Source organism: Ovis canadensis, chromosome 11 (genome assembly GCF_042477335.2).
Source record: "Ovis canadensis isolate MfBH-ARS-UI-01 breed Bighorn chromosome 11, ARS-UI_OviCan_v2, whole genome shotgun sequence".
Taxonomy (NCBI): domain Eukaryota; kingdom Metazoa; phylum Chordata; class Mammalia; order Artiodactyla; family Bovidae; genus Ovis; species Ovis canadensis.
In genome coordinates, this window is record NC_091255.1 from 33,533,497 (window position 1) to 33,671,887 (window position 138,391).

General features: G+C 53.3%; 5 protein-coding genes across 9 annotated transcripts; 1 reads left to right on the forward strand and 4 right to left on the reverse strand.

Moving 5' to 3' along the window:
• The first annotated feature begins 229 nt into the window (after nt 1–229).
• SPNS2 (SPNS lysolipid transporter 2, sphingosine-1-phosphate) lies at nt 230–37,895 on the forward strand. Of its 2 annotated transcripts, none has more exons than XR_011247019.1 (13): nt 230–793; nt 15,912–15,977; nt 25,718–25,854; nt 29,867–30,018; nt 30,255–30,321; nt 31,841–31,983; nt 32,281–32,433; nt 32,558–32,747; nt 33,054–33,119; nt 34,943–35,041; nt 35,137–35,300; nt 35,612–35,772; nt 36,315–37,895. XR_011247019.1 is itself a non-coding variant. In XM_069542775.1 (13 exons), the coding sequence occupies exons 1-12, from the start codon at nt 424–426 to the stop codon at nt 35,766–35,768; spliced, it is 1,650 nt and encodes a 549-aa protein (XP_069398876.1). In that variant the 5' UTR covers nt 230–423; the 3' UTR covers nt 35,769–35,772; nt 36,315–37,895. The 2 variants fall into 2 exon arrangements, 1 of the variants encoding a protein (XP_069398876.1); XM_069542775.1 differs by having other exon boundaries at nt 35,726–35,772.
• A 245-nt stretch (nt 37,896–38,140) lies between these two features.
• MYBBP1A (MYB binding protein 1a) lies at nt 38,141–52,990 on the reverse strand. Of its 2 annotated transcripts, XM_069542773.1 has the most exons (26): nt 52,746–52,990; nt 52,470–52,568; nt 51,677–51,760; nt 51,513–51,587; nt 51,305–51,412; nt 50,187–50,362; nt 49,867–50,034; nt 49,638–49,755; nt 48,283–48,578; nt 47,940–48,050; nt 47,280–47,405; nt 46,905–47,072; nt 46,646–46,745; nt 44,561–44,657; nt 44,234–44,385; nt 43,819–43,905; nt 43,585–43,740; nt 43,304–43,480; nt 43,023–43,183; nt 41,859–42,111; nt 41,505–41,630; nt 41,362–41,430; nt 40,706–40,819; nt 40,402–40,503; nt 39,123–39,271; nt 38,141–38,960 (listed from the first exon to the last, which is right to left on the reverse strand). In XM_069542773.1, the coding sequence occupies exons 1-26, from the start codon at nt 52,950–52,952 to the stop codon at nt 38,390–38,392; spliced, it is 4,050 nt and encodes a 1,349-aa protein (XP_069398874.1). In that variant the 5' UTR covers nt 52,953–52,990; the 3' UTR covers nt 38,141–38,389. The 2 variants fall into 2 exon arrangements, with proteins under 2 accessions (XP_069398874.1, XP_069398875.1); XM_069542774.1 differs by lacking the exons at nt 51,305–51,412; nt 51,513–51,587; nt 51,677–51,760; nt 52,470–52,568; nt 52,746–52,990 and adding an exon at nt 50,901–50,986.
• A 1,481-nt stretch (nt 52,991–54,471) lies between these two features.
• On the reverse strand, nt 54,472–57,584 carry GGT6 (gamma-glutamyltransferase 6). 2 transcript variants are annotated; one of them, XM_069542776.1, is made up of 4 exons: nt 57,181–57,584; nt 56,417–56,619; nt 56,214–56,327; nt 54,472–55,908 (listed from the first exon to the last, which is right to left on the reverse strand). In XM_069542776.1, the coding sequence occupies exons 1-4, from the start codon at nt 57,312–57,314 to the stop codon at nt 54,887–54,889; spliced, it is 1,473 nt and encodes a 490-aa protein (XP_069398877.1). In that variant the 5' UTR covers nt 57,315–57,584; the 3' UTR covers nt 54,472–54,886. The 2 variants fall into 2 exon arrangements, with proteins under 2 accessions (XP_069398877.1, XP_069398878.1); XM_069542777.1 differs by having other exon boundaries at nt 55,088–55,317; nt 56,210–56,327; nt 57,181–57,389.
• Nucleotides 57,585–69,149: 11,565 nt separating this feature from the next.
• On the reverse strand, nt 69,150–84,453 carry TEKT1 (tektin 1). Of its 2 annotated transcripts, XM_069542778.1 has the most exons (8): nt 84,313–84,453; nt 82,424–82,630; nt 80,455–80,620; nt 77,999–78,127; nt 77,292–77,435; nt 74,798–75,020; nt 70,204–70,400; nt 69,150–69,404 (listed from the first exon to the last, which is right to left on the reverse strand). In XM_069542778.1, the coding sequence occupies exons 2-8, from the start codon at nt 82,611–82,613 to the stop codon at nt 69,197–69,199; spliced, it is 1,257 nt and encodes a 418-aa protein (XP_069398879.1). In that variant the 5' UTR covers nt 82,614–82,630; nt 84,313–84,453; the 3' UTR covers nt 69,150–69,196. The 2 variants fall into 2 exon arrangements, with proteins under 2 accessions (XP_069398879.1, XP_069398881.1); XM_069542780.1 differs by lacking the exon at nt 77,292–77,435 and having other exon boundaries at nt 84,313–84,419.
• A 21,444-nt stretch (nt 84,454–105,897) lies between these two features.
• SMTNL2 (smoothelin like 2) lies at nt 105,898–127,705 on the reverse strand. The gene is made up of 8 exons (XM_069542781.1): nt 127,183–127,705; nt 119,182–119,272; nt 118,421–118,663; nt 117,698–117,773; nt 116,622–116,801; nt 115,501–115,618; nt 115,061–115,212; nt 105,898–106,856 (listed from the first exon to the last, which is right to left on the reverse strand). Exons 1-8 carry the CDS (start codon nt 127,675–127,677, stop codon nt 106,730–106,732), a joined length of 1,482 nt encoding a protein of 493 aa, XP_069398882.1. The 5' UTR covers nt 127,678–127,705; the 3' UTR covers nt 105,898–106,729.
• Between the last annotated feature and the right edge of the window lie 10,686 nt (nt 127,706–138,391).

Here is a 138,391-nt window from a genome sequence, read left to right on the forward strand (position 1 = left end):
CCCGCAGGCGGCCCCTAGCTCCGTGGTTCCGCACAAACCCCCTCCGGGTCCTTGCCAGCCTCGGCTGCCGCGCGGCTCCGGCGTGACTGCGCCCCAGTCGGGCGGGAGGGGCTCTGCGGCCCTGCCCCCTCTCCACCCCCCGGGGGCAGCACGTGTGGGGCGGGGCTGTGGTCCGAGCCCGGGGCTGATTGGGCGAGGGCCTGGTGGGCGGGGCCGGGCCGCAGCTGTCAGAGCGGCGGCGGCGGCGACCGCGGCGCATCGGGCTGAAACGGTGGCAGCGCTGCAGCCGGGGCCGGAGCGCAGGAGCCAACGGGGCCCGGCCGGGATGGTGCAGCGGCGGCTCCTCGGCGCACACACGCACTGAGTGGGCCCAAGCTGGGCCCCGCGCCCCCCGCGCCCCCCGCCGCCCCGATCCCGGCCGGCATGATGTGCCTGGAATGCGCCTCGGCGGCGGCGGGCGGCGCGGAGGAGGAGGAGGCGGACGCGGAGCGGCGGCGCCGGCGCCGGGGGGCGCAGCGAGGGGCCGGCGGTGGCGGTTGCTGCGGGGCGGGGGCAGCGGGCGCCGCTGGAGTCGCGACCGCCGACGATGAGGTGCAGACGCTGTCGGGCAGCGTGAGACGGGCCCCTTCCGGACCCCCCAGCACCCCCAGCACTCCCGGCTGCGCAGCGGCTGTCAAGGGCCCGGGCGCGCAGCAGCCCAAACCAGCCAGCTTGGGCCGCGGGCGGGGGGCAGCCGCCGCCATCCTCAGCTTGGGCAACGTGCTCAACTACCTGGACAGGTACACCGTAGCAGGTGAGCGAGTGCCCCACCCAGTCCGAGAACCAGGACCCTCTGCCTGGAGGTACCCCGGGGCAGACCCCTATATCCAAGCCTTTCGTGGGGTCCCAAAGGCCTTCGCCTCAGGTACCACTGGGCAAGTGATGCCCCCAAGACCTACTGGTCCAATCCTGGGACCGCCTCCGCACCCCCCGGGCCAGGGGTAGGGGGAGTCCCCACCCCTGGAGTAGCCCGCGCATCCTCGCCAGCCCTTGACGTCCCATCCGTTGTCCTCTTCTCCGAGAGTCTCCTTTGCGTCTCTCTGCTTTCTGGCCTTCGCGACCCCTCCCGCCCCAGCCTCAGATTCCTGGGCCTCTCCTCCCCTTCCCCCAGCCCAGGCTGTCTGTCCGTCGGTAGCCGGTCAGTTCCTTCCTTCCTCCGCCGCCTCCACTCCCCTACGTGCGTGCCGCGAGTGCGCGCGCCCCTTGCGGGTGTGCGCCAGAGGAGACCAAGTGTGTGCTCGCGGGCGGCGCGGATGTGTGTGTGAGCGTGTGAGCGCGTGGCTGACAAAGGCTTGGGGCTGCGGGGAGTGGAGGGAGGGGCGGGGCGGGTCCGCGGCGCCTGGGGACCCAGGATGCGGTTTGCAGCTGGCCCTGGCTAGAGGCCTGAAGACTCTTCCCCTCTTCTCCGTCGCTTGGGGCCTGGGGTAGGGCGCAGGCCACTGGGGCAGGAGAGGGACTGCCTAGTCCTCTGTGAGCGTCTCCGCGAGCCAGCCTCTTCAGGGAGGGGGTAGGGGTCGATAGAACGACTGAGTTCTCGCCGGGAATCTGCTCCTCTGTGCTTGGTTGTGTGACCTTGGGCCGGTCTTAGCTGGTGTTTAGGTCTCTTCCCGGTTCTGAGGTGGTTGATCCTCAGACCCTCGGGATGAAACAGCCTTCTGGAAATTCTAGTCTGCTGGCTCCCCTCCCCCAGTTCTCAGGGGTCTGTGAGCAGGGACTTTTCCCTAAATTGAGCTGCTCCTGGGTGGAATGGTGCAGCCTTAAGAGAAAAGGACTTGGGCCAGACTTGCATGTGGGGGCTGTCTGCCATAGGAGACTAGTGACTGAATCCCTGACATCCTGGCCCGCTGGCCCCAGAACCACAGCTTAGTAAAATCTGCAACTACAAAAATGAAAAAAAAAAAAAAGGGAGAAATTTTGGACAGACTCTACAGAGAACTTTGTGCCCATGAGGAGGGGCACTTCCTGGCCTAAACCATTAAGCATGACGCCACCTGGGCCCCCCTTTCTGGGACTCAGTCTCCCTGTCTGTTGAATGGGGTTTTGTGTCAAGTGGAAGGGAGAACTCTGCTGGGAGAGCAGAGGCTTCTGCTTTCCCCGACTCCCACTTTCAAAATATTTTATCTCTCTGTTGCTCTCTGGGGGAAGTTGCAAGGGGGTACCCCTGGCACAAGTTTCTGGGGCGAGCTGTCCCCAGGGGACTCTTACTTTGGTCTGGTGAGCTGGAGTAGTCAGCACCATCCAAGCACACCAGCCCATCTCATGCATGTGCCATCCTGTCTGGGACCTGGGAGCTTAGGTGCCACCCAAAAGAGGGGAGAAGTCAGAGAACATGGGTGGGGGGCGGGGGGCGGACCTGCGGGTAGTGCAACATCAACTTCTGTCCACAGATGAGCCAACCAAGGCCTTTGTCCACAATGGCTCAGAGAGGGCACGACAAAACTGGCGTTCTATCTAAATCTATCTACTTGGTTCCCACCCTCTCAGCTGGCAATGAATGGCCTGCTTCTGGCTCTGTCATACCAACTTGTCTTTTCAGGCCCCAGACCACCTCCCCAACCTCCGGCCCCACCGACCCACACTCTGACATTCTTAGGGAAACCAACTCTGCTTAGTGGCTGAGGTGGGAGGGTGGAATCAAGGAGGGCTGGAACTTATCTGCCCCCACCCCGACGGGGGTCCCAGAGTCAGAATGGGAGAATAAGATAGGAAATTTTTGGTAAATTGGTAACAGGGGGTGGAGCAGTAGGGAGGAAGGTCCTGAAAGCTCTGTGCAAACACTGCCTGAGCTGTGTATTCCCCTTCTGTCCCGCCAGGGAGGGCCAGGAGCTCCTGCTCCACCCCGCCCCCAGCACACAGCACACACAGATTTCCTCTCCAGATAAGCCTGGCTCCCTCCCTCTCTCTTTACTGTCGATTCTCCTACCACCACCCCCTTGTTGCCAAGTTCAGTTTTCAGGAAGATTTATTGTCTCTATGGCAACTACTATGGCTTGATGTGTCTTGGAAGGCAGGGGGCGGTTTGGGGGGATTGCAGGGGAGTGGTCATCTCAGGCTTCAGTCCACCTGTTGCTGACTGTCCAGCTGGGACAGATGAGGCGATGCTGACAGTCATCTTGGATATTTGCACTCACCTGATCCCTGAGAACCTCACCATCTGGCCCTGGCTCCCCCATCAAAAAAAAAAAAATGGGGAGAGTTCCCACACTCTTCCTTTCAATCCATCCTGTGCATTTCTGTTTTCATGGTATAGACCATTGGTCCAAAAGAAATATAAGGCAAACCACGAATATAATTTAACATGTTCTAGGAGCCACATTTTAAAAAGTAAAAAGAATAGATGAAATGAATGAACATTTTATTCCACTCACTGTATCCAACATCATCAACATAGAAGCTCTTGATGGGATGGTTTGCCTACTTTTCATGCTGAGTTTCAAAACTCAGTGTATTTTGCATTTATAGCACATGTCAGTTTAGACTAGCTGTATTTCAGGTTCCTAATAGTCATAGTAGCTTGGGGCCACCACGATGGATAATGAAGGTCTAGAGTCTTTGATGCCAGAGTTCATGTCCAGGCTCTTCAAATTCCCAGTTGTGTGACCTTGAGGATGTCGCCAGGGCCTTCCGGGTGATTACTTCCTCCCCTCTACCTCCCAGGGTTCTGGTGTAACTGAGAATGTCTCATGCCAGGGACAAGGCCAGACTCCTAGGAGATCTTCACTTTTCCTTGTTCTGCCCAAGCTGTGGCCCGATCATTGTGCCCTCCTATTTCTCGCTTTCTCACAGTTCCTTTTAGGATTCCTTGGCAAATCCCTCCCCCCCCCCCACTTCTTCACCAGGGCTGTTCTCCATCCTGGGAACTCCGGTAGGTTCTGCCTCCATCCTAGCATTCCCAGCGCCACCGCCACAGGGTGATCGAGCTAATTACGGCTTCTCTTTCTCCTCCTCCCCATGAGAACCCCCTGAGGGCAGCAGGCCTCAGAAGCAGGTGAGAAGGGCCAGGCTCCCACTCTGGCTTTTCTTACTGAGCATTGCTTCAGCTGGATGGAACTGAAATAGCCCAGAAACCACCTCTTAACCCTGCTTTCCACCTCCCTGGGTGGATGGGGACGCAGATGCTGGGAGAGAGCTGGCATTTATCCAAGGTCACATGGTAGGGCGGAGCAGGATCAGAACCCTCCAGTGTGGTCTTCTCTCCAGGGCAGGACAGAGCATGTCCCCCTGCTTCTGACCTGGAAAACTGGAGATTCTGCTGGCCAGATCGGAAGCCCTCTGGGCAGATGAATTTCAGCTTAGTTTAACAGCAGCAGTTTGAGCTCCCCTAGGGCACACGGCTCCCACTCCCAAGGCCCCTGTCAGCCTGGCAGCCACTCACTCTCCATTCTGAGCCCACCTGTGGCTGCCAGGTCAGGAGAAGGGGTGGAGCCTCTCATTTAAGGGTCCTGAGTCTCACCTTACCAGCGCAGCACCATGGTGCCTGAGAAGCCTGTGCCCCTGGGCTTCCATTCTTCCATCTGTAGAAGAGAAGCAGAGCTGAGGGTGTAGGAGGCAGCATTCTTTCCCTGGAACCAGGCCCAGCAAGAAGGAGTTGGCATGGCCCTGTTCATGGTTGCTGAATGACTATTTGAGAGCTGAGATTCTCCCCTAACTTCTCTGGGGGCACCTGTTCCCTTCCTGAGACCCAGTTTCCTTCCCTTTGATCCAGCCCCTTGGCAGACCAGGCACTTGAAATCGGGTGGAGCAGGGGCTGGTAAGGAGGAGAGGCAGAGCCCTGCCCTGGGGGAGTCTTTTCTGCCAAAGAAGCTGAGACTGGTATCCATGGCAACTGCTCACTAACACAAACCCAGAAGGAGAGAGGAGTACAGGGACCCAGCCTGGAATGCAGGCCTGGCAGGGACTGGGGGCTTCCCCAAACACCTGAGCTGGTGCAGGAAGGGCCGCCAAGCATGGGCTCTTGGCTCTTTTTCTTTTTCTTTTTGTCTGCTTGGTTGAATCTATCCAGAGCTAACACTTAGGGGAACGGAGGCTCCAGGCCTTCTGCAGTGTCACCTGAGTGTGTAGAAGCCAGGTCAGCCCCCATGCTCCGTGGCTATCTCTGTGGATAAGGATTATCAATGCCACTCCCGCCCTGCCCCCTCAGGTGGCTTTGTTTGACCCCTTGAGTGGGCCCTGCCTTGGTCACCACCAAGTCAGCACTACGTCAGGTCTGCAGGGTGGGGTGTCCCAGGGTCACATTCCAGAATGGCTGTCTAATAGGTCAGTGTCCAGGTGCACTGCTGGGCCGGCCTGGAATGCCAGCACCCCAGTGACTAACCACTAGCAGCCCATTTTCAAGCTCCTTTTTCCTCCTTAGGCACCTTCCGGTTGGATCTGTTGGCACCTCCTTTGTGCCATTGTCCTGTCCGAGAAGTGCCTTGAAACTTACTACCTTGGTTTGGAACTCAGGGCCAGTGACCGGCCCAGCCTGTGCCTTTGTTTCCCCTTTGTGAATGGGGCAGGAAGGCTGCAGAGTATAGCCTGGGCTGAGAGGGAGGTTGCAGGGCCAGAGCTGCTCAGAGAGGAGTTTCGTGTCCCTTCCCTGACAGGAAGTGGCTTTTGTTTCTGCCTGGGTGTGAAGTGAAGTTGCTCGGTCATGTTCGACCCTTTGCGATCCCATGGACTGTAGTCTACCAGGCTCCTCTGTCCATGGAATTTTCCAGGCAAGAGTACAGGAGTGGGTTGCCATTTCCTTCTCCAGGGGATCTTCCCGACCCAGGGATTGAACACAAGTCTCCTGCATTGCAGGCAGGCACTTTACCGTCTGGGCCACCAGGGAAGCCCTGGGTGTGGGGACCTGAAATCCTGAGGGTGGATGGGGGTTGAGAGCACAGGAGGCAAAGAAGACACTGTCTTGATCCCCAGGCCCGTGGTGCTGGGCTCCCCATGGGCCCTGACGATCTCCTGGGCTGCTCCTGGCTTTGTCAGAGTTGCTGTGTGACATGAGGCAGATCCTGACCCTCTCTGAGCCTTGAATCCACAGTTGAAGATTTTGTTCCTCTTTTTCTGTGCTCAGGGTCTTGCTCCCAAGGGTAGTATGGGGCGCATGACTTGGTCTCAGGGACTCTCGCCTGCTAGACTTCAGCTCTGCCTATATCTCCCTTTCCCAAGATAGCCAGGTCTGTTTCCCTGTTGCTGCAGGGGCCAAACGTAGTTTTTGCTTATGGGCCTCAGTGGTGCCTCTGCCCTCCTTCCTGGAAGTCTTCCCTATGTCCCCTCCACTCTGTCCCACATCCACCATGGCCCCTACCCCTGTTATAGGCTAGCTGTTTCCCTCCAGCCTCAAGGATTGCTGAGCCTGGTCACCTCTGTGACCCCAGTACATGTGAGGGATGGGCATAGGCTTGGCGCTTGTTGGCCGACTATGTGGCAGAATTGAGTTGCCCGAGCCTGGCCTGACCCCAAAGCCCATCCTTCTGGGTTGAAGGGGCACTGGTAGGTTTGGATGACCCTGGACCAGGATAGGCCCCTGTGGCCAAGGCTGGGGCTTCTCTTGTGGTGGCCGGTGCTGCCCTTTTGTGCTGACCAGGGCTCACAATGAGCTACAAGCCTCGTGTCTCCAGGAAGGAAGTGGGGGCAGTGGTCAGTGTGGTCCCTGTCTGCCCCGCCCGCAGACCTGACAATGGGCTCCCTGGCTCCGTGCTGGGCAGAATGGCTCCTGTACATGCAGGAGGGCACTGGGGTGGTCCTGCCTCTTCTGCAGGTGGGGCACTGGAGGTGAAGGGCTGGTCCCAGGTCACACTGCCAGGTGGGATGAAGCAGGACGCTGGTCCTGGCCCTCTCTTGGTGGTTGAGGGGTTGGTGGAAGGAGCCCTAGGTGAAGATGTGGCTGAGGGCAGAAGCATTTCTTTTAGAGTGAGAAAGAAGCAAGAATGATGCACTAGCCAGTTTGGAGGTTAGCGGTGCGGGCCCCATCTCCTGCCTTGCCCTCAGTTCTCTGCCTCCATGGTGACCTTGCTGGGGTCTTCTCTCCCCCACCCCTCCGTCATGGAATCTTCATGATCCCTTCCCTGCCCAGCATGGACTTGCCAAATGGGGTCTCTGACTGCAAGGAGCACAGTTATGCTTTGTAAACTGTAGAGGGCTGTGCCTGGGGTGGGATGTTGTTACTTAGTCACTCACTGTTTGGAGCACCCAGGTGAGAGTGGCTGGTGTGGATGTTGAGAGGGGGCTGGCTGCAGCCTCTTTTCTGGTGTTTTTGGGGGTGAAATGGGGAGCACAGGCCAGATGGGGGAGCTTGGAGGCCAGCTCAGCCTACCTCCCGCTTGGTCTTCTGTGGTCTGTTTCCTTCATCTTCTGAATCTCAGTTTCCCATCTGAGAAGTGGGAGTGGGTGTCGCCGGTCAACCTGAGCCCGCTCGCACAGCATACAGGGAGATGGCTGAGGGTTCGTGGGCTTGAGCCACGCCAGTCCGAGGTCTCTTATCTCTCCCCACCCTCGCTCCCCCCATACCTTCTTGGCCTCATCCTGGGTCTGTGTCCACACCGGCCACACCCTGCACGGGTCACGACAAGGTGTGGGCACCTTGTCCCCGACCCCGGTGGTCTCGGGAGGCCTTGAGCCAGAACAGGGCCGGAGAGGCTGAGATGGGAAAGGAGTGGCCCTGCAAAGCCCCCAAATTGCTACGGCTGAGTCCAGTTCCAGGAAAGCCGGCCCCAAATGATAGACCAGAACCACAGGCCAGAGGCCCAGCTGCCTGTCCCCGCCCACTCTGGGCAGAGAGGCTTGGTGGGGAGTAGGGGATGGGGTGGGGTGCTGGGCAAGGCTCTCTGCTCTCCTCAGGCTGGCAGGGTCTGCAGGCAGGGCTCTGGGTAGAGAGGGGTGCCATGGGTGCTCTTTAAGGGGCCACGTATGGAGTCTAGGTCTTCTAGGGAGAGGCTGAGACTGTGGGGCTGGGGTCCTATCCTCACGGTCCCTGCAGAGATGACCACTAGGCTGTCCTGACATTGATGATCCAGATTTGTAGGCAGACGTGGGGGGTAGGAGGGAGGGTGTATATAGAACAAACTCGGTTAAGATTTAGGATGGACACAGCAGGGATGTCTAGGGATTCTGGGTCACTCTCAGATGGGCAACCTGGGCCCCAGAATAGAGGCCAGATGCTCCCGGAGGTCACTCAGCTTGTCCCTGGGGGATTGGGGGTGGATCTTGCCCTGTGGACACTCTGGCGCAGGTAGAAGTGAGTGTGCTTGACAGCCCGGGTCCCTGGCTGAGGAACTGCCTTGGTCAGTCCCTTTCGGCTCAGGAAGGAGGGGGTGGGTGCTGGTGGGGCCAGGCTGTGGTTTCTTAGCCTGAGCCATTCAGAGCCAGGTCAGCAGAGCCAGGCCCTCAGGCCCCTGTAATTACCGGGGCGGGAGCTACGGCCCAGTATGGTAGCAGGGGTGAGACTTCCAGACTGAGCCAGGTGTGAGGCTTCCAAAGGGGACCAGGGTCCCTCTGAGAGGGACCAGCCAATGGCAAGCAGCACCCGCCATCTGCCCCCATTTTGGAGAAAAGAACACTGAGGTGGGGGTTCCCATTCTCCAGAAACTGATCACAGGGCGGGGCTCTTGCCCCATGAGTTAATGATCTATGATCAGGTTTATAAGGTTTATAACACTTATTGACTACCTACTATGTGCCAGGCACCCTTCCAAGCATTTTACAGGATTAACCCATTTAAACTTCACAACAACTATATAAAGCAGATGTTAAAATTTATTCTTGTTATGGTATATAGATATACATATATATATGAATATTACTCAGCCACAGAAAAGAACAAAACAATACCATTTGCAGCGACATGGATGGGCCTAAAGATTGTTATGCTGAGTGAAATGCATCAGACAGAGAAAGACAACTATCATATGATTCACTTATATGTGGAATCTAAAAAAAATGGTACAAATGAACTTATTTACAAAATAGAGTTACAGATATAGAAAACAAACTTATGGTTTGTTACCAAGGGGGAAAGGCAAGGGGAGGGAAAAATTTGGAGATTGGGATTGACATGTATATTCTGCTGCTGCTGCTGCTAAGTCACTTCAGTCGTGTCCGACTCTGTGCGACCCCATAGACAGCAGCCCACCAGGCTCCCCCGTCCCTGGGATTCTCCAGGCAAGAACACTGGAGTGGGTTGCCATTTTCTTCTCCAGTGCATGAAAGTGAAAAGTGAAAGTGAAGTCGCACAGTCATGTCCAACCCTCAGCGACCCCATGGACTGCAGCCTTCCAGGCTCCTCCGTCCATGGGATTTTCCAGGCAAGAGTACTGGAGTGGGGTGCCACTGCCTTCTATACTCTGCTGCTGCTGCTGCTAAGTTGTTTCAGTCCTGTCCGACTCTGTGTGACCCGGTGGACTGCAGCCTACCAGGCTCCTCTGTCCATGGGATTTTAGTATATATAAAGTAGGTAACTAAAAAGAACCTACTGTATAGCACAGAAGACTCTATTCAATACTCTATAATGACCTATATGGGAAAATAATCTAAAAATGAATGGAGGTATATGTATATGTATATATATGTATATATATATATATATAACTGATTCACTTTGGTATCACTTAGAACTAACACAATATTGTAAATCAAGTATACTGTAATAAAAATTAATTTAAAAAAATAATCATTTTTACAGAGGAGGAAACTGGCACAGAGAAGTTAAATTACTTGCCTGAGATCACATAGCAGGGAAGGTGGAGAAGTCAGGATTTGAACCCCGAGCCCATGTGCCTAGGAATTCAGCTATGCTGCCTGCTACTCTGAGACAGGCAAGGGGGACTGCACTGGATGACGAGGCAGAAAGAGACCTTGGGATCACGTCCCAACCTTGCATCTGAGGCTGGTCTGAACTGGGGGCTCCTGATGTCGGTGTGGATTTCCTTACACCGCAGCCTTTTGGAGGACTCAGTGATGTCAGCAGGTTGGGTTCTGGACCTGGCTCCTCTGGGGGTGATTGAGGGGCCAGCAGTGATGAGAAGTCACTGTGAATATCTGTGACCAGCCAGATGGATGAGTCATCCAGCTCTGGGGGTACCTCAAGGTTACAGGCATCTCTTCACTCAGAGCCCCAAAGGAAGGAGCTGGGGTGTGGAAGAACCTTGGTAGACATGAGCTTGGATCTGGGCCCTGGATGAGGTGGAGATTAACAGGTGGAGATGAATAGCCCAGGAAGAGGGCATGGCTGTGTCAAGGCTTTGGAGGCCTGTGGACCATGATGTGCAAGCCACAGGGGTTCAGACCACCCAGGCCAGTGGTTTCCAGTTAGCTGGACAGTGTGTTAATAGATTCCTGGCTTTCGCTTCTAGACAGGGTGATTGTGCAGATCTGGAGCATGGAGGCCTCAAATGTGAGACGAAGTCTGGGCTGAATTTGGGTGGTAATGCAAAGCCACTAAACGCTAGTGTGGCAGCCACGCTCAATGAGCTAATAATTTGCTTCCACTCTCAGAACAGTGTCTGGCATGTAGTGAGCCCTCAGTGCACATTAACACCCATATTACTGTTGTCATCAGCAGTGGTATTATGCACAAGGGTCCTGGGCCGTGTATTTTGAAGACCCCTAGGTCTCCAGGAGATAGTGAAGGACAGGGAAGCCTGGTGTGCTGCAGTCCATGGAATTGTGAGGAGTTGGACACGACTGAGCAACTGACCAACAACAACTTAGATGACTCTGAGCCCCAGCCAGAGCTGAAACTGCTGGGCCACAGCCTTCGCTCCTTGAGCCCAGAGACTGTGATCTCTGAAACCCTGGCCCAGGACTTAATAAGAAGCTGATAAGTGCTTGTGTGATCAGGCTGCCTGAGGGGTGCTGGGTGGATGGGAGAGGCTAGAGGCAGGGAATCCAGGGAGGAGATCGGTTGGAGACGAAGAGAGAGAATCCTTGGGACCCATTCATGGGAGGTGAGGGGGTGTCATGGCCGACTCCCAGTGTCTGGCCTGGGGAGTGGACCAGGTGGTGGAGTCGTGGAGTTGGGGTCAAGGTGACTGTGATGCTGAGGGATGAGAAACCCTGTGGGACTGAGCCACCAGGAGGTGGTTGGCTTCAACCGAGGATGGAAGTGAGGACATTGAGTTGGGAGGGATGAAAATTCTTCTAAGAACTTTAGCTATGGAAATTCCCTGGCAGTCTAGAGGTTAGGACTCAGCACTTTCACTGATGTGGCCTGAGTTCAGTCCCTGGTTGGGGAACTAAAAAAAAAAGAAAAAAAGAACTTCATCTGTGAAGTGTTAGTCGCTCAGTTGTGTCCAACTCTTTGCGACCCCATGAACTGTAGCCCACCAGACACCTCTGTCCATAGAATTCTGCAGGCAAGGATACTAGAGTGGATAGCCGTTCCTTTCTCCAGGGTATCTTCCCCACCCAGGGATTGAACCTCGGTATTCTGCATTGCAGGCAGATAGATTGTTTACCATCTGAGGCACCCTGTGAAGGAGGGAGAGAAAAAGACCCGCTGGTAGTGGGGATGAGGCAGGACTGGTTTTACCACCAGGATCAGCGAGAGGTGAGTGTGTTTGTGGACTCTGCAGGAGGCAGGAGTGAGGGAGGTGCTGACAACCCAAGGCAAGCCAGTGGCTAACCCAGGGCCAGCTCCCAGGAGGCAGAATGGGCAGCTGGCCTTGCACAAGAGGCGAGCCCCTTGGAGGCTTGAGAGGTGTAATTAGGGTCAATGGGTAAGAAATTCAGGTGCTCCTGCTTCTCCAGAATGTGTTTTCTTGGCTCAGGGACAAGGACCCTGTGGACAGAGGACAGTCGTGGCTGTGGATTTGGGGTGACTGCCTGGAGAAGCCTGGATCAGGAGCTGTGGCCATGGGTGGGGGGAGCTGCGTGTGGGATGGAAGCCCCACCTTGCACACCCTGGGCTGGTGGAATGGGCTGGGTCTGAGCTGTAGGAGGCTGCTCCTGGGCGTGAGGCCCGTCCTGTGACCCACTAAACCTCAGCCTCCAGGAAGGAGGCTAAAAATAAGGCTGCGGTGAAGAAGGGAGGGGGGTTGTGTGGGTCCAAGCCAGCCTGGAGCCCAGAGGAAAATCTGAGACGACCGTCCGGGCTGCTGTGACACACGCTTCCCGTGCCAGCAGCCAGTAGGATCTCACCCGCCTGCGGCAGTGGCCCTTTGCAGGCCTGGAAGAGGGAAAACAACCCAGAAAGTCTTGGGCAGGGCCTGACCTGAAGTCTTACAGCCCGCCCGAGGCCCTGTTCCCTGGGGCGGTTTCTCTGACTTTCTGCCTGGAATTCACGCCTTGGGTCCAAGGCTGGATTGCAGGGGGCTGCTGGGACAGGGGCATTCAAAGCTTCCTATGCCTTGGGGTCTAGACTGCTCAGGAGTTCCCGGGGGCCCTGGATGCCCATCTGGATGTGGTGAAATATTCCTCCCCCTTATGAAGCACTCTGCAGTGGAGGAAGTCAAGGAAGCCTTCCTGGAAGTGGAGGCAAATGCTGGGCCTTAAAGTCATGGGTAGGGGAGTGCATCCAGTCAGATGGCTGGGATGTGCCTTGGGGAGGAAGCAAGAATGTTTTGTTTCTTAAAATAATCTTGTTTGTTTAGGGCTGTGCTAGGTCTTCATTGCTGCGTGAGGGCTTTCTCTAGTTGCCGTGAGTGGGGCCTACTCTCTAGTTGTCGTGCACGGACTTCTCATTGCAGTGGCTTCTCTTGCAGCAGAGCTCTCAGGTGCAAGGGCTTCAGTACTTGTGGCATATGGGCTCAGTAGATGTGGTGCACAGGCTTAGTTGCTCTGAGGTTTGTGGACTCTTCCCAGACCAGGGATCGAACCCATGTCCCCTGCATTGGCAGGCAGACTCCCAACCACTAGACCACTAGGGAAGTCCAAGAGTGTTTAGATTTGCTGTGGACACGTGCTGCCTTCATTGTGACCAGTTTGATATGGGCTCCCTACCAGAAAGTGGGCCTGGGGTTACTGCAGAACCATGCCTTCCTCTGGGCTGTGGGTGGGGACCCAGTACAGGACCCTGAGGGAGTGGTACCCTCCTACCATCTCTCTCTTTTTAAAAAATTTTTAATTGGAAGAAAATTGCTTCACGGTGTTGTGTTGGTTTCCGCTGTACATCAGTCATATATATCCCCTTCTTCTTCTCCTACTGTCTCTTGGTTCTCCCCATCCTTCGGTTTTCCCAGTGCCTAGATTGTGACAGTCTCTGTCCTGGGTTCTAGACATGACTTGCTATGGTCCCAGCTCTCAAGGGGCTCATGGTCCATTTGGTGCGGGGGTGGCGGGGAGGCAGGCACCTGTCCATCTGTCTGAGCTTCTCCCCAACAGACAGTCCTGGGGGTTGGCTGCGTGCCCAGCCCTGGGCTGGGGAGGGGGCTGGGCAAGAGCGAACCATGCAGAAGCCATGGGACAAAAGAATGAGCTTGGGCTTTTGGTAATAGACCTGGTTTCAGACCTTGCCCCTGACAAGGTGTGCTGTCTGACAAGCTATGTGATTTCCCGGCGCCTCGGTTTCCTCATATGTAAGCTGGGGATGATAACCCTGGATCATCATGGGTAGGAGGGCTAGAAATACCCCTTGTAGAATCGTACACAGTGCCTGGAACTCAGCAGGAACCAGCAACTAGGGCCTTTTTGCTCCTGGCCACAGGGGGTCCAAGGAGTTCATATCCATGTCCCTGTGTCTTCTCTGTAGAATAAGTTGATCCTAGTGTGACAAGCGCTAAAACAAGAATGGACTTGGGAGAGTGGGGGCCACGCACTTTCCCCCTTTTGGGAGGGGGAGAAATCAAGGGAGACTTCCCAGAAGAGGAGGCATCTAAACTAGTTTTGAAGGAATGGCAAGAATTAATTCAGTCAACAAAATTGCACCAGGGTAAGAAGAGGCAGCAGGTTTAGTTAGGGGGGCCATAGGTAGATTGGGGTGGCTAGAGCAAGGGGGTAGGGGTTGATGCCCTGAGAAGTGAGGCTGGAGGGCGATGTTGGCAGGGCTGAAGCTACAGCCCCATGGCCTGATGAAGCCAGGGGAGGCACCAGTGATGGTGATTATGTGAGAGAGGGCTGTGATCAGATCAAAAAGCTACAGGCCCGGGCTCGGGACTGGGAATGGGCTGTGAGGTGGAGAAGTGAGTGTGGGTGGCTCCCCAAACTCAGCCATGCCACCCATAGCCTCTGATGGAACTTGAGCCCTCTGAGTCTGAGTTAGGGGCACCTCGGAGGTCCCACTTGATGGCTCTGCCATCCACAGACCCAGGATTGGCCCCTGGTTTCCGCCTTCGAGGTAAAGTCGCAGCCCGCCCCGGTTATTAAGTCGTTAGCTGGGTCTCACACAGCCTCTTCATTATGGGTAATTATGGTGAATCCTCTCTGGGTATTAACAAGGAGGAGCCCAGCTGCTCTTGACTGACAGGCTGCTAGAACAGGAAATCGCTGGGCATCCCAGCCCTGGGTTTTGGGTCGGGGGGACGGTGGCATCTTCTGCAGCACCGGCCACTGGACGGGACCTTCATTCTGTGTTTGGAGATTCCACTTTCAACCATTTCCCTGTGACTTTGAACTTGTGGCTTAGCCTTCTGTGCCTCTGTTTCCTCCTCTATCCAGTGGGATGATAGTACCAACCATCCAGGGTTGTGGGAGGGCTAAATTGATAAAGCACTTAATGCTCAGTAATAGGAACCACTGGAGAAGGAAATGGAAACCCACTCCAGTTTTCTTGCCTGGAGAATCCCATGGACAGAGGAGCCTGTAGGTGGGCTACAGTCTATGGGGTCGCAGTGTCGGACAGAACTGAGCGACTAAACAACAACAAAACAACAGTATGAACCACCATCATTTTAGATGCTGGCATCAGCGTCATCATGTTGAATTGTTCTAGGAGTTCCCGGAAGGCAGGCTCTGGTCCCTTCCTCTGTCCCCTGAGTGGGGAGCTCCAGAGAGAGGCCCTGTCTCCCCTCTTCCTTCCCAGTGCAGATGTGCAGTGGTTAGGGGGCTCTGGCCTGTGGTCCGGCCTCCTGTTGTCCTGAGATAAGCTGAGGCAGAGGCCCTGGGGCCTGTCGGGGCGGAGGATTGTGCTTACCCAGGAGCCCTGGTAGAGGGCTAGGTGAGGTCAGAGGGGGCCAGGACGTTGCTGGCCTCCATACATCCAAGGCCCTGTCCATCCACAGCTGTCAATCGTTTCTAATTGTTCTAGTTATCAACCCCGTTGATGCTCCTAGTGGGAGTGCAGAGGTGGCTGGAAGTTGGGTGAAGGGCAGACATGGCCTCAAGGGCTCCCATTTCCCCAAGAAAGCAGGCCCGGAGCCCTGCCTGGTTCCCTCTGCATCTTGGCTCCTCATTGGAAAATTGGGGGTCCTATTATACTCCCGAGGACAGCTGGGGGGACATGTTTGTGCACATGGGCAGGTGAGCAAGTATAAGCATTGCCTGTGTGCTCTCACCACCCTCTCCTTGGTCAGAGGGCTTTCCCTGCAGCTTTCAGAGGCTGCCTGTCCACTCTCTGGGGTGTGGGCTTCGGGGTCTCCCCTGAGGGCAAGGTCCACCTCTGGGGTTCCAGCACCTAGTCTGGGGCTGGGCTGCAGGTGGGCAAGAGGCCCAGGCTGGCAGTAGGAGGCTTGGCTGCCCTAGGTGGGCTGAGTGATCATGGAGGCGCCTCGCTTGTCTGCTCCTCAGACCCCACACTGGCTGAATGCAGGGTTAAACACCGCAGAATGGACGCTTGGCCTCCATGGCTCCCAGTGGCCTGGCTAAACTGGGCAGGGTGGAGTTCTCTAGTTGGGGCCAGGCTGGGCCCGGAGGGGCGGAAAGAGGACTGGGCAGAGGCTGAGGGTCACCTGGCTGGGGCAGAGAGGTGTGGGTGCCCTGGGCTCAGGCGTCTCCAATAATCACCCTCTGTCTTCTCCTCCCAGGTGTTCTTCTGGATATCCAGCAACACTTTGGGGTCAAGGACCGCGGCGCCGGTTTGCTGCAGTCAGGTGAGGCTCGTCTCCCATCCTGGTCCCCCCACCTGGCTTTCTACCTGGAGGGGATTCCCTGCCTATCTCTTCCGCGGTCCTGACTTGCTGAAAAGAACGTGAGCTTCGTGTCCAACATCCCACCTTGTCACTCACATAAGGCACCACTTCTCCCAGCCTCTGCTTCTATTCTTGTAAAACAAACAGCACCTGCCCTCAGGGCTGTGGGTAAGAATGTAGGCACCTGGGAATCACCTCTCAGATGCCAAAGCAGGAAATTCTAGCTGGTCAGCCTCGGAGCAATTTGCAGACCTAGGGCAGAAGCCTGAGAAACCTGGGTCCCAGACGAGACCTGGGTCTGAGGTTCTCTGCCCCTCTCGCCTGGGATCCTGGCCTTGGGACTGATGGGGAGGAAGGGCCCATCCTCCCTGGGCCAGGGCAGCCTGGCAGGTGATTATGCAGTTATTCCAGCCTCTCTGCCCCTCCTGTTACATCCTAGGGCTTGTCCTGACCCGGCCCTGACCTAGCTGTGTGGCCGGTTCCCTTGGCCCTGGTTTCTTCGGGCTGTGAGGCCCAGTTAGATGTGGGGGAGAAGGTCTGTGGTCTGCATTCCAGTCTGGGAACCCCGTCCCCTCCCGGGCTTTCTGGGGAGGCAGGGGTGGAGCAAGCTGGCTCCATCCAGGAACCTGCCTGACCTGTCTGGGTGGCATTCCAGCATGCCCAGTGCCAGGCCTCCTTGAGCCATAGCCACTCAGCCAGGCTCCGTTTCTCACTTCCCAGGTGGGGTCTTCTGGGTTTAGAGAAAAGGCAGATGAATAGCTCCAGGGTTCAGTCCTAATAGGTGAGAATGGACAGAGCTGGGACTGGGGCAAGTCTGTGGGGCCCAGCTTCTCCTAAGGGCATCCAGATGCCCCCTGCCTCTGCAGATATCACCTCCCAAGCCCCTCTGTGGGCTCTTTGCCCCCTCCCTGCCCTTGCTTGGCCTCCTTTGGCTGGGTCAGAGCAAGTCATCCTGTCCTGGAGCCTGGGACAGGTTCCTCTAGCCTCTTGGGCTCCGGGCAATGCACTGACCAGCACTTAGAGCCTGGGAGACGGGGGAGACTGAGGTCAAGCCCAATGGGAGTGTGGGAGGGAGCAGGCTGCCAAGCTGGTGAGGGAAGGGCAGGAGGGAGCCTCGTTGCCCATCCTCCTCCCTCCAGAGCCCCTGAGTCACTAGGGACTCAGCCCAAGCCTCATCCCCTTCCAGGTTGCTGACTGATCTTCCCCCGCTCCCGCCTCCTCCATTCAACCCCCCATTGATGGAGGTCAGGGCCAGGGCATCCACCCAGGGAGAGGGTGGGAGGGCTGCAAGGTCGTGGCTTTGCCACAGTTATGCCCTGGGCTGTGCCTTTCTTGGTTAAGAGAGAAGTCACGGCAGCCCCTACTTATCCCTGGTCACCTGGCTGGAGGTGGACAGACCATCCACAGCATCTTCTTTGATTCGTCCTCTGCCAAGCTCCCTTTGGTCGGCTTCACTTTCAGGATGGAAGCATAGAGGTCAAGAGAGGGGAAGTGACTTGCTTAAGGTCTCATGGTGAGAGAGTAGCAGGCCTGGCATTGGAACTTCTGCGTATGGGGTCCTCTTGGCTTGGGAGGGGACACAGACACTCACTGGATTGGTGAGGCTTGTCCCAGGCGTCAGAGTGTCTGGCATTTCAACATTATTGGGGTGAGTGACTCTGGGCCATGCTGAGCATTTCCAGTACTCTCCAAGACCCTCTAGTTTTCGGCCTGTGGTCCTCATCCCACCCCCCACCCTGGGCACCAGCTGGGAGGGCTCCCCAGAGTGTCCTTGCCCTTCTGGCCAAGAAGCCAGGTGGGCTGGACCAGAACGTGACTCAGTGGGCTATCAGGCAAATCATCTAATTGGCCTGGGCCCAGGCACCTGTCTCTTCCCCAAGCACTGATAAGGTCAGAGCCAGGTGGAGGGCGCCAGCCAGGTGTTGGTGCTTGCCCAGATCAAAGGGCCAGGATTGAGGGCTGGGTTGCCTGCTTATTTGTGGGCACCAGGGGCTTCTGGGCCAGGAGACAGGGTTGGGGGGCAGGGGCAGAGAGTTCGGCCTGGGCCTGCCCATGCTGTTTCCCCTGGGGACCAGAGCATGAAGGCTGGTTTGGGAAGAGCCTACTTTTGGCAGCCCCCTTGCATATTGCTGCCAGCTCTGAGCCGGCCCCTCAGCTGCAGCAGCCATAGCTCAGCCTCTGGGAAAGCCCACAGCAGAAGTACAGCTCTTGAGTCTTGCTGTCTTGGGAAGTCAAGAGTCCCCATAGCCTATACCTAAAGGGGCAGCTGTTGCTAAACCTACTGCTCAGCAGACCCTGCGCTAGGCTCTGCCTTGGACTCAGTCCTTGCATGCAGGAAGATTCCTTGTATTGATGGGAACAGAAGACGTATTTAGTCCCCACCCAGCGGAGACTGTGAGAGCCTGGGGTGGTGGTGGTTGTAGCAGAGAGCGTGGACCTAGCTGTGTCTGGTGGCAGGTCAAGACTTCCCCGAGGAGGGGACATTTGAGTGAGGCTTTGAAGGATGAATTGGAGTTTGCTCAGGGGAAAGCAGGGCTTCCCAGGTGGCGCAGTGGTAAAGAATCTGCCTGCCCATGCAGGAGATGTAGGAGACTTGGGTTTGATCCCTGGGTCAGGAAGATCCCCTGGAGGAGGGATGCAACCCACTCCAGTATTCTTGCCTGGAGAATTCCATGGGCAGAGAAGCCTGGCTGGTTATAGTCTGTGGGGCCTATAAAGAGTAGGACGTGACTGAGCGCACACACACACAGGGGAAAGGACTTCAGTTAGCTTGGTGATCTGTCAGAGTTTCCCCCTTCCCAGCTGGATAAAATATGTCAGGAAAACATTTAAATGACATAGCTGAGTTTGAAAGCTAAAGCTAGCAGGGACATTTCCAGGTGATAGAATCAAAGAGTTGAACTCAGAAACAGGAGAGGGAGCTGGTACCAAAGCCAAGCGGGGACCAGCATATGTCTTAGAAACTTGTTACAGTATTTTTAATGTAAACATTTTTATCACAAAGACTTTCAGATATACACAAATCATAGAATAATGTAACAGGTTTCCATAGATCTATCACCCAGATTCATCAAAGGATGACTAGTCTGGACCAGTTTCCAGACTTGGGGGTATTCTTTACTTTGAAGATTGTGCAGAGCAGATTTGGGTCCCTGAGTTTTTAGTTGATCACCAGTATATGGGTGATTCAGTTTCTGCCTGGGGTTTCCCTGATTTCAAGCTATATACCCAGGCTGATGGACAGTTTTTCCATCCGTGAAAAGACATCACTTCCTTGGTTCAGCATTTTAGCAGGGAGCCAAGTCTAGCTCGTGCTTTGTACAGGCCTGGGAATTCCACCCACTTCCACAGACAAGCATCTGTTTTCAGGAATCCCAGCAGAAATAAATTCCAAACTGCTCCTTAGGGAAGCTGTCATGGCCCAGGACTTGCACAGGACACAGGTGACAATTCCCACTGAAGACAGACCCAAATTCAAAATGAAACAGAGCATACAGGGAAACCCACATTTGTGGGAGAGAGTCCACCAGCTCCGAAAATGGGGAAACCCACTCCTAAAGAATTAGAACAGACTCATTTGAAAGGACTTTACGTTAGGTATGTTGAACACTCAAAGCTCTAAAGAAAGAGTAGAATTTATAGGACTGGAATAGCACATTATTTAAAAAAAAAAGAGTAAGGAGATGTTTAAAAGCCCTAAATTCAAAATTCTGGAGTGAAAAATATAAGTATTAAAATGAAAAATAATTAGATGAGTTAGCAAGTAGACTAGACCCAGTTGAAGAGAAAATAAGTGAACGAGAAGCTGGATTTAAGGACACTGGCATAAATGCAACTCAGGGGAGCGGGGAGTGAGAGTGAGGGCTGTGCTGTTGCTGGCTCTGGTGTGAATTTTGTTGTGGGGAGAGCTAAGTTGAGGGGCTGGGGACAGCAGGCGGGGTCTGATGGTGTGGAGCATCTGGGTTTTGTCTGGAGGCAGCGGGGAGCCAGAGAAGATAGCAGAGCAGGGCTGGTCCCTGCAAGGTATGTGCATCAGGAGGGTCACGCTGGGGCTGAGTGTGGGAGCGGATGGCGGGGGAAGCTGGGAGGCAACTCAGCGCTGGGGTTTGTGGCATCACGTGGAAGGGCTAGGATTCGGGGGCAGGGGTGCAGGGACAGAGGAAGGGCCAGCTCAGACTGAAACCAGACGGCGCCTTTGCTTTGGGACTGAGTCTCCCTCCCCACTTTGCTCCCTCCCCACTTCAGCCAGCCTGGCAATATCCTCCAGCTTTGGCAAAGACTCAGGTTCTGCAGGCAAAGTTGCGCAGCCCCTGTGGCTGTCCCCCCACGGCCCTCCTGTCTGAAGGGATGCTGGAGAACCTCTCTTCCAGAGGCCTCAGTGGCCAGCCTAGGGTCTAAGACTAAGCAAAGTCTGAAAGAGGTGTAGTTCCCCTCCTTCCTTCCTTGAGTGTGGTGGGTGTCCAGGCACCGATGTGGGGTGGTGGGAGCTGATCTGGGTCCTCCTGGTCATCTTAGCCAGCCTGGGCCTCCATCCTCCATATCCCATGGGCAGGCATAGCCTGACTCCTGCAGCTCCGTGCCTGCCCAAGCTCCTTCCCTGCCCACAGGATGTGGAGGATGGTGAGTCTCCTTCCAATAATAAGTTGGTCGGATCCGGATTTTGTAAAAATAACCCTGGTCCAGCCCAGGCTGAGGTGGGGCTGGACACGTGCTCCAAGGCCACGGTGTGGGAGCCCAGGGCTCCCCCAGTGCAGACCTCACCCGCTCCTGCTCCAGGACTACCTTCTCAGCAGCCCCAGGGGGTGGGGTGTGGGGGTGGTGTGCGGGGGTGGTGGTGGTAGAGGGGTTCCTGGGGCTGTCTGCCAGGGCTCAGAGCTCTCAGTGGGGGTTGCTCCGAGCTGTGGGTGCTGGCTTCCTCAGCAGGCCCACTGGGAGAAAGCTTTCAGCCAGCACCACAAGAGGTGGAGGGCGCCTTAGGGACGCTCTCAAGCCCTGATGACTTCCTGTTGGCCCTGCGAGGAGGAGGTGGGACTTCCTGGCGGTCCAGTGGTGAAGACTCTGCGCTAACACTGCAGAGGATGCAGGTTCTGTCCCCAGGGACCTAGATCCCACAAGCATGCGTGCGTGCGTGCTCAATTGTGTCCGACTCTGTGACCCCATGGACTGTAGCCCGCCAGGCTCATCTGTCCATGGGATTCTCCAGGCAAGAATACTAGAGCGGGTTGCTCTTTCCTCCTCCAGGGGATCTTCCCAATCCAGGAGTAGAACCTGCGTCTCTTGCATTGGCAGGTGGACTCTTTACCACTGTGCTATTCAGGAAGCCAGTGCTGGGAGGCAAAAAAATTAAAAAGTGGGAAGAGGGCTTCGCCCATCTTGCAGAGGAAGCAGCGAGGCTCCGACCCAGCTTCTTCTGGTGAGCCAGGGGCTCCGACTCCTCCCACACCACCCTCCGAGGCCCTGCCCCCTGCCCTGGCTCCCTGCCTGGGGCTCCATTGTCTAGGACCTGTGGGCTCAGCACATGTGAGCTGATGGAGGGCTTCCCCACGCCCTGACCACAGGATGTCCTCGTGCTGGGAAAGCCATCCCTACCGAGACCAGGGGTGGGGCAGCCACTCTGCCCAGAAAGCTCTCCTTGAATAAACAAAGACTAGGGGGTTGGCGGTGGTGGGCCCGGGAAGCTTCTAGCCTCGGCTGGTCTTTATTTTCATCAGAGCTTCCTGCTGGCCAGAGAAGGCTCTCGCCCTTTCCTGGGACATGGGTCACCTGTCCAGGCCTTTGCCCATGCTGTTCCTCCCATCGGGAATTTGTTTTCCTCTGGTCCCTACCTGGTTGTGTTCAGGCCTTTCTGCTGGCCTGTGCCATCCCCGAGGGCCAGGGGAGGTCCTTTCTCTTGTCTGCCCTGAACAGAAGGGGAGGGCTCTCAAGATGGATTGAGTCTTTCTGCTGACCTTGGACTCCCCTGTCCCCAAGGGGAAGGCCCTGAGGAACAAGGGAGGCCAAGGTCAAGAGGGTTGCTGTGTCATCTTGAGCAATTTCCTCCACCTTCCAGTGGCTCCAGCTGTAAAATGGGACTCGGTGCCCTTTGGCAGGATGAGGGTGGGGAAAGGGCGTGGCTGCTCCAACAGGAGTCCACCTGCAGTCGTGGGTGCCTCTGGCCGCCCAGACGAGCATGCACAAAACCAGTGGGGAAAGTGCCAGAGGGGCTGCATTCCGGTTCCGCTGTGGACAGGAGGGTAGGGTTGGACCAGGACGGCGGGATGTTGGGCTGAGGCCTGACCCACCTCCTTCAGCCTCTGCACCCATCCAGTGGGGGCTTGTCTAGTGCTGCGGATCTCCCACTGCCCACTCACTAACCGCCAGACCCGGTCCTAGGGGTTACGGCCTGGTCTCCGTCCCCATCCCCTGCTGCTCCCTCCATCACCTTCCCAGCCTGCAGCCTCTTGCATCTTCCTGCTGTCCCTGACACACCCTGAACTTTCTCTGACCTTTGGAACATCAGCTGGGATCTTCTGCCTTGCAGCCTGGCAGTCTGTAGTGTGATTTAGAGCAAGGACTTCGGAGTCAAGTTGGAGTATAAATTCTGGCTCAGCCACACACTAGCTGTGTGATGTCACTCCTTTAAGCCTCTATTGTGTCTTCTGTGAGATGAAGATGATAAAATCAGATTGTGCTTATGTCCAGGGTACATCCCTGGGCCTTGCCTAGAATAAATGCTCCATAAATGGTAACTGCAGTTATTATTAATGGTCAGCATTATGGCTCATTAATAGTCATACGATTTGTAACTGATCTTCTAGTATTCTTGATTTTAAGTGTTATCATCACCACAGTAAATTCATATGGAGCCTTCAATGCCCAACTCTGGCATCACTGTCTCCAGGAAGCCTCCCTTCACTGTCTTGGCAGAATTTAGCCCTACTTGCTGGTTCCTTGGCATTTTAACTCTTTAAGCTGGTCAACCCACAGATGAGGTCTACTCCCTGGTTGGACAGCGGGGGCAACTCCTACTCTGATTTTTCTTCTGCCCACTCCCCACCTTGCAGACACAGGCATAGAGGGAACGATTCTTCCTTTTTCCCTAACATGTGGAGTCCTCAGGAGACTGCAGTCTCTTTCCTACCTGTATTCTGCTCTGATCTCAGGCAGATCCTGGGAGACAGGCCCAGCAGGAACAATTCTTTTTCTGGATATAAGGAAATAACTTCTACCTTGACCGATCTAAACAAGGGCCCTTTGTTGACCAAGGTTGACCCACTCTGGGCAGGGCGTGGCACTAAGCACTTTACAAGCACTATCTCAGTAGTGCCCAGAGCAAGCCGGGAGTTGCTATTTTTATCTTCATTTCACAGATGAGGAAGTTGGCACGCCGGAGGTGGCTTAGACTCCTGAGAGTTGATTGTTAAATTTTCAGGAATTGTGTGAGCTAGTTGTTAAGCACAGACCGTTGTTAAAAACTAAATTACATCAACTTACAATTAAACAGCATATTAAAAACAAAGGTAATAAACACTCAAGATTCATCACTTCCTAATTATTTTACTGCCTTGTACTTATTATCTACGTCCTTTAAGTTATTTATGTCTGTTGAATCTGGATGGTAGACTCATATACAGCTCTCCGTGACTGCGTATCTCTTCTCAATTCTGATTAGTGACATCATGTTGGGAGCTTGAAATCAGGCCACATTGGGAGTATTTGCACCATGCAAACTGGCAACACTACTCATCAGGGCCCGCCTCCCCCTGCCTTTTAGAGAGACAGTTGCTAAACATTTATCGGCATACCACGGAATGAGGAACAGAGAGGTTGTGACCTGCCCAAGGTCACCCCGCTGGCAAGGAACCCAGCTGAATTCGAGCCTGGGCAGTGTGTCTGGAGTCCAGATTCTTGCACCTCTCTGCTGTGCTGATTCTGCAGCAGGCCCCCATCACCCAGTTGGGATTACAAAGTATCCTCACACCCATACACACTCTCTGTCTTCCTCTGGAGGATAAGAGACAGTCACGCGGCCCCAGCCTGCCCTCCTCCCTCCGTCTGTCTCTTCTCCTAGGGGCGCAGGCCTGTGAGGGACCAGACAGCCCCTGTGAACGTCCAGCGTGGCGGTCAGAGGCCACCCTGTCTGCTCACCAGGGCTTTGTCTGGCCATCTGCCCGTCAGCTGCGGGTCTGCCTTCCAGGAGGAGGAATCAGGGGCTGCCTCTCCGCATGACCTGGTGCCTCCCCTGCCTTGCTGGCCTCTTCATCCCACCTGGGACCCCCAAAGCCCCTCCCATCCCGCTAGAGCCATCCCCATGGGGTCCTCTAAGACTGCTGTGCTCTTGTTCTGGAAGAGCAAAACCAGGTCACCTCACGCCTCTGCTCAGCATCCTCTGGTGTGTTCCTCTCTCACTAGAAGCCACAGTCACCTCAGTGGGCCACAAGGCCCTGCCTGCCCCATCTGGCCTTTCCTCCAGGTCCCTCTACATCAGCTACTCTGGTCTCTCTGTTGTTCCACAAATACGCTAAGCCCACTTCTGCCCCAGGACCTTTGGGTTTGTTCTCAGTCTAATATCTGCATCATTCATCTCCTCATCTCCTCCAGGTCTTTGTTGAAATGTCACCGTCTCTGACCTTTCTTTTTAAAATGTTTACGCTTGTATTCTTTCTCTTACGCCCTTTTCCTGTCTCCCTTTTCTGCCCTTTCCCCCTCCTTAGCACTTGTCACCACCTGACATACTGTATCTTTAATTTTATTTTCTGTTTCTCACTAGATTGAAAACTTCAAGAGGCCAGGAAGTTTTGTCTTTGTTGAACGGATGAAAGAATGGATGAATGAGCGAGTTATTGAATGAATGAATGAAATGGTAATGTTCCTAACTGTTAGGAAAGCCTCTGTAGCTCACTGGGAGTTAGGGTGGCTGTGTGGTCAGGCCAGCATGAAACCTGGGTTTCCAGGTTCAGTTCTGCCCTCTTTTGCTGTGTGGCCTTGGGTGCGTTCCTTTCCCTCTCTGGATCTCTTCTTTCGAATGTAATAAGGAGAGTGGTGTGGCAAAGTATAAGGAAGACTGGCTCGAGTCAGGCAGATAGGAGGTCAAATCCCCAATGGGACATTTACTGCCAGTGGGGCTCTGGGCAAGTCACTTCTCTCTGAGTGTGTGAGAGAGAGAAGTAAGATGGGACGGGGGTCAGAAGGACACACAAGATGGGATGTGGTGAACCCCTAGAGCAGACCCTGGTGCATGAAAGTGTCCAATGAATAAATCTTAACTTTTGAAAAGTGAAAGTCACTCAGTTGTGTCTGACTCTCTGCCACCCCATGGACTATAGTCCATGGAATTCTCCAGGCTAGAATACTGGAGTGGGTAGCTGTTCCCTTCTCCAAGGATTGAACCCAGGTCTCCCGCATTGCAGGCGGATTCTTTACCAGCTGAGCCACCAGGGAAGCCCAAGAACACTGGAGTGGATAGCTTAGCCCCTTTCAAGTACCCGAAGGGCTCACCTTCCACTGGGCATTGAAGAGGATGTAGTCGTGCGGTCTCCTAACCCAACGGGGCTGTCCTGGCTCCCCTGGGCCAGGGGTCTGGCTGAGGCTGCCCCTCTTGGGTGCGGGCTGCTTCCTCAAAAGGCACTTGGTCTCTTGTTGGGTGATCTGAGCAGGTGGGCTCTGCCATGGGACCCTCCCACACCCCTGTCCCATCCCTGAAACTTTCCTCTCCCGCGCAGTTTTCATCTGCAGCTTCATGGTGGCCGCCCCCATCTTCGGCTACCTGGGTGACCGCTTCAACAGGAAGGTGATCCTCAGCTGCGGGATTTTCTTCTGGTCGGTGGTCACGTTCTCCAGCTCCTTCATCCCCCAGCAGGTGAGGCCTGCCCGGGTTTCCCACCCGGCATTCCTGTGCATCCTGTCCACGTGTCCTGGTTCCTCCAGGGGGTGGCTAGTCTGATTGACCTCTCCTAGTCTAGACTGGGGTTGCAGCCTGTTGGGTTCAAGTGTACTGTGATGAGGGTTCTTTGGGTGCTTCGATACTCTGGCCTTGCCGATGGGCCTTCCCTGTGCTGGCCTTGAGCTGAAGGGCTTGTAGCCCAGTGGGACATCTTAATTCTCCCTGAGCTGCTTCTGGTTTGCAGAGAATGTGGGAAACGGGGAAGCAAGTCGGGCCAAGGAGTCAGGACCTTGGGTCCTAGTCTTGGCTCTGCTGTCACCTTGCTGTGTGACTCGAGATATGTCGCTCCCTTTCTCTGGGCCTCGCACAGTTTGCTCTTTGTCCAATGACCAGCTGGTTCCCTGGATCAAAGTCCTCTGGAAATAAACATCAGTTTAACCTAAGGAAGATGTTTCTGACTTGGCCCCCACAGTTCAGGGTTTGAAGATCCCAGTTCTGTGGCCCATTCCGCTTTGTGATCTGGAGAAACTTGCTTTACTTCTCTGAGCCTCAGTTTCTTCATCTGTAATAAGGGGATAACACTTCTCAGCTTGAAGGGCGGTTGTGAGAAAAAACTGCACTTGTGGATGTCCACACCCTGACACATACATGGAAGGTGTTCAACACATTTTTATTTCTGTTCTTTCTTCCAAAGAGGAGATATGGTGCTCTGATAGGTAGTGAGTGTCCCATCACTAGGGGTGTTCAAGCAGAGAAAGGACAATCACATGATGGCTATTGTAGATGGAGATAGAGGAAGAAGGGGGAAAATCAGGTCTTATCCTCCGGGAGTTTTCAGCCTAGGGGACAAAAGAGGAGACCCTGGCCTTGGGAGCATCCAGGGTGGGGGTGGGAAGATGTGACAGGAGCTCCCACATTCAGACTTTCAAGATATGCAAAGTGCTGAAAGTCCTCACTGAAGACAGACAACAGTCTTTGATACCCATATAGTCAGGGAAGACTTCCTGGAGGAGGTGGCACTTGAGCTGGGCAGGCAAGCCTGGTAGGTTTGGCCTTTTGGCGAAGATAGCACGGGCTGAGGGAGCAGCCCTATGGAGGCATAAATGGTGTAGAGTATTGACAGATCAAGGAGGAGAGTGCTTTGACTGGAGAGGACGGCAGGGACCAGGTCATGGAGAGCCCTGACTGCCAATTTGGGAGGCCTGAACTTCTTTCTGGGATCCTGGGAGAGTCTGAAGAAGGGAAGGGTGAGTCAGATTTACATTTATGGAAGGAGGTTGGAGGTGAGGGCAGAGAGAACTGGTAGATTTGGGGGTTCCAGCTTTGCTTCATGGGGCAACTTCAAGGAGGAGGGTCAGGTCAGCTAAGCTCCAGACCTAGAGCATCAGGCAGAGTCTCATGGCCACAGTCAAAAATGAGGACTGGACCAGAAGAAGCTCCTGGGCCTCCTCTGGGTCTTGTCCTGCCCACGAGGCTGCTTCTGGGATTGACCAGTGAGTCTAGGACCATGATGTCCAGTCTGGGCACCGTTCCCGGTGTGTGGAAGGAAAGGAGAGCTGGGGAGAGAAGATGAACAGAGGCAGAGGCAGAAACAGACGGGTCACTCCCAATTCATCTCTAAATTCACTGCTGCCATGTTCTGAGTCCCGTGGGGGGTTTTGGTGGACCTTGGCAATGTGATTCTGGTTAATTTGGCAGAGAAAATGCCCGGGAACAGCCAAGAGCAGTGAGAGTAACAGGGAAAGGGGCTTTACCCCATTAGTTATCCCAACATGGCTATTCCAACTAAAACAGCAGAGGGATAAACTAAGAGACTGGGGAAGCAGAGTCCTCCTTTTCATGGGAGGATGAAAGTTGCATCTCAGATAAACGGTGTTGGGAGGACTGGCTGTCCATCTGGATGGAAGATAAAGAATGGTCTGTATTTCTAACCACACTTCAAAATAAACCCCAGATAGATGAAAGTAAAGTTAAAAGCAAACTATAAAAATCAACAAGAAAAAGACAAATAGCTCAGTAAAAAAAATAGGCAAAGGATAGTGAGAGGCAGTTCCTGAGGAAGATCCCCAAAGGGCAATGTATGTAGGAAGAGATGGTTCTCTTCTTCGAGAGTAATGAAAGCACTGCAAATTAAAACAACAATGAGAAGCCATTTCACACCCATCAGATTGGCAGCAATTAAAAAGGCTGACAATACCAAGTGTTATTAAAGCTGCTGGTGGGAGTGTAAATTGGGAGAGCCTCTTTGGAGAGCAAAGTGGCAGGATTTTATAAAATTCTGTGTACACCCCAGAGCCCTGCCTTCTACTTCGAAGTATATGCCGAAGAGAGAAACTCCACCTCATGGACACGAAGTGATGGGTGCATGCAAGGACGTTTGTCATAGTTTTGTAATAGAAAAAAAAAAGAGACAGGGAGAGAGAAGACAAATAGTCTAAATGATCATGACTAGGGGGATGCCCAGATAGAATGGGGTGTATTCATGCTATAAGATTCTTGGCAGCAAATGAATGAACTAGGTCTACATTAACCAGCGGAAATGGGTTTCCAAAAGATGAAGGGAAAAAAAGCAAGTTGTGGGACAAGATGCATGGAGAAAAACATGGTCATTTGATTTTTTTCTTTGAAAGCACACAGGGGACACTAAATGTTGTCACCTGGTATGTGTACATACAGGCAAAGGCAGAAGTCATGGCAAATATACAAGATATCCAGTTCCAGGGGCAGGAGTGAGGCTCAATGGGATCCTTTGTCAAAGAGTCTTATCTGCCTGCTCTTGGAGCCCAGGAGAACAGGACATCATTCCCATTTTCTTTCTCTTTCTAAAATAAACGCAAAAGATAAGAGAATATATATATATACATATATATATATTTTGTTGTTGTTGTTGTTGTTCTGGGATGGACTAGCCCTTCCTGAGCAAGATGTGAAATTCAGAAACCATTAAGGGAAAATCAGCAGCTGGGACAGCATTGAATTGAATAACACAAAATAAAGCTTCTGTGTGATGAAACTCTCCGTAAAAAAGTGGAAAGAAAGATGATGGTGGAAAATGTTTGTGACCTATCTAATAAACATCAATTCCCATGACATATAAGAAGCTAACAGAAACCAATGCAAGACAAAGAATCCAACAGAAAACTAAGCAAAGGCTATGGGCAGCTGATTCCCAGGGAAAGAAGCACAGGCAGGGGCCAGGGGAAGGAAGATGGAGAGTGAGAGGGTGAATGAACTATGGAAACGAGAGGCACAGAGAGGGGTGGGCAGGACCAGCGATGCCGAGAGAGGTCTGGGAAACAGATGGAGATGGAGGGCGAGAAACCGGGAGACCCGGAGGAGGGTTGGATGTGGGCGATGCTGGGCCGGATGGGTGGGCAGGGTGAGGCCAGGGGAAAATGACCAGGCTTGGTTCTCAGGCCCTGGGCAGCTGGGGGTATTGAGGGGCTGGGTTCACATCAAAGCGGGTAGGACCACTGGCAGCTGGCAGGGCCCCACCCTTCCCGGCTCAGCTGGGCTCTGCTCTTTGATGTGTGATGGGGGAGGGGTGACAAGCCCACTGGGCTTGCCCTGCCCATTCCCCGTGTACACTGGGTCCTCAGTGCCGCCAGGGCCAGCCCAGCGGCCCTGTCAGGGATGGGACTCAGAGTGGGGCTGGCTTGAGGCTCCCGAGGTGGGGCCAGAACCCAGGGAGGAAGGCTCCTAATCGGTGGGGCTGGCAGTGGAGACACAGGCTGTTGCTCCTGCCACACCTACAACTCTCAGCCCGTGAAAGTCCAGCTCCATCCCAGTCCTGGGCCCAGTCCGACCCACTATTCAGAGGTGGGAACTGAGGCCTGGAGCCGCCTGGGGTGTAGTTGTTGCTCAGGCAGTGGTAGGGCTCCATCCTGGCTCCGAGGCCCCGCAGGGGGTGGGGAGCAAAGCGGGGACCAAGGATGAGCAGGCAGAGGAGCAGGACAGTCTCCCAGCAGCCTGCGCCCCTCCCCCACAGCACTTCTGGCTGCTGGTCCTCTCCCGCGGGCTGGTGGGCATCGGCGAGGCCAGCTACTCCACCATCGCGCCCACCATCATTGGCGACCTCTTCACCAAGAACACGCGCACGCTCATGCTGTCTGTCTTCTACTTCGCCATCCCGCTGGGCAGGTGAGGGATCCAGGCAGGGTCCCCTCGGATTTCTGACCATCCCCTCTCCTTGACGTCTGGCTCTCTGTGACCTAAACATGCGGGCGGTCAGCGTTGAAAGCCGCCGGGACCAGCTCCCTGGCTGGCTGAGGGGGGTGTTGGGGTGGGACAGGGCTGGCGGCCTCCTGGACTGGTGAGCATCCCCTGACCCCCGCACCCCTGCCCGTCCTTGCCTGACGACGTTGTTTTCTCTGCAGCGGCCTGGGCTACATCACCGGCTCCAGCGTGAAGCAGGCGGCCGGAGACTGGCACTGGGCCTTGCGGGTAAGGACCCCTCCCCCAGACCAGCTCTTGCCCAGGGTCACCCAGAGGTTCGGGGACAAAGCCCAGGCCTGGCTCCCTAGCTTCCCACCTCACGGACCTGGGCTCTTCTCCATGAGCCCACTTTGAGGTGTTGGGGAGCCAGACTTGCCCCTGCCACCCTCAGGGGCCGCAGTCTGCGAGGACAAAGGAAATTCCAGGTTCATGGTGGCACTTCCTGGTTCAAGCTGGGGGTTGGGGGGCACTGTGCCAGGCTGGGACTGAGACAAGACCTCTGTGTGGGGCCGCTTCCTGTCCTGCGGGAGGATTCAGCACAAGTGTGCCAAGGCCCCAGGACGGTGCAATCAGAGGAAACAGAGATCCCCAGTCTCGCGAAGGAGAGGAAGCTTAAGACAAAGTGTTTTTTCCTCAAAAGCAGGAAGGAAGCAGCCTCCGTGGAATTTTTTGACGGGGGTGGGGGAGACAGCAAATGGACAGGAACTCCCCAGCCCACGGGCTCCCAGGCCCGGTGGGGGTGGGTACAGATTTCCCGGTTCTCATGAGCCGGTGGAGGAGCCGGCGGATTGGAATCCAGGCTCCCACGATGTGCTCCTTCCATCCGGAGAGAGGCCTGGGGCCTTGGAGATTCTGTTCTTGACACTGGGAAGGATGCAAGGAAGACCCAAAGGGGCCCCTGCGCCTCTGTTCTCCGGGGACCCCCATGCTGCTGCAGCTGCTTAGTCGCTTCAGTTGTGTCCAACTCTGTGTGACCCCGAGGACTGCAGCCTGCACCTCTGTCCGTGGGATTCTCTAGGCAAGAGTACTAGAGTGGCTTGCCATGCCCTCCTCCAGGGGATCTTCCCAACCTGGGGATCAAATCCGGGCTGCCTGCATTGCAGGCAGATTCTTTACTGCCGAGCCACCCACATGGGCCCCTCCCAAATGATCACCTACTTGATATATTAGCTGGAAGTTTCATGCCCAACCAGTCCCTTCTCAGTGTCCACCCTCCCCAGGGAGAGGAGCCGGCCTGAGAAACTTTCCCAGACCCAGGGAGGTGGGTAAGAGCTGGTATCTGGCCCCTGACCCCAGGAACTCTCCTTTCCTAGTTCTCATCCGCCCACCTACCTGTCTTCCTTTTGTTCCATCTATCACCCATCCATTTATCCTCCTGTTTCCATGTGTTAATTCATCCACCCAGCAATCCATCCATCCAAGGATTCATCCATCTGTCCGTCTATTTAGCAATCTATCCTCCTTCCTTCCTCCATTCTGACCATCCCTCCCTCCTTCCCTTTCACTTTCAGTCCCCTCTCCCGTCCTACCCCTCATCTGGACAGCCCATTTGGAGCCCACCAGCCCTTTGTGCTGGCATCACCTCTGGTGGCTTTGCCCAGTCTGGAAGGCTGGGAAGATATGAGCCCAGAGGAGGAGCTCGGGGCCCAGAGAAGGCATGGCTGGCCTGGTACCCCTTCCCAGTGCCAAAGAAAGACAAAGACTCTGGGGGCCTGGTGTCCTAACTTGGTGCACCCTGCCCCGCCAGGTGTCCCCAATCCTGGGCATGATCACAGGAACGCTCATCCTTGTCCTGGTCCCGGCCACGAAGAGGGGCCATGCCGACCAGCTCGGGGGGCAGCTCAAGGCACGGACGTCATGGCTCCGAGACATGAAGGCCCTGATCCGCAAGTGAGTGCCGCTGGGAGGGGTCCAGTGGGAAGAGGGAGGGGTTCCGAGGTGGGAGGACATCCCCCCCTTGCCTGCTTGGCTGTACTTTCTGGCATCTCCACTGTCGACAGTGCTGAGACCACTAGCGTTTATAATTCCTGAAGCCAGAGCCCTTGGCCCCGGAGGCCTCAGGGAAGGCATCTGAGGCCTTCTGCCCTTGGGGGGAGGGTGTGAGGGAGGGAAGTCTGCCTCCTGGGCCCTGCCATCTGCAGGGGTGCCAGCCCTCCGCTCAGTGTCGCTGCCCCGGCCTCTCTCCAGCCGCAGCTACGTCTTCTCCTCCCTGGCCACGTCGGCCGTGTCCTTCGCCACAGGGGCCCTGGGCATGTGGATTCCGCTCTACCTGCACCGTGCCCAAGTTGTGCAGAAGACGGCGGAAACCTGCAGCAGCCCGCCCTGTGGGGCCAAGGACAGGTGGGGCCGGGCCTGGGGGTCGGTGCCAGGGGCCGGGCGGGGGGTGGGTAGAGAGGGATGCAGTCAGCCCCCGTACCCCAGCTCTGCCCCCTAACCCACACCCCACTGTCCTCTGTCTCTGCAGCCTCATCTTTGGGGCCATTACCTGCTTCACGGGTTTTCTGGGTGTGGTCACGGGGGCAGGAGCCACGCGCTGGTGCCGCCTGCGGACCCAGAGGGCTGACCCGCTGGTGTGTGCTGTGGGCATGCTGGGCTCCGCCATCTTCATCTGCCTCATCTTTGTGGCCGCCAAGAGCAGCATCGTGGGCGCCTATGTGAGTGCAGGGGGTGGGCGCAGGGGCTCTGGAACAGGAAATGTGGGGGTGGGGTCCCCACAACTGGAGGCTCCAGGCTTCTGTCCTTGCTCTGACCAGGGCTTGGGTGCCCTTCAGGGCTGTGGGCCTGGCTTGAAGCCTGTAGGTTACCCACAGATTTCTCAGGAGCCTCACTGCCAGGAGCTGGCGGCGGGGAGGCTTGTGGGGGGCTCCCTGCCAGCAGCCAGGGTGCAGGGAGCAGCCTGGGACCTGTAGTGGGTAGAGCGCCCTCTGATGGTTGTTCTGGTCTTCCCCGACCCCGGACAGATTTGCATCTTCGTAGGGGAGACGCTGCTGTTTTCTAACTGGGCTATCACTGCGGACATCCTCATGGTAAGGCAGGCCATGGCTGACCACTCAGGGCAGCTGGGGAGGGCGGGTGAAGGGGTGAGAGAGCTGGCAGGACTTGTGAAGGGAGACAGCGGGGATTTTGGGGGTCTGCATTGGGCCAGGGTCTGGAATCAGAGGGTTGAGCAGGCAGAAGGGAGGGATGTGGGGACTGGGTGCAGAAGGGTAATGTCTGGAGGCCTAGGTTTGTGGCCGGGAGGCTGGCAGTGCCAGGCTGGCACCGACGTGGTGCTGTCTGCCAGCGCTCCGCCCCCAGGGTCTGAGCTCCTGTGGACTCTGCCCTCTCTGGCTCAGCCTGGGTCCCGGGCGTGCCTGCCTGATGCCTGTGGCTGGGCTGGGTGGACAGAAGCTGTCTTCACAGGGCCAACAATGGGCTCCAGACCAGCCAGCCAGGGACAAAGGGCTGTCTGAGTGGTGGCAGGGGTTTGTGTCCTTGAGCAGGGACAGAAGCAGTCTAGGAGGGACCCGGAGGGGCCTGTAGCCTTGATAACAGGCATCAGTCTGGGGGTGGTGGTTGGAGACAGGGTGACATGTGGTCCTGACCTCAGGGATCCTCCAAGTCGGGGCCAGGAGAGGGTTGAGAGGAGGGTATGTGGGGGACTGACTGGTGGTGGGGAGAGTGTCTGGGAGGTGCTGGGGGTGGGACCCTGGGGGGCAGGGAGGAGGAAGGACTCCTCAGGGGCCACCTTCAGGGCACCTGGTGTTTGCTGTCAGAGTACGGGTCAGCCTAGGAGGTCAGATTCTGCCTGGGTGTCGGGCCCCTGCCATCTCTCCTCCTCCAGGAAGCCTGCCTTGCCTCACCCGAGCTTCCCTGAAAGTCTGCTTCACCCAGGGTTGTCTCTCCTGACTAACCCCTGACCGGCCCATGGCTAGAAGGGTGGGAGATCTGACTCAGCTCTGCACCTCAGCATGGTGCCAGGCGTGGGTGGCAGGGGTGGGCGGGGTCACTGCGCACGTGGGAGTGACGGTCAGAGTGAGACTGAAAGTGCCCTTGGCGGTAGGCAGGACCCCTGCTCTGCCTCTACCCCCAGGGGCAGCCCCAGCTGCTGGCAGGGTTTGGGTCCCAGGGAAATTGTGTCCTATTTTATTAAGTGTCACAGCTAAGTGACTAATTATTCCTGGAAACGGGGCCATGCAATCGAGGTCTCCCCTCCCCCTGCCCCCAGTAACTGGCTGCCTGGCGGGCACTAGCTGCTGTCATAGTCTGGCCACAAAGGGTGGGCTTCTGGGGCAGGAGGCTGCCCAGGGCACCCGCTGAGGTGGCTGCTGCTCACCCTCTGCGCCTCTGCCACCAGCCCTTCTGTCTGGCCTTGGCCTACCCGGCTTTAGAGCTGTGGCCCCTTGTGGGTCCGGACCTGCTTGGTCTAGGCAGGAGGGTGGGTTTTGGGGGCCCAGGGGCTCTGGCAGTCGGTGCTGGGAGTGAAAATGGAGGTTCTTCCAGGCAGGGTCCTCTTCACCAGCATTGCCCTTCTCAGCCAGCCTGGGCCTCGGCGGGGCAACCAGGATGGGTCTTTCCCCTGCGGGGGAGGTGAGGGCAAGCCTGAGGCTGGGGTTCTGGTCCCAGGGCAGCCATGTGCCATTTCTGTGCCTTTGGGCCTCGGTCTGCCCATGACTGGTGCACTTGGCTCCCTGGCGAGGGCCAAGTGCAGGTGCTAAGGCAGTGTGGACTTAGGAGCTGGAGGAGGGAGTGGGGAAGACAGGAGGACTTTGTGTGAGGCCATGGGAACATCAGAAGTGTTGGGCCCCCTGATGAGGCCAGGTGGGTCCACCTGGCTCCCCTGGGCTCTGACCTGCCACCTCTTGCACAGTATGTGGTCATCCCCACCAGGCGGGCTACTGCCGTGGCCCTGCAGAGCTTCACCTCCCACCTGCTGGGGGATGCTGGAAGCCCCTACCTCATTGGCTTTGTGAGTACCAGGGGCTGCAGGGGAGGGAGTGGGCGGGTGTGGGGGCTTCGGGAGGTGGCCCCGCCCTGACGTCCACCGGCTCCCCCACCCCCCAGATCTCCGACCTGATCCGCCAGAGCACCAAGGACTCCCCGCTCTGGGAGTTCCTGAGCCTGGGCTACGCCCTCATGCTCTGCCCCTTCGTCGTGGTCCTGGGTGGCATGTTCTTCCTGGCCACCGCGCTCTTCTTCCTCAGCGACCGTGCCAAGGCTGAGCAGCAGTGAGTTGGTGGCGTGGGTGGGGGTGGGCCTGCTGCGGCTGTGACAGGGTGAAGTGGATGGGTGCACCTGGCTGACGAGGTCCCCGCCTCCAAGAGGTGCAGCCTGCATCACTAGTGGGAGCCCACGGCAGCACCGGGGTTTGTGTGGTGGGTCTAGACAGTTTCTCTGGAATGAATGGTTTTCGGGGCTGGGCTCTGCTCCTTCATTTTCCTCTCATCGTCTGACTTCTTTCTCCTCTCCTCTTTACTCCCCCCTCTCTCTCCCCTCTCCCCACTCCTGGGCTCTCCCACCTCCCCCTGGGGCTGACGAGGTCCCTGCCCAGCACGTCCGGCCCGCCGGCTCCCGCGATGCGATGCTCCAGAGCAGTGCCCGGGCCCGGCCCCCGCTGATGTGCCACCTTGACCCCCGCCCGTCTCTCCCCCAGGGTGAACCAGCTGGTGATGCCTCCTACATCCATGAAAGCCTGAGGCAGTGAGTGTGGGCTGGGCAGGCGGGTGGGGGGAGCTTCTTGTGGGAGGGAAGGGGTGGGGATCTTGGAATAGGGAGCTGTGCAGAGGGATGTTCTAGACTCCCTGTGAGTCACCTCCTGCCTGAGCACATCCCAGCCCTGGGACTGGTCCTCTTCCTCCAGTAATGTTGCCTGGATGACCGGTAGACCCACGGGATGGGGGGTGGGGTGGGGTGGACAGGCTCCCTCTTCCAGTAAATCAGCTCCCCCTTCCTTCCTCAGAAGGGCTGGGGGCACAGGTCAGGGTAGGGACTGGCCAGGAACTCCCTGCTGTTTTCTGGGTTCCATCCTCCCAAATCCTCCTGGAGGTGCCAGAGCCCAACTCCTACTTGGACCTTCCTCTGGGCCTGGCCTCTGGGAGCCTCAGCTTCCCAGCAGAGGAAAATCCAAGGTCACTGCCCCCACGCCTTGGCCGTGGCAGATCTGCTCTCTCCCTTCCAGTGGGCCCCAGAGGGAGGATCCCTGGATTGGGTGTTGCACCTGACTTCTGACCCCCTCCCTCCAGGTGCTGCTGGGATAACGAAGGACCCGGACTCCTGCCTAGTCTGGGAGGTGTCCCCCGGCACCCTGGCCCTGCCAGGCTGTCCCGAAGCTTTCCTTGTGACCCACAGTGGGGCTCCCACCAGCTCTGGTCTGGGACTGCTGAGTGGCAGTGGCTCCAAGAAGCTGTGTCCTCAACTAACCTGGAAGGCTGTGTCTGCTGGAGCCATGCCCTGGGACAGGCCACCCCCAGGCCCCGGTCTGGGCCACAGGGGCCCTGGGGTCCTGGAGGAAGACAGCCCCCCATGGGTGTGTGGGGAGAAGCTGGCCTGTCCCCAGCTTATGTGATCCTGGGGCAGTGTCTTCCCTCCCCAGACCCTGGGGCCAGGAGGCTGGACTTTCCCATGCAGCTTGCTGGGCAAGGTGCTGGCTGCAGCTTTGAAGACCCAACAGCCCCTGGACTACACAGAAAGGAGGGGGTCCAGGCCTCAGGGCGGCACTTCTGGCTCCCCAAGGGCCGGGTGGGTGAGGACCTCTGACCTTGAGGACACTGGACTCAACCTGGCAAGAGCTGGGCACCCAAGCTGCTGGCGCTTCCCAGCCTGGCTGGCCACTCTGGAGGACACTGGTCTCTGCCTTGGGCTGGCTGTCAGCTTGGCGGTCTCCCACGTGGGGGACCGTGCTGACAAGGAGCTGGCGTCACCGGGAGCGAAGGCCCTGGTGGCAGTGGCACACCACCTGTGCCCCATGCTTGAGACCTTTGGGGGTTCCCCGTCCCTACAGGGCTCCTCGGATCCACTGAAGCACCCCCACTGTCCATCCCCTGCCTGACCATCCCCACAGATGCCAGGAACTGACTCTTGCCCCCAGGCTGGACCCCTTCCAGGGGCAGCGCCCAAGGGAGTATTCCCAGAATCTGTAGGGCGGGAGCCAGGGCTCTGGCTGCCAGAGGAAACAGCCATCCTCCAAGCTTCCTGTCCCTGGGAAGAGGCTGGTGGAGGCTAAGGTGCATCAGGAGAGGCCAGCACTCGAGTCACCTCCCTGTGCATGTCAGCCGCTCAGTTCACACGTTTCCATGTGGCTGAGACCCCCACCCCTGCAGCCACAACAGGGTACAGCTGCCAACTTCACATCAGACCCCCCACGCCCCCACTGACGCTTGTCCCCTCTGCTCCACACACTCCCTCCCCACCACATCAAGGTGGTTCTGGTCTGGTGGGCCCCGTGGGGCTGGCAGGAGACCCTAAGAGCCGGCCAGCTTAGTGCTCCCTACTCAGTTACTGGTTGGCTTGGCTTCAGGGGTGGGTAAGTTGGTGGAGCACCCACTCCCTACCAAGCTCTGGGGTACCCTAGGAGGGGGGCTTAACCAGGGGGTGGGATTCCCCCGAAGACCAGCCTGGCCTCCACTCCCACCCCAGCCTCAGCCCGGGGCCCCAGCAATGTTTTCTTGTTGTACAAGAACCAGGTCCAAGTGCTGCTTCCTCTTCCTTCCGGAAGCCAAACTGCTCCTTTATTTTTTAGAGCTGCTGATTGTGAATCTCAGAGTCTTAAGAGAGAAGCCAAATATATTCCTCTTGTAAATGAAGAAATAAAGCTATTTAAGTCATGCCCTGGTGGCTCCCGCAGCAAAGCAGCCTGGGGGGTGGGGATGAGGGGCACGAGGTGTGGTCACACTTGTACTCAACCCAGACAGACACCAGAGCCCTGGGCCTGGCCCACAGCATCTGGGAGCCAAGGTCCCAAAGGGTGTTGTGTGCTCGAGAGCGGCAGCAGGGCCCAGCTTAGGGCTGGGGTCTCTCAGGTCATGCCTGCTGCAGCAGACCCACTATCCCCAGCATAGAAGGTAGAACCTTAGACAGTAGCTGGTTTATTAAAATCACGGTGAAAAAGTCTCTAGGGTGGTGCAGTGGGTAAAGAATCTGCCTGCAAGGTAGGAGCTGCGGTTCGATCCCTGGGTCTGGAAGATTTCTTGGAGAAGGGGATGACTGCAACCCACTCCAGTATTCTAGCCTGTAAAATCCCATGGTAGAAGCAGCCTGGGAGGCTACAGTCCACGGGGTTGCAAGTCAGGACTGAGCACAACAGGGTGACGGGGGTCACTCAGAGCTTTTTCGCCTTCCTCAGCTGCACCTTCTTGGCCCCACTCTGGAGGAGGCTGGGGCTCCTGCTGGCCAAGGACAACCTGGCCTTTTTCCGAGGCAGCGCGGACTGTGGCGACTTGCCTGAAACTCCCTTTTGGGGCAGCTTCTTCTGACGCTTTTTGGCCGCCGGCTCCTCGGGGGATTGACGAGGCAGGGGAGTGGGTTCGTTCATCTGGGACAGCTTCTGGCTTTTCTTCTGTGGCTTTGGGGTCTTGGTGGGGGTGCTGGGGCTCACAACAGGGGGCTCTGGGGTCGGACTCTTGGCAGCAGGTGTCCCATTCACCTGGGACTGTGCTGGGGACTTGGTCTTCTTCATCTTCTTCTTCTTCTTCTTGCCGGCGCTGGGGGGCTGGTCCCCACTGGTGGCTTCAGGCTTGGCCACCGCCGCCTCCTGCATGGTGGCCTCAGGCTTACGTTTCTTGCGCTTCTTGGTCTCTGGCAAGAAGCCCTTTTTCTTCCGCTTCATGCTAACGGGGCTCTGCTGTGTGGCCTGAGGGGCCTCCTTGGTATCCTTCTCTGGCTTGGGGCGCCTGGGGTAAAGTGAGCAGAGAAAGGAAACTTGTGGCCAGGGCAAGGGTGACCTGTGCCTCTGTCATCCTCAAGCTGCCTGAAGCTCCCACACTGGGGACAGAGGACATCAGAACGCACGCAACATGAGGGTCTTTCCAGCGCCCGCCCTCCCTGAAACGTACTGGACTCCGAGGAACTTCATGGCCTGCCAGTAGAGGTCGTGGAGGCGGCTGGACCCGGCCGAGTGCCCGCCCTGCTGTAGCCTCTGCTGCAGCCTCGGCTGCCGGCTCTGCAGCACGCCCAGGACGGCGGTCAGGTCCACGGTCAGCTTCTGCAGAGGCGGGCAAGGCTGTGGCTGCAGTGGGGACCAGAGGCACGGCCTCTCCCCAGCTCCCGGTCCCCATCCCTCCCACCCTCACCCACCCCTTTGTGGCCCCTCAGCCAGCCCTTCAGCCTGTGCCTCCCTAGCCTCTCTCACCTTGGGGAGAAAATAAGGGCCCCAGGGGCCAAGTCTGCTCTCTCTTCCCAGGGCCCAAAGCCCATCCACCTCAGGGGGCACCATGCAGTGACCTTCGGGTCGCCAAAGGCCCTTTTCTCATCTCTCCGTCCCTGTCACGCACTGAGTGGGGTGTTTTTGAAAGCCACTGGCTTCCAGAATGGCCCCTCTCCTGGCTTTCTGCTATCACTCTGGGTGTGGCTTCTCGGGGTCTGCCTGCCGCTCAGCACCTGCCCCCTCGGCACCTTCCTGGAAGCTAGAGCACTGGGGCTTTGATCAGTGTCTACGCCAAGGACTCCCACACCTTTCCCTCTGGGCCAGACTGGGGGAACCAGAGACTTGCCCACAGCCGCCCCGTGGCCCTCACGCATCTCACATGCCATACCCCCGTTTCGTCTCTGCCAGTCTAGGAGCCTGGGTTCCCACCCAACAGCCGTCTTCCCGCGGTCGCCAGCCCTCCCAGCCCCTTCTCAGCTTTCTCACTGGAGCACAGCAACAGCATACCAGCTCACCCTACCCTGGCCAAGCACAGAATATAGCACTGCTGCTGCTGCTAAGTCACTTCAGTCGTGTCCAACTCTGTGCGGCCCCACAGATGGCAGCCCACCAGGCTCCCCCGTCCCTGGGATTCTCCAGGCAAGAACACTGGAGTGGGTTGCCATTTCCTTCTCCAATGCATGAAAGTGAAAAGTGAAAGTGACGTCGCTCAGTCGTGTCCGACTCTTCGAGACCCCATGGACTGCAGCCTACCAGGCTCCTCTGTCCATGGGATTTTCCAGGCAGAAGTACTGGAGTGGGTGCCGTTGCCTTCTCCGTATAGCACTAGCCCGCCTCAAATAAATAAAGCCCAGTTTCCTCACCCTGGCATCCAGACCCTTCCCCAGATGGCTTCCCACCTGCCCCCCAGCCTCTGCTCAGACTATGCTCTGCCCGCCTGGCAACCTCCTGCTGTGCCCAGTGCTCACCTCGTGATGGAAATTCCTGAACAGAGTGTTGAGCAGCTCCAAGGCCGCCAGATCCTTCTGGTGCCCCGACTTGGTCTCAGCCTCGCCCAGCGTCCGCAGGATCTGGGGGAGAAGGCGGCTGGGCTGAGCACTCCGGAGAGCTGCTCGCAGCTCGTCTCCCACGTGAGAGACTAGGGTCCCCAGGGAAGAAACGTCTCCTGGGGGAACCCCAAACCCACCCCGAGGCACAGGGTCCAGCAACCCTCGCCCCTGGGTTCCCGAGACCACAACTGGATGGTAGAGGAGGAGAGCCCAGGGCTGTTACCTCGGTGACCTTCCCCAGGGTCTGGCCCAGCAGCTGCTTCCACTCTGGGTCCTTAAAGCACAGGCGTAGCTCCCGTGTGGGCAGGGTCTTCTGGAGCAGCAAGCAGGCCTGGACCTGGGGCGGGGGCAATGTGGTCACCAGGAGCCTTGGCATGCTGGGCGACCCCCGCGAGCTCCAGGTACCTGAAGAGGGGGTGCAGGTGGGGCTGCCTGCTGTGCCCAGCACAGCCCGCCTGGGCTGTCATCACCGAAGCTCTGGGCTCAGCTGTCACCATCGCCTGCTCCCACCCGCTCTTCTCAGGTAGTGGGGAGACCTGAGGCCAAGGGGGGCAGCAGGGCTGTCAGCTGGACACGGTTCCTGGCCCCCTACTAACTCAGGCCCCCTCTTCCTACCCTGACCCCCAGGCATACCCGTCAGGCCAGGGCGTGACCTCTGAGGAGCCGGAGGACTCAGGCCATGTGGGAAGTGTCCCCCCATCTCCACTTACTCTGGGCCTACAGTGGTGGGGTTGGGGGGGACTGGCCAGATTGGAGGGGTAGGCTCACCCCACCCTGTCCCCCAGGGCACCATTCCTGAGTCTCTCAAACAGCCAACAAAGACGTAAGTCAAGCGGGTAATTCACACAAACCTGGGGCTGGGATCTGGGAAGGCCTTACCTGATGGCGGGGCCGCGTGTGGCTTGTCACGTGCTCGACCACGATGGGAAGTAGGTTCTTACAGAGCATCTGTGGAGGAAATGGTGGGCAGTGAGGATGGGGCCCAGCAGGGGCCCGAGGGGGCGGCCTCGCCCGATACTCACCGGGTGCCGGGCGAAGAGGCTGAGGAACATGGGGACCGTGAGGGGGCTGTTGCGCTTGGTCAGGAAGGAGCTCAGCGCTGACGAGTAGATCGGGGTCACAAGGCTCAAGTCCAGGCAGCTGGCAGCCTGTGCCAAGGGAGAAAGCTGCTGTGATGCCGGGGCTGGGGGGGCCTGGCACGGGAGCCCAGCCTGGGACGCCTTTAGACGGTTGAAGGCTGGGTCCCAGGGAAGGTCTGGCCTCACCTCCCCGTCTGTGAAACAGGTAAGCTGGCTGCCCCACTGCCTCCCAGGATGTGCTCCCATCTAGCGGCGCTGGGTTTCCAGGCCGAGCCTCCCCGCGCCAGGTCTGCTCACCTCCGGGCCCTGGGGCTGGGAGCTGGCATCTTTGCTGGCTTTCTCCTTCTTCTGGGCCTTGCGGGCGGGCTTGTCCACGGTGCTGCCCCTCAGGACGCGGAGCAGGTAGAGGGAGGCATTGAAGTGGTAGAGGGCGACGGAGGAGTCAGCCTGCTGGCTGGCCTGCTGCACCAGCTGCTCCAGCCGGGCGTACAGAGTCTCCACGCGGTCGCCCACCGTGCGGCAGTAATGCCGGGAGCGGCACAGGTGATGCCTGCGGGGGGCGGGGGCAGAGCTGGTCTCAACGTCCCCCCACCCCAGCAGACCCGAGCCCCACTTCACAGGCGGAAACAGACCCCTAAAGACAGGGGTCTGACTGAGGCTGCAGGGGGAGGCCCGGGGCCACACACAGATCTACCCAGGAAAAGCCAGAGGGAAACTGGCTCCCTGAGTGACACCCCAACACCCCGATGTGGTCCTCAGCCCCATGAGCACCTGTCTCTCAGGGGACAGTGGCTTCCGGGCCCTTTGTAAAGCAAAACCAGGGTCTATGTGCTCAGGACACTGGGCAGAGAACTAGCTGAGAAAGTGTGACCTGGGCCGGTGAGGTGGGGGCACCCCCCCATCTCAAGTTCTTATTAGGCCTTTGTCTCCACACTGCCCCCCCAAACCCTTGCCCAGGAAGCAGGGCTCTATCTGCTATCTATGTCTCCATTGCTGGGCGCCCTGCTCCAGCAGCGCCCACCCCACCTCACCCCACCTCTGCTGTTGCTGCAAAGGCCTCTGTGGCTCCTCAACACTGAGGTCGGCCAGGCCACAAGCTGCTTATGTTCTGACTGTGTCAGACACACCTTCCTGTTCTGCCTGTGGCCTCTGGGAGGATAAGAGAGCTCCACAGCTCCCAGCACTGCTGACACCTCTCCCAGGAAGCCTTCCCGGTCCCTCAAGACTGGGTTAGGTGTCCCGTCTCCCGCCCACTCGCTGCCACAGCCCCGGCCAATCGGGCACCGAGTCTGCTTTGCCAACTACAGGGGCCCTGAGGGCGTCGGTGGGACTGGGGGCCCTGCGCTAAGCACTGCAGGAACAGATGGGTGAAGGCTCCTGAGTGACGCGGGCCCTGGCTCCCACCTCTTCCCTCCGGGAGCCCCCCGGCCCGGCTGTCCGGGCCCCCCCTCCCGCCCTCACGTGAAGATGCGCGCCGTCTTGTGCAGCAGGTCCTGCTCCTGCTTGGCGCTGCTGTTGCTGCGCATGCTCCGCCGGATGACGAGCAGCAGCGGCTCGAGCAGCTCCAGGACCAGGGGGTTCTCGGGCTGCTTGGTCACCAGCACCTCGATCAGGTCTAGGACCTGCAGTGAGAAGGGTGAGCTCAGCCAAGCGTGGGGGCGAGGGCAGGGGCGGGGGCGTGGTGAGCGGGAGGGGCGTGGGGGGAGGGGCGTGGTGAGCGGGAGGGCAGGGCCCGGGCTCACCCGGATCTGGAAGTCCCGCCGCAGCGCCTTCTCCTTCTGCAGCTTGTTCTTCTCGTCCTTCCGGGCCTGGATGCGCAGCTTCTGCTCAGCAAAGAGGCTGGCCAGGCTCTTGTCCAGGGCCATCATGGCCTCGTCCCCTAGCTCCTCGTCGTCGTCATCCTCACTGTCCGCTCCGCCCTGGGGGTTGTGGGCGGGGGGACAGAGGCCGGGTGAGCCCCTCCTCATGCAGAAGGAGCAGAGGGACGGGGGCGGGGGGGGGGCGGGGCCCGGTGCCCACTCACCAGCGCCTTCCCGGCCTGCAGCACCGCCATCAGCTGCTCCCGGAAGCCCTGGTCCACGTCCCCGTCTCGGTCCTCCTCGTCGCTGTCGTCATCGCTCTCCTCCTCACTCTCTGAGCCTTTGCTGCCCTTGCTGTCCTCGCCGTCTGAGCTCTTGTCCTGTGGGTGGGCCGTGTGTCACGCCTCCCCGCGGCCCACCAGGTGTCCGCCCGCCCCCTGCCCTTTGCTGACAAGTACCTCCACACCCCCCAGTGGCTGCTCCTCGGAGTCGTCTGTCACCACCACGTTGTCGTCCTCGTCCTGGCTCTCCTCCGGGTTCAGCACCTGTGGGGAGTCCCAGGTGGCCGTCGTGTCTGCTGTCCCTGCTCCCTCACCACCCCCTCAGGCCCCGGGACCTTCTCAACTGCCTTCCTTCCCCCTCCCATCCAGTCTTGGCCAAAGGTCCCCATTTCAGGCAGGAAGATGGAGCCTGGGAGAGAAAGCCATTCCCTCCAGTGTCCTTGAGAGACCTGACCCCGAGTCAGGGGTGCACAGCAGGAGACTCTGAAGGAGGCCTCCATCCCCCAACCATGCAGGTCACAGCAAGGACACAGCAGCCCTGGGCTTGGAGAGCCCCATCCTGGGACCCACGTCCCCAGAGGCCCCCACTTACATTCAGGATGAGCTGCAGGGCACGTAGGGTCAGATGGGAGCAGATGTGGCCGAACACGCTGCGGGCTACCTGGCGCATCAGGTGGCTGGGCTGGGCCAAGAGGGAGAGCAGGATCTCCACCAGCACCTCCACCCACGGTGGCTCCTGGGGGTCTGCAAGCAGGGAAGGGGTGAGCCTGGGCAGGGGGCCAGTGACCCATGCTGTTTGCCCATCACCCCCCACCAGGGACGACGACCCACTGGTGGCCTTGGAGCAGGTCTGAGCACCCCATGCTGGGTCCTACTGTCTGCCTATTACCCGCCCCCCGCCCCAGGGACGACAACCCACTGGTGGCCTTGGAACGGGTCCGGCGGGTCTTCTCCCCCAGGCTCTTCTTGATGCAGGTCTGGATGTCGCCCAGGAGGTCACAGCTTTCTGCGGGGGACTGTGTGGGACAGGACAGAAATCAGAGGCCAGGCCCCATGCTCAGCCTTTGCTCAGCTGGGAGAGGGAGTGACCAAGGGGGCGGACCTGGTATCAAGGCCCAAAAGACTCCAGACTGTCCTGGCCGGTCCCCCTCACAATCTAGAGCAGAGGCCTACAGCCAGACCCCAGGAGCTGATGACCTAACATCCAGACACACAGTTTATGAGCCTCACAGAAGATGAAGCCCAACCTCCCCACCGATGCCCAGGCTGGATCAGGATCACAGGGCACCAGCAGGTCCCAGACTCCTGATCTGCAGTTCTAGATTCCGCCACGACACCTGGCTCGACATCGTTACAAAAAGAACTGGAAATGACCGATTTCAACAAATTTAAAATTTAATTTCAACTAACTTAAGTCTATCTTGGGCTTCCTTTGTGGCTCAGCTGTAAAGAATCTGCCTGCAATGTGGGAGACCTGGGTTGGAAAGCCCTGGAGAAGGGAAAGGCTACCCACTCCAGGATTCTGGCCTGGAGAATTCCATGGACTGTATAGTCCATGGGATCACAAAGAGTCGAACACAACTGACCAACTTTCACAGTCCTTTCAAGTCTATTTTGCTGAAGGATAAGACCAGAGTCCAGTGAGTTGAAATTAACCTGTTTGACCGCTGGTACCAAAAAGGCAGACTTCCCCTCCTTAATGTTGCAGGGCAGCTTCAATGTTTGGGGTGGGGGTGGTGGAAGGAAGGCCAGAACAGGAGCTCAAAAGCCTCAGGCATCTTTGCCTCTAGCGTCCTGGCTGTGGCTGGGTAGCTTTCATCCATGTCAAGCTCAGAGGTCCAGGGTCTGGGCAGCCCCTATTGGATGTCCAGGGCCAAGGACTGGAAGGGGCATGGTGACCAACTGTTCCCCACACTGCTTGTCCATGAGCTGGGCTGAGTGCCCAAGGCCTGGAAGCAAAAACCTCAGCCGAGAGGCCAGAAGGGAGTCCTGTCTCCTGAGGCTACTGAAGACCTGGAGCAACCCACAAGAGCCTTGTACAACTTGAGGGGAAAACCTCCAGAGACCTGAGTTCACAGTCAGAGGAAACCACAAGGGTCAAAAGCGCTGTCGGCAGTACGCTCCGCACACGGCCAAAATTTCTTTGTGGAAAGAACAGAAAAGGAGACGGAGTGGGTTTTAGAGAACCGGTTATGAGAAGAGGTACCCATGACATGAGAAATATAGTTGACAGGATACAGGACGCCATGGGAGGGCGGTGCCAGAAAAACACCCACTACCCTCAACTCACCACTCTAGATTCCAAACGTGCAAGAGCTAAACAGAAGAATCGCGGCTCCACTCCGAACGGACCACAGCCAGACAGAAGAAGTGTCCCCATGGTCGACGGGTCTGCCCAGAGCCAGGCCCCGCCCTCCTCGACATCCACCACCCCTGGCCAGTAAGGTAGTTTGGGGAGGTCCTATGAGATAGCGAGTCAGAGCCCCATGTTTGAATCCCAGCCAAAAGCTGTGTGGCCTGGGGTAAGTTACTTGACCTCTGTGAGTCTATTATCCCACCTGTCAGAAATGTGCCTGCCTCCAATCTGTGGGTAATACCAACAACGGACACTGCTCAGAAAGCTCAGAATAGAGCATGTTAGCTGCTCAGTTGTGTCTGACTTTGCAACCCCATGGACTGTAGCCTGCCAAACTCCTCTGTCCATGGAATTCTCCAGGCAAGAATACTGGAGTGGGTTGGCATTTCCTTCTCCAGGGGATCTTCCCGACCCAGGGATTGAACCCGGGTCTTTCACACTGAAGGCAGATTCTTTACTGTCTGAGCCACCAGGGAAGCCCAAGGTAGAGCTGGTGTCCAGTAAGTGGATGGAGTGGTTTTTCCCTTGGGCTGTACTTCCAACCAGGAGCAGTCAGCCTAGGAAACCTGTCACGTTCAGCTCCACAGAGCTGTTCCTGGCCCCCGCAGACCCTAGGTCTGTAGCCCCCTCCACTTCAGGCCGCCGTACCTTGAAGAGGTGGATGCCCACCAAGAGTAGCAGGTGCTGGAAGGCAGTGGCCTTGGCCTCAGAAGAGAGAGTGTCCAGTTCCTTCAGCGTCTTCAGCATCCTGGGCGAGATGAGCATGCTCTCAGGCCACCACAGCCAGTGTCAGACCCCAGGGGATCCCACCCATGCAGCCAGCGTCAGACCCCAGGGGATCCCACCCATGTGTCCAGTGTCAGACCCCGGGAGGTTCTACCCACGGGCGGCAACCACACCCTCTCACCGGTCCCAGGCTTGGCGCTGCTGCGTGGTGAAGGCTGTCAGTGGAGCCACATTGCGGCTGTGATTCAGCAGTATGTCTGCGAACTGCACCAAGTGGTAGGTCCAGGGCCGCCCGTCTGCCGTCTGCTCCGGCGCCAGCCTGAACTGCGTGCTGAGGGTCTGAAGCAGACTGGTGGTGGTGGGGTAGGCGGGGGCGGTCAGGGTCACGGGCTGGGCTGGTAGACACGGCTACCCTACTCCATCCCCAGGCTTTGAGCCCCTGGAACTCACCGGGCCTCAGATGAAGAGCTGGAGAGAGTAGCGCCCACCCTGCCCGAGGCCACCTCCCCGCCTACTCGCCCACCCTCAGGCCTCTCCTGGGCTTCCCGGTGCCCACCTGAAGAAGGCACTGCACACCACCTCCCGGGTCCGGCCATCCAAGGCGAGGGTGAAGTGCTGCTCGGACTCAGGGATCTGCGACGTGGGCTTCTTTGTCTCGAAGAACGAGTGGAAGAAGCAAAACCTGGGGAGGGTGGGAGGGTACTCGTGTTCCCTCGGTCAGTGCCACCCTCCTCACCAGCCACTCTCGGGTGGCCTCACCGAGGGCCTGGTGCCAGGAGGTGATGACGCCAGAGGGGACGTTTCCCAGGCCTGGACCCCCAGCAGAACAGAGCCCAGCCTGAACCGGGAGAGGACCAGCATCCCTCCCTTGGAACCAAAGACGCGAAGCTGCGTGGCCTTGGCCAGGTCACCGCCGCTCCTGCCCCACTCAGGGCCGCCATGAGGGTGAGTAGCAGTGGCAGCGTCGTCATTAAGGACCCCCGACACCGTTGACACACAAAGGCAGTGGGGGGAATGCTGAGCCAGCCTGAACCTTGGAGCTCCCCCCCCGCCATACCCAGACTCCCTGGGGAATTTCCCCCAATCTCGTCCTGCCCAAGGGGCAAGGATGACTTGACCCTCAGGCTTTTGGCTCCAGGAAGGACCCAAAGCAGGTCAGACATGAGGTCGCTGCATCCGTGGGAAGTCAGGGTTCAGGCACATCTCGGGACCATACCTGGCCACTTCCTCGATCAGCGCCTCCTCCTTCTCCACGTGCAGGTTGTCCACGATGCTGACCAGGCGAAGGATAATCCACTTCCGCAGCCGGAACACAGCTCGCTCGGGCCTGTGGGCAGGAGACAAGTCCCGGAAACTGCTTAGAGGTGGTGAAATGGGTGTCTCCCATCCTTGAGACGGGAAAATCAACCAAGGCTCCCCAACGCCCTGATCCCCAGCACAGGGCCACGTGTGAGGAAACTGAGGCCTTTAAGAGCAAAGGTCTGGCTCCTCTCTGGCCCAAGGAACCAAGGTATTTGGGACGGAGGGTCCAGGCCTTTGGGCCCCACAGGCCCACTCACCCATGGAACGAAGCATCTTGGGTTTTCTTCTGGTTGTAGGTGCTGAAGTCTACCAAGGAGTCCAGGTCAGGCTGGAGGAACATGTCCCGCAGCCAGGCCACGTAGCCCTTGAGGGCGGTGGGACTCAGGAACTGCACGACCCGCCAGAAGGTGGGCACCACAGGGAGGCCCTGGTTGGTGATGGACGTGAAGGCCACTACCAGGGCCAGCTGCCGCTCGGGGTCGTCCTTGCAGCCTTCCAGGAAGGCCCCCACGTACTCGTTCATCTCCGGGGCAAACTTGAAGTGCTTCGGGAGCTGCGAGAGTCGGGCATAGCGCTGGGGTCATCAGCCAGGAGGGGTCCAACACACCCCCAGCCTCTTCCACAACAGGTTCCCTGGGGCCTAGGAAGTCCCCTCCCTTGTACCCAGCTGGGTCGCTCAGGCGCCCCCACATTTAGTCTTTGGGACAACTTTCGTCCTGGCACCTCTAATTGTTTTGCAGATGAAAGAAAATGAAGCATAAGAAAGCCTGGAAGCAACTTCCGAGGATCACAGGACTAAAAGTGGTGGAGCTGGGACTCGGCCCCTGTCCGTCTGGTCCCCCAGCCTGTGGAGCTCTTAACCCCTGCGCTGAACTCTGAGCCTGTCCTTCACTTGGAAGAGGGGAATGGCAGCTCTCCAAAGCTGGCGGTAAAGATGGAATGAGCTAGAAGCAAACCCAGCAGCACTTCCTGCACACCAGGCACTACTTTAAGCACCTGTGGATATTAGCCTGATTATCCTCACAACGACTCTAAGGAAGGTCCTGCTCCTTGGCTCAGAGGCAGGGGCAGGGGCAGGCACAGAGAAGGGAAGCGACCTGTGGGAGGTCACACAGCTAGCGGCAGTAGAGTCAGGACGGGAACCCAGCAGTCTGGTCCCAGGTTCCCTGCTCTTAACCACTACTCGAGTCCCCTGTCGAGCACTTAGCTTAGTGTGCGGCATGTGGACAGTACTCAAAATAGCATCGGTGGGTAGCATTCCTGTAACACCAGCTGGGGGTGGAGGGGGGTCTGGACAGATTGCTGGCTGTACAAGCCCGGGCTGAGCGGCCTGGGGGCAGAAGGGCTGACCCTGCCACTCTCGGTTCGTAGGGGAAGATGCAGGGCTGGGGGTCGGCTCTCAGGCAGCTCCCTCTACCCAGAGGTGGGGGACACCCAGGTCCCTAGCCCCTCCTCCCAGGGGCAGCTGTGTTTGCCCATCCCAGGCAGGACCACTGACACCAAGAACCACCCTCTCTTCCAGAAGCTGGCTGATCCCTTTCCTCCTCTGGGCAGGAAGCAGCCCAGTCACCTGGCCCTTTCCAGCAGGGTTGGGCCGCGGGGCGGCGCTCACCTTAGCAGTGACCATGTGCTCCCCGTAATGTCGGATCAGGTCCCCTTGCATCACCAGCTGCAGCTGCTCCTTGGACAGCAGGGGCAGGGCTGCGCCCAGCAGGCGGAAGCACAGGTAGCTGAGGGGGCGCACGACAGGGCCTGGTCAGAGCCCTCGGCCCCGGTCAGAGCCCTCGGCCCCCTGAGCCACCCCTGCTCACCAAATAGGGAGAGGTCAAGCGCCCACACACCTGGCCGGCCAGAACTGCTTCTTCAGGAGCCCCTGCTCCACAACCTCCTTCCAGAACCATGGGAACTTGTCCTCCTGGAGCGCCAGGCGGAGCAGGTCCAGAGCCACGGTGGGCAGCTTGCGTTCCTTCTTCACAGAGTTGGCCACCGTCTTCAGCACAGTCACCAGCCTGCAGAGGTCGGGGGTGGGTGGGGGTGAAGAAGACTCAGGGGGCAGTCCCCAGCAAACAAGGGCCAGGCGCCTGGGGCCACATGGACCCCCAACCCCGGGTCATGGTGCAAACCTGTGGATGGAGGGCCCACCTGCCCACCTCCCTCACACCTGGGGATGTTCTCGTCTGAGAACAGGTTGACCGGTCCCATCAGCTTCTCCAGCTTCTTGGGCACCTTCTGCTGGGCCAAGAGGAAGAGCTCCAGGTGCTCAGGGGAGCCGAGAACTGAATTCATGTCAGGCTTGAGGACCTTGGGCAGGATCTCCTGCAGCGCGGTCTCCGGGACCTGGCGGTGGGGGAGACAGGTTGAGGGTGCGGAGGGCGCCCTCACAGCATCCTTTGTCTCTCCTGCTGTGAGCTGAGCTTTCTGGGCCCCATTCTACCTCCCAGGCTCCCCCAAGGCCCCGGCACACCAACAGCCTGAGACGGGACAGTCACAATCCACCTTGTCAGGCAACAGAATCACCAGAGAGGGTTTCTTAAAAAGCGCAAATTCCCAAATCCTTGGAAACTGGGTTTAAATAAATAAGCACCCCACTGATGCTAACTAGCCCAGGACCACCCTTTTAATTATTCCTCTTTTGGGTTTTGCAGGACTAGCATTTTTTTTATAAGGAGTCCCCAGTGAAGATCTGGGACTTGAATTCAGGTCCTTCCAGCTCTGTGGCCAGGGTTATGCAGAAAGCCTTGGCCTGGGATGTGCCAGTCCCTGGCTTTTTCACCATAGCAAGGATTCTAGGTACTAGCCCACCTCCACTTCCCAAGTAGGGCAGTGGGGACCCCAGCTCTGCCCAAAACAACAATGGCAAACATGTTTAACCCACCGGGCACATGTCAGGCGCTGTTCTACAAATGCATGGTCCAATATGGAAGCCACTGGTCACATGTGGACACTGAGCATGTAAAATGTGCTAATCTGAACAGAGATATGCTGGTGAGTATAAAATACACTGGATTTTGGAGACTTACCACGATAAAGAATGTAAAAAACCTCCATAGATTTTCTGATACTGACTGCACATGAAAATACTTTAGATATTAAACTAAACCATGTTATTAAAGCACATCCCTTTTCCTTCTTACTTTTTAAGGGAAGTTACTACAAAACATCATGTTCCACACTTATGCTTCGGTACCGCATTTTCATGCATTAACCTGTGTCTTCTCCGTGCTCTTCTATGACGGGTGGCGTTAGTTACCCAAGGCTCCACAGCTGGTGAGCCCATACCTGAGAAAGGATGTCCACCAGGGCCTTCTGGGGCTGTTCCTGAAGGTGATTGTAATGCTGGCCCAGGGCCTGCAGCAGCTTCACTGACTTCATCAGTGCTTCTGAGTCCTGGTGGTCCCAGAGGCAGAGAGGGTATGAGTGGGGCGTGCCACTCTCCCCCACCACTCCAAGCCAGTCCACATACCCCCAGAACCCTCAAAGCTCTTACCTTCACTAGCCTGCCTGACTGAAAGAGGGCTAGCACCCCAAACAGGTTTCCAAAGAGGGCAGGTCTCATCATCCCCTAGAAAAGGATTCCAGGCACCCGTGAGAAGGACCCAAGCATTTCCCACCCTGGGGACTGCTGATATCCCTGGGGCTGCTAACTCTCACCTTCTTAACCTTCTGCAGGTCATGTCTCTCCTGTATTTGCTGCAGGATGCTGCCCAAAGGGATGTCTTCGAAAGACTGTAACAGCTGCCAGGAGGAAGAGAGGGGCTCAGGGGGAGTGGCCCTGCCACATCCCAACAGACGTTAATCTCTTCCTACTTCTTCAACTTCTGCCCTTGGGAGCAGGCCTTGGGCCCCTGCTCCCGCCCCAAGGATGCCTCTGAAGCTGCCTACCTGCCTCTGAGCAGTGCTGATGATGGAACATAGCTGTGAATGGAGCTGACCCCTCTCTCCCTGTCCCACGTGTAGCTGGGGTGCTTTGGCCACTAGACTGTGTTTCCCAAACATGCTGTCCCCACAGCCAGCTCTGAGCTCTCCCTAGACTGGTCTTCAAGGACTGGGTCTCTAGAGGCCTTCCATTTGTCCAAGCTCCTTAGATATGGCTTATAATTAGCTGTGTGCCCCTTGGGAGAAGAGGGTCCTAAACCCTGCAGAGGTAACAGAACTCACCCCAGAGCTTACCACCCCCAGTACATGTACCTCGGAGGCTGGTCAACCCAGGTACCCAAAAGCAGCCTCAACCTCCCTCTCTCCGCCTTCCTGGGCTTCTCTGCACAAAGGCCTTGCTTACACAATTTTCTCCGCATCCACGTGGGCACACCTCCCATCGGCTCGCCTGAGATGCTACCCCTACTTGTCAGTTCTCACGTCCTTTGCAACTGGGACATCTGCTCTGCTCACTCACTCCCCTACCTGACCAGCACAGGTGGACCCCTTCCAGGGGTCACCACCTCACCTGTGCCAGGGCCAAACTGTAGCAGGGCCGGGCTGCTTCTCGTCCACCCCCGAGCCCAGTGATTAGGCGCTTCAGGGCGTACTTCATCTCGGAAGATCCCTAAGGAACCAAGCACATCCCCAGGTGGACCAGTGAGAAGGGTCGTTTGGCACCCGCCCATGCCCGCTCCTCGGCGCGCGCTCACTTGGGTCGTCCAGGTTCGCGACCACGTGACCCCAAGCTCGCCGCTACTAGCCAGGATCTCTGGTGCTCCTGCCCCAGACCCCGCCACCATACCTTCGGCTTTGCGCGCAGATATTCCAGCAGCTTCTCTGTAGCCTCAAGCCGCGTCTCCTGCTGCGGCTTCGCAATGTCCCAGAAGAAGTCCAAAAACTCGCGGCTGTGCTTGAGCAGGCCATGACGGTCGGCAGGCCGGGCGCCGCTCTTCTGGGCCTCTCCCGGAGCCAGAGGCTCGGTGACTTCCACACTCGCCGGCTCCGCCATGCTCGTCGAACACGTGGGCTCGGAAGACAGCCTCTTCCAGGTCAGGTCGGGGCGCATGCGCAATGAATTGGATCGGCTGGGGGCGGAGCCGGCTGGCACGGGGGCGGGGCGGACGGGGAGGTGTGGCTCTTCCTCTGGGCGCTCAGGAGTCCCGAGTTCATTCCGATTGTGATAGGAAATCACCGGAGGGTTTTATGCAGGCACAAGCCTTGGTCCTATTTAACTGCCCCGACGCCCCCCGCCTTGTCGGATTTTATTTTCCAGACCAGGGATGGGTCACGGATGGAACCTCGGCCCTCCGCAGGGAGAGAGCCGAGTCCTAACCACGGTACCTCTAGTGAAGTGAAGTGTTAGCGACCCCATGGACTGTAGCCCGCCAGGCTCCTCTGTCCACGGGATTATCCAGGCAAGAATACTGGAGTGGGTTGCCATTTCCTTCTCCAGGGGATCTTCCCGACCTGGGGACTGAACATCGCGGGCAGATGCTTTACCGACTGAACAGTCAGGGAAGCCCCAGGGAAGCCCCCCATTTACACATTTAATAGAGTATTCTGCTGCTGTGTGGAGGGTGAATTGAAGGAGAGCAGAGGTAGAAGCAGGAATACCAGCTGGATTGAACCAAGTGCTGAGAAAATTCCAGCTAATCTGGAACAGGTGGGAGGTGACAGAAGCGAGAGGGATGCTAGGCTTGCTGCTGCTGCTGCTAAGTCACTTCAGTCGTGTCCGACTCTGTGCGACCCCATAGACGGCAGCCCACCAGGCTCCCTCGTCCCTGGGATTCTCCAGGCAAGAACAGTGGAGTGGGTTGCCATTTCCTTCTCCAATGAGTGAAAGTGAAAAGTGAAAGTGAAGTCGCTCAGTGGTGTCCGACCCTTAGCCACCCCATGGACTGCAGCCTACCAGGCTCCTCCATCCATGGGATTTTCCAGGCAAGAGTACTGGAGTGGGTTGCCATTGCCTTCTCCGATGCTAGGCTTGGGGCTAACATAAGCGGGTAGACTGTGGTACTGTTTGGGCTGGGGGAAGAATTCTTTGTCCGGGAGTTGGGGGGTGAGCAGCGAGAGGGAGGTGGCGGCACTGAGTTCTAGTAAGTCAGAGATACATTCATTTTACAGTGTGGGGCAGGAGTGCTAATGGCCACCTGTTTCTTGGTTTGAGAACTAACCTGTGGAGGATTATAGTTCAGAGAGAACCCAGCCCTCTTGGAGGTGGGGAGGTGAGGGCCAACCCGGCCTTGAAACCGCACATCCAGCTCCAGCCCCCTTTGTTCCCCCTTGGGACACCTCCTCCTCACCATCTCAAACCCCTTCCTTGCTCTATCAGTTTCAGAAAGTGAGAACTGGTTTACCTTGTATGTGTGCTGCCCTGGGAGGCAGGGGAGTAGAGCAGGGAGGAGCAGAAAGACACTAGCCTGGCTCTGCATCCCTGGGTGGCAGTCTCCTGTGTTCCCTGTGGCTGGAGCCCAGACGCCTCAAAGGCTGATGTGAAATTAACCAAGAAGCGAGAGTAGCACATGGCATCCAGGAGACTTGATCTTTATTTTGTTTCCAGCCTGGCCGAGGGAGATCAGTGGAGTGTGGCCTGGAGGGGAGCACGGAGGTTCCGGCATGGCCCCAGGATCTGCCTGCTCTGCCCAGAGCCTCGGCAGGGGTATGGCTTTCTTCCATCTGTGCTTCCCAGAGCTGGATCGGAACTCAAGGCTGTCCCCAGGTTCCTGGTGTTCTTTCCTCATTATCCTCAGATTCTTTAGCTAAAGAAAGAGCCGAACTCAAGTCCAGACAACAGATCAGGCCAGAAGTGAGCCAGCGTTGGGCACATAATGGACGCACGCTCTTTATGCACACCATTGCTGCTGGGCTCTCTGCCCCTGCCTCCATGGGGCAGACCCCTGAGACCCCCTACTCCTGTCCACCCTTGCCAGACACTGCCCCACCTTAAAACCCCTGGAAGGGGCAGCAGCCACTGGGGACACTGGAGACATGGGCGTGCTCTGTGTGGGCTGCCACCTGGAGCAGGGTCCCCTGGCCACAAGCTCTGGGGCTCTCTGTTGGTCCTTGCTGGTCTGGGGTTTGGGGCCTGGCCAGGTGGCTGAGCAGAGCGTGAGTCATGACTGTGGCAGCTGCAGGGGTCCCTGAAGCCACCAGCCCCAACACATCGACCTCTGTGTCATCTGAGATGCCACGAAAGATGAGGGGACAGGCCCAGGTGCCAGCTGCAGACTCAGCCACCAGGTTGCTGAGTAGAACCCCGGTGCTTGGGGACAGGTGTCCAGAGCCAAAGGAGCTGTTGAGCGAGGAGGTGAGAAGGAGGACGGAGCCGCCGCTGTCCACGGTGGCCAGGACACTGCTCCTGGGGGCTGCAGCAGCTTGCAGGAGTGCTGGGCAGGGTGCAGGGCTGGGCCCTGTGGACTGTAGAGATGCTTCCAGCAGCTCCAGCAGTTCTGGGCCAGCTGAGGGGCTGGGGGTGGTGAACAGGATGCCCTGGGGCACAGGTAGCTGCAGGGCTGGCTCCAAGGTGGGCCTGGGCCCGACTGAGGGGCCCTCCAACCCCAGGTCTTCGGCCAGCAGACTCAGCAGGGCATCCCCGGAGAGGTCTGGAGTGGGGGCCAGTGAGGCCTTGTGGAGCACAGCTGCCAGCTTGGTGTTGGTGACTCGTGTCCCGGGGCCCAGGGGTGTCCCGTTAGCATGGCAAAGTAGTGGACAGAGGCCCTTGGTGTCCTGGGCTGCCAGGGCGCTGGCCAGGGATGTGTCCACCAGAAAGCCCTTTTGAGCCAGTGAGATGGGGCCCACCAGCAGGTGTGGCCAGGGCAGGCGGCCGAAGTGAGTGTGCAGCATGTGCAGGGCGGGCAGAGCCGCGGGCAGCCCCAGGCCGGGGGCCAGGGTCTGGGCTGGGCCCGATGTCAAGGCAGTGGAGTTGCCCGAGGAGCTATTGTGGAAGAGGCCCCAGTACATGGCACCTGGGAGGAGACAAAGGGGCCACACAGGGGTCAGGGGCACTCGGTAGTCCCAGGTGGAGGTCAATGACTTAGCCTGGGGTTAGTGGTTACTGACCAGGCCTGGAGATGGGGATTAATAACCAGGCCTGGGGTCAAGATCACACTGATCTGGGATCAAAGGTCACAGCCTAGGGGTGGGGCTACTGCCCAAGTCTTAGGTCCTGCTCACCAGCCAGCCCTGAGGTCAGGGCTGCTGACTGCCCGAGTTCCAGGTCACTGCTGAGGCCCAGGGTTGGGGTCGCTGTCTGGGGTTGTGGGTTACTGACCTAGCCCTGTGGCGTGAGGATGGACCACTGCCAGACACAAGGCTGCTCCAACTCCAGCATCCACGATGTTGCCCCCGGCAACAAACAGCTCTCGACCCAGGCGGGAGCACTCAGCTGCAGTGAGAAAGGGGACTGTCTTGAGGTGGGGAGCTGGGACCAGTAACCCTGCCCCCTTCTTCCCCTGAGCTACTCCTAGCACTGACCTGCTGGGCTGATGATGGCGCTGTGGTGGTACATGCCAGGCCTGTGGGAGTGCCCGCTGGCTGGAGCGGCCCCAGAGCCCAAGGTTCCCGGAGAGGCACCACTGCTGCAGAGCTGCCTCATGGCCAGGGAGAAGCTGATGGCCAGCAACAGCAGGGCAGCCACCAGTTGGGCCCAGGCCCCGGGCAGATGGCCAGCCTTGTTCCTGCAGAGAGCGATGTCCTAAGCCAGGGCCAGGCAGGAGGACATCCACGAACCCCTGGAGAACCCAGGGACTAATTCCCAAAAGGTGTGGTCATGCTTGCAGGAGGAGAAGTTTGCCAAGGAGAAAGGGTCTCCTGGCAGAAGACACAGCCTTGTGAATGGAGACGTGGAGACAGGAAGGAGCTTGGGGAGGGTCTCTGGAGAAGAGGGGGTTGCACAGGTAGGGTCCAGCCAGTCCGGAGGGATGCCTAGCGGGGCTTGGCAGGCTCCAGGAGCCGGGCCTGGCCAGGTGTAGCCAGAACCAACCCGCCCAGCAGGTGCCTCCTGCACCAGGGGGTGGGGGCTGGGAGCCTTTGGCAGAGCAGCCGGCGGGGCTGACTTAGTACAAATGTCCCTTCGGTCCCACAGACCTTGGATTGACTGGCACTGGCCAGGCTTGGGGCTGAAGCTGGTGGGGGGGGTGGGGTGGTCCCTGCCTTCAACCAGAAGGTTCCTGGGGCTGGGAGGGACTTGCCAGCCTTAGGCCTGAGTCACTGAGTGCCCAGACCCCTCCCTGACTCACCCAGAGGAGTCGTGGGGCCTGGAGGCATCCGGAATGAGCTGCTCCGAAATCTCCTCCTCTTCCTCCTCGGACTCCAAGCTTGGCTCCCAGACCTGCAGCTTCTGGTAGAGCACAGGCCCTGCTTCGGGTTCCATGGTTCCACGGTGCCTGCCCTCCTGCCTGCCTGTCTTCCAGGCTGAGTCTCAGGAGGCTCTGCCCGGGCTGGTGGGTGGGAGGTGGAGGAGCCCTGGGGAAGGGTGGTGTGGAATCTAGAACAGGTCTGGGCAGGGCACGGGGCCAGGGAGGCTGTGTGTGAACCTGCCCCATTAAGGCACAGGGCCTGAGGGGCTCTCGTGGCAGGGGACCTGGTTTAGGGGATGCAGGGGAGGAGGAGCCTGGTCCTGGGGCCACAGGCCCTGAGACCCAGGACATCTGTGGGCCCCTCCCTTTAGGAGGAAAGAAAGTGAAAGTCACTCAGTCATGTCCGACTCTGTGACCTCATGGACTATACAGTCCATGGAATTCTCCAGGCCAGAGAATACTGGACTGGGTAGCTGTTCCCTTCTCCAGGGGATCTTCCTGACCCAGGGATTGACCCCAGGCTTCCTGCATTGCAGGTAGATTCTTTACCAGCTGAGCCACTGGGGAAGCCCCCCTTTAGGGGCTACAGCCTCTAAATCTCTCCTGTTCAGGCTCTAATCTAGGAACAGGGGAAAAAGAGGACGGCAGTACATTGAATTTGATCAGGGCTCAGCATGTGGCTAGATTCCGGTATAGGGGGGTGTCTGGTCTCTGTCTGGGGTCAAGGCTCAGCCTGAGGCCACTCCAGGGATCTGGGCTTCCCTATTTGGGGAAGCAACTTGGGTGGTGAAGGTATCAATACCTCTCTGGGCCTGTCATGAACATCTTGTCCAGCAGGTGGCGCCATAGACCTCTTGGGGAGCCCCTGCCTGGAAACCAGGTGTCCCAGACTCCTTCACTCTGGGGTTCACGTTAAGGAGCTGTTTTCTGGCAAAGCTGTAACTCCAGAGAGTGCTACAGTCTCATTCCTTTTCCAGTCATCTCTCTCCTAACCACGCTCGACTACGAGGGCCTCAAACCCCAAACCATCTGCCACACACTCTCAGCAGACTACCTGTCCTTCTTCACATAACAAATCAAAGCTGACACACAAAGACACCCCCCACCCCCATATCAACCCCCAACTACAAACCCACCTTCACACGGCTCCCGTCGAAAAGCCGATCTCTGCCTCTGGTTCCGGCCCCGAGCCCTCCCACTCCCTGCCTCTTGCCTCCCCCGGGAGCTCACTCTCTCACTGACCCCTTCTCTCCTGTAGTTTCACGTCTTCTCTACGGGTTCCTTCTCAGCATTTAAACAGGGTCCAGTCTCCAGAAATTCCCTTTGCTAGGTATGTGCCCAACAGTCACGTACTAGAATGTTCGTAAGTGCACGAATTGGAACAGTCCCATATTCGAAAGCTCACACATCCATTATCAGGAGAGTGAGTGGTGTGGTACATGGGGAGTACTCTGCAGTGGTGAGAATGAGGGCTCTGCAGTTGTATGCGATCACATAGATGGATCTTATGGGCACACGAGGACTGGAAGAAGCCAAAGCAGAAAGAGCACATCATATTTGTTTCTGGCGTGGCGGTTTAAAGACCCTTTGCGGGGTGGGGGGGTGTGTGTGTGGGGGGGGGTTGGGGGAGGAGGTTGCCTGTCCACCTTGTCTTTTGGGCTTCCCTGGTGGCTCAGCTGGTAAAGAATCCGCCTGCAATGCAGAAGACCTGGGTTTGATCCCTGGGTTGGGAAGATCCCCTGGAGAAGGGACCAGCTAACCACTCCAGTATTCTGGCCTGGAGAATTCCATGGACTGTATAGTCTATGGGGTCGAAAAGAGTTGGACACGACTAAGCAATTTTCATGTGTAAATTACAAGAACAGGTGAAACCAGCCTCTGCCATTACCAGTCAGCAGGAGGAGGCAGAGGGGCGTCTGGAATGCTTGGTGATACTGTTTCTCCGTCTGAGGTTGGTTACCTGGGTTCCTGACGGTGAAAGTGTATCTAGCTATACATGTGACGTGCACTTTTCTGGAGGTATATTGCATTCCAATAAAAAGCTTTGAGAAAGCTTATCTTCTACACTAGAATCACAGCCACAGAAATCATCTTTTCATCTCATCTGACTCTCCAGCCACTCCTCTTTCCCTCAGACTCTTCACAAGCAGGTGGAGTGGTTCTCTAACTGGTGTGTTCGGAGTTAACGCTTCCCAGGTAGTGCTAGAGGTGAAGAACCTGCCTGCCAATGCAGGAGATGTAAGAGACGAGAGTTCGATCCCTGGGTTGGGAAGATCCCCTGGAGGAGGGCATAGCTACTCACTGCAGGATTCTTGTCTGCAGAATCCCATGGACAGAGGAGCCTGGTGGGCTATAGTCCATGGTGTCGCAGAGTCAGACATGACTGAAGAGACTTAGTACGCACGGACAGGGGTTTGTTAAATCCTGATTGCCCGGCTCCATTCCCAGAAGTTCTGATTTTGTAGGTCTGAGGTAGGGACCAGAAATTTGCCTTCTGAACTCCCAGGTGATGCTGCCACCGCCAGTCCTGAAATGAGCACCGATCTACAAAAAATATACACCTGCTGTCGCCTCTTCCTTGCCTATCTACCCACCACCACCACCCTGCCACCCACTACAAGCTGGTTTCCACCCTCAACCTGCCAGAGAAACCTTCCGTTTCTAGGTTTTGTGATTTCTTGGACCAATAACCCATCAACCAGCTGGACATACCATCATAGGGTGGCCAACTTTTTATTTTGCCAAGGGTTGAGTGAGGGGGTCATGATTACGATCTGAGCTCGTTTTATAAAATAATTTCACTTCCTGTTAATACAATGTGGGAAGGTTGTAAGGTCAGAATGAAAGTCGGTCCTTCCTTCCTAAGGGAAGGCAGCTGGGAACCCTGAGTATCTACTGCCCCGTCCTCAGCCTGGCCTCTGGGCTGCTGGCACTGGCTCCCTTCACCCAGCTGACACTCTTTGGTGCCTGTCCAGCCAATCTTCCTCTGTCCTTAGACTATGCCCTGGCAAACTCTCTGGGACCAAGACCTCCACTGACTGGGTCTGGGGGACCTTTCCTGGGTGGTCTTTATCACTCCCACAGCTCTGGGCCTGGACAGCACTGCCCAGACCCCCAGAGATGCTTATTAGCTAAGCGTCAAGTAGATGCCAGACAGGCTCTGGGGATGAATGGTGGTCAGGCCAATGGGCAAATGGTGCCAATCATTTCCCTGGGAGTTGGGAGTGGAACCAGCTTTTGGAAACCAGGGTTTGGTCCAGTTTCTGCCACTGACTTGCTATGTGACTGCAGGCAAGGTGTCTTGACTCTATTTCTGTAAATAGGATCCTCTGTGGGTCTGTCCTCCCAGGATTGTCGTGAGGGTTTGACAAGGAAGTACGTTTAAAGCATTTAGGCCAGTGCCTGGTACCCAGTAGACTTCAGTTCCTAGGACTTCTCTGGTGATCCAGTGGTTAAGACTTCGCCACCCAATGCAGGGGGCATAGGTCCAACCCCTGGTTGGGGAACTAAGATCCCAGATGTGGTGCAGCAAGGCCAGAAAATTAAAACAAAAACATGAGTCCCTTCCTCTCTGTTCTATGGGCCTCTGTTGGGCTGTAGTCTGCCAATCTGCAAGCCTCATAATTGCCCAGCCATGAGACCAAAGAGAGAACCAAGACGGCAACAGAAACATCAGTGATTTACTGGGTAGGGAATCTTATAAGTCCAAAGCAAAGTCCTGGAGCGGCACCCCACCGTGGACACCAGATGGGAGGCAGAACACGGCAACAGTCTGCAATACTCAAGCAAGAAGGTGGCTACCATTTATAGGGGGAACTGACGTCAGGTTGGCTCACCAGTTAACCAGGGAAATCAGTGGCTGGGGCAGGGGGCAAGAACGTTATGATTAAGAGGACTGGATAGTCATGTGAGTATGGTGTAGGTGAGGCAGAGACCAGACAAGCAGAGGATGTGTGGAGAGCAAGAGAAGAGTCTTCTTGAGTGGCCGGACCATTGAGGCCACCATCAATATATAATGCTGAAATGCTATGGATAAGCTTTACTTCTTCAACTATTCATACACACATGCACACACACACACATACCGGATGCCTTGAAGTGTGAAGTGTAGGACTATAGAGTCCCTCATGCCTTCATCATTTATTTTTTAAATTAAAGTACAGATGACTTACAATATTATATCAGTTTCAGGTGTACCACACAGGGATTCAATATTTTTAGTCATACTGCATTTAAAGTTATTGCAATGCCTATATTGACGACTTCATTCTCTTATCCTAATAGTTCTCAACTTCATCCTAACAGTTCTATGCATTAGAATCATCTGTAAGCTTAAAAATAATACCCAGGCAGGCCAATTAAATCAAAATCTTTAGGTTGGAGATTCATCAGTTTTTAAAAGCTTGCCAGGTGTTTTTAAAAGCCTTCCAGGTGTTTTCAATGTACAGCCAAGGTTGAGAACCTCTGTCTGATCTAGCCTGCTAGTTCAGGGATTTCTGCAACTAGAAAAATGTCCAGTGATTAACAGAAATATGTATCCCAATGTGCTAATCCCTTCCCGTCCCCAGTCCCACATCAATGGAGTCAGCATCCCTGGAAGTGAGCTCGTCATCAGGATAGTTTTTCAGGCTCCCCAGGTGGGCTTTCCTGGTGGTCCAGTGGTTGCATGTCCACCTTGCAATGACGGGGACTGCGGTTCCCTTCCTGTTTGGGGAAGATCCCACATGCCGTGGAGCAACTAGGCCCTGAGTGTCAAAACCACTGAAGCCTGCATGCTCTCCGGCCCGTGAGCCACAACTACTGAAGCCCTGAAGCCTGTGTGCCTAGAGCTCTTGCGACAAAAGCCGCCTCAATGAGAAGCCTGAGCACTGCAACCAGAGCGCAGCCCCAGCTGGCCGGAACTAGGGAAAGCCTGCACGCGGCAACAAAGACCCAGTGCAGACGGAACCTGGTTAAATGAACGAGAATTTTAAGAGATTCTTCAAAAAAAAAAAAAGCTCCCTAGTAGAGTCTAATGGGTGGTCAGATTTGAGAACTGCTTCCTCTACTAATAGGTGCATTTATCAGGCGCTCACTGGGTGCCTCTTCTGCTGAGGGCGGGCAGTGAGGAGCCTGCAAACAGCCAAAGGTGGGTTGTCCTCCAGCACTCCTGGCTGCTCCTACAAAAGGGGCAATGAAGGATATGGGCCCAACAGCCAGCTTTTTTCCAGTCCCTTCTAGCTGACTTTCCTGCTCACCGTCTCTGGCTCAGATCTGCCGTGAGTGTGCATACTCACCCATGCATGACCTTATAATTGGACCCTGGGACATACTGAGATTCGACTCTAATTATAAACTTGGAGGCAATGAAGTGTGGTAGGGGGGAAAGAATTGGCTTTTCCTTGCAAAATGACTGTGATATAATCAGAGTATTGGTATTTAAAAAATTAAAAAAATCAGCCCAAGTGATTCTAGCTGCAGATAGCACCAGAAAAGGGCTTTTGAGCAAGTCGGGAACAGCCTCAATACCCGGTGTGCATGTGCCCCGTCACATCCCACTCTGTGACCCGTGGACTGCAGCCGCCAGGCTCCTCTGTCCATGGGATCCTCCGGGCAAGAATACTGGAGTGGGTTGCCATTTCCTACTCCAGGGGATCTTCCCGACCCAGGGATCAAACCTGCGTGTCCTGCGTCTCCTGCATTGTCAGATGGATTCTTTACCACTGGGCCCCCCAGAGGAGGCAATATTAGAATGGGTGAGCCTAGCCCACTTGTGTGCCCCTTTCCATAGAGGAAAAGTTCGTCTTAGAGCCAGAAATCGAATTGGGGAACTTCAGCTCCAGTAAGAAGTCATTACGTGGTCAGTGTCTTTTCTGAATATTTCTAATCAGAAGGCCTGAGTCAGGAAGCACCTCTGTTGTCCCCTTCCTGGCAGCATCTAGTTCTGTAATTAACTAGATTAAACTGCTTTAATCTCTGTAAAGTGTTCTAGTTGCCTGTGGGTGCCAGTCCTCTGCTGCTGAGAGCCTCATTCATCTTTGATGTTACTTCCGGTAGTGGGTCTGTCAAGCGTTAGGCTGCCTTCTCTCTCTACCGCTTCTTCCTAATGGCACCCAGATTTTTCCTACTGGAGAATTATTCCTCCCCACCCCCATGATGTGTGGATGTGTGTTGATCGAGGAAAAAACCCAGGACCACTAGATGGTAGTAGCACACAACGAGCTGTATGAGAGTGACTCCAGGACGGGCTTGCAGTCAGGGCAGGCTCCCCACGGTGGGAGCCCTCCTGGGGCCGCCCCCTGGAAAGGAAGAGGGCAAGGGGCTTCCCCAGGGAGAAGGGACTATGAGGGGGCGTTTACGTGTCTAGATGAGTCCCTGGATCAGAGAATTCCAGAGAGCAGCGGTGGCGCTGGGGCCTTTTGCACCCCTGGGGTTTGTCTTACCTATGAACGGTAGATGTTGGGTGCAGTTTTACAGGGTGCGTCAATCAGGCAGGTGCTAAGGGGCTTGAAAATATGGTTAGGGTTATAACTAAAGCACCTGAGTGTGTATAAATTTGAGTCTGGCTCCGGGCTGGATGGGAGTGGTAGCTTTCGAGCTAACAGATCCCAGCCTGCTGTGAAGTCAACACCATAGAGGCCAAAACACAACACAAGGGCATCTATAGCATAAAGAAGCTACCGCAAAGCAGGAGACCCCCTGCAGTGCTGGAGACCTGGGTCCAATCCCTGGGTTGGGACGATCCCCTGGAGAAGGAAATGGCAATCCCCTCCAGTGTTCTCGCCTGGAGAATCCCATGGGCAGAGGAACCTGGCGGGCTACAGTCCATGGGGCCTCAAGAGTCGGTCACAACTTAGTGGCCGAACTGCCGTAGCCTTTTTATATGACAACCTAATAATATCAAGTGACTGCCTCCCCCGTCTCTCTCTCACTCTAGGAGGGGAGCAAGCAGATCTTTCCTCAACCCACCCTGCTGGTAATATAGTCAAGGCTATATTTTCTGGGGTTAACAGTTGAGAGAGACACACACACAGAGAAACTAAAACCCTGTACTAGCTGAAACTGCCTGGAGCCAAGCGTGGGAGCGCTGCGGGGAGCCCTCTCTTCTTTCTCTTGGTGCAGCAGCTTCTGTTTTCCCTCTCATTGTAAACTGGCTGTTTCCCATCCATGTGAGAGACGGCAGCTGTCACTCACCCTCCAAAGCCTACGTCGCCTCTATTCGAGAGAGCAGCCGGATGGAACTGAAATCTCCCAGTGCCAAGTGCAAATTCCTCAGGGGAGCGGGGCTCACTCCTGACCCACCCAAATGGGCTGGGTGGTGTAAATACGGTGGTTCCAGATGAACCATATAATCAAAGCCATGGTTTTTCCAGCAGCCATGTATGGATTGTTAGAGTTGGACCATAAAGAAGGCTGAGTGCCGAAGAGTTGATGCTTTCGAATTGTGGTGCTAGAGGAGAATCTTGAGAGTCCCTTGGACAGCAAGGAGATCAAACCAGTCAATTCTAAAGGAAATTAACCCAGAATATTCCTTGGAAGGGCTGATGCTGAAGCTCCAATACTTTGGCCACCTGATGAAAAGAGTTGACTCATTGGAAAAGACCCTGACGCTGGGAAAGTTTGAGGGCAGGAGAAGGGGGCGACAAAGGATGAGATGGTTGGATGGTAGTGTCATTGACTCAATGGACATGAGTTTGAGCAAGCTCTTGGAGATAGTGAAGGACAGGAAAGCCTGTTGTTCATGGGGTCGCAAAGAGTCACACACGACTTAGCGACGAACAATGACAATACCACCCAGTACCTAAACCTTTGAGATTTCCCCAGAAGGTTCTGAGAAACATAAGGAAATTTTCAGACAGAGTGATTTACTTCTGCCAAGGACTTAGCTCTCAGAGACCCAGCATGTTTCACCCTACGTTGCTCACAAAATAATAGACCGCAAGGCCTCAAATACAGAGGATTTTACTATGGTATCGGTAGACTGAGACAGGACAGGGTGCGTGCCCTGCTTGAGAAACAAGTGCTACTTGATTTGGCTTGTAACTGATGGGCTAACCTCTGTTGATGTAACGCCTTCCTTTCCTTAATTTTAATTCTCTCAATAACTTTGAGAGACACTAAGTCCCTCCATTAATGAGGCTTCGTACCTAACTGAGATGGTCTACTTCAGTGCCAATCCTGATTTAAGGAATGCAATGAGAAATAAATAGTTCATAAAGACATTGGCTGCTTCTGGGATTTTCAGAACATGCTGAGGCCACAGCTCAACGAGGCTCAAACGAGGCCAGTATCTGGTGCTCCGTGATAATTATGTAATGATGTAATTTATGTGTAAAGGTAAACACAACCGTAGGTATGGATGGGAGTTCATTATTTGGGTCTAGCACGCTGTCCCTTCCTTCCTGGGCTTCAGCTTTCCTGGATGCACAATGACTGAGTTGGACTAGACACTTTTCAAAGTCTGCATTCACGGCTGCAGGGTTTATGACTTCCAAGACACGCTGATTTTTCAAGGACATGGGCCAAGATGAGAGAGATTAACATGGCATCTTACGATGTTGACTGTAGGCTCATGTGGAGAGGCTTCCTTATTTCTGTCCCACCTCTCAGCTTCTTGGTCCTTGAGGCAGAATATATACCAGCAGAGAACAGTGGTTAACAGTGATTTAAAAACTTTTTTTTTTTCTTTAAAGTTGCACCATTCAGCTTATGGGATCTTAGTTCCCTGATCAGGAATCGAACCCATGGCCCCTGCAGGGGAAGCAAGCAGTCCCAACCACTGGATCACCAGGGAAATCCCAATTTTCTTTTCTTAGCACATTCTGAGATAAGCATCTTTGAAAACTCAGCATCTACACTTCTTGACTTCTTTCTCCAATATCCTGTTGAAATTGCCTTTAGCAGAGTGTTATTGGTGGTTGCCTAATTGCCAAATCTGGATGATGCTTTTCCTTTCTTAGCTGACCCTGGAGTGGTTGACCCACTGACCACCTTGAAAGATTCTATTTCTCCCACTTTAGCATCCGTGATGCTATGCTTCCCTGGCTCCCTTCGGCCCCTCGGGTGTTCTCTAAGAGCTCTCCTTGTCGGCCTGGTTCTTCTCTGAACTGGGAAGTGCTGGGGTTTGCGGGGGCTCAGGCCCGGACCACTTCTTTGAGCTCTTCCAGCTCTGATGCCTTCCTTGGTATCCACCACCACCGCCTTTCTCCAGGTGTCTCCCAGCTTCCGGCCACAGCTGGACTTTTCTCTCGACCGCAAGGTCCTCACTCTCAATGTGTGAACTCATCACCTTCCCTCTCCCACCCCCACCCTCCTCCTCCCACATTCCCTCTCAGCAGAAGGTGCCAGGATTCACCCTGCTACTCACGCCAGAAACCAGAGAGCCATCCTCGGCTCCTTCCCCCCGCCCCCTACCCCGTTCTGTATATCCAAAGCAGCCATCAAGCCCCAGAGCTCCCAGACTACCTGGATTCCATCCCTTCTCTGCCTCCTTCTCCAGGGACAGGCTCTGTATGAAGCCCCTGCCCAAGGATTATCTCACCCAATCTCCCATGGGCCCTGGGAGGCAGGTATACTTGGAGACCTTGAGTTGACATCTGTGTGGCTTCGGAACACAAACCCTTAGCCACTGACTTGAATCTGTGGTAAGAACGTAATTTTTTTTCTTTTACTGTTACATGAGCATTAACAATACTACAAATGATTACTAACTAGTCAGAAAACCAACAGCAAACTCACACTCTATTGACATTCATCAGAGAAAATAAAAGCCGGAAACACTTCATGCAGCGGTGCTGGGACAGACTGGGACCTGGGATCCTTTGCTGCAGTGCTTGCACCTGGACACGCCTCTTCTGGAGCAACAAGATACAAAGAAACTGTATGGGACTAAAAATACCTGCGTGCATGTGCAGCTGGGACAAATTCTGGACAAAAGATAAAAAGAGACCAGAAAAAGGAAACCCAAACCCAACTGCCACTTTTGAAGAGCCTGGAGCAAAAGCAGGATACTGAACATGTCCACTGCACACATCACCTCCTAAAGGGTTGGCAAAACACCTGAGCCCCCCCTCCAGCCCACCCTGGGCACACCCCTACCCTCACCCTGCATGAGGAAGTTTGCTGTCCCCTCCACCTTTGGAAGCGAGCTTGTTTGTCTTCGCTCCCCCTGCTGCAGCAGAGACCCCAATAAGGCCTTGCCTGAATTTCTTGTTTGGCCTCTGGGGTCAATTTCTATTGATTGCTGTGTATGCGTGCTCAGTCCTATCCAGCTCCTCGTGACTCCACGGACTGTGAGCCGCTAGGCTCCTCTGTCGATGGGATTTCCCAGGTAAGAAACCTGGAGTGGGCTGCCATTTCCTTCTCCAGGGGATCTTCCTTACCCAGGGATTGAACCCACGTCTCTTTGCACCTACTCCTGCATTGGCAGGCGGGTTCTTTACCAGCTGAGCCACTGGGGATTGATTGGGGAAGGTCAAGAACCCTCGTCTTGTTAGGTCAGTTAGGTAACTGTGCGCCTTCAGGAAGGCCTGCTGGAAAAGCTTACCTCTTTACTTCTCTCCCTCCTTCCCAGACTGACAATCTTGAGACTAGTTTCCTGGGATCTGAACACCTGCCTAGCGCCCTCTAGCTGAAACCAGCTCGCCCTTGCTCGAGGAAGGCAAGAGCACCTGGGGCTTGTTTTTGCTGCCTTGTGCCATAGCACAAATCCCAATAAGCCTTGCTTGAATTTCTCATCAGATCTTCATCAATTTCTATTGTCTAAAGAGCCCAAGGACCCGAGTTGGTAAGACCATGAGCCCAGAAAGCAGCCACCTGGCTCACCCACTCCTCAACCCCTAACTTCCTAAGTGCAGAAGGGCCCCTTGGATCCTAGCCTTCCTCTTCATTTTGTTACTGACACAGGTTCTTGGACTCTTTAACTGATAGAAATCAATGAGGAGCCAGACAAGATATTCAGGCAAAGCTTTACCGGGACTCTGACTCGAACTACAGCAGCAGGGAGTGAAAACAAGCCCCAGGTGTCCTTGCTCCTCCCTGAGGGGGCATGCAGGAGCTAGTTCCTTAAATGGGCCAACAACAGGGGCAGGTCTGTGGGCTGGGTCAGAGGGGTGACTCAGGGGGTCTGCCCAGGCCACTCGGTGGTGCCCCTGTGCAAGGATCACGCTTTTGTTCCCAGCACCTCAGGAATGGCAGTTGGTCTGTGGCCTTCCAGTTTCTTTGTATTCTGTTGCTTGGGGAGATGCTTGTCCAGGTGCAAGCATTCCACTGGAGGGTCTCAGGTCCTAGCCATCAGCTGATCTCAGTTTCAACTGAGCTCGGGCTTAGTTGCCCCTCAGCATATGGGAATCTTAGTTCCTTGACCAGGGATTGAACCCTTGCCTCCTGCATTGGAAGGCAGATTCTTAACCACTGAACCACCTGGAAGAAGGTGGGGGCGGGAGGAAGAGGCCCAGAGAGATGTCCACAGGTGTCAGTAAGTCTGAAGGGGACTCCTCACCCAGGGCCGCGCCACTCCCCTCTCCTCTCAGGTCTGTATGAGCTAAACACGCATCCTGCGGACCAACCAGGGACCTCAGTCAGCAATCACTATCTTATTTTCCAGGGAAAAGGAATCTTGAGAGCCAGGAGAAATATTCACCTTCTCCTGAGTAAGATGGGCATGGTCTGAACAGGCGAGCCAGCCCAGCTCCTCAACTGAAATAAATCAGAACTAAGATGCCTCGGACCCTTCCCCCAGGCCTGAAGTTCTGTGATAGTATAAGAAGAGCCTAAGTCACAGAATTTAACCCTTGAACAACCACAGCACCACCACCGGCAGCAGAATAGAGCCAGATCTGAGGCCCTGAGCAGGCCTGATACCCAGCTGAGAGTTTTGGGTGGGCTGCATGGAAGTTCTGCCGACCTGGAAGGAGAGTTCTGTGCTCCTGTTTTAGGACGTGCTTTAATGAGAAACGGCATAATGAGAATTCTCCATTCAGCAGACAGCCTCGGGATGGGAGCCCCCGGCCCACTCCCCGTGGTCATCCCCGTCCCGAGGCGGGATGGACTTTCTCATGGGCATACACAGCACCTCGTCGATGTAGATGGTGTTCTCCTTGATCTGGATCTCCTCCTGCAGGGCCAGCTGCCTGCGATTCAGGCCTTTCAACTCTGCTTGAGCTTGGGCCAGTGTTTCCTTCAGTCTAGAAGAGGAGGAAGAATGTGAGGGAACAATGAATGGCTTCCTGTCACTGCTTCAGGGGGAAAAGTGTATTCGTCTATTAGGTGCTGGACTCAAATTGATGTGTCTGCTTCCTCTCTCCTCTTTAAGACAGAAATTTCCAATCGGTGGCCCTGGACCAGATTCACAAGCAGACAAACCTGTGAACTTCCGACAGTTAGAACTAGAATTTACCTAAACATCTGGATTTTTAGAAAAATGTCAACGTTGGGTCCGTGCCCTGCATGGCAGCAGTCGGTTGGAGTAGGTTCCTCTAGAAAGGAACCCCTAAACATGATAGATGCAAAGGGCAAAGGTCCTTATGCCCAGCTGGCTTCATCCATGATGACATTGCCTAGCCCTGCTCACAGTTCAGGGTTTTGTGTGTGTGTGTGTGGGTGGGGGGGGGGTTTCCTTGCTATGTGTGGGCTCTAGAGTGAGAAGGCTTTAGGCTCTAGAATGCTCAGGCTCAGTAGTTGCGGTTCATGGGCTTAGTTTCCCTGTAGCATGTGGGATCTTAGCTCCCCAAACAGGGATCGAACCCTTGTCCCCTGCACTGGAAGGCAGATTTTTAGCCATTGGACCACCAGGGAAGTCCTCATAGTCCAGGTTTAAATGGAGCCCCAGTAGCCCTTTGCCTGAGTGGTTAGGTCGCTTTAGTTGTGTCTGACTCTCTGTGACCCTATGGACTGTAGTCTGTTAGGCTCCTCTGTCCGTGGGATTCTCCAGGCAAGAATACTGGTGTAGGTTGCCGTGCCCTCCTCTAGGAGCTCTTTGCTTACCTTGCAACATTGTGGGTGATCTCGCCAACCTCCTTGATCAGCCTGTACTGTGCAACATCTCGACACAGCTCCACATTAGGCCGGTGTGTCCTGGTCTCCAGGCGTGTGTGAGCCACCTTGGCAGGCCCTTCTTGGTCGAGGATGGCTTTTTCAAGAACCACAATGTTTTTCTCCTGGGAGGCGATCTCTTCCATGACCTTACAAAAAGGGTTAGAGTAGGTGAGGCCAGGCTGTGTTCCTCAACAGCAGACACTCTTAGGGAGTTAGGAAGAGGGAACCTCGGATTATCTACCCACGCAGGCCACCTGAATCGGCCTGATCTCTTTTCCCTAGAGCAGTGACTGCTGGGAGGTAAGGTAAGTCACCCAGCCTTAGAATCTCAAGCATGGAATGGATACAGATGGCCATTGTTGCCTCATCTCCTTCTCAAATATGTGGATTTCCTGGGGAAGGCCCCCAGCAAAGGCTGGAGGCTGCCCATGTGCCTCGGTGTGTGTGTGCTAAGTTGCTCCAGTTGTGTCTGACTCTTTGCAACCCTATGAACTACAGCCCGCCAGGCTCCTCTGTCCATGGGATTCTCCAGACAAGAATACTGGAGTGGGTTTCTGTGTCCTCTGCCGGGGGCTTTTCCCCACCCAGAGACTGAACCTGTGTCTCTTACATATCCTGTACTTTTGGACCATGAAAGCTGCCTCTGCCTGCTTCCTTACCAATCCACTCACTAGGACCAGTTCTGCCCACTAAAGGAGTAAGTAGTTTAATCTGAGTTTTGTTAATTTCTTTGATGGTGGCTTTGTGCCAACAAAAGATGCCTTCAAGGTACTTGGGTTTTTAGATTAATATTTAACTAGTTTAAGATTTTATTTCTTCCTTGTTTTTTCTTTTTAAACTTTGCATCATGGGAATTTCTAAACGTACATGAAAGTGATAGTAAAATGAACCTCATGGACTCATCATCAATTTAAATGATGATCATTCATTGATATATGGCTGCTTTTGAACTATAGCAGCAGAGTTAAGAAGTTGCAACAGATGATATACATTATGCTCTCACTGTTTTGTGCTTCTGTCCAGACTGTGAATCCCAAAGACATGGTAATAACTTGACAGCTTTCCAAATGCTACATGTATCATCATACTGTGGCATCTTATTTTACTTTTTATTATCCGTGTATGTCCATCATGTTAATACAAGAAAAGTGGGCTTTGTGGGTTGCACTTGTAAGGCAGAGTGAAGTGCAGGTTTTGCCCATTCATTGGAGAGCAAAGCACTGTGTTTATTATGCAAGGACACAACAACCATACTGAAAGAATACACTCAACATCAACGGTACCAGACTAAGCATTCACCACAACATTCCCAACACACAGGAGAGCAATGATCAGAAAAACTGGAAATTTAAAACAGTATCTCATCACTGCAGAATTTCTTCACACAAAGGAAAATGAGGCTTCTATCACAATAAGAGTCTAAGCGGTGCATGTGTTAGCCAAGTAAGGAAAGCCATTTACTTGATGGTGAGCTAATTAAATCACGTTTGATTGCAGCAGCTGAGAAAGAGTGTTCAGGGAATATAAATTATTTTTAAGACTGTTAGTCTGCAAGGATAGTTGCTCGAAGAGTTATGGACACAAGGAACAACTATCGTTAATTAAAAGCACACAAAGCACATGAGTTTGGGAGGTTTTCTTCTGCTCTTCGTGAGTTGGCGGGTGTTCTGATCCTGTTCAATGTCGTTTATTGAAGGAGTCAACGCTGAGTTTGAAGTAACTAAAGAATTAGCCTCTACGAATGACTGCATGAAATAATTATAGGTGAGGATATTTTCAAAAAGTTAAGAAAACAGAAACTCAGTACAACCTGAAGTGGAATCTACTAAGTGTGAGAGCTGATGGTGCTGTGGAAATATGTTGAGCACAAAAAGGCTTAGCTGAGCATTTTTACAGAGCTCGTGGAAATGTAAGCGTTTTAAGGACTGTGGCTGGTCTATTCATTAGAAAGTGCTTTGCAGAAGAGATGTGGATCTATCATGTGTTATCGAACCAATAACGTCAACAGTGAACCATGAAGTTCACTTGGACTGGCTTCCGTGGACTTGACTGTCTTCATTTCTGTGCATGTTTGTCAGAAATAGAAGTTGGTTATCCTCACTTGTCATACTACTCAGCAGTAAAATGGTTTAGCAGTGATGAAATGTTCTTGTGGTTTATTTTAGCTTGGGGCCAAGATTAAAATTTTTCTGAGCAAGAACAACCTCTGGTATCAAACATGGAGTGGCTTTGGAAGTTCACTTTTGCTGCACACTTAAAAATATTTCTAAGTGAGTCAACCTAAAATCGCAAGGCAAGACAGCCCTTTCGTATACTGGCTGCGATAAAGTCATTTCAACAACTGGACATGATTTGCGTCACAAGTAGAATCAAATTGCTTTCTTTGCTTCTTGTGCTGCCAAAAGTTAAAACATGAAGTAAGACCTCCATTCCCCTACACATTTGCCAAAGAAGTATTCTTCCAAGTTCTGGAAATTTTTTTTTTTGGACATCAAAGCAAGTGCAAAGGAAATTTCCATACTTCAAAATTCACTTAACTGTGCAATTAAGAACTTCTAACTACCCTTCGACTGGGAGTGATTAATCTGATATGGAATGAGGTACTAAAAGGCAAATACTGTACCAGGAGAACAATTTAACAGGATTCTATAAAGGTCTTCCAAGCAGTGATCGTGTTCAATTAAAATCATATGCTTATAGGTGGCTATGTCTATGGCAGTGCCTATCCGAATGAATGGATGCTTTCAAAGATGAAATATACAAAATCTCATTACAGGTCAGCATTAACAGGTGAACCTCTGCAATGGTTTTGGTAGAAAATACTAACTTTGAACCCCACCAAAGCAATTGTTTTCTTCCCCCTAAAAGAATCAATCCCCTTCTTCTCACCAGAAGACCTGTAAAAACAACACCCAGTTATAATTATTTATACTTTTAATTTTACCAATAAAGAATTTGTGGAAATTTGTTTTCTTATATTAATATCTAGGTAATATCCTTGATCTTGCATCTTGGTCCACAAAAACAAAAATATTTACCCTCTGACCCTTTATAGAAAAATGTTGCTGACTCATTAAGGTAACTGAAGCCCTGGGTTAGATTAAACATTCTCATACTAAATTCTAAGTATAGCTGGAGTTAAAATACATTTTGTTCAATAAGGAAATAATTGTGTCTCGGAAATAAAAATGGGGGCCACCCTACCCTTTAATTTGAAGGTCGCCTCCTCAGTTTGTCAAGTCTCCTCGTGACCACGGAGGCTTCTGACCAGACAATAAGCAGGTGGAGACTTCTGTCATAGAGCTAGGTCCCTATCTCCAGATGAGGGCAGGGAACCTCACCTGAGTTGTTCTAGTCCATCATTCCGGCTTGCCCAGACCCTTTTTAAAAAAGCTAGTTATTACTTTACATTTTTATTTCATTTTCACTGGGCTGTGCTGGATCTTAGTTGCAGCATGTGGGATCTTTAGTTGTGGCACGTGAACTCTTAATTGTGGAAGCATCTAATTCATTGACCAGGGATGGAACCCGGGCCCTCTGCATTGGGAGTGCAGAGTCGTAGCCACTGGACCACCAGGAAAGTCCCAGGTGCTCATTTTAGATGTGGCTTCCAAGGCCTCAGCCCCACAGCCCCCAGCTCCTGCAGGGATCTCCTCTGGTAGGACAGGGCTTCTCACAGGCCTCTGCAAAGACCAGCCTCTTGCCTTTTTCCTTACAGAGGATCCTTCCAACTTCTGCCTTCCTATCTCAGATCCGTCTTTTGAGGCCTGGACTAAGTTCTTACTCCACTAGGAAGCCTCTTGACTCTATTTGGCTATGTTTATCATCGTTACTATTATTGTTGTTGTTGTTGTGATTATTAGTAGCAGCAGCCAATTAAAAAAAAAAGTTTATTTTGCTGCACCAGGTCTTAGTTGATACATGTGGGATCTTGGGATCTGGTTTCCCTGACCAGGGATTGAACCTGCATCCCCTACTTTGGGAGCCCAGAGTCTTAGCCACTGGATCACCACAGAAGTCCCAGCAGCGTAAAGAACCCGCCTGCCAGTGCAGGTGACGTTAGAGATGCGGGTTCGATCCTTCGGTCGGGAAGACCACCTGGAGGACGGCACGGCAACCCACGCCAGTATTCTTGCCTGGAGAATCCCATGGGCAGAGGAGCCTGGTGGGCTACAGTCCGTGGGGTTGCAAAGAGTCGGACACGGCTGAGCAGCTTACACACGCGTGCGCGTGCACGCACAGAGCTTCAGAGTCATAAGGAATATCTGAGAGCATGCAGTGCCTCTCCATGCTCCGCAGAGGAGGATCTAAGGCCTGAAGCAGGGAGACGGCCTGTTCTTTGCAACAGTCAGTGACGAAGGAGGCCCAGAGCAGCGCCAAGACCCTCTCCAGTCCTCCAAAGTCCAAAGCCTGCTGCTAAGACGGAGGAGGTGAATGACATTTACTCCTTAGCACCCAGGATCACAAGCCCTAAAGGCCATTCTAGGTCTCCAGAGTGAAACCTTCTGAGCGAGTTCGTCCATAGTCCCTCCAGGAAGCTCACCTTGTCCAGATGAAGAGCCAGTGTGTCCCTGGCGTCCTTGGTCTCCTTCAGCCCATTCTTGAAGGCGGTGTCCACCACGTCACACTGCCTGCGGAGGTCATTGGCCGTCTGGGACAGGATTCGGTCCACCAGGGCCTTCAGCGTCAGGGAGTTGTTCCTCTGCTTGTCAGCCTTCTCCACGTTGGAGTTGGAGAAGTCTAGCCAGTCTTCCAGACTCACGGAGCTGAAAGGGGACCCAGGCACTCATTCATAGCATATCTGGACTTGGCGTGGGGGTGTGGGGAGAGGGACCAGTGACTGGAAACCAGTGGGAAGTTAGGCCTCCCTCCACCAATGGAAGCACCTAGAACATTTCCCCATCTCTAGGCAGAGTGAACACTGGTCTGTCAGTGGCAATAGCTGCCACTCTAGGGAAATCTACTTACTCTCTGCCAGGCACTGGGCTGGCATTTTACAGACACTCTCTCATTTAATCCTTATGCTGGCCTAGTGAAGTGGCTTTCATACCCTCATTTGAAAAATGTGGAAAACAGGTTCATAAAGATGGAGTAACCTGGTCAACATCACACAGGTAGGGACAAGGTAGGTATCAAAATAAATTATAGTCGTCACAGATTATAATGTGAGTGTGTGTTCAGTTGCTAAATTGTGTCCAGCTCTTTGCGATCCCATGGACTGTAGCCTGCCAGGCTCCTCTGGCCATGTGGTTTTTCCCAGGCAAGAATACCAGAGTGGCTTGCCATTTCCTTCTCCAGGGGACCTTCCCAGACCAGGGATCGAACCCATTATCCTGCACTGGTAGGCAGATTCTTTACCATTGAGCTACCTGGGAAGCCCACAGATTATAATACACCGAAAAAAATAGGATAATCATGAGTGTATCCTGAAATGCCATAAATAAAAGAATTGCTAGTTTGACAAGGAATTGTTTTATATAGCACTGAGGAGTCTCAAAATAATGTTAATTGGAAGATTCAACATTATGGAATGTTGTATATTTTGTCATATACTTATATATACTACATATATGACAAAATATACAATATTCAAAATATGATGCTATTTAATAAATGCAGAAGCAGGCAGAACAAACCTATTAGAAGCCGGGAATGTGGTTCTTTTTGGGGGAGGAGAGAGGGGGCATTGATCAAGAGGGGCCGGGGTGGAGGTTTTGGCGTTGGTGGTAATGTTTTACTTCTTGGCCTGGCTGGTGGTTATGTGGAGACGCCCCTGATGACCCCTCATGTCTGCTGGTGTTCACACCTTTGTACAGTGCCTTCCCCTTGAGTTGTGTGATGAACTCATTTCTCACGAATAGATGTGATGAGAGGTCATGTCTGAGATGAGGCTGAAAGAGGAAGACTATGGCTTCTCTCTTGGATGCCTTCTCTGTTTTCTTCCTCTTAGATCAGCTGCCATGTCTAGCCTTCAGATGAGACCACAGTCCCAGTTGACAGGTTGACTACAACCTGAAAAAAGGTGAGCCAGAGGCGCCCAGCTGAGTGATGCCTGGGCTTCTGACCCACAGAAGCTGGGAGATAACACGCTTGTTTTAAAGCTGCTAAGTTTGGGGGTAACTTGGTAACAGCAAAAGATAACTAAAATGATGATAATTCATTAAACAATTGATTATTATTTGTGCGATTTTCTTTCTTTTCTGTTTTTGTTTTGTTTTGTTTTGTTTTGGCTTGTGGGATCCTAGTTCCCAAAAGAGAGGCTGAACCTGGGCCCGGGTAATGAAAGCACTGAATCCCAATCAATGAACCAGGAAATTCCTATGCAGTTTTCTATATGTATGATTTACTTTAAAAAAGGAATTCTGGTGCAGTTTTCTGTATGTATGTTTTACTTCAAAAAGAATGTTTTAAAAATTAGAATGAGTTAGGTCTGTGATGTAATACTACTTGAAAAATGTAAATCAGATGTTATAGAAAAGGTAAAGAGTATAATCTCATTTTTGTAACAAAACTATTTGTGTACATGAGTGTATATGTATGTTTATATGAACATACAGGAAACACTGGCTATCTCAGGGAAACTATTAACTTGCTCTTTATACATTTTCAAATTCTTCTAGTTGTTAAAAATGCAAATAGGTAAATGAATAAATTTGAGAGGTTTTAAGACTTTATTTCAGGGTCTTCCCTGGTAGTCCAGTGATTAAGACTCCATGTTTCCACTGCAGGGGGCTCGGGTTCCAGCCCTGGCTGGGGAACTAAAATCCTGCACCCCACAAAGTACAGCCAAACAATACATATATTTTTTACATCAGACTTTCTTAAAGTAGAGCCTAGCCTGGAGGACTGAGGCACCACTGGGCCCTATAGGGTAGTCAACTGCTCAGCGCCTGTCTTTGCCTAAAACCTGCCTCTTCCTAGCTCCCAGCCTAAGGTCAGGATGATGTCCTAGGTCCTGCTGGCCTCTCCAAGAAACACTGGGGCATCACACAGTGGGGAGAAGGACAGTGTGGCCAGGCCAGCAGGGACTCACTCACTTTGGTTCAACCCTCACGACGTTCTCAGAATACTTGATATTTGGTGAGTTGTTGTTGAGTGAGAAGCAGATATCATCAATGGTTATGGCTGTAAACTTGTCCCTCAAATCCTTTTCAAGATTGTACTTGGCAGAGCGGTTTAACCTGAAGGGAGAAGGTAAATTGGGTTTCTTCTTCTTGAATGCCCAAGTGGCAGCTACGTCAGGCTCTTGGGAGACCCTGGAAAATGAAGCTAGTCTAGTGCAACACGGCGGCACTTCCTCCCACCCTCTCATCCACTCAACACACACAGACACACAGACAGACAGACAGACAGACAGACAGACAGACACACACACACCCCATTAACGCTTGGTGACCAATTAACATATCCAGCCCTGGACTTCGAAATCCTCCTTTCAACTGTGGCCTTTTCGGATGTCACCACTGTGGCATCCTGCTTGTGAGAGGTCACCCTGGGGAGGAAATGGCTCCAGTGTCCTCCAGTTTCTAATCAGGGGTGAAATTCTGCCACATCCCAGCCCACCACCAGAGAACGACTGTCAGGCACGAGAGGCGGTCCCGGTCTCATTCTGAGTGTTCCCTGGCCACTCGGGCATGGAGAGTGCTTGCAGGATATTAAACCCCATTCTTCCTGTGCCGGGGAGCATGGTCTTGCTGGGCACAGCTTTTCCTAGATACGCTCAGTGGAGATGTGGGGGCAGTACCTGATTTGCTCGCGTGTCTCCTCCAGGGTGCGGGTCAGCAGGGTCATTACTCCCCGGATGATCTCCTCTTCCTTGATCAGCTCCTGTTCCACCTCATCATGGACCAGGTCAATGCCAACCCGCTTCTCCCTGGTCGGGAGAAAAGTGGGCAGTCATCCCACGCATGGAGGGAGACAACTCAAAACTTGCTGACTTTTAAAACTATCAAGACAACTGAACCCAATCCATCTGGACAATGTGACAGGGGATGCACATTGAAAGTGAAAGTGTTAGTCACTTAGACGTGTCTAACTCTTTGTGACCCCATAGACTGTTGCCTGCCAGGCTCCTCTGATCCTGGAATGAATAGCCATTCCCTTCTCCAGGGGAATCTTCCCAACTCAGGGAACCTGGGTTTTCTGCATTGCAGGCGGATTCTTTACCATCTGAGCCACTGGGATATACGTTAGTTGGTGTCTATTTGACTTCAAAATATCCAAAACACAAAGAAGAAAAATGAATCAGTGGTTGGTCACTTGGTCTGAAAAATGCCAGCTGGACTATTTTGCCTTAATTTCACCATCAATTCAGAAGGCTTTTCCTTCTTACCTATTTATTGGAAAGACTATCTTTTGACTTAGAACTTTAAAGACATATGTTTTCTTCCTTGAGCCCAGTCTTGTTTTTTTAACAAGGGTTGAATTGAAAAAGATGCTGTATAATAATAGTAATAATAATAATGTCAAAATTAATAGTACTCCATTACTGAACACTTACAATGAGACACGCACTGTACTGAGCTTTTCATGTGAAAATTCATTTTCATTTAACCTTTCAATTACAGGTGAGGAAACTGAGTTTCAGAGAGGTTACGGATCCTGTGTCACAGAACTGGGCATTACACATGCTTTTAACCACTTCCTCCCAAAATTGGTCGGTCACCGTCTGATAGTTTGTTCTTTTCCACCTGCCTGACAGTGCTTGTTTTCGGGGAAGGCTCCATCACTCACCAGCTGTGTGGGCTCAGGCACATTGTATAATTTATCTGTGCCTTGGTTTCTTCTTCTGTGAAATGGGTATACTTATCAGTACTTCCTAGGGTTGTGGCAAGGAACAAAAGAGATATGAAAGCAGACAGCATGGGACCTGGCACAGAGTAGCAGGTACTCAACCCACTTAGCAGCATCTGCGTCCTAATCACCCTTAAGTGTGGAATTGAGCCAACGGGATGTTGGCTTCTTTGAGCACCTGCCACTTTCCTTTGCTTTACCACCTCTCTAAATCTGGTTGAGTTGCTGCCTGGTTGCTGCCGAGGGTCCTGGTGAAGCTCACTGAGGCAACAGGGCTTTCTGAGGAGGAGGAACAGAGCGGACAGAGCCACAGTGCAAGCAGCTCAATGCGCCAAGTGCATCCCACTGTTGGGGATGAGATGCAGGACCGGATGGAGGGCTCACTGGGGGCCCAACCATCATGGACCTCGTTTTTGAAGCGAAGAAGTTTGAATTTGATTTTGAAGGTGTTAGGGCATAGGGTGGTAATGAAGGGATTTGAAAGCCGGGGAGTGACCTGGAAAGATCTGCATTGGGGAAAGTTCACATAATAGCCAGTGTGGACGAGGCACTCAATTGGAGGGGGCTATGCTGGCAGCAACAAGACCTGCTAGGGTGCTCCAGAAGATTTATGGGGATCAGCTCTGTGAATCAGAATCACCCCAAAGCAGAGAGGAGCATCCTGCTCATAGTACTTACATGAGGGAAATTATAGTAAAAACGTACATTAGCACAGTGCTCTCTGGATTGTGAACTGCTCCCATGTGCTCTGTGTATGGGAGCAGGCTTGTCCTCTAGCAACTGTATCTGCTTTGTCTGCCCAAAATAAAGACCACCATTTCCCAGTTTCTGTTGGGGTGGCCACGTGACTAAGCTCTGGTCAATGAGATGCAAGTAGAAACGGTGAATGCTGCTGCTGCTGCTGCTGCTGCTGCTGCTGCTAAGTCTAAACCCTAATTATTCCTACTTGTTGGAATGCAGACATAATGGCTGGCACTCTAGTTGCCATCTTGAATCATGAGGTAACCTTGGGAGTGAAACCAAGCACAGGGATCACCCAGATAGTGGAGCAACAAGATTACAAAGGCCTGGAAGCCTGACACTGTGGCACACTATGCCAACCCCGAACTAGCTCCAGATTCCTTAAATGTGAGAGGAAAGAGGTCAATGTTATTTTGTCCCTCTCTGATATCCACAGCCAAACCCAGTCCTAACTTATACTGAAGTTAGTTAAGAGCAGAGTTTAGACATGAACCAAGTCCGGTGCTCCTGCTCCTGCCCAGCACCATGAGTATGCTGAGATAATTTCAGGCTCTAAAAGAACACATGCTTATTGGTTTCATTCTAGCCCACCACCAAGCACAGTCGGTTTTTACTACGCAGCATTTCATTTCCCAGAAGATTCATTAGAGGAACCATCCCTCCTACCTGTATTCCAAGCATTTCTCTGTGATGCGCAAGGGCTCCTTAAAGCTCTCGAGGGCTTTCTCCAGTCTGGTCTGATAGAGGAGCAGGTCTTCAGTTGTGTACACCAGCTGCTCAAGTTTGCCATCTAACTCCTTCTTCCAGAACCTGACTTCCTCAAGTCTCTGCTCTGAAGCACACAGAGAAGTCACTCCAGGATGACTCTGTTCCCAGCGTAGGCAGCTCTTAGATTAGAAACTAGACGACTATTGGGAAGCTGCCGAGATACTTTCTTTCCTTCTCAGAATGGTGCTACTTGGGGTATCTATACATCTTTGTGTTTATTAGAATGGAAGGAAGGAAAAAGAACATTGTTTCTTCTTATATGCAACATCAAAGTAATCCAAAGATCATTCTACACTCAGTGACTAATTTCTCAAGTCTCCCTGTTTTAAATAATGTTTAATTTTGTCGAAGACACAAAGGTATATTGTTTGAAAAGTCCCTGGGCACCACTTTAAAACTGTATCCATAGGAATGGGATTGTCATGACAGCATTACTCTTTCTTTAAGACTCAGCTTAGGACTTCCCTGCTGGTCCAGTGGTAAAGAATCTGCTTGCCAATGCAGGGGACATGAGTTCGATCCCTGGACTGGGAAGATTCCATATGCTTTGGAGCAGCTAAGCCCATGCGCCACAACTACTGAGCCTGCACCCTAGAGCCCGGGCTCCACAACAAGAGAAGCCATTATAATGAGAAGTCTGCACATCACAACAGAGAGTTGCCCCTACTCACTGCAACTAGAGAAAGCTGCAGCATAGCAATGAAGACTCAGCACAGCCAAAAATAAAAATTAATGAATATTAAAAAAAAGATTCAGCACAAATATTCCTCTTTAGGATGTCTTTTCCAACTCTCCAGTGTCTACTCCACCTTTACTTCTGTACCCCTTCCCACAGCACCTATCTAGTTATATTCTGATTAACAATTTTTGTATCTTTCTCCTCCTCAATCTGCTGCTGCTGCTGCTGCTGCTAAGGCGCTTCAGTCGTGTCCGACTCTGTGCAACCCCAGGGACGGCAGCCCACCAGGCGCCCCCGTCCCTGGGATTCTCCAGGCAAGAACACTGGAGTGGGTTGCCATTTCCTTCTCCAATGCATGAAAGTGAAAAATGAAAGTGAAGTCGATCAGTCGTGTCTGACTCCTAGCAACCCCACGGACTGCAGCCTACCAGGTTCCTCCATCCATGGGATTTGCCAGGCAAGAGTACTGGAGTGGGGTGCCATTGCCTTCTCCGTCCTCAATCTGAGAGCCCCTTAAAAACAGGCTCTGATATCCCTGTGATATCCATAGTGCTTAGTCCATGGATGCTCTTAGATGCTCAACAGATATATATATCAAATCAATAAAAGAATGACTGATGGATGACTGCAAATCAGACTGGGTTACCATGTCTCTTGCTGTTGTTCAGTCGATGAGTAGTGTCTGACTCTTTGCAACACCAGGGACTGCAGCACGCCAGGCTTCCCTGTCCTTCACCATCTCCTGGAGCTTGCTCAAACTCATGTCCATTGAGTCAGTGATGCCATCCAACCCTCTTGTCCTCTGTCATCCCCTTCTCCTCCTGCCTTCAGTCTTTCCCAGCATCAGGGTCTTTTCTAATGAGTCAGCTCTCCTCATCAGCTGGCCAAAGTACTAGAGCTTCAGCTTCAGCATCAGCCCTTCCAATGAACAGTCATGGTTGATTTCTTTAGGGATTGACTGGTTTGATCATGCAGTCCAAGGGACTCTCAGGAGTCTTCTCTAACACCACAGTTCAAAAGCATCAAAAGCTTGTCTCTTAAGGCAATGAACTTAAAGACAGAATCTGGAAATACATGTTTCTCTCTAATATTTCAAGATAATACACTGCCACTCCTGAGTAAGAAATGCTAATGACAATACAGTATCATACAAACATGTTTACAAACGTAGCAAGTGTGTTATCTTACCTAGTTTCTTATTCACATCGCTTTGAGATTTTCTTGTGGTCTTTTCAATTTCATCCACAAGTCTCTGGCTTTCTGCTACCAGGCGTTCAGACCGGGACCTTTGGGCTTCTGCTCTGTGGTACTGGTTTTTGTTAGCAATTTGCCACTCTGCGCGCAAGAACTTGGGTGGCTGTTGTAGTAGTTTGGCCATTTGAACTTTCCAAAGTCCTGCTCAAAAGTAGATTTTTTTTTTTTTTTTAGATTAACTGAAAGCAAGTTGTCTTGTTTTTAATGTCAGTTTTTATTAAAGTGTGACATTCATACTAAAGAGTGCACAAACCATGATCTGTACACAAAATGAAAAACTCAGTATATCCAGCACGCAGACCAAGAAATAAACATTACTAGCACCTTGTGCCTTGTTCCGGCCACTATTCTTCACCCCAGCCCCACACAGCCCCAATTTTTACACTATACATTAGTTTTGATATTTTTGAACTTAACATAGAATCCCTAAGTACTCTTTTTTCCTATACACTCTTTTATCTGACTTCTTAATAAACAGGATTATGTTTGTAAGATTTATCAGGATTGTTCATATAGTTGTAGTTTGTTCATTCTCATTGCTGTGTAGTATATCATTATACCACAATTTCTCTCTCTTTTTTTTTTTTACTGTTTATGGATATTTGAGTTTTCGGCTTGGGGTTATTATGAGAATGCTATGAATATTTGCATTTAGAATGCGTATATTGGTGAACACATGAATGCATTTTTAGAACTCATTTGAATTGCTAGCTCATAGGGCAGTGTTCTGTTTTAGTAGATATTGCTTAACAGATGAATCCAGGTGTGTTTTCTAAAAACAAAAAGAGCAAATGTGACATCTGTAAACTGACAACTAGGTACTGAGCCTGTTCAGCAGATACAGAAACAAAAGTTTCCCAGGAGAGAGAACAGGAGAGAACAAGAAGAGGAACCCATGAAGAGGTAGCAGGCAGAGGCCAGCAGCAACAGAGAGGCCAGCAGCAAGAGAAAGACGAGCATGTCTCTTCCTCCTCTGCACACAGCGGGCTTCCCTGATGGCTCAGGTGATAAAGAATCCACCCGCAAAGCAGGAGACTTCGGTTCGATTCCTGGGTTGGGAAGATCCCCTGGAGAAGGGCATGGCAACCCACTCCAGTATTCTTGCCTGGAGAATCCCATGGACAGAGGAGCCTGGCGGGCTGCAGTCCATGGGGTCGCAAGGAGTCGGACACGACTGAGCGACTAACACACACACGCATCTGCACACAGCTCTGACTGTGAGCCCTGTCTTCCTCAGACGGGGCTGAACTCTGCCCCACCCACGTGCATGTGTGCTAAACTGCGGCTCCATGGACTGTAGCCCACCAGGCTCCTTTATCCATGGGATTCTCCAGGCAAGAATACTGGAGTGGGTTGCATGCTGTCCTCTAGGGGATCTTCCCAATCCAGGGATTGAACCCGAACCCGCGATCTATGTCTTCTCCATTGGCAAGTGGGTTCTTCATCACTAGTGCCACCTGGGAAGCCCCATCCTCATCCAAAACATACGAGTGCCTGCCCTTAAAGACTTCGGAATCTCTGAAGGTTGGAACTGAAGTCAGATCTTGACCAGGCTGAGTTTCAGGCCTCGGGCCCTCTCTGACAACATGGGTCTCCTAATCCAGTCCATCCAATGGCCTCTGCCAATTTTGTCTGAGTGTGGGGCTCAACATTTAACCCCAGATTTCTGGATAAGTCTGAGCAGCTCCCAGAGAAATCGAAATTAGGGCTAAATGAGGTTGAAATTAAACCTAAATTTTGGCTGATTCCAATGTGCACAAGGCGTTGGATAGGTCTATGGACTTCAGTTAAGAGTTGGTGGGGTGGGGCCGAGGCTTACTTACCTCAGCGCCACAAAGAACTACTTCACAACTTGGGGATGGGAGCCTCCTTACTCCAGCGGGAGCTCTGGGCCTTTGCAGAAATGGGACGTAAACAGCTCAGGCTCTATGGCAACCGGTAACGCGTTACCAGGGCAAAGGGGGGTGGGGTCTGCTGCAAAGGGGCGTTTACTCCGGAAGGCTTTGCGCAGGCGCGAGTGTTGTCTTTTCGCCTGCGCTAGTGACTTGGCGATGTGGCTTGGGAGGGCTCTGGCCAGATAGACACCTCAATCTACAGCGAAGATGCGGGACACCAAGCTGGGGTTCAGGAGGCCTGCTACTGGTCCTGCTGCCGGCTGGGCCACCTCGGGCCGCACAGCACTAACTGGGTCTCGGACTCCCCAGATGTACCGCGAAATTGGGCTGGACGATGCCTCTAGGTCCTCGCAGCCGCAGGCCGGCCTGGGGCCACTTAAACCACACACCTGACGCTGCATGGAGAGATTCCTGGGGTTACCGCGGCCGCGGGGGTGGGGGGTTAAGAGGAGGAGGGATGAGGAGGGGCACCCCGGGCCGGTCCCTCAGCCTCCAGTCAGTGGCAGTGGCCAGACCGAGGGCTAGGAGTCAGGAGTGGTTTCTCTATCTAGAAAATGAGTGGCTTGAAACTCCCAAACAGCGTTCGGAATATGCTCTTTATGATTGTAGTGCTGGTAAAGCACTCCAAGGGTTGGAGGAGGGGATTAAAAAAAAAAAAACCCTGAGATCCTCGCGGAAGAACTGATCCTTGTAGTTGAGGCCAGCCAGCTGGACTCTGCTCTGCTGGTTTTGCCCTCTGAAAGGCCTAAACTCGGATGCTGTTGCTTCTGTTGATGTATTAACAAAAATAGAAGAAGAAGAAAAAAAGAGCTCTCCAACTATTTATTCTGGAGTTTAAGTAAAATATTTTCAAAAGAAAAACCTTGTTTTGCACCCACACAGGCCAGCAAAGGCATGAGTCCAATAGAGAAAGTATGGAACAGCTTATTATCAATACTCAGTGTGTATCTGGCATCAGTATATGGGTAGGGAGGAGAATATATGGGTAGGGAAGAGAATATAAAGCAGATATGCAGCTCAAGGCTTAGAATTTGCTAAATTAAGTGTACAACCAACGCTTATATTCAAAGTAGGAATACTCAGGCAAAGCACACTGAAGTTTTCAGTGATTTTGAGATTTTTGTTAGTTGGAATAAAACCGTGTTTCCCAAATACAATGAGTTTCCTCTGGAGTTGGTGTAGCTCTGTTTCTGCAACCAGGCTCTTCTCGTGTGGGAGGCCTGAATAGGTAGCTCTGAGTGCAGGTATGGGGAGGATGCCTTTGGCAAACCAACCCAGGTCACTGTGTCCACTGGGAGATGGAAAATACAGGGGAAAAATGAAGTCTGCGAGGATAGACTCAGGAGGTTTAATATTTGTCAAGTGGACGTCCAGAAGGGGAAAAATAGAGAACAGATGAAGGAAAGAGGGAAAATGTCCTGCGCTAAAGACGCAAGTCTTTATTTCTCTTAATTAATTAAAATTTTACACAATTTTGAAAGGTTACTTTCTATTTACATTTTGTTATTGCAAAATGGTGGCTCTATTCTCCATGTTGTATTAATGCAATGCATCCTTGAGCCTGTCTTACACCCAATAGTTTTTGCCTCCGACACCTATATTATTTCTCCAGCTGGTAACCACAAGTTGTGTCTCTATGAGTCTGCTTTGTTGTTGTTGTTGTTATACCCACTAGTTTGTTGTATTTTTAAAAAAATTCCACATGTAAGTGATATATAGAATTTAAGACTCAAGTCTTTAGATTGAAAGACCCACCTGAAATAATTATCTCCACACACATACATAGTCACACATACATACACATTATATATGCACCTATTCTCAATCTGTATACATCCTATTCTAGTGAAATTTCTTTTTCTTTTTTTGGCCTTACTGTGTGGTCTTAGTTCCCTGACCAGGAATTGAACCCACACGCCTTGTAGTGGAAGTGCAGAGTCTTAACCACTGGACCACTGGGGAAACGTCATTATTCAAAGAGTAAAGGAAGAAAGAAATGAATATGTATATAGCTTTTTGTCTATAACATAGATTCCTAGAAATGATGCTAGAATAATGTCTTCAAAATTCTAGAGGAAATGATTTCAAATCTCAAATTCTATAACCAGCCAAAACACCTCACAGAGCAAAATAAAGATATTTTTTGGCAGCTCTGAAACTTGAACATATACTCTTTTGGAAAAAAAATTACTGGAATAAAAGTGAAAAATCGAGAAAGAGGAAGATATTGACCATAACAAATAGAGGAACCATAAAGAAAAGATATGATAGCTGTATCAGTTCTGGAAAGCTATCAGTTCAAATTATAACTGAAAGTCAGAAGAGTTCTTGAAGAATTTAAGAAGAGTTACACAAATTATATGATTCATAACCCAGAAGTATAACTTCATGCTCTTGGTGAGCCGAAATTATATGTCAAACAAGAAAGACAAACAGAAAGTGGGGACAGCATTAAACTGTCATTTTGAAACTAAAAGAATTCTGCAGGAAGCTTATGGAGGCCTCATGGTGTAGTGGAAAACACACTTAGCCATGAGCCTGCAGTCTGGCTTCCAGCCTGGTTCCTACCTACCACTTAGCTGTCTCAGTGTTCTCATCCACATTAATAATACCTGTCCTGGAAAACAGCATGGAGGTTTCTCAAAAAGAGGAACTACCACGAGATCCAGCAATCCCATTGCTGGGCATATATCCAAGAAAACACCCAAAACCCTAATTTGAGAAGATACACACACCCCAATGTCCATAGCAGCATTATTTAAAACAGCCAAGATATGAAAGCAACCTAAGTTTCTATCACCAGATGAATGGATAAAGAAAATGTGGCATACATATGTGTATACATATATATATACACATATATGAGAAGATATCAGTTATAAAAAAGAATAAAATTTTGCCATCTGCAGCAACACGCATGGATGTGGAGGGCATTATGCTAAGTGAAATAACTCACACAGAGAAAGACAAATTCTATATAATATCACTCATGTGGAATCTTAAACACAAAACACTAAATAAAACAGAAACAGACTCACAGATACAGAGAATAAGCTAGTGGTTCTCAGTGGGGAGATATCTGTGGGAAGATGGGATGGGCAATATGGGGGAAGGGAATTGGGAGGTACACACTACTAGATGTAAAATAAGCTACAGGGATATATTGTACAACATGGGAAATATAGCCAATATTTTATAATAAATTATAAACAGACTATACCCTTTAAAAATCATGAATTGCTGTAATAGAGTGTAACATATAATATTGTATAGCAACTGTATTTCAATTAAAAAATAGTTATTTTTGTTCTGCTTGGCTTATGATAGCCATAGGAGAGTCTTATGGATGCAAAAATGCTACCAAAACGTCAGATGTTATTAACTTCTTGTTTAATTTCCTACAGTGCTTCCATGACCCTGGAGCTCTGTTTTCGTAGCATTGGCAGTGGTGTTCAGATCCGTGTTGGTTTCTCTACCCAGTTGCACCTGGATGAGGAAAAAAATCTCTTCCTCCATACAAGGGTATTGTTAAGATATGAATTGTTTTCTATCTTGGGCATCACTGTGGAACAGTGAGCTCGTTGAGAAGAAATCAGTTTTTTATTCTCAGCATTCTTCAATTGTCTCAATATCATACGCCATTGTGTTGAAGCTGCTTCTTCAAGACCCCAGTGTCCTGGGTCTGTATCAGGACCTTACTCCTGTGTTGCACAGTGCTATTGGAAAATCAGCAGTCAAGAAACGTGAGCATTTAAAAGCTTCTTATTGGCATTTTAAACTTTGACTAACTACCAGATGACGTCTGTGTGTTTCTAAGAGGTACTTCCGAGATAAGGAGGATGTCAAGCGTACGTTTCTCTATCGAAATAGCCTATTTCCACTGCCAGTAGGCCTGGGAGATGTTCTCAGCCATCTTTCTCTCTTGTGGTCACCGCACACCCGCAACTCCAGTAGTCTTTTCGCCGTGTCTACAGTGCATAGTCACCTCCACCAGTTCTGGCTGTGATTCATAGCAGCGTCTGTAAGGTGGCTGGCCGTGAAGCTAACTGGACTTCCCGGGGATTGAACCCAGGACCTAGCAGATTCTCTGCACTAAAGTGTGTGTTCCTGGAGGACTAGGGTACATTTGTTGTGCCCAATAAATGTATTTTAAAATGTAAAAATATGTGTACTATTTATTTGTTTATCCGCATTTGGCTGTGCTGGGTCTTGCTGCACCCAGGCTTTCTCTAGTTGCGGTGAGCAGGGGCTGCTCTCTAGGTTGGCTGCGGGGGCTTCTCATTGCAGTGGCTTCTCTCGCTGTGGCTCCTGGGCTACAGAGCACAGGCTCAGTAGTTGTGGTGCATGGACTTAGTTGCTCCACGTGGAATCTTCCAGGACCAGGGATCAAACCCGTGTCCCCTGTACTGGCAGGCAGATTCTTAACCACTGGACCACCAGCGAAGTCCTAAAATATTTTATTTTTAATTATTTATTTGGCTGTACTGAGTCTTGGTTGTGGCACAAGGGATCCTTGATTCTTCGTTCTGGCATGCAAACTCTTAGTTGTAGGCATATGGGATCTAGTTCCCTGACCGGGATCAAACCTGCCCCCTTGCATTGAGAGCGAAGTCCTAGCTATTGGACCAGCAGGGAAGTCCCCCAATAAATGTGTATTGAACGGGTGTGCTCTAATCAATTGAGCTGTCCAGGCTTTATGAAAGTGAGCAGCATTGACATAAGAATGCAATTCTGTTAAGTGGGAAGGGGATGTCTGAGAATGCGTTATTGCCTAAATTAATGTTAGGAAACAAACTGCTCAGTAAAGAAATCAATGTGCGTAGCTCTTTCTTATTTATGTCACCCAATCACTATTTACTTACTTTTTGTTGAGTACCATTTTATTCCATCCAGGAAAAGCTATGGAAAATAGATTCTGTTTTATGCTTGCTTTTGTTCTCCTACCAAGAGTCAATTTAATTATAAAGGTTTTAAAAAAGATTATTATACATTCATGAACACAATCAAAAAACTAAAATACTTCAAGACCTTAGAAAGCATGAAATTTGAGTGTGATTTTGAAAAATTGGCCCTTGGATTACCTATTTGGGGCTTGTGAAAATCAGCAAAGGATGCTATTGAATGTGCTTCACGCCAATACTCCTCTTATTTTGACGGACATTTCAGAGAACTTAGGTACATCTTAGAGTTCTAGTCCTTCAGACTTTCAAAGCATTCAGTGTACATGGTACTAGAGTTTCTACTCATCTTGATTTCCCTGTGTCTGAAAGAACATTAGAAAGAAATTTTGGTGGTTTTTAAACCTATAGGTTTACTTTTGAACTTTTGAGGTATCCTTTAAGAGAATCTGACTCTTAGAATTGCAAGGAACTTGAAAGGTTATCTAATCCAATCTGATGCTAAAATGCTATAGTCTCTACAGCATTCCTGCCAAATGGTTGTCCAGTGCTTGAACTCTCCTAGTGATGGGGAACTCATCACCTCTCCAGTCAGTCCTTCTTTGGGATATTCCGCAGGGAAGGCCTTCTGATGGTTTTCATCTGTGAGTACTAGTTTCTATCTTGGGCCATACAGAATAAAGAGAAGTTTATATATATATCACATTTTCTTTATCCATTCATCCATTCATCAGTGGACACTTAGGTTGCTCCCGTGTCTTAACTATTGTAAACAATGCTGCAATGAATATAGGGGGTGATATATCTTTTTGAATTAGTGTTTTTGTTTTCTTTGGATAAATAACCAGAAATAAAATTGTTGGGATCATATAGGAGGTCTATTTTCTGTTGTTGTTTAGTTGCTAAGTTGTGTCTGATTCGAGACTCTGTGGACTGTTTGTAGCCCAGTAGGCTCCTCTGTCCAGGGGATTTCTCAGGTAAGAATCCTGGAGTGGGTTGCCATTTCCTTCTATTTTTATTTATCTATTTTTATTATTTATTTTTATTGGAGTATAATTGCTTTACAATGTTATATTGGTTTCTGCTGTACAGAAGCATTCTCTTTTAATATTCTTTTCCATTATGGCTTATCATAGGATATTAAATACAGTTCTCTGTGATATGCAGTAGGACCTCGTTGTTCATTCTACATATAAAAGTTTATATCTGCTAACTCCAACCTCCCTCTCCATCCCTCCCCCAACCCCCTCCCCCTTAGCAATCACTAGTCTGTTCTCTACGTGTGACAGTTTCTTAATGTTCTATTTAAAAGTCTAGTTCAGGATGCTAAACATATGTTTATTATTTATGAATATCTATCTACTAGCATTTATGAGGGCCAAGCAAGTGCTGACTGAGCCAAACCCTGGAAAATGTAATTATTCTTTTACTATGCTGGCATGGCCTTGTGCTCCTGAGAGCTTTACTGCTATCTGCTATTGAATCTTGGCAGACACCACTGAGTATTTCTCAGAATGTGGGCAACCCTCCAATAATCTGCATCAGAACCCCCTGGGGTGCTTGTTAAAGTGTGGATTCTCAGGCCCCACCACAAATATGCTGGATCAGAACTTAGGTCTAAGATAACGCTGCACCTTCGTGGGACCTGCTCTGTCCTACCAGTGGTCTTCCCTTGGGTTTCACTTTTCCACAGGAAACAGAACATAAACCTCAAATTGTCTTTGTACTTGGCCCTGTTCCCTTTGTTGATCTGATACAAGAATAGCTTTTTGTGGTACAACAGTGAGTTTGTTGAATAGACCCCTTGTATTTTTAGGAGAAGAAATTTAGTGCTTCATTGCTCACCATCTCTACTGGCCCTGGTAGCTCTAAGGATAAACCAGCTTGGGTTTCACCCTGGAGGATTAACATTTCAGAGAGCACACAAAACCCCTTGAAAGTCAAGACGAGACAGGGCAGAGAGTGTGCTGGGTTCTTTGTGTGGTTTGTTTCTTGTCTTTAGCCATTTGTCAGGCACGGCAGCTGAAGGTGCTGAATTGGATGAGGTAGCAACATTCGAGACTCAAACCAGGTGCCAGGTGCTCCCTGGAGGGTGGAGCAAAGGCTACTAACTCACCTCCTGTCCTTCTTGCAATGATCTCCACACCTGGGAGATAACTGTAGGAAAGAAAAAATGTTTCCCCTCTTTTATGTTCAGTATATAGGGATACGCAAATTAAACTGGCAAAGCTTAGCAGAAGGAAATGTATATGATTTTTATTTATGTTAGTATTTTTGTGTGCATGGGATTGTCACACACAAAAAAAATAAGTGAAAACTCTTAAGAAGCAGCTAGAGGGACTTCTCTGGCATCCCAGTGGTTAGGGCTCTGCACTTCCAATTCAGGGGCCACGGGTTCAATCCCTGGTTGGGGAACTGACATCCCATAGGCCATGTGGTACGACCAAACACAACAAAGCAAAACAAAAAGCCCAAATAAACAGTTTAAAAAAATCCAATTAAAAATTTTTTTGAAAGAGCAGCTAGACTTGGGGCTTTTATACCATTTTAACAAAGGGCAGTAAATTGTGGAGAGTTGGCTAGAAAAAGGAAAGAAGATTTGGGTTTCTGGGGTGATAAATTCTAGGAAAGTGACTAGGGAATATATGGGAAACCAATGAAAGATAAAGGTTATTTTTATAAGGTCTGTTTATGCAGATTCATCTCAGTGTGACTCCAGTCTCTGGTGATCAGAGTTTGTCTCTTTTTCGTGGTACAGACCTTCCTCCAAGGAACATCTATAGCCTAGATTTAGGCAGATAAGGGAGGACAGAGAACTTTTCCTGCATCTCTCACTTTTCAGTTACCTTGCAGCTCAAAAATAACCCTTATGCCAACGTGGCATATTTTGGGATGGCATACCCTGGCCCCCTTTAGGATCATTAGCACACCCAGCTGGGAAGAGGCTGGACAGGAGCTGGCACAGAAGGCTGACTTCAGGCAGCTTTGAGTTCTAGCTGCATCCCCTGTGCAGAACAATCAGCCTGGGTCCTGCGAGGGCTGCCCTCTCGCTCTATCGGATTTGCTATGTCCTAGTTTGAGAGCAGCCCTCTAAACCCAGAGGGACCATAGGCGTGGGATTGAGGCGCCCACCAGGCAGAACCACTCTGCGGAAAGGTAGATTCTTAGACAGTGAAAACCAAGCCTCATAGTTCAATGGATTGAAAATTAAATCACAAGTTAATTTTTTTAAGTTTTCTAAAATATGTGGATAAGCCATATCTTCATATGAGCCTAATACTATGAATAATAATAAATGGGATACATACTACTACATATAAAGTAGATAAACAACAAGGACCTCCTGGGACTTTCCTGGTGGCACAGTCAATAAGAATCTGCCTGCCAATGCAGGGGACATGGGTTTGATCCCTGCTCCAGGAAGATGCCACATGCCGCACAGGAACTAAGCCCGTCCATCCACCACGGCTACTGAACCTGCTGCACTCAACTACTGAGCCCCTGCGCCACAACTACTGAAGCCCACGAGCCTAGAGCCTGTGCTCGGCAACAAGAGGGGTGACCACAATGAGAAGCCCATGCGTCGCAACTGGAGAACAGCCCCCACTTGCTGCAAGCAGAGAAGGCCTGCGCACAGCAACAAAGAGCCAATGCAACGAAAAACAGATAAATATTAAAACAACAACAAAAAACAGGGATCTACTCTGTGGCACAGGGAACTATATGCAATATCTTGTAAAAACCTATAACAGAAAATGATCTGAAAAAGAATACACATATATGTATAACTGAATTACTTTACCGTGCAGTTGAAACACTGTGAATTCAATAAAAAAAGAAAAAAAAAAAAATCTAAGCCACCTATATCAAGGAAATCATTATGTTCCACCAGAGGGCACTGTGGTAGCAATCTAGTAAAACATTCATAAAATAGGCTTGTAAGAACAGAGGGAGTTCGTGATTGGTTTGTAAATTTGTGACAACAGCTTTGAGCAGAAACAAAATCCAAGTACCACTTTCACCACAGGGGGTGGCACGAAAACTACTCACATGGTTGTTTTTTCTTTTTAAGTCGGGACCACAGGAAAAGAAAAGGCAAGTTAACTGAACTGCTTTCTTTAGTTGCTATGTTGTTCTGTTGCTATGTGGTCTAATAGAACCTACAAACATAATCAAGGCGATCACATTTCCTCTGCCTCAGCCATCTGAAAACCTTCATACCCCTAAGAGTCTTCATCCCCACTTGTGCCCGAAGCAACAAAGTTTGCCCGAGGGTTTAAATTGGGAACGATAGTAAGAGTGATAGCTAGCTTGTTTTGAACACTGAGTGCTAGGCTGGGCGATTCGCGTGGCTCATCTCTTTAATCCCCACAGCAGCGTTGAGTTAGGTTCTATTATTATCAGCTCCATCAGACAGATGAGGAGACTAAGCCCATGGAAGACTGAGCGCTGGGCCATGGGACACTGCAAACCAGTGGCAGAGCTGTGATTCAGATCCAGGCAGGTTGAATCTAGATCCCTCATCCGAGCTGTTTCCATCTCCTAGTCTATTAGGCGCAAAGACAGAACTAGAATGCAGGTCTCTTTGTTACAAATTAAAGAGTGACTTTAGTGTTGAAAAAGACATGTATGGGCAGGAGTAGGTAGAAGAAAACTTTAGAAGAGGGCTGACTCACGTGTCAGCAGGATGATTCTGCCTGATGCGTTGAGAATAAACCGTAGCGGGAAGAAAGGCAGAAGCAAGATGCGATTGCAATTAGAAGGCTATTGCTATGATGCAGGTGAAAGATGATCACGGTGCCCAAGAGGATGCCGGTGGCTTGGAGCCGGGTGTGAGCACGGAAGGTGGTAAGAAGCGAGTGGACTCCGGGCAAACATTGAGGGCAGAGCCAGAGTATTTCTTGACATAATAGGTGTGAGGTGCGAAAGAGAAAAGACAAAAGTAGCTCCAAGGTTTTGGGTCTAAGCGACTGGGAAGATGAAGCTGCCGTCAAGTGAGATGGGGAGACAGAAGCTGGAGCAATGACCCTGTTATCCACTGCTGAACTAAACCAGACTTCGGTGGCATAAAACAACAACCATCACTTATTAAATGTATTAATATTAAATTAATATAAAATGTATTTTTATTTGGATGCATCAGATCTTAGTTGCAGTTCTTCTGTGGCTGTGGGGCACGGGCTTAACTGACCCACGCCGTGGGGGCATCTCAGTTCCCAGAGGGGAGGTCGGATCCGCATCTGCTGCATTGGAAAGTGGATTCTTAACCAGTGGACCGCCAAGGAGCTGCCCATCATTTATTAGTATTAGCTGGGCTCAGCTGGGCATGTCTCACTTGCTGCTTAGGACCAGGGTTACTACAAGATAGAATAGCTAGAGGATGGACCAGCTGCGGCTCCTCAGACATCCATCTCTGTCTCTCTCTCATGGCCTCACCCCAAAATCTCTCCAGCATGGTGGCTTCAGGAGAACCAGACTTCTTACACGGTCACCAGAACTCCACAGGGTGTGTCCCAAGACGGAGCGGGACACACCCTGGGCCACCAGGGAAGGCCCCTGTTTGACTTTCTAACCTATGTGCTTGTGTTACTCTGATCAAAGAATTTTTAAGAGGCTGTAAATTTTTTCACTAAAATAATTTTTTTTAATGTATAGGAAAAATACCCAATCCACAGGGCAAGGGCAAATTTTAGAAAACACCCCAACCCAGCCACCTCTCCACTCTGAACCTTCTCTTTCATGTCTCTGGCCTGAAAGAGGACTGAGACCAACCCTTTCACGCTTGTGCTGTCCCAGTGAGGACCACTGCAGCTTCCCAGGTATTGGATCATCTCACGAACACCCTCTCCCTACCCCTTTCAAAGGCATCCCTGGTAGCCCAGATGGTAAAGAATCTGCCTGCAAGGCGGGAGGCCGGGTTTGATCCCTAGGTCTGGAAGATCCCCTGGAGAAGGGAATGGCAACACATTCCAGTGTTTGTGCCTGGAGAATTCCATGGACAGAGGAGCCTGGTGGGCTGCAGTCCATGGGGTTGCAGAGAGTCGGACATGACTGAGTGACTCACACATTCACTTTCACCCCTTCCAAGCCTGTAGGGACGGGCTGACGCCCATTTGAAAGAAGAGAGAAGTATGGCTTGGTGAGCTCACCCCATTAAAAGTCACTAAAAGACGAGACTTGAAGTCAGGTGTTGTGGCTTATGCTGCAATGGTCTCTCCAGGCTTAAATGTCGTGGTTGCCATCGCTGTGGGTTCTCCTGGCAGCGTGGGTGAGGATAGGGGAGAGAGAGAGGGAACAGTTCTTGGAAGGAAAGTCCATCCCTCTAAATTAAGTGCATTATTTCTCCTGAATAAAAACACACCTGTCGTGAGATTCACTGCCCCCAAAAGATGCTTCATGCAGTGACTGTGATGGCCCCTGGCTGAGAATACTCCGTTTCCCCTTAGTCACCCTCCTTGGGCCAGCGTAAGCTTGCTGGATAAAGTAACAGAAAGAAACAGAGCTCCTTTGGGATGAAATTCCTAGGCAGAGGAAGACTGCGGGGGGCGGGGGGAAGGGGCGCATAGTTTGGGGCAGAACCCTGGGTTTTCCCTTGGGGAATCTGTCCCTCTCAGAGGGTGGGTCTGGTGTGCCAGAGCCCAGCCCTGCCCTGGGGGGCAGAGGGAAAGTCACCAGTGCGAGACCAGACCCTTGTAAATCAGCTGCTCCATCGCAGACCAGGGACCACCAGAAGGGCTCACTCACCCCTGATCTGTGCTTAGTTATGCGCTGAACCTGCTCTGTTCAGTTACATCAAAGCCTTTATCAGAGGCACAAAGCGGCTGGGTGTGGGTGTGCCCCAAACTTGCCAACGTGCAATGCGATTTTTGCCATGACAGTGGCGCGGTGTCAACAGGTGGGCAGCTGGTGTGTCCCAGTCGGGTCAACAGGGCCCACGGAGCACCTACCGCGTCCAGACTCTGTCTGAGGCCAGGATGGTGGTGGAAATGGATGAGCACACAGCTCCGCCTCTGTCCCCGGAGGCTCAGTGGACCAACTCTGTGATTCTGCCACGTGACATGTGGTTGATGCCATTAGCTTAACGACACTGATTACATTGTGTAATTACACAGTTAATTACCCTGTGGGCTTCCCTGAGAGCTTGTTTGGTAAAGAATCCGCCTGCAATGCAGGAGACCCCGGTTTGATTCCTGGGTCAAGAGGATTCGCTGGAGAAGGGATAGGCTACCCACACCAGTATTGGACTTCCCTTGTGGCTCAGCTGGTAAAGAATCCGCCTGCAATGTGGGAGACTTGGGTTCAATCCCTGGGTTGGGAAGATCACCTGAAGAAGGGAAAGGTTACCCACTCCAGTATTCAGGCCTGGAGAATTCCTTAGATTGTATAGTCCATGGAGTTGCAAATAGACACAACTGAATGACTTTCACTAACTACTCTAGGACTTAGCAATTTCTGTACTCTGCTGTGTGTAGGGTTTTAGTCGTTGGAAGGTGCCAGACTGTGGGTCCTTGGGGGGGAGCTCCCAGAGCCAGGGGAGGGGCTGTGGCCTGCTTTCCCCTCCCTGGCTTTGCTTTCTGACCGAGCACAGCACAGGCTCTGCAGTGTTCTCAGCATGTCTCTGTTGTAATCGAATTGATTTTCTTTCTTTCCTGTCTCATGATGAGGACTGAAGGGCAGGAGGCCTTTGGTGGACACCCCGTGACACTAATCACCAAGTGTCACTACCCTCATCCAAGGCGGTGACGATGCACTCTGGGTGCTGAAACCTGAACCTTTTCACTGATGGTGGTTCTAGCTGAGTCTGGAGGAGCTCAGTTACCACTTGTCACCTTTGGCTTCATTTATCAACATCTGTTCAATAAACAAACACCTAACTCTGCTCTTCCTACTGGCCTCCCAGAGGCTCTGGCGATTGGAACTGAAGCACTGTTGGATTAGAATGTCCTGCTGGAAGGAGAGAGAGTGGCACCTGATTAATTCTGAAAGGAGGCTCTTAACCTTCAGAAACTTGGGCCGGGTCCTGGGGGCCCAGAACTACTGATTCATTTGGCCCATTCCTCCCGTGCTCGTCTGGCAAAGAACGACCTGCCTGCGTGGCAGCACTGCCCATCTGTTCAGGGAGTACTCATGGAGTACCTACTGTGCACCAGGCTGTTGTTAGGCCATGGGCGCCCAGTAGGAAGCCAGGCCGGCCCTCTGCCCTCCCGGCGTTTATGGTCTAGTGATAAAACAAGAGTGCTGGGTGAGAGGACAAAGTGAGTTTCTGGTGCTCTGTGGACAGAACTGTCAATGAGGGCCTCCCGGAGGAAGTGAGGTTTAGACAGCTCTGGGCAAGTAGTAGGAGAGAGTCAGGTGAACAGGCTGAAGGGACAAGTTGGGGACATGGGTAAAGATGAGTGCTGGAGCCAGGCTGGTGGTCTTCAATGCCCTGGTAGTTCAGTTCAGTTCAGTTCAGTTCAGTCGCGTCCGACTCTTTGCGACCCCATGAATCGCAGCACACCAGGCCTCCCTGTTCATCACCATCTCCCGGAGTTCACTCAGACTCATGTCCATTGAGTCCGTGATGCCATCCAGCCATCTCATCCTCTGTCATCCCCTTTTCCTCCTGCCCTCAATCCCTCCCAGCATCAGAGTCTTTTCCAATGAGTCAACTCTTCGCATGAGGTGGCCAAAAGTACTGGAGTTTCAGCTATAGCATCATTCCTTCCAAAGAAATCCCAGGGTTGATCTCCTTCAGAATGGACTGGTTGGATCTCCTTGCAGTCCAAGGGACTCTCAAGAGTCTTCTCCAGCACCACAGTTCAAAAGCGTCAATTCTTCGGTGCTCAGCCTTCTTCACAGTCCAACTCTCACATCCATACATGACCACAGGAATAATCATAGCCTTGACTAGGCGGACCTTAGTCGGCAAAGTAATGTCTCTGCTTTTGAATATACTATCTAGGTTGGGCATAACTTTTCTTCCAAGGAGTAAGCGTCTTTTAATTTTATGGCTGCAGTCACCATCTATAGTGATTTTGGAGACCCCCAAAATAAAGTCTGACACTGTTTCCACTGTTTCCCCATCTATTTCCCATGAAGTGATGGGACCGGATGCCATGATCTTCGTTTTCTGAATGTTGAGCTTTAAGCCAACTTTTTCACTCTCCTCTTTCACTTTCATCAAGAGGCTTTTTAGTTCCTCTTCACTTTCTGCCATAAGGGTGGTTTCATCTGCATATCTGAGGTTATTGATATTTCTCCCAGCAATCTTGATTCCAGCTTGTGTTTCTTTCAGCCAAGCATTTCTCATGATGTACTCTGCATAGAAGTTAAATAAGCAGGGTGACAATATACAGCCTTGACGTACTCCTTTTCCTATTTGGAACCAGTCTGTTGTTCCATGTCTAGTTCTAACTGTTGCTTCCTGACCTGCATATAGGTTTCTCAAGAGGCATGTCAGGTGGTCTGGTATTCCCATCTCTTTCAGAATTTTCCACAGTTTATTGTGATCCACACAGTCATAGGGTTTGGCATAGTCAATAAAGCAGAGATAGATGTTTTTCTGGAACTCTCTTGATTTTTCCATGATCCAGCGGATGTTGGCAATTTAATCTCTGGTTGCTCTGCCTTTTCTAAAACCATCTTGGACATCAGGGAGTTCACGGTTCACATATTGCTGAAGCCTGGCTTGGAGAATTTTGAGCATTACTTTACTAGCATGTGAGATGAGTGCAATTGTGTGGTAGTTTGAGCATTCTTTGGCATTGCCTTTTTTGGAATTGGAATGAAAACTGACCTTTTCCAGTTCTGTGGCCACTGCTGAGTTTTCCAAATTTGCTGGCCTATTGAGTGCAGCACTTTCACAGCATCACCTTTCAGGATTTGAAACAGCTCAACTGGAATTCCATCACCTCCACTAGCTTTGTTCTTGGTGATGCTTTCTAAGGCCCACTTGACTTCACATTCCAGGATGTCTGGCTCTAGATTAGTGATCACATCATCATGATTGTCTAGGTCGTGAAGATCTTTTTGTACAGTTCTTCTGTGTATTCTTGCCACCTGTTCGTAATATCTTCTGCTTTTGTTAGGTCCATACAATTTCTGTCCTTTATCAAGCCCATCTTTGCATGAAATGTTCCCTTGGTATCTCTAATTTTATTGAAGAGATCTCTAGTCTTTCCCATTCTGTTGTTTTCCTCTATTTCTTTGCATTGATCGCTGAAGAAGGCTTTCTTATCTCTTCTTGCTATTCTTTGGAACTCTGCATTCAGATGCTTATATCTTTCCTTTTCTCCTTTGCTTTTCACCTCTCTTCTTTTCACAGCTATTTGTAAGGCCTCCCCAGACAGCCATTTTGCTTTTTTGCATTTCTTTTCCATGGGGATGGTCTTGATCCCTGTCTCCTGTACAATGTCACGAACCTCATTCCATAGTTCATCAGGCACTCTTATCTATCAGATCTAGGCCCTTAAATCTATTTCTCACTTCCACTGTATAATCATAAGGGATTTGATTTAGGTCATACCTGAATGGTCTAGCGGTTTTCCCTACTTTCTTCAATTTAAGTCTGAATTTGGTAATAAAGAGTTCATGATCTGAGCCACAGTCAGCTCCTGGTCTTGTTTTTGTTGACTGTATAGAGCTTCTCCATCTTTAGCTGCATAGAATATAATCAATCTGATTTTGGTGTTGACCATCTGGTGATGTCCATGTGTAGAGTCTTCTCTTGTGTTGTTGGAAAAGGGTGTTTGCTCTGACCAGTGCACTAAGCACACTAAGCGCAGACGGCAGCGAGAGCCGACGCACTAAGCGTGCGGCTGAGAGGAGCTACCCCACGTCCGAGGTCAGTGGTGGCCGGGAGGAGCTACCCTGAATGCCCTGGTAAGGAACTGTTTATAGTCAAGAATACAGAACCCCAATGTTCACAGAAGTTGTTTAAAATTGTTTAGTCGCTAAGTTGTATCCTACTCTTTTGTGACCCCATGGACTGTAGCCTGCCAGGCTCTTCTGCCTATGGGATTTCCTGGGCAAGAATACTAGAGTGGGTTGCCATTTCCTTCTCCATGGGAACTTCCCGACCCAGGGACCAAACCCACGTCTCCTGCTTGGCAAGCGGGTTCTTTAACACCGAACCATCAGGGAAGCCCCCATTCATAGCAGCACTATTTACAATAGCCAAGATAGGGAAGCAACCTAAATGTCCGTCAACAGATGAATGGATCAAGAATATGCAGTCTCCATATACAATGGAATACCACTCAGCCATAAAAAAAAACAAAATTTTGCCACCTGCTGTAACATGGATGGATTTGAGGGTGTTATGCTAAATAAGTCAGAAAGAGAGAAATACTGTATGATATCACTTACATGTGGAATCTTAAAGACACAACCAACTAGTGAATATAACAAAAAAGCAGCAGACTCACAGATATGGAGAACAAACTAGCGGTTACCAGTGGGGAGAGGGAGGGGAGGAGGGGAAATACAGCAGTAGGGGAGTAAGAGCACAAATTATTAGGTACACAGTAAGTGGTATTGTATAATACAGGGAATATGGCCAATATTTTATAATAACTGTAAATGGAAAGTAACCTTTCCAAATTGTATTTAAAACATAACATTTAAACTGTTTTAGAATAAAATACGAATTTAAAGAAAAAGATACAGAACCTTCGTCATATGAAAGTGTCAGTCACTCAGTTGTATCAGCTATGAATTTGCTTATTGTTGTTCAGTCACTAAGTCGTGTCCAACTCTTTGCGACCCCGTGGACTGTAGCCTGCCAGGCTCTTCCATCTATGGAATTCTCCAGCAAGAATACTGGAGTGTGTAGCTATTCCCTTCTCCAGGGGATCTTCCCGACCCAGGGATCAAACCTGGGTCTCCTGCATTGCAGGTGGTTTCTTTACCATTGTGCCATCAGGGAAGCCCAAATCAACTATAACTGAAAAAAAAAAACATACACGCTTTTCAGCTCCCAGTATAATCATAGAGTCAGGCAAAGATCATCAGTTGATAATCTCAACAGACAATCTTAAGATTCTCAAGGCATTGCAAAGCAGGATACTCACATGACCTCAAAAGCATCACCCACCGATTTCTAACTAGTTTTAGAGGGAGAGAGGACAGTGGAAAGGTCTGGTGAATGCCCTTCCCCACAGCATCAACCTTCCCATAGCCAAGAGCAGACAAACCACAGCATGTGCTTCTGACATGGGGCTATAGAAATATCCACCACCTGGGCTGTATTTGTGCCAAACATGCTTCACCTGAATCTACTTGGGAGAAAACAAACACCAGCAGAGTGGGGAACAAGGCAACGGGCCTGGGCTCTTCAAAAGAGTTAGAAGGGTGGGATGGCGTGCGTGCGTGCGTAGTCATGCCTGACTCTTTGCGACCCCATGGACTGCAGCCCACCAGGCTCCTTTGTCCATGGAATGTTCCAGGCAAGAATACTGGAGTGGGTTGTCATTTCTTCCTCCAGGGGATCTTCCCGACTCAGGGATTGAACTCGCATCTCTTGCGTCTCCTGCATTGTCGGGCAGGTTCTTTACCACTGAACCACCTGAGAAGCCCTAGGGCAGTGGTGGTTTGGCAGAGAGGCTCAAGAGGGAGAGGATATATGTATGTGGATAGCTGACTCACTTTGTTGTGCCACAGAACTAACACAACATTGTAAAGCAATTATACTCCAATAAAAAAGAATTGAGTGAAAAATTGACAGTAAACAAAAAGTGGAGGGACTGTTTTAGATGAAAAGCAATTAAAGAGACATAACCGCCGAATACAGTGTGTGAACTTTCACTGGATCCTGGATTTTCAAGAATTTTTAACAGCCATAAAAGGCATGTGGAAACAATTAGGGAAATTTGAATGTCGAGTGTAGATTAGATGAGTAAATGTTCCATTTTTCAGGTGTGCTAACATTATCGTGCTCATGTAGGAGAATGCCCTTACTCTAGGGAGACATTCGCTAAAGCATTTAGGGCTGAGTGTCCATGATGTCTGTATCTTACTTCCAAATGGCCCAGAAAAATGGAGACAGACCACAAACAAGGCAGAATGTTTACAAAGCAAAGGAAAACAGTGTTCACTGAACTCTTCTTTCAAGTTTTCTGTAAATGTGAGGATTAGCAAAATAAACCCTTGGGGAAAACTAATAGCTCTGATGCTTCAAGACACTTGGGTAGGAATCATGGGGCTCCACTAGTAAGAGTTTTGCAAACGCCTGGTTTACAATATGTGAAAGGAAGTAGGGAGAGTCGCTTGGGCAGTTGGTCCACGATGCTCAGGGACAAGGTGGCTTTCAGTTCCCTGGCATGGACAGTGGGGAGTGATCATGCTGCTGTTTGCTATATTTGAATAAATACAGGAGAAGGAGCCTGTTTTAGAGGAAAAAAGAAGGGAAAACATTCAATTTGGACATCTAGACTCCCAAAGCCCATGCCGGTCCTGGGTTATGAGCCCTTGATTTAGAACATGGGGCACAGGGTATAAGACACAGCACAGGGGAGTAGTGGACAGAGGGAAAGGAGGTCATGGTGGAGACTGGGAAGAAACAGCTAGCGCAGTGGGGGGGTGGGGGTGGGACCTGTGAGTATGGGTAAGGCCATGGATGCCAGGAAGAGGGGTCCAATAACACACATGCCAAACTGAGATACAAAACACACAAAAGACACTTGTAACTGAGAGTGATGAAAAATTTGGCTTGTGAAAAATATAGATTTTGCCCCTTGTCTATGTGACACCATTAGATCAACTCAAGGGACCCAGGTAGAGAGTCAAGTTGGACTCAAACATTGTTTGGCATCTCTGGGGTGTCACCATCCATATCGAGGCCCCTGCTAATTCCAGGCCTCCATCAGTTCTTTATCGCATCAGGTTGCACAGTCTCCCTCTCACTGGGGCTGCCTGGGTACCCCAGGGAGCACAGCGTTCTTGGCCCCATCCTTCCCAGGTGTGTTTTTTTTGTTGTTGTTTGGTGCTTTCTAGGGAAGGGGCAGGCCCAGGCACGTTTAATGTGCTCTGACTAAGGACAGTGAGGGCTGCTTGATGTCAAATCAAGTCCAAGAACCAAGTGATAAGAGATCAAAGGCTCTAAAAGCAAGCCCAAACCAAATCTTAAAAGAGAGAGAGATAAAATGGGTAATAACCCTCCTGAGAACATTCATCATTCAGCTGACGGGGATGACATGTGGGTGTGAAAGTATGGCTCAGGGAGTGGAGCAAAGGGGAAACATGTCCATCTCAACTGGTGTGATCCATTCATCAGAATGAGCTGGTCACCAGTCATCAGTTGGCGAAACCCAGTCCAGAGCTGGTTCTGCTGGGTGGCTCAATGTTCTGCCTAAAACTGACCAACTCACTCAGCACAGTTAGTCTGCCATCCCACTGTCTGGGGCTTCCCTGGTGGCTCGCTTGGTAAAGCATCTGCTTGCAATGCAGGAGACCCCAGTTCAACACCTGGGTCAGGAAGATCCCCTGGAGAAGGAAGTGGCAACTCACTCCAGTATTCTTGCCCGGGAGGAGAATCCCACGGACAGAGGAGCCTGGCGGGCTACAGTCCATGAGGTCGCAAGGGTCCAGACACGACTGAGCGACTAAACCATCATCCCATTGTCTGGAGTCACATAGGCCTGGGATGGCAGAAAGCAGCCTCTATGTGTGTGTTTCCTCCAGTGACAGAGTGCTGGCCAGTGCAGTCAGGAAAGCTGAGAACTTAAGTCACTGAACACATTTGCGAAATTCACTGGCCTTCACAGACTGTTCCCCTGAACACCTGGCCTGAACGTTCTCCTCTAACCAGCCTGTGTAGGATCATGTTCAGAAAGTGCTTATAAAGCTCTCACTTGCCTTGGGAAAAAAAAAAAAACACCTCCATCAGCTGTCAGAAAAGCTAAAACCCGTCTTGGCTCTGGTGACACATCCCCTTCAGGGAAATGCACACAAGCCAATTTGGTTCAGACTTAATAAGTTTTAACAAAATCCAGGTGAAGGGATCTATCTGGAAAAGCAGAAGAATCTCACAGGCAGCTCTGAGAAATAATTCTCTCAGGAGAGATAGGGGGGAAGAAACATGTGAAACCATTTGTATCATGGCAGAAGGTGATTTGAAATCCAATTTCACAAATGGGAATTTTCCGTGTAACTCTGATGCAAAACGATGGTTTCCAAATGTCTTGAGATTGTGCGGCCTGCTTGCATGCCCCTTCAACCTAGCCCCCTCCCCCCGCCCCCCCGCCCCCCCCCCCCCTGCCGCCAGCCACCATCCCCTTCTGTCCTCCCTGGGAATCCTCAGGCTTTGTCTTGGAGGTAATCAAGTTTAAAACCCGTTAAAGCTTATGAGCCCTCATTTGCCCCTCCCCGCAAACCACGAAGAACATCACAGAACCCACTTTAAAAACACCTAGTCTCTGTGACTGAATGTGAGACGTGAGAAACACCATTGCTCAGTTTAAGAGGCATTCTTCCTTTCTCCAGCAGGATCTGCTCTGTTTTACGTGCAGAGGTGCAAGGCCACGTCTGCAAATCAGGAGAGTTCCATTTAACATGTGCAAGGACTCAGTATGGTATAGGCATGCTTTTTATAGAGCCCCTGTGATCCCAGATTGGCTTTAGGTTTGAAACCCTAAGCTTCGGTATGAAAAAAGACCAGGCACAGTGTCTTTGCTAATAATAGGGCTCACCTTTTGGAGCTGGACAGGGGGTGGTTCCCACTGACGGAGAACTCAGAGGATGGAATAAGCCTTCAGCCTGAACAAACAAACAGGGGCTTCCCTGGCCGCTCAGATGGTAAAGAATCCACCTGCAATGCAGGAGACCCAGGTTCGATCCCTGGATTGGGAAGATCCCCTGGAGAAAGCAACGGCTACCCACTCCAGTGTTCTTGCCTGGAAAATCCATCCTATGGACAGAAGAGCCTGCTGGGCTACAGTCCATAGGGTTGCAAAGAGTCAGACACAACTGAGTGATTGAGTGGGGCAGCTCTGAACAAACAAATCTGCTGAGACTATTTATCACCCAGCTGGCAAGCTCGATCATGTTCCTCTTGACACCCTCAAAGAGCTCTGACCCCCAACACAGGGGACCACAGGTGACTCTGAGAAGGTACCCAGATACTGGTGGTTTGAACCCTCTGTATAAGCTGGAGACACATACTAGCTCTTTACAGGGAAATTCTCCAAGTTCATGGCTAAAATCCAACCCAGTTAGAAAATGCTTCTTGAATAAGAATAAGCTAATGTCTGTGGCTTTATAGAATCTAAAGATGTCTTACTAAAAACCTAACAGTTTTTTTTTTTTTTTTTTACAAACAGCTGTGAAAATAAACCAGTGCCCTTCAGTGGACTCCCCCATGTGTGGGACCACCCCACCGCTGATCACGGATCTGTCAGTCAACTTCCAGGACACAGAACTGCAAGGGGGGGGTACTTTCTGTCCACGCTCCTTCGATGATATGGAGATGAGTGACCAACAGGCAAATGCAAAAAAAGCAAATGTGATTTTCAACTTTCTGGGTGGTGATTTTGGTACAGAAACAATTAAGTGGGGGCGGGGGGTGCAGATTTAAGTAGATTTTCTTTTGGCATGTATGTGAAAGTTCTTATTCCCAGATGAAATAAAAAATCCCAAGCAAGGTGAGACACATCATTTTATGTACAAACAGTCAATGGTACAGATGGAGTTACTTTTTATAAATATCTGCAGCAAATCCCCTAAAAAAAAAAAAAAAAGCTGTGAATAAAAACCACCTCACAGCACCAAGGGCCTGTCCTTCCCTAAAAGTGTTAACTTCCCAAGAGCCTATTCTTAGCCAAACACTTGTGGGGCCCTCCTGGGAAGGACAGGACCAGGCGAGAGCCTTCCCCTCTCCCCAGAGAGCCGAGGTGACGTGTAGGTCATCTGCTGCCCAGGACCCCGGAGTGATTAACCGTTTCTTCCCAAGACTTCAGTCATCCTTGTCAAGCTGCTGATTATACGTCTCTCTGTTTCCTGACAGGGGCCCAGAGCAAGGGAGGAAAGGAGCCTACAATAGTGGGGGGAAGTAGAAAACTCTGGCTATTCTGATAAAAAAAAAAAACAAAAAAACACAACACTTTGTAATCAAGGCAACGTTGTAAAGCCAATGGATCCAGTTCAGTAGAAGGAACACTGTGATTCAGGCTTCCGGAATCTACAGACAAGCATTTTTTTTTTTTAGGGAAGAGAATTACTTAGCACCAATTTTTCTCTCTCTCTCCAGTAATATTTCCTTTTCCTCGGAGCCCTTGGCTGTAATGAGTCGGAGCGCAGTTCAGTGGTACTTTCCATCAGTAATGAAGCCGGGCAGGTGGGGGGCACGGTCACTTGGCACAAACAGCACTCTCACACCAGTATGCAGCTCTGCTCAAGGGGGCCTCCTGACTCGGGGACACCGGCGGCCTCACTGTCTTCTCTGGGGGCTGGCTTTCCAGCCCCAAGGGGCTTCACTCAAAGCGACGCAGGTGGTTGTACAGAGACTGGACGTAGGTGAAGACGCACATGGGGTCTGGCTTGCGGCCCATCACCATCATGTCCTCCACCTCAATGAGGCGCTCACAGTTGGCCAGGTTCCTGAAACATAGAAGCCCCATCAGAATGTCAGCCCCAGCCACCAGCCAACATCACTGCTGGGGAACACAGCTCAGCCCAGAGCTGGAGGCTCCTGAGTGCCCCCCAGTAGGGAATTCACATTACCCCACAAGAGTTGGTGGAGTTACTCTCTCTAATGCAGTGTTTCCGGAACTCCCACGTGGAGGAAGCACCCTTCCAGCTCATGTTCTGACTTGACTGTTGTCTTTCAGTCTCTCAGTCCTGTCCAGCTCTGTGACCCCATGGACTGTGGCCGACCAGGCTCCTGAGTCCATGGGATTCTCCAGGCAAGAACACTGGAGTGGCTTGCCATTTCCTTCTCCAGGGCATCTTCCCGAACCAGGGATTGGACCTGCATCTCCTGCACTGGCAGGTGGGTTCTTTACCACGGAGCTACCAGAGAAGCCCTTTAGTTAACTAGTGAGCGAGTGAAAGTCGCTCAGTCGTGTCCGACTCTTTTCGACCCCACGGACTGTAGCCCACCAGGCTCCTCTGTCCACGGGATTCTCCTGGCAAGAATATTGGAGTGGGTTGCCACTCCTTTCTCCAGGGGATCTTCCCAACCCAGGGACTGAACTGGGATCTCCTGCATTGCAGGCAGATTCTTTACCATCTGAGCCACCGGGGAAACCCAACTAGACTTACTTTAAATTTTCAATGAAATTCAATTTCCCTTTCAGGTTTCACTAAATATTAAGTTCTGCTAAAAACAATTTCAGTTTTTATTAATTTAGTCAAATTTATATGAATCAAAATGGTTAGCTTTATTGATAAACATCTAGCTCTGAAATTAAATTTCACTAAAAAAAATCCAATGTGTATCAGCAGTGTAAGGAGAATCAGCACAGACTATGAAAATAAATGTAAAATGAATCAGGTAAAAAATAAATTTACCCATATGCCTCCTAAAACAGTCTTTAACCTTTTTTTTAACCATAACCCATAGTTAGAGATCTTTCATGATTCAGCATACACATACCTGTATGCGGAAATAAAGTTTCACAAAAATATTGACCCTTTCTACTATTCATATTTTCTCTAGATTTCATCTTTATTTCACTCCCCACTTCTTTTTTCAATTTTTTAAATGCTGGTCATGAGCCACTAAGGGGTTTCCCAGGTGGCTCAGTGGTAAAGAATCCACCTGCCAATGCAGGAGATGCAGGTCCCTGAGTCTGGAAGATCCCCTGGAGGAGGAAGTGGCAACCCACTCAAGTATTCCTGCCTGGAAAATCCCATGGACAGAGGAGCCTGGTGGGCTACAGTCCATGGGGTCGCAAAGAGTCAGACACAACTAAGCATGCATACAACACAAGGGTCACAACAACTCAAAGGTTTAAAAATTGCTTAAAATCATCTTGAGAGCCTCCCTCAACTCTGCCCTAGGCCTCATGCTCTGGGAAATACTGATTTAACTTCTGGCCCACTGGGGTAGAAGAATGTGGAAACTGGGGCCTTTCACTGGGCTGGAAAAAAAGCTGTTCACTCCATTGTTCCCAGCTAGAGTGGTAACCAAAGGTACGGGTTTCAGGGTCTGGTGGGGATGAGCATGCACCCAGGAGTAATGGCAAGGGTCCTCTGTGATGCCCAGCACAGCCCCTTTCCCACCCGGCACCAGATGTGGCCAGACCCAGAAGGCCCAAAAGCAACTGCACTTGGTCCAGTCAGCAGTGTCCTTCCTTCAGCAACTGTGTGCCCTCTTGTTCCAGGTCCCTGGTCTTTTTGCCCCCATATACGAGGGGCTGGATGAAGCACAAGCTGGAATCAAGACTGCTGGGAGAACTATTAATAACCTCAGATATGCTGATGACACCACCCATATGGCAGAAAGCAAAGAACTAAAGAGCCTCTTAATGAAAGTGAGAGGAGGGTGAAAAAGTTGGCTTAAAACTCAACATTCAGAAAACTAAGATCACGGCATCTGGTCCCATCACTTCATGACAAATAGATGGGGAAACAGTGACAGACTATTTTTCGGGGCTCCAAAATCACTGCAGATGGTGACTGCAGCCATGAAACTAAAAGATGCTTGTCCCTTGGAAGAAAAGCTATGGCCAACCGAGACAGCATGTTAAAAAGCAGAGACATTACTTTGCCAAAAAGGTCTGTCTAGTCAAAGCTATGGTTTTTTCAGTAGTTATGTATGGATGTGAGAGTTGGACCATAAAGGAAGCTGAGCACTGAAGAATTGATGCTTTTGAACTGTGGAGTTGGAGAAGACTCTTGAGAGTCTCTTGGACTGCAAGGAGATCCAACCAGTCAATCCTAGAGGAAATCAGTCCTGAATATTCATTGGAAAGACTGTTGCTGAAGCTGAAACTCAATACTTTGGCCACCTGATTTGAAGAACTGATTCATTAGAAAAGACCCTGATGCTGGGAAAGATTGCAGGCGGGAAGAGAAGGGGATGACAGAGGATGAGATGGTTGGATGGCAGCACGGACTTGATGGGCAAGAGTTTGTGCAAGCTCTGGGAGTTGGTGAAGGACAGGGAAGCCTGGCGTGCTGCAGTCCATGGGGGTCCCTAAGAGTCAGACACAATGGAGTGACTGAACTGAACTGGTATGAGTGTCAGCATTCACACTCCAGCTGCACCCTTCCTAGCTACATGATTTGAGCAGAACACAACTTCTTGGGGCCTCAGTTTCCCCATCTGGAATAACAGCCACTTCACAGGGTGGTGGGAGGGATTAATGAACAAATCACGCAAAGCAGTTCGAGTGGCGTCTGGCATGGAGAGTTCAGTAACTGTGAGCGGTGAGCACTGTTGCTGTTTGTATCATTATGGTTCTCTCTAAACATCAGAGCGGGTCATCAGGGGAAAGTGGCCCGAAATGGAACTCTAAAGAGCTGGGTTCAGCTCTGCTCATTGCTCCACGCCTCTGTGCCAATTCCTGGGGGCAGGGTAGAAATCAGCTTCCCACTGCTGCTCCCCTTCCAGGCGGGCTTGTTCATGCCCAGTACCCCGAGAGCTTTCTACCAGTCTCTACCGGCTCCCCAGCTTGCTTGCTCCAAGACAAGGTGTGCAACATCAGCACGGGCCATCCTTTGGTGCTGGCCTGATACCAGGCCTCAGATCAGAAACCAAACGTCAGGGTGAAGCAGAGATACCTGTTCTGGATCCCACTGCTGCCTCCCCCTGGGTGTGGAGTGAGCAGCTAGTAAAGAAATCTGATGGGTTCATGGGGTGGCGAGTGCTTCTGGACCGATGAGCGGGCACCCTTGCTCTCCAGGATGGGCCAGGGTGGGGCTCAGTGTCAAGGGGGTTGGCGCTCTGACAAGAGCGTACATGCAAAGGTGCTTTGTTGAAAATCTGAGTTCCTGGGGAGGCCTTCAACCTGAGTCCACCTCCCTGAACTATCAGGTAGCATCTGAAGCCTCTTCCTCACCTGCAGCACAAGGAGAGATTCTCTGTCTCCCCCTCCCTCCCACGGCTGCAGTCAGAGGATGCCAAGTGTGTGCCCAGGTTACCACCTCTGACAGCAGTGACCTCAGTAGTCAGTCCCTCCAGGGAATGCGGGTACCATTCAAACCCTAAACCTCAACCTTGGAAGAGAACTGAAATCCCATCCTCCAAACACCAACCCCCTGGTGGAGGCCCTGCCTCGGCTGTGCTCACCTCCAGGTCCAGGGAAGGGGCCCTAACTTCCTTCAAGGATGGTTCCAATCGCCCTGCTCTGGCCATGGCAGGCTCTGACCACGAGGAAGTTCCTCCCAGCATTTCTTATGCTATTTTGCCTCTAAGTCCTTTCTGCCTATTGTCCCTATAAGGCTATTCTCAGTCTAACTTTCTTCCCCACAGAAGAGCCTTTCGCATGTTGGAGGAAAATATCTTTTCTTTTTCTTGGCTGCTCTGGGTCTTCATTGCGGCTCTTGGGCTTCCTCCAGTTGCAGTGCCACGCTTACTCGCCCTGCGGCACACGGGATCCCAGTCTCCCAGACAGGGCTCAAAACCACGTCCCCATGTTGCAAGACGGGCTCTTAGCCACTGGGTCACCAGCAAAGTCCCAGGAGAAAATCTTAATATCCACATCTTTCCCTACAACTAAACATGTCTGCTTCCTTCACTGTGCCCACAGTGGGTACCTGGGACCTCTGCCCTGAGCTGGTGGTTCTGGTTTCTCTCTAGCCCTCTTCATGGAAGAGCACCCAGAATCGCGGGCATGTTCTGAGTTTTGTCCAACCTGTGCTTCATTCTAGAGGCTGCGCTGGGCCTCCCAGTAAGGACATCCCTGCCCCTGCTCAGGGTGGCCCTCAGGATGGGCACTAAGGTCTGAACCTGGCATCACCCTCTACCCCTCCAGACAGGAAGCCATGGGCAAGATGCTGGCTTCCCCAGCAAAGAACCAGGGGACTGAGCCACATCCATCTTGTCCCCACCCCACCACCCATGACAATAACGACAAGATTCCTATTCTAGCTGTGGCCATAGCTCCGTGGGACGGGATGTGAGCAAAGGAAAACGATGATGCGCACTGACTTTTATAAAAACATTACAGTCTCAAAATATTAGGGGCCCTGATTGCTTTTTAAGTGAAAACATGACTGCTTTTGTGAAAATAATACAAGCTTGTTTTAAACAGTTGGAGCAGCATGGAATAATAGTCCCAAGGAGAAAGTACAGATCATTTCAAATGTCACTGCACAGCAAGAACCAGAGTTACCCTCTGCCTTCTACCAATTTTAGTTGGATTTACTCAGCCCCACCTTGTTTGGGGTTAAGAAAGGGTCAGAGGGTTTTCTCCTATTACTTTCTATTGTGATCTTCAGTACCTACAAGGCTGTCAGGGAAATGGAGGAGGTGTGTGAGGGGCTATTTTTATTTGTTTAAGCCTTTTCTAAATGCAGCCTGGGATGCCAGGGCTTGACTACAGCCCCTATCTGGTTTTTCAGACACATGGGCACTACAAATAGCCTGGAAGCTCCTCAGCTGGGCCGTAACCTGAGAGCAGGACACATTCTCCGCAGGGCAAGGGGGAGCCTCAGGCACAGGGCCCGGGCCGGGCTTGCACAATGCCTGGAGATATGGGGAGAAGAGCGCGGAGGGTCACACACCCATACTATGGGCCAGTGCTCCCGCTTTCCAAGCCCTGAGCACCTGTCCAATAAGGGGAGCTCACTGAGCTGTCAGCACCGCATCACTCACACAGGTTAGGCCCCCGGAATCTCTGGGGAGGCAAATTATTGGGAGAGGGGCACACAAACCCCTCTCACTCCCCAGGAGAGGTGTGTGCTTTTAAGACCCCTTGCTCACTGAAGGGTCTGGAAACATCTCCTTCCTGGTGTCAGGGAGCCCTGACCCTGCCGCTTTCCCTCCTCCGGTCGCTCCCCAGTGCCCGCCGCAGACTGCCTGCCCCAGGTCCGTCCTGCCGCCCCAGGTCCGTCCTGCCGCCCCAGGTCCATCCTGCCGCCCGTGTGGTCTCTGATGGCTTCTGATAGCCCTGTGGGTCTGCCTGGCTTCTGCTGTCTAACCCCAGTGCCTGTTAAGATGCTGATAATCAGTATTCTCCTGGAGGTCTCCCTGTGTTTTCTTTTCAGCTTTTTTCTTTTGCCTCATTATTATTTTTTTAGTTTATTTTTCTCAGCTTAAAAAAATATTTATTTATGGCTGTGCCAGGTCTTCATTGCTGTGCGGGCTTTCTCTGGCTGCGGCGAGAGGGGGCTACTCTCTAGCTGTGGTGCACGGGCTTCCCACTGTGTGGCTTCTCTTGCTGCGGAGCACAGGCTCTAGGCGCCTGAGCTTCAGTCATTTCAGCCCACGGTCTTCAGTAGTTGTGGCTTGTGGGCTCTAGAGTGCAGGCTCAGTAGTTCTGGCCCACAGGCTTAGCTGCTCCACAGAATGTGGAATCTTCCCTGACCAGGGATTGAACCCCCGTTCCCGACACTGGCGGGCGGATTTCTTAACCTCTGGACCACCAGGGAAGTCCCCCTTTCCAGCTTGTCTAACCAACTTATTGTCCAGGAAACTATGTGAGCCAAGCCAGGAGGCCTCGGGCGGGCAGGCCCACCCCCCAGCTTGCTCCCCCAGGTACCTGGGAGGTGATATACCAGATGACTCACAGGGGGAGGCACCTTCCTCCCGCTCAGGCCTGCTGTAGTCGCCCCTCCCATACCTCTCGAGTCAGCAGAAAAGCAAGAACTCATCTCAGGGGCCCACAGACCATCCTCCCCTCCCCAGCCAGCCGGGAGTCGGCTCAGGCCACAGGGAGGCAAGGCCAATTTTTACCTCCTTGTTTGCTCTGGGTAGGAGAGAGGCAAAACCTGGAGCAGGCTCCCCCCACTCCCGCCCCTGATTTGGGAATAGAAGAAACATCTGGTTGGAGTCTGCAGGCTCTGTGAGCTCAAACCTCGTGCTGAGCCACGAATCTCTCTGGCTCCGGCTGCCAAGGGAAGCTGTGCTCCCTGCAAGCTGGGGTGCAGGGCCACCATCCCAGCCCCACCCCCCTTCCCTGCACAAGCCCAGCCTGATCCAGGGCTTAGGGTGACCGAGGCAGCCAGGGCCTGAGCTGGCATGGCCTGGCCCCCTGAACTCGACTGGTCAGCCAAGGGCAGCCTCACTCTGCGTGGGTGGGACTTGGGGTGCCCACATCAGAGCTCCAGGCCCTGCACCCTCTGACCATGTGCTGTTTTGACAGCCACCCTTTCTAGGCTTGCAAACAGCTGGATCTCCTCCTGGGGAGACGCCCCCTTCCCAACATGGAGCTGTTACACTTGGCTTTCCTTCAGCATCGTCTGGGCTCAGTTGTGTAACACACTCCGTCCAGAGCTGTTTCTGCAATTAGGATGACAGCAAATCCCAAGCAGCCAAGAAAGGAATGACTTTCAAAGTATACAAGGGGTTCTTGTGACCCCAAGGGGACCGAGGAGCCATGCACGTCATCTGGGGCAACACAACGGGGCAACACCGGGGGCCGAGCGATCAGACTCAGGTCCTCCGATCTGTCCCCCAGGGCGAGACCCTTGGAACCGGGCTCCGGGATGTAACCTGTGAGCTGCAGCTCCTTCTCCAGCCAGGCTCAGGGCCAGGGTGTGGGGGCTGGAACAGACTGAGGGGGGCAGGCAAGGCAGTAGGGAGGGCACCTCCTGGACACAGGCACCAGGGCTGCAGACAAGACACGGAAGGGGCCAGGCACACCCGGATGGCAGAGGCTCACCCCACCAGGCACAAAGGAGGGCGGGTAGGAGAGAATGATAAATGTTCCCTCCAGGAAACTCGGGCTCCGGGGAGGCCTTACTGCCCTCCAACCCTCCTCCCCTTAATTCCCAGCATCAGGCAGCCCTCAATATCCTCATCTCTACCCCGGTGCCTGCCCTGGATCGGGGTGGGGGACTCGATGAACTGCGGCAGTAGCTCCCCCGCCCTCTGCCTCTGTGTTCAACGCACAGGAGGCCCTGGGGTGAGGGCAGGAGGAGGGGGAAGGCAGGGTATTTATTCCCTAACCCTTCCTGCCCAGTCATTGTGAGCTGGTTGCACCCACCCACTGCCCCAAAGCACGGCTCTGCCAGCCAGCCCTCTGCGTAGAGCTGCTCTCCCCAGCCCGAGGGTATCGCAGGACACCTGGCTCCTTCCCTCACTCCAGCCCACTCATTTACAAGGAATCCCTTTGTTAAACTCTCTTGCCTACTCAATTTGAACACACCCCCGCCCACCCCCCACCAGAGCCCTGACTGGTACACCCCTCTTTGCCACTCTCCTGACACCCTGGGGTAGCCTTCAACCTATAACCAAATCCCAAGCTCCCCAGCACCTCCCGACACCAGAATCACCCCTCACCCCCTCCTCTCCCTATGTGAAAGTCCCTCAGTCGTGTCCAACTCTTTTGCAACCCCGTGGACTGTAGCCTACCACGCTCCTCTCTCCATGGAATTCTCCAGGCAAGAATACTGAAGTGGGTTGTCATTCTCTTCTCCAGGGGATCCTCCCGACCCAGGGATCAAGCCCAGGTCTCCTACACTACAGCCAGATTCTTTACCGTCTCAGCCACCAGGAAGCCCCTCCTCTCTCTATGAGCATGTCTTAAGAAGGTAGGCAATTTTATAATCAACGCTTTTGATCACATTTAGGGGAGCAAAATGGACCCACTGGAGAAGTCTGAAATGTCCCCCAGGCAGATATTACTCAATTTCCTGCTGTTTAGCAGCTGGGGCTTCCAAAGCAACCGCGCCTTCCGACCCCCCAGACTCACTCGGCCATGGTGAAGGCCAGCTCGAAGTTCTGCCGCCGCTGTGTGGGGCTCAGCGCGTTGTAGTCAAAGGCGTCAGGGAAGAAGGAGTGCACTAGGGCGCAGAAGGCCATCCCATCGCTCCAGCTGGAGGAGAAGTTCTGCAGGTCCACGTGCTGTGAGGCCAAGGCAAGGGGATGAGGTGGAGAGGGGGTACGGTGCCGGCCTCAGCTCCCCCACCCAACCCGACTCTGAGGTCCTCCCAGCCACTTCCCAGGCAACCATCCCCCCAGCTCAGTAACAAGTGCCCGTGCTTGCTGGACTCCCAGCTGGGGACCCATCGGAAGGGCATGGTTTCTCCAGCTCCTACCCCTCCGTCCCAGCCTGGGGTTCCAGGAACGACAGCCGGGGGCGATGCCCACTCCAGCCTCTGGTCGGGGTCCCAGTGGCCCAGCTGGACTCACCTGGTAGCCGAGCGTTTTGCTGCGGCACCACTCGAGCAGGATCTGCTTGATGCTGCTGGCGCTGGCCACACCGAAGCTCTGCGAGCGCTTTAGCTTCGCCCGGGTCTCGCCCTTCCCCCTGCGGACAGAGGGCAGGCGGGCTGGGTGGGGGGCTGCCCCTCAGCTGCCATCTCCTCGGAGACCATGCTCCACCTGCTCACTCAGGTAGCACGCACCCTCCCGACCCCACACCCTCGTCCAGGCAGGAGCCATGGATCCCAGAGCACAGCCGGCCTTGATGGGGTCTGACGGACCAGCTTTTACTCACCACACTGGTGGTCTGGGGGCAGAGGGCCTGAGCCCACCGGCCTGTGCTCCTCCCCTCTGCCTGGGGCATCGGCTCCACTTCCCTTCATCCCACCCTCCTCTGAGGCTCCCTCTTGGGCTGCCCTCCTGGACAGCTCTTTCCTAGCCCAGAGGGATGGTTTTCTCCTCTGGGTCCTATGGACACTCCCGGATGGCCAAGGTCAGGTTGTCAGGGTCAGAGGGACACTTCCTGGTCTGTCCCCTTCACTAGAGACGGAGCCTTGAGAGCTGGGACTCGGGGTGCGGTTATCGTCACACAGGCCTGGGCCTACCATTCAAGCAGTAGGCGTTAGTATCACCAGAGGAAGGCAGGCTGGATAAATTTGCAAAGTTGGACTCGATCTCTAAGGGGGTGGCGTTGGGGTGTGAGGAGGGGCTGGTGGGCCCTTGGGTCTCGCTGTGTCACCTCCCAGCTCCTACCAGGAACCCCAGGGACTGCCCTCTGGTCTCCCCTGTCACGCCCTGAAACCAACTGCTCCAGTTGGGTGAGGAATGTGGGTGTGAGGGTGGCCAGGGGCCCCTCTGGAATGCAGGGAGAGGGGCTGGGCTCTCACCAGGCCTTGCCTGGCCCGTCTGCCCCCTCCTCTCCTCCCTCCATTGGGGCTGCCTAACCCCTCAGCCCACCCTACCCCGTCATCGGCCGTGACCTTGTGTTTTGCCCAAGAGGTCACATACTGGGGAACAGAAAGGCCCAGCTTTGCTGTGCTGTGCCTGCCTGACCCTGGTCTGAGTCCTGGCCTCCTCTGGGGCCTGACTGATCTGGAGAGCATCCGTACTTGCCGGCTGTATCCTGCTCCCATTTCTCAAACAACGCCTTCCGGGCCTGTGCTCCCGAGGTGCGGGGCAGAGTCTGTGACCTCACCAACTCCCGGCGACGCTCCCCCGGCCGATGGGCCTGAGTCGTGGCTGGCGGGTGTGGGGATGGCGGTGACTGGGGTGGCGTCACCAGCGGAGGGCTGAGTCAGGGAGGGAGAGAACCACTGAGTCAAGAACACAGACCCGCCCATTGCTAGCTCACCAGAGGCCCCCGGTCTCCCACCCCAGGTCCCCTGCCCCACTGAGTGTGAAATGAGGCAGCAACTGGGCTCCAGGGAGAAAGGAAACATCACTGGCTCTAGTCCCCAACCGGTTCTGCAGGTTTTCTGAGCTGAACTGTTCTCTGAGGCAGGCCAGACAGGCCGTGGGCCCCCTCTCTGGGAGTAGTCACCCCTTGGCAGGTGTCAGTGCCTGGGGTTGGGGGGCATCCTCCTTGCAGGAGGTGAACCCAGAGCCACTCCCAGGGCCAGGCCCCCTCTATGCCACCACTGAAAAGCTCCCCTTTGTCTCCCCCAGAACAGTTCGCCAGAAAGTCACAATCCTCCTTTCATTATTAAAAGGAGGTGGGGGTGGGGAGGTCAAGCCAGCCCCGCCCCCAGCTCTGATCACAATCCAGTGGGCCTGGCGGAGCCTGGGGACCACTGTAGGCCAGGAGGCGGCAGACCTGCCCCAGCCTGGGGGTCAGTCCCTCCAGGGACCTCCTTGGCCAGGGACAGGAAGCACCAGGCTGGAGAGGAGGGGCCCAGCCAGGATGGATGAAGAGAAAGCAGGAGATGGTCCCACGCTCCATCTTCCTGGGTGGACTGAGACACCCCTCCAGTCTGTGCATGGACTTGCTTTCAAGGATCCTAAGTGAAACCAGTCTGTGGCCATAAAACCCTCTACCTCCTAGCCTCACTGCATTATTTCCCTGGAGGTCAGCACAGGGAGCTCCCTGCAGGGGCCCAGGCAGCCTGGGTCCAAGGCAAAGCCCAGACGCTTCCTGGGGAGGTACGACCCCTCCCCACCGGGGACTGGGGCCCTGACTCAGACTCACCTGTCATTGCTCCTGCTGGCCGTCATTGCCCCGAAGCCAGAGCTGGACAGAGACCGTGGGACGGAAGAATTCTTCTCTGAGGGACAAGGCAAGAGAGATAAATAACAAACCCTGGCCTCAGGGTGTGGGGGGTACCACTGCCTGCCTCCCTTCCGCTGACCTGGCCCTGTGCCCTTTACCCAGCGTCACTCCAGGGCATGGGCGGGATCCCTGGGCTAAGCTGGCCCTGCCTTGGCCAGCAGTTGAGGACAAATGATGCTGGGGACATAGAGCAGTAACATAAAAGAGGCCTTTTACAGTGTTCCCTCCTGCTTTTGAGAGTACAGAGCCCAGGGTCTCTTGGGCTGCAGCCCATAAACACTTTGATCCCGAGTCTTCATTCCGGAAACCTACATAGCCCAACCCCAGACTTGCCACTGAGGCCTGACCCCAGGCCCCAGGGGCCACACCAGAGTGTGCAGGGTGAGAGGCCGCCTTCCAGTCACAGCCTTGACCTGTAGGAAAAACCACGGTGGTGTCCTACAGGGTTGATGCTACTTCACAGCATCTCTAGCGGAGAAGTCAGGAAGGAGGGGCCCCATATGATGGAGCCGATGAACTAGGGAAAGGGGTCACGGCGACAGACTGGGGAGGAGGCTGGGGCTTGGCCAACACCCTCCCCCCACCACCCCAGCCCCTGCCCTCCCTCCCACGCTGAGGCCGTGCATCCCCTCCTACTCCTACCACTGGGGCTGGGAGTCCAGGGGGTGGTAGCCTCGCTGGGGCTCGAGCCGAGACCCCCCAGGATGGCGGCAGATGTGGGAGACAGAGCTGTGGCTGAGGTCTCCCCAGAGAATCTCTCGGAGACTCGCGTGACGGCTGTGACTGGCTGGTGAGGCAGCCGCAAGGAGAGGCTCACAGGGCGAGGCTTGGGGAGCTCTGGTCCTGGGATGGTTTGAGTGGTCTCGGGGGGTCCATCGCCTGGATCTGGAACACGTGACCAGCAGGGGTGGAGCTGTCAGCTGTGGCATCCACAGGGGCTTCAGACCCTCCCCAGAGGACTTTAGTCTCTGAACCCTCTTCCCACCTCCTCCAGGAAGGTCTCCCTGATCACTCCAGTCTCCCTGACCTCTCCCTGCCGCTCCAACCAGAGCTGGCATCTGCTGCAACTTTCAATAAACTGCCTGTTTACTAAACAGACAGTTCAATAAATAGTTGCCTCTCTTTCTACCCAGTTCAGCAGTTGGATGATTCCTCAGCCCCTGCTTGCTTTCCTCCAGAAGTGAGGAAGCTCACCACCTTTCAAGAGCTCTCATTTTTTTTTTCCTGTGTTTACAAAGCTCTACTTCACCCTGAATGAGGCTGCTCTCCTGTCAGCCTCTCTACCCACTGGGGTTTAGGTGCAAGTCCTCTGTCCCAGGCAAGAGCTGGCCTGGCACAGAGGCATGGCCAAAGCACTGACCCTGAAGCTACCCAGCTCGCCCTCCTTTGCCGTCAGCCCCTACCTGCCCCGGGCTGGTGCCCGTTCTCAATGATGCATGAGTTTGAGGTCCTTCTCATCTCCAACTCACTGGCCTCGTCATGGTGGTCCACGCTCTATAGAGAGACAAACCCCGCCAAGACCCAGTCAGCTGGGGCCAGCTGCCCCTCCCCTAAAATCATTGCCAGAGACCCTCCCTGATTCTGGCAGGACAAACATTTTGAGAGAGACAGTTCTGGGGTAGGGAGGGTGTTCGGTGATGGGCCCCTATCATATAAGACGCTGACATGGACTCAGCGTCACCAACTGAGCCCCCAGGATCCTGGAGGCAAAAGCCTCCACTGGGCTCATCCCAGACCATCAAAATGCTTGAGTAAAGGTCCTGACTGGGAGTTCCAGGGCTTCCTTGGTGGCTCAGTGGTAAAGAATCCACCTGCCAATGCAGGACACGGGTTCAATCCCTGGTCAGGGGAGATCTCACGAGCCACGGAGCAGCTAAACCCATTACACTACAAGTATTCAGCCCGTGCTCCGGAGCCCATGAGCAGTAACTGCTGAAGCCCTCAGAGCCTGCTGCAACAAGAGAAACCACTGCAATGAGAAGCCCACACATAGCAACTAGAGAGTAGCCCCTGCTCGCACAACCGGAGAAAGCCTGTGCGTAGCAACCAAGACCCAGCACAGCCAAAAATAAATACATCTTAAGGGAAAAAAAAAGAGGCTGGGAGTCCGAAGGAATACGCAAGGCACCCAACCCCTTTGCTCAGGCTGGACCAGATGACTGGGGTCAGGAGAACCTGGCCTGGGGCTGTGTCGGGAGCCCAAACCCAGTGACCTAAGTAAGGTCCTTCTGGGCCAACAATCGGCCCTGAAGCCCTCATGCTGAGGTCTTTTCATTGGCTGCAGGGTCACAAGATTTGCCTGGATGTCCAGAGTACAGAGGCCTTATTGGTTCCATCGACCCCTCCATTCCCTCTGGCCTGCAGCAGTTGGGGGTGTCATGCGGAGAGAGAGAGCTAAGACCAAGAGCCAGGTGACCCAGGTCAGATGGTTGTGCCCCCTCTGGGTCAGTCTCCCTGCTGGAGATGGGGGGGTAGGCTACGCAAACCTCCATCATTCTGGCGCCTGCCAGGCCATCAGGCCCTTTGCCTGTGCATGCCACTTATATCACTTTGCTTCTGTTGTCCCAGGTCGATGCTAGCACACCCATTTTACAGATGGGATCCAAGGGCTCAAGAAAGGACATGTACTGTCCAAGGTTACCCAGTAAGAAAGAACTAAGATTCGTGGTCAGGACAGATGTTCTCTTCAGCCTTGGCCCTGCCCTTCCTACACGGAGGGAGGTTGGAGAGTACAGAGTCTCTGTGAGCCTGATGGGGTCTGCCTGGCAAGAGAGGGACACAGAGGCAGACTCTGATCAGGGGCTCTACTCAGAGCCCACGATGAGCGGCTTGAGAGGTTGGCCGTAACTCTTCTTAAGACACCGCCAGACTGGCCCCCTTGTCTACCAGGTTTCCAGATGACAACGGCCCATCCCTGGGCCCCAGTGGCTCAGCTATGACTGTAACGAGTACAAGAGGTATCCACCCTGCCATGAGGGGATCAGCGTGGTGTGGGAGCCAGGACTGTGAGCAGATGACGTCAATCCAGCCTGAAGGTGCGTGCCTAGGACAGACTTCATCCAGCCCAGCGGGTCAGGGAAGCAGGGGTGGCTGAGCCCGGCGAGAGTAAGCCAGGTGGACCAGGAGTGGAAGCCATTCCCAGTAGAGCGACTGATAGCTGCCAACGCACATAGACTTCAAGGCACAAAGTGTTCTGATCTGGTGGGTGGGGAGGCACTAAGCAGCTCAAGGTGCCATCCTGGAGAGCTTGGACTTGACTCCTTGGACAAGAAGGAACCCAAGGCCATCAGCTCTGTTTTAGAAACATCCTTCAGAGACCAATGAGACAGTGGCATGGAAATGGGTGACCAGATGGCCAGTCACCTCCCTAGTCTCCGGTGGGGATCTGGGAAGCAGAGATGGGGCAGCAAAACAGTGGAGGACAAAAAGGACTCAGCGGTTTGGGGAGAGTAAGTGGATGTGGAGGTGGGGGGGAGTCACACGTCTTCCAAGCCTGGGCTTTGGGCCTGGGGAATTGACTACGGAAAGAGAAGGGGGTACTGGTGGGAAAATAGGGACTTCAATTTGGGACGTGAGTGTAAGGAGCCCCTGAGGCATCAGGGAGTTGAGGTCAGGAAGTAGCTGGATATTTGAGTCTGAAGTTTCAGAGGGAGGATGGACAAACAATAGAGAAGCAGGGGTCTCATGTCCAGAGCCCAGCAGAAGAGCTGGCTCGGGGCTGAAGAGGCCTGGGATGGGCACCATGTTCGGGGGCAGAGGAGGCATCTGCAGAGGAGAATAAGGAGCAGCAGCCAGAGGGAGGAGGGAGAAAACCGAAAGAACACTACGAAAGGCAGGTGGAAGTATAACAAGGAGGCTGGTGCATCAGCGGCTCCCAAGGTGGCCTCAGGTCAAGGAAAAGAAGGTCAAGGCAACATCTAAAAGGGTCCATTGAGGTTAACCCAAAAAGACGTGCTGGGTGACAGTTTAGGAGCTGAATCGGAGGTGGAGGTGAAGGCAGGAGACAGCCTCGGGTTGAGATGGAGACACAGGAACTGCAACCGTGGCGGGGTGGGGGCGGGGAAAGGGGTTGGAAGGGCTCACCCAGGCGGAAGAGGGGGACGATGCTTAGAGGCTGAGAGAAAGACTCTAGCAGGGTGATGGGATCCTCTGTGGGGTGGGGACCCTGGGGAGGTGGAAGAGCATAGGATCAAGCCAGGGTTTGGAAAAGAGGGGGCCCCGTCCAACTTCCGATTCAGAAGGATGGAGAGAGAGGTTCCCCAACCACTCATAGACACAGCGGAGAAAAGGGGGCCTCTCCTGGCCTCTCAGGGTGGGGGGCACCCCTAGAGCCTAACCTGAAGCCAACTCAGCAGATGGAGGGGAGACAGCCAGTCCCTCCCGAACTCTAGCCTCGCCTGTCAGCAGGGTGCACAGCTCTGGGGGCTCCCTGACCCCCCCACACACACCGTACCCTGGTCCCACAGGTTCTGCAGGTCTAGGCAGGAGCCTGGAGGGCCCAGCTGATGGTGAAACCATCTTCTCAGGAATGTGGGTCTCTCTGTGGGGCCCCACAGACACCTGCTCCTGCATGATGCAGGCCCCGTGCTCCCCAGGATGGCCCAGGAGACCAGACACCACCATCAGACAGGAGGCAGGTTCCGAATTCCCATTAAGGGGTCTCCAGCAAAGCAAGAGGAAAGGGGCTGGACTGACTCACACTGGGAGGCCAGACTCCCAGGTTCCCCCTGCCCCTCACTCCCCCATGCCTGAGACGGAAACCACTGCTCATGCAAGGAAAGAGCTCAACCCACACCTCAGACCAAGGAGCTCCTCAGAGGCCACCCTCCAACTCATCGTCACAGAAGCCTGGGGGTCGGGCTCACCCCTAACCTCACCCCATGACTAAAGGCAGCAGCAGAGTCAAGGCTGGGGTCTCCTACCCCAACCCCGGGCTCTGTCCACAAAGCGCTCGTGCTTTCCAGGAGCAGGAAGGGCCACTCGAGACAAATTTGTGCAATCAGGCCCCAGCTGTCTCACTGATGAGGGGAAGGGTGGGGTAACTGCCCCAGTGGGATCTGAGTCCCCAAGCCCAGCCACAGGCCCCAGCACACCCCTGCAGTGGTCTTCCTTTGGTGGGGGCAGCCTGCTTCAGCCACAGAGAAGGGACTGGGGAGGGGGGCCCTCTGCATGCTGGGGCCAGAGTAGAAGTCAAGTCACCGGAGAGCCCTGGGGACCAAACGGGTCCTGGGGAGCCAACTGTCACAGCCCCAAGACCTGGGCTTTGTCTGAAGAAGGGGGAGGTTCCTGGTCAGGGAGTCCAGGCCCAGGAATGTTCGGGAGAGAGGCAGAAGGCGGGGAGGTTGGGGGTGGGGGGAGGGGAGGTAAGTCAGAGACACTCTTCCTGGGGAAGTTTTTAAACACTGTTGGGAGGGCAGGAATAATAGTTCAGGCATCCTTGGGGCTGCCTGACTCCACGCGGGCTTGTGCGTGTGGACGGGGCACATGTCAGCACGCCCAGCACAACCCCCATCCTGGGCCCCTAACAAGGCTGCCCCAGCCTCCTCCTCCTCCTCACTCACTCACACCACCAGTTTTAAAGACTCAATTCAAACTTCTCCCCAAGCATTTAACTCTCTTATCACACAGTGTGTCTGGGAAAGGAAGGCAGATAAGGCAAGTCTGGTTTCTTTCACGTCCGATCTCTGCTCCTGGCAGCCACTTGGGAGGGGCTCCACTGCCTCTGACATGGGGACCCGGTGGCTCCAGCTCAGTTGAGGACATTTCCAGGGACCAACTCTGGCGCAGCCTCCTGAGCCGGGCCTGGCCTGGCCTCAGGCTGCCCCCAGCCAGCTCCCTCCACTGGCCAGATCACAACTGTGGCTCCGTGGACACTCTTATGAACCCACTGGGCGGATGTCACTGTCATAACTACTCAGCTGGCTCAGCTCAGGGCCCATACAGGGCTGGGCCGGTCCTCCTGAGATACAAGGGACCTGAGGTTCAGCTAAGAGATGTCCCCACAGCCTCACAGCAAATGAGCCCTAAGCAGCTCCTGTTTGCTGCAGGGTCTCAGGCCTCCTACAGGGAGTCCTCCCTGATTACTCCCACTCTACTGCCCTGCCCTCTCCCTCCTCCCTGAGCCTCCCTGGCTGCTCACTACCTAGCAAGGTCAAGGTTTGTGCACTCACAAGTGGATTACTAAATCAACTCTGCATCGAGTTCAGAGCATATGTACATGCTGAATTCAACCCTCCTCCAACCCTGGCGGTTCCCACTTTGAAAGAGCAGGAAGTGAAAGGGTCTCAACTGAGGGTCTCTAAATGTTATTGCTTATCACAGAGGGGCAGTGGACAGCCCAGCCTCCACACTGCCTGACCACTGCCACCAGTGGCTCTCATGTGTGGATAGATCCTCACACCTAGACTCCCCATCCAGCAACACACACTCACACACAAGTTTGAGAGGCCAGACAGCCCTGGCACCCAGCTATGACTCTTTCCAGTTTCGCTCTAGAGACCCGATTCCCTGTTCATGACCAAGCACCTGATCACAAGCTGCTGGTCACAGCTGGAGAGTGACAACGTGTGGATGACTCCACACAGTGCCCCTCCCTGCCCGAAACTGGCTCGGAGTCTGGGTGGGTGCTCCTGAGAGGCGGGCTGCAAGAGAAGTGGAGGCCAGTGCCTTGGGGCAGGGACCCAGGGCCCTGGGACCCAGAGAGCCTCTGACCCAATGGGAGACCTTGACCATCCTCCACCCACAGTGCTGAACTCTGCCCACAGCCCCACCCACTCCAGGCTTTTCTGAAGCCCAGAACCTACTCCCCAACTGTGTCTCCATCCTAACCCAAGAGGCTCCAAGAGGCTACGGCATCCCTGATGAACCCCAACCCCTTCTTCCAGAAGGCACCCCCCTTCTCTCCACGTCTAAGAATGGGCTTTTTGGAACCTCCGTGCTCCCTGGCAGCTCCTTGACCTCTGCAGAGGGCTCCAGCCTCACCTTCTCCCTCTGCTCCCCTGAAGACCCCACCCATTCTAGGGCTTCACCCACCAGCTCTGCCCTGCTGTCTTCCTCACTTCTGGTCTCGACCAGATCTGTGACTCCACCTGCTCTGGATCAGCTTCACCAGGATGTCCCTCACCCTCAGGACAACCCAAAGGGAACTGGCCTCTCCACAGATCTGTGACCCAGGAGTCCCCTGGCAGGGCTGTGCTCCCTGCCTCCCTGCTCACATCCAAAGACCGTCTCACCCTGATGACTGCACCTCCAAGACAGCACTGCAAGGCAGTCCCGATGCTCCCTCCACCCACGCTTGGCTGTCCTCTCCTTGGACCATCGCATTTAAGTTACCCTGCCTGCAACTGCCCTCCAACCCCCATCCATCCATGAGGGAGCTTGCTGGATACAAGGAGGAGCCTATTCCTTCCCTGGCCAGTGCCCCTCACCACCACCCAACAGCCAAGAGGACCAGCTCACCCCACATGAAAGTGAAAGTGTTAGCTGCTCTTTGCCACCCATGGGCTGCAGCCCGCCAGGCTCCTTTGTTTATAGGATTCTCCAGGCAAGAATATTGGAGTGGGTTACCATTCTGTTCTCCAGGGGATCTTCCTGACCCAGGGATTGAACCCAGGTCTCCTCCACATTGTAGGTAGATTCTTTACCATTTGGGACACCAGGGAAGCCCCATGTGACTGAAGGCCAATTCCCACTTAAAAAAGAAGACTGGAGACACTTCTACATATGTGTGTGAATTCATGTACATATGCATACATGACTCAGAGTATTTTTTTAAACCTTAGACAGCTGCTTCTGTGAATAGACAAGTAGCAAATGTATGTTAAAATAAAAGCTCAGAAACAGTCGATGACACAGTTTATTAGGTGCGTGTGATCTCACAGTGATGATATTATATCTTGGCCAAGTAGTGGTCATGCTCAAAGGACAGAATTAAGCGTATCCATATTTCTAGACGGGCTTCCCAAGTGGCGCTAGGGGGAAAGAGCCTGCCCGCCAATGCAGGAGACTTAAGAGACACAGGTTTCATCCCTGGATCAGGAAGATCCCCTGGGGGAGGTCATGGCAACCGTCGCCAGTATTCTTGCCAGGAGAATCCCATGGACAGAGGAGCCTGGCAGGCTACGGTCCCCAGGGTTGCAAAGAGCTGGACACGACTGAAGTGACTTAGCACGCACGCACACACATGTTCCTTGACATTGGGACACTCCGGGGCTCTGACACCAGCACGTTTAAGAACCTCTCACCCCACCCCCCAAGACAAAGCCCAACTCCCTGGCCCATCATCTGGGGGCCTTCTCAACTCACCCCTCTCCTCTCACACCCCACCAGGCTCCCCTCTGGCCACTGAGTCCTCTGAGCCTCTCTGAGGTGGTCGGTACAGCCTCACACACACTCCCTGCAGCAGCAGGTCCTAGGCCCCCAGCACAAAACCCGCTAGGATGAGACAATCCTAAGATGAGAACGCCCGCTCTGGCCGCCAGCGCTGCTGGGACTGCTCCATGTGGGGCCATCTCCCATCCAGGCTGGAACCTCTAGGGGCAAAGGTTAATCTGATAACCTACCCCCTCCGCTTCCAGCCCCTTGAGGTGCAGCGCAGCCCGCACAAGAGATCTGAATGAGTGATGGACTGAACTGAGGGGGACGGCAGGTGCAGACTATCCAGACCCCGGAAACCTAGTCCTGGAGCACGTGCCGGGGGCAGGGCGGAGAGTCCCACCCGAGGACCGCTGTGCTCACAGGAGAGCATTCTGACGAGCCACTCCAGGAGGCCCGCGGTGACTGGTCCACACCGGCCCGCACCCCGCCCCCCCGCAGTGTAGGTCGCTGGCCAGTCACTGACCCCAGAAATCTAGACCGCTCAGGACTGGTTCCCCTGGCCTCTACCCCAACCTCGTCTCTCCCATCACGGGAAGGATTCCCCGCCTCCAGTGAGTTCCCAAAGGCTGTGCCCGGCTGCGCCCCAACAGACTGCGTCCTGCCCCCAACACTCACACCGCGCTGGAGTTCTCCACCTGGGTTAATCAATAACCCGAGCCGTCAGGCCTCAGTGAAGTGGCATCACAGGGGCGAGTCAACGGAGGTGGGGAAGTAGGGGGTGGGGGGTGTTGCTGACCATTCCAATACTTCGGCCAGGCCAGGGTTGGTGTTATAGCGCCCGAGTGCCAAGGAGAGTGGAGACAGCGGGACAGAGCTCGGGGAAAATGGGACCTGGCTGCAAAGAAGGGACGAGGTCCGAGACAGGTGCGGCGGGCAGCCTAAGCCTGTGGTTTCCCCGACCGTAGCCGGACCCCCACGACCGGGTCGCAGCGGCAGGCGCACGCACTCGGGACCTAGGGGCGGCAGGGGTCGCGGAGCCCCTCTCCCCCGGCGCACGCGAACAGGCGCCCGCGCTCCCCTAGGCTCACCTGGCTGCGGCCGGACAGCGAGAAGGTGGCGTGGCTGGCGAACCGCGCGGTGCCCAGACGCGGCGCGCGGTTCGGGACGCCGGGCGCGGGCGGAGGGCTGGGCGTGTCGGGAGCGGGCGCCAGCCCGGTCGTCAAGCCCAGCGACTCCACCTGGCGCGTCAAGCGTTCGAGCTGCGTCTGCAGCCGCTGGTTGTCGCGCTGCAAATCGGCCACGGTGCGCGCCAGCGGCCCCGCCAGGCGCAGCGCCTCGGCCACGCGCTGCTCCACACCGCGCTGCAACCCCTGCATGTCCTCGTGAAGCGCGCGCACCGCGCCCTCCAGCGCCGCCTCGTAGCGGCCCAGCGCCTCGCGCACTGTGCGCGCCTCCTCGGCGTCGGGGGCCGGCTCCATGGCCCGGCCTGGCGCTTGTTTGTCGGGGAAATCGGGCCTGACCCGGAGGGAATAGTCGAGCTCCGCAGCTCTGGACCGCAACTGGCCACCCTCGGCGGGGTTCATCCGGAGGGGCGGTGGGAGGGGCGGTGGGAGGGGCGGGCGGAAGGCGGGGCGGGCCCAGTGAGCCCCGGGACTGGGCGCCACGCGAGGGCGGGCCCTCAGGGGCGTGGTCAGCGGCTCCGGAGACCGCCCCCGCCCCGGTGTCCCGCGGGATGCCTCGAGGTGAGGGAGGTCCTGGGGGCAAGTCCTACTGGGAGTGGAGACATCCCCACCCGACCCCACTCCCCAAGCCACACACACACACACACACACACACACACACGCCCACGCTCTGCTCAAAGAGACCTGAAAACCTCAGCAATAATTTCCAGACCCCCAACCCTCACCCTGGGCCTATCACTGTCCCCTCCATGCCATGCACACGGCCCTCACAAGCACATACTCACCTATGGAGGCTTTGTCTGGAATTTCTTGCACCTGTTATAAGACCTAGGGGAGAAGGAGACAGGTGGTGAGGTCCCTCCCTGCCTCTACCATTGTGCCTTCTCCCCTCCCAACCCACTCTGGATAGTAAGGTCTTTTCATCCTGCTGCCAACGGTCACAGGGCCTGGGGGTTCACAGAGAGGCCCCTGCTAGGGGATCCATGAGTGGCTGAGGTCAGACAGAGAGAAGAGGGTGTGCTTAGGGCTGAGTCTCCAAATCCTAGGATCAGCGACCCTAGGACTAGGAACCCCCCTCCCTCCATCAGAGCCTCAGTCCCTGGCTTCTAGCCACAGCCCAGGGCTCCCACCTCGACATCCTCTCAACACTCCTTTCGTGCCTGAACTCAGATATTCCTTCCTTCCATTCCCCACCCCCCCAACCATCCCAAGAAAGCAAGGAGTAAAAACAGCTGTTGCTTCAGAATGATGCTGAAAGATGCTGTATGTTCTCAAGTATATGGCAAAATTAGGTTAAAATAAAAATGGGAACATCCCATCCTTCTTTGTGCAAAAAAAAGATCTTTCCTGACTAGCCTTCTCCTTCCTCGGCCTAACCCCGGTGCCTAAGAATGAGAGGTCTGTAAGGCTTGTTCCCATCACACTTCCAAAGTTGTTTGCGGCCACAGACCTCCTGAATTGGCCTGCTCTGCCCCAAAGGAGCTGGATCAGCCCAACAGATACTAAATGCTGACTCCCCCCAACCCCCACCATGGGGACAGGAAGAAACACTGGGTTACCTAATCCAAGGAGCCTTCCAGCAATTATTTCATGAGAAAGTCAAGTGCCAAAAGGCATGCATGGTGTGTATATGTGTGTGTTCCAAGTAGCTGTGTGGGACAGGGTGAGCCAAATTGCTCCCTGCATTCTTCTCCGGGTAGAATCTTTGATAGACACTAGGAGAGAGGCAACTGCTACAGCTTGTCTCTAGTAGCACTCGGAGCCCCTCTGGATCTGAGCACAAAGCCTGGAGTGCAGGGACCCCAGTCTCAGCCAGAAAAGCCCAGCCTCTTCCTTTGCAGGACCCAAGGAAGGACCAGGCAGGAAAGTCTGGGAGGGGCTGGACAGCTGGGTCCCTGGTCCTATAGCTGATGTACAGCAGAGTCTGTGCCTGGATGGACAACATAAATGAGGGTGGGGGTGGGTGGGGGTCCAGCCTTCTCTCGCAGCATCCAGGAGAAGGAAGGCTGGCCAGGTCTCTAGGGTGGGACCCCAATGGGAGATAGATAAGATTCTAGAGACTCGCTGCCCAGGATCCAGCCTCGCTCTCTCACCTTAGGTGGGTTATACGGTCTGTCCCGATCCACCATGACAACATCTGGGAGGGGCTGCTTGGGGCCTGGGGAGGGCTCTATCTGCCAAGGGCAGAGATGGGGCTCACGGTAGGTTCTGGGCAGACAGTACAAGAATCAGACCATCCCCCTTGGTTCCTCTCCCTCGGCAGTCAGACCACTGAGTCAATAGCTGGAGATGAGCCAAGGAGAGGAGAGATGAACCAGGAGGGGAGGAAGAGGGGCAGAGCGTGGGGGGGGGGGGGAGGGGGGAGGGGGTGATTCTGGAGTGGGGAGGGAGGCACTGAAGACCAATGCCATCCAACAGCTGGCTCCTTGCCAGTTTGGGGGAGGCTGCTGCTCACCCCAGGCCCCACCGGCTCCTCCTGACCCCCCCTCAAGGCCCCTCCTCCCACCCTCCCGGGGCTCAGCTCCTGCCCAGTACCAGACTGTGGGGGAGGTGAGGGTGATGGACCCTGCTGAACTCCCTGCACATTCACCAGCCCTGATGTCAGCGGGCTAGCGAGGCCGACCTCCCACTGAGTCCCAGGGGCTCTGGCACTTGCCCTCCCAGCTCTCCCTCCCCTGGCTCCGACCCTGCTTCCTGGCCCCTTGGTTTGTTCTGGTGCTGGGCTGGGGGCAGGATGTGGGACAAGCCTTCCTGTACCCCTGCCAATCACCTCATGAAATCAAATCCTGGCCAAGCCCAAACCCCAAAGTCAGGCAACTGAGGTGGGGGAAATGAGGTCTGGGGAGGGACAGGGACAGGCTCCAGGTCACAGAGCAAGATATGCAGAGACAGGGCTGGAACCCAGGGTCTTGGCTGTGGTCCCAGGGCCCCTTGGGGGCAACAGTCAAATCCAGCCAAATCTGGGCAGGTCCCCCTGCTTCCAGATTACCCAGAGGCTCCAATCCCCCGGAATTGTGCTTTGAGCTCTCCAGACCATCCCTGTGGCCCTCCAGCAGGAGCCCCTGATGACCATCCCTCCTCCCAGCCCTCTTGACTCCCCTTCTTCTCCCCAGTGACCTTCCTGAGTGGCTCTGTTTTCACTCATCCCTTGACCGTGGTCCCCAGGGCTCTGAGCTGGGAAGGTCCCCCTTTTATTAACAGACCCTTTCTGCATGGTGTCATCCACCCCCACCCCCGCACTGGTGACTCCCACTCCTCCACCTCCAGCCCAGTCCCTCTCCTTGTACCCACCTGCCTCCAGCTCCTGTCCTGAAGCTCCCACCCAGTCCCCAGACTCCTGAGGTTCAGCGCTTAAGGGGTGGGTCAGTCCTCTGCAGTCCTGGGCCCACCTGCCTGGGACTGGCCCTTACCCTCTGCACCTGGGTCCCCGCGCATGGGCGTGGGGCCCTCACGCACTTGCGTACATGTGTTGGAGCCCATCCTTGGAGAGCAGAGAGCTGTCTCAGCTGTTCATCTATCCCTACAGCTGAAGAGGCAGCTGGCTTTAGAAAGTGCTCCGTGAAAATGTGGGAGTGAATGCCAGGGAAAGGGGGCTCATTGGGAGGGAGTGGAACCAATAGAATGAGTGGATGGATGGACCCCATGAGCGGGGTCAGAGAGGATACGTTAGAAGGCGTGGTGAACCATGAGGCTCATAGGTGCCACACGGGGGCTGACTCCAAGGTCACATCAGCCTTTGCACTGAGGCAAAGATAGCTGCCGGCCTCACTGGTCACCTCAGCCCTTCAAGCCCCTCTGCCAGGAATGCTCAGGTCAGAAGATCATGGGTCAGGCCAGACCTGTTATCTGCCAGGCAGGCCCCAGTTGGCCCTGCCAAGCCCTCTATGAAGCCTTCAGGTCGCTGGGATGGCTAACAGGCCCGGCAGTCCAGCTTTGTAACTGGGGAAGGTGTGGAAAGGGAGCCACACCCTACGCCTCAGGGTCCCCAGATGCAGACACCAACAGGGAGCAGGCTAATAAGGACTTGATGGAGAAATACACTCTAGGACTGGACCGTCCTGGCAAACATACCATCCCCGGCTCCTCCCCCTTGAATCTTGAAATCCAGCCTCTGCCCTGGAAACCATTGCCTTGTTATGAGATCCACAGGGGCGTGAACGCAGAACTTGCGTTTATCTTTTCCTGCCAGGTTGCTGGGTTTAGGAGCCAAAAGGGGTGCCGAGCGGGGAGGCAGGGGCGTGTGGAAGCTGCACAGGAGCCTGGAGTGGGCCAGTCTCGGAGCTCCTAGGCCTCATCTCTAACTAGGACCCCAGAGAAGGGCACCAGGAGCTCTGGGCTCTGCCCCACGGCTCTGCCTGCCTGAAGCGGAGCCACCGGGGCGGAACCTGGAATCCTGAGGCCCCCGGGAGGGAGGACAGAAGAGACTCCTGCCCCCTCGGTCACTCCAGCTCCCTCTACCAAACCCTCCTTTAAACTCCATCCCAGGGACACATGTGTGTATTTGGGATGTTCCTCTTTCTCCGGTGTATCTGGGGACATGTCTGTGCATGTATCATGCTTGCATATACCTGTGTATGTGTGTTGGTATAGAGGGAAGATGTGGAGGTGCAGAGTCTATAGTACTTGCACACACAGCTGTACACATATGCACGTATATGGGCACATGTTCAAGCCCTTGTGGTTGGAAGGGGGATTTTTATGCCTTCGCTCATAAATGGTGAATGTGTTTCTAGACACACAAGGGTGCATGCCTGTAGTACGTGTGTCAACAGAGGACGTGCGCATGCCTGTGTGTGTATGTGCGTTGCCTACACATGCTCACGTATATCAGATATTTGTGTGTGTCTCGTTGTGTGAGTTTGATCACACATCACGTGCCACATTTTCCGTTGTCTCTTTCACCAGACCTGAAAGTGTGTCTCTAGAAGGTACAGATCCTGAGTGCTCTGCAGAGACTCGCATATACAATTCTAAGGGTGGCCCTGACCTGGGGAGGGGGTAAGAGAGTGGAGCTTGCTGTCCACCTGGACCAGCACCGGGCCCTTTTGGTCCCAGCGGAGGAGGAATTTCCCACGAGCCTCTGCTGCAAGACTGGCTGCCCAGAGAACAAACAGCAATCATCCCCGTGTGGAGGGGCTGCCTACTCCTCCCAGCCAAGGCAGGGGCTGTGGAGGGTGTGGAATGGAGACAGCTGCTTCCAGCCCAGATAAGGCCGTGGGGCTCACATTTTCCATTTCCAGGAGCCTCCCCGGCAGGTCCCATCCCCTAAGCTCTGGCTCCATGGCCTGGAGAGGTCTCCGGCTGACCCAGTGCCTTCCCCACCCCCACCACTCTGGGAGCTGCCTTGCCAAGAGGTGAAACTGAGGTGCTGGAAGAGTCAGCACCCCACCAGAGCTTGTCCCGGGCCCCTGGGGACTGGGGAGGTGGTGTCTGTGGCAGGACTGGCCCAGCCTGCGACCCTCACAGTTAATATCCTGACATTTTTGCCTCTGAAAACCACCCAGTAAGGAGGAGGGGTCTCCTCTCCCTTTAGAACAGCAGTTCCTGTCTGTCTGCTCCATCAGCCTGGCCACCCGCTGCCCAGGGAAACCCCGAGATCTGGAGGAGTGAGCAGTCCTGGTCAGGGACAGAACTGGCCTCGAACTCTGGACTTCTTCTCCTTCTCCCCACCTCTCCACAACATCCTACCCAGAGCCTGTCCCCTCTAACCCTGCCTGGCCGGCCTCTCCTCCCCCTTCCCGGGCTATTTATAGGGCCTGGCTCAATGGCCTCCAGGACTTGAGGAGCCAGAGCTGCAGGGCTGGAGAGCTCACGGGCCTTCCCCAGGGGCCCCAGAGGCTGGGCAGTGTCCGCTTTCAGCCCAGCAAAAGGCCGTGTCACTCAGAGCGAGCAGTGGGGGTGGGGAGGCCAGGTTGAGGCAAGGGCCTGGGCTAGGGTCTGGGCAAGGGGCTCTCTGGAGCCTCTTGCAGTCTGTAGACAAGCCAGGCTCCCCCAGAAGCATTCCTGAGGCTCCTTGGGGCTGGGGTAGGCATGGGAAGTCTCCGAGGGCATGAGACCATCCTTGGGAAGGCCTGAAGAGCCGAGGCCAGCATCCGGACCCACCAGGCGGCCACCTCCCTTGCAAGCCCCCAGAGTCTCCTTTCTGCTCCAGCAGCAGGCGAATAGCTGAGGCTGCCATTCAAGGCCCGTCCAGCACAAGGCACAAACTCTCACATTTCTGCCATTGTGGCTGCTCTGGTCGCCCTGCCCAAAGCATCCTTTCCACTTGCCATCCTGTCTGACAAACTCCTGCTCCTTTTTCAGATCTTCAGAGCCCAGTTTTTTGAGGAAGTTGTTTTTTTTTTTTCGCCATGCAGCCTGGCATGTGGAATCTTAGTTCCCTGACCAGGGATCAAACCCATGCCCCCTACATGGGAAGTGTGAAGTCTTAACCACTGGCTCACCAAGGAAGTCCAGAGCCCGGTTTAAATGCCACCTTCTCTGAGAAGTCATCCTTAGTGAAGCCTGTCAGCCCGCCTGGCTTCCACTCTCTGCCCCACTGTGTCCACTGCGAGGTCCGCTCCTGTCCTGGTTCCCTGCTCCAGTGCGGGATTTGTGCTTCTCTGGAGCAGTGATCTCAGTGATCTCAGTTTGGAGCTCCCGAGAGGGCAGAGTCCAGAGCCGCGCAGACCTCAACTTCATCCATCGCCCAGCCCCAGGCCCTGATGAATGAGGGCAGAACTGGTGATTGAACAGCAAATGGAGATGGAGAGAACCAGCGGGGAAGGAAAGCAGGAAAGACCCCGTCTGTGTCTCCTGAGCCCTGGAGGGACTGCCCGGTGTGCCAGTGGGCAGGAAGGTGGCAGGGGCAGCCCAGGCCAGGTTTTAGGGATGCTGTGCTGCCCTGGGCCGCAGTCAGCTCGGTCACTCTCATTCTTTCCAGATCAAAGTTCCCCCAGGGAACAGCCTGGAACCTGACGCTGGCCCAGCGTGGAGGGGACTGGCTGGTGCTATTCAGGAGGAGGGCACAGGGAGGTAGGGCACCTGTCCCCAGCTCCGGGGTCACCAGGCCAACAGCCCAGGAAGGGGGCTGGACACACTTTCACACACCGACTCCAGCTACAGCCCCGCCCTCAGAAGAAGGGCCACATCAGTAGGATGGGAACCCCTGGCTTAGGCCCTTGTCCACTCTCCAAGGACACCAAGCCCCTCAGGGCCTTAGTGGCTCCCTGCACTGTCCTCCTATCAGTTCTGTCTCACCCCCATCCCATCCTCCAGCAACTTCCATCTCAGACGTGCTCCAGGTGTATGGTCTGTGTCCCAGCATCTGTGTCTGTTTCTGTACCTTTCTGTCTAGACTCATCATAATTCTCTGTATTTTTAAAAAATATTTATTTATTTGGCTGTGCTGGGTCTCAGTTGTAGCATATGGGATCTAGTTCCCTGACCAGGGTTCAAACCCGGGCCCTCTGCATTGGGAGCACAGTCTTAGCCACTGGACCACCAGGGAAGTCCCTCTCTGTATATTTTGTTCTTCCTTCAGTCCTAATTCCTGTCTCTTTTTCCACCTCTGTCTCCCTGGACATGAAGAATGACTATGGAGTGGTGTGTGAGCCCTTCAGTCTGCAGTAAGTAGGTTTTTCCTGCCGCTGGGTCTGGGCTGGGAGAGGATGAGAGAGGACCGAACCCAGTGCCCCTGCTGCAGCCAGCCCTCACTGGTACCCTCGGCTGCTGCGTCTGAGCCAGACCGAACTCGGCCCCACTACCACGTGAGCAGACAGACAGGAAGTGGGCAGAGCTGGTCTGCGGCAGGAGGCCCATGTCAGTGGGCCAGATCCCTGAGTCTGCCTCTCCTCTGGCCTTCTTCCTCATTCCACTCCTAGCTGTGGAAAGTCACACCACAGCCAGAGGTTGACTTCATGGCCCCCACTCCCATGTGCAAACTGGAGTCACAGGTCTCACACACACACATACACACACACAGAGCATAGGGGAGTGGCTCAGAGCTTAGGACTCTGTGTCTCAGTAATGTCATGGCTCACTCATCTTTGGACCTCAGTTTCCTTATCTGTAAATGAGGATTTTAATAATAATATTATGGTATCTGTGTCCTAGAATTGTTGTGCATGTGTGCGAATTTGCCTGGGTCATGTCCGGCTCATTGTGACCCTGTGGACTGTAGCCCGCCAGGCTCCTCTAAAGGATTTCCCATGGAAAATCTGACCCAGGGTCAAACTTGCATCTCCTGCACCCCAGGCAGATCCGTTACCGCTAAGCCACCAGGGCGGCCCCCCTAGAATTGTTATGTTCAGTCACTCAGTCCTGTCCAACTCTTTGTGCCCCCGTGGACTGTAGTCCGTCAAGCTTCTCTGTCTATGGGCTTTTCCAGGCAAGAATACTGGAGTGGGTTGCCATTTCCTACTCCAGGCGGAATTGTTAATACACATTAAATTTATTCATGTTTGCAAGGTCCTTAAAAACAAAGACCTTATGTCTGGCTCATAGTAAGCACTCTATTTATCTATTTATTAGTTAAATAAAATTAACAAATATGCATGATTGCATGCTTCACACTTGACTCTCAATAAAAATTACAAGTTGCTTTCACCTTTATCCTGTTGCCCTGGGTTGAGCCAGACCCTGGTCACCAGCAGGTCCAAACAAGCCTGATGTGAGTAGTTGTAATTCAAGTCTAGGAAGAACATACAGCTCTGGGCATGTGCATTTCTCCAGATCTGCTTGTGGAACCACATGTCATTAACAGGATCACACGTGGAGAAGTCACTTCACTTCTGGTTAAAGACAGTTAAAACCATCTCCCTCTGCTCCACACACGTAGACATGAGGACGTGTTTGTAGACAAGAAAGGGAGACTACTCCATAAAAGAAAGAAGACAGGGGCCTGCAGGGAAAGAAGGGGTCGAGGCTGTTCCCAGGGGCTGGGAAGAGAACAGGGCTGAAGGTGGACAGTGTGGGCCATAGTGTAAATGCTAAGCCAGGCTGGGATCTCAGCCTGGCTGGTGTCAGGAACTGGGTTGCCAGTTGTGATGGTAAAGCAGAGCAGCTCTGTCCATCCTTCAAGGTGGCGGCAAAAACTGAAGTGGCATGCCTATGGTTCGGCCTGCAGCAGAGCCACTAGGCTCAAAGGGATTGTCCTAGAAATGTGTCATCCTCATGAGGTTGAGGGCCCACAAGTGGACACTTCTGAGAAAACCCTGGTGTGGAGCCCAGCCAGACCCAGACCAAGCTGAGGCCACTAGCATATGGCCTTGGGTTTTTGAGAATCTCCAGATAACCTCAGAAGGTTCCCCTGGAACTGAGCCCGAACTGCCCACAGCAGAGACCTCAGCATCACACCCATCGTGGTTTGGTCTTCATCCCTCACTCTCCCTGGTGTCTCTCTCCAGCTTCCTGCCAGGATTTCCCAGACTGACCTTCTAAAACAAGAGTCCTTATATCAAGCTTTGCTTTTAAGAGGATTCTATGTCTATGGGGTCGCACAGAGTCGGACATGACTGAAGCGACTTAGCAGCAGCAGCAGCAGCAGCAGCAGCAGCAGCTACGACACTAAGTTTCTTGTCTTCTTCAGAAGGATCATAGAGATGTAGACGGTTTTTTTTTTTTTATTGAGAAAAAGTTTATATTCATTAAATACATTCTGCAGATGTAAAATCAGTGGTTTTAATACAACACAATGGTGTGCAACCACCACCACTATCTAATTCCAGAACATTTTCATCACTTCAAGCAGAAATCCTATACCCATTAGCAGCCATTCCCCAATTTTCTCACTAATCTACTTTCTGTCTGTATGAATTTTTCCATTCTGTACATTTAATATATTTGTTGTTTTTCAATTGCTCAGTCATGTCCAACTCTTTGTGACCCCATGGACTGAAGCATGCCAGGCTTCCCTGTCCTTCACCATTAATATATTCGGTTGGCCAAAAAGTTCATTTACGTTTTTCTGTCCCGTACATAGAATGATACAACACGTGCTCTTATGTGACTGGTTTCTTCCATTGGCATGTTTCCAAGGTTCCTCCACGCAACATGCATTGTGGCCCTTCACTCCTTTTTATGGCTGAATGATATTCCGTCATATGGCAGAGCAAAATAAGAAGAGCAGGGCTGAGCTGCAAGATAGTTTGATAATCAGTAGTAACAAGAACATGTCAGTTAGAAACATGGGAGTAAATATTTTAAAAATCAGCTTCGGAGTAAGTAAGAAAGTGTCCACGGAGAAGAGGAGACAGAAAAAGGAACAACATACAGATCTTTTTCTAAACAAGACTCGAAGGGAACTATCTCATTCTTTACGTGCATGTATAGCAAATGGAAATAAAAACTAAAATAAGGAAAAAAGCATGATAAGTAGAAAATACAAAATAAGATATAAAAATAAGTCCATATATATCCATCACAGTACACTTAAATGGCTTTAAATTACCTGTTAAGAAAACCAAGCCTTTCAGAATGGATAAAATCCAATCTTCTATTAACAAAATCCAATCGTCTTCCATGAACACACCTAAGAAACAACTGGGGCTTCCCCAAAGTCGCTGAGAGTAAAGAATCCACCTACAATGTAGGAAGTACAGGAGGTGGGTTCAATCCCTGGGTCAGGAAGATCCCCTGGAGGAGGATATGGCAACCCACTCTAAGATGCTTGCATGAAAAATCCTATGGACAGAAGAGCCTGGCAGGCTACAGTCCAAAGGGTTGCAAAGGGGACAGACACGACTGAGTGACTGAGCATGAGCCTGAAGAAGCAACTACGGCATGGAATTGCTGACATAGGAAGGATGGGGGAAAAAAACATCCTTCCCAAGCAAGAACAAAAGAAACAGGAAAGCTGGTGGGGCAGTGGTGGCGTCAGGAGATACACTCAGGCCTTCCGGTTCACAGTGACTGTGGTGTGGTGGGGTTACTTTATGCAGCAAGGTCCAGAAGGCCTGTCCAAAGGTGAAATTCGTGTTGAGACCTATAAAGTAAGACAGTAGCTAAGAGCTGTGTGGGAAAGAACATTCCAGGCAGGAGCAGCACGAGCAAAACAGTGTGAGCCTGGATCCAATCTGGAGTGTTGAAGAGCTGAGAGGCCAGTGAGGCTGGAGAACAGCGCAGAGATGGGCGCAGG

Coding starts and splice junctions, on each gene's coding strand:
- GGT6 (XM_069542776.1), bottom strand. CDS start 57,314: ATGGAACCCGAAGCAGGGCCTGTGCTCTACCAGAAGCTGCAGGTCTGG. Junction 56,620..57,180: donor AGGCCCCACGACTCCTCTGG/GTGAGTCAGGGA, acceptor CGCTCTCTGCAG/GAACAAGGCTGGCCATCTGC. Junction 55,909..56,213: donor TCCTCACGCCACAGGGCTAG/GTCAGTAACCCA, acceptor GTCTCCTCCCAG/GTGCCATGTACTGGGGCCTC.
- SPNS2 (XM_069542775.1), top strand. CDS start 424: ATGATGTGCCTGGAATGCGCCTCGGCGGCGGCGGGCGGCGCGGAGGAG. Junction 794..15,911: donor GGACAGGTACACCGTAGCAG/GTGAGCGAGTGC, acceptor TTCTCCTCCCAG/GTGTTCTTCTGGATATCCAG. Junction 32,434..32,557: donor CCCTGTGGGGCCAAGGACAG/GTGGGGCCGGGC, acceptor CTGTCTCTGCAG/CCTCATCTTTGGGGCCATTA.
- TEKT1 (XM_069542778.1), bottom strand. CDS start 82,613: ATGGCCAAACTACTACAACAGCCACCCAAGTTCTTGCGCGCAGAGTGG. Junction 78,128..80,454: donor GAGAAATGCTTGGAATACAG/GTAGGAGGGATG, acceptor TCTCCCGACCAG/GGAGAAGCGGGTTGGCATTG. Junction 70,401..74,797: donor TGGCTCTTCATCTGGACAAG/GTGAGCTTCCTG, acceptor CCTTTTTGTAAG/GTCATGGAAGAGATCGCCTC.
- SMTNL2 (XM_069542781.1), bottom strand. CDS start 127,677: ATGAACCCCGCCGAGGGTGGCCAGTTGCGGTCCAGAGCTGCGGAGCTC. Junction 118,664..119,181: donor CGGGCACCAGCCCGGGGCAG/GTAGGGGCTGAC, acceptor CACGTGTTCCAG/ATCCAGGCGATGGACCCCCC. Junction 106,857..115,060: donor CTGGCCTTCACCATGGCCGA/GTGAGTCTGGGG, acceptor TCTATGTTTCAG/GAACCTGGCCAACTGTGAGC.
- MYBBP1A (XM_069542773.1), bottom strand. CDS start 52,952: ATGGCGGAGCCGGCGAGTGTGGAAGTCACCGAGCCTCTGGCTCCGGGA. Junction 50,363..51,304: donor TGGTGGACATCCTTTCTCAG/GTATGGGCTCAC, acceptor CCCCACCGCCAG/GTCCCGGAGACCGCGCTGCA. Junction 39,272..40,401: donor TCAGGAATTTCCATCACGAG/GTGAGCACTGGG, acceptor CCGCCTCTGCAG/AAGCTGACCGTGGACCTGAC.